We start from the raw sequence: 144,179 nt of genomic DNA, 5'->3' as shown, positions 1-144,179 counted from the left end.
AAAGCATAAGCTAGCTAAGGAAATCATTTAAGTAAAGCAAATAGAAGGGGCCTCGGAGCGAGAAGCGCATGCAAGCTCAGTCGCCTCGTTCAGAAATCCATCGTGATACCCCAACTTGGCTCTGTTATCAATTGTTCTCAGAACACTACACAAAGCTCCAGATAGCCTCAACTCCACCTTGGGAACCTCCAGGAGGATGGCCGACCAGTTGTTGATGTTGCCAACCACCTGCCGATCACTTACCATTGCTGCAGACCAGAAAAAGTGGTCAGCCAGCCACTTTTACTGGTTTGCCGACCAGTTTTTGCTGCACTTCTCTAGTTTGCTGCAACACAAGACAAGAAGGGGCATGGCAATGTATTTGCAACATATGTGTGCACAACCACCCTCCCTATCATTTCATGAGCTCAAGGGAGTGTAGTTCTCGACTCTCGGACCACCAATCGCACATCTCAATACATAATGGCCAAAGAGGCAAGATTGCACATTTCAATATAAGTGAATGCACAAATAACACATAAATGCCTTAACCTCTATCATGCATGATCAAGAGGGTCGGCGACCAAGAAATGAGGCACGTTTCATCACTTCAAGTATGAAATGTCCCTCGTTTCTCGTGTTTGGACTAACACCCTATCTAAACACCATGCAAAGCAACAACAAGCATGCAAACATGCAATGCAACATGATCATCCTAAAAATGTTAATGGCATGCATACACAATGCAATGCAACGTACGCATGCTAAACACAATGTAATGCATGCGTACACAATGCAATGCAATGGAAAAAGCATGCAAACAACATGCAAAGGACAAGCATGCACAATGGACTTAAACCGAATATGGACGGACCTCAGTCATGCCAAAACAGTGGCCATAATGCCAAAACTAAGGCACCAAAAGGCAAGACATGCATGCACATGCATTGGCCTATCAACTAGGCATAAGAGCACAACTCTCAAGAGTGCTCAAGGAGTGATGAATGTGGAAGTGTAACAACACTATATGAACTTAAATTAGGTATGAAATAATGCCAAATCATCCAATCAACACAAGCATGGCATGCTAGGGTACTTAAAGCATAAAGCTACCAAAGAGGACTATACAAGAGGCATGCAATACATGGCATAAATGAATGAACCAAACATGGACAGACCTCAAGTAGGTCAAGACAATGACCAAAGCATGCTAAGATGGGGGGGTCAAATGTCTAAGCATGCATGTGTACACACTAGGCCATAAGTAAGGCAACAATGCACAACCCTTAGAGGCACTCAAAGGGTGAAAGAAGTGGGAACATGGCAATGCTATATGCTCTGAAATAACATGTTAAATGATGCCAAATCATGTACATGTCATAAATGAAGTATGCTATGGTGCTCAAATCTCAAAGCTTGCAATGCCAATTGCACTACAGCTATGCAATACATGAAGCATATGGAAAATACAATCCAAAACAGTCCTAGAGCATGTCAAGAAGATGCCAAAACATGTATGGAAGGAAACCAAAATAACCTAGCATGGTGAGCATGAAGCATGAAATATGCAAGGCCAAATGGGAGGATTACACTACACTTACTAAGACCAAGCATGAGATGGTTTCACCAACAAAAATTAGAGTTATATCATGGAAAAATAACTCCAAAAACACACTGAAATGATAGCTCGCAAGCTTAGGCATGAAGGCATACACAATGGATCATGTTTAAGGCATAAAGCACAAACTCTCCAACGCATTGAAAGAGTGAAAGATGTGAATGCATGGAAATGAAACATGCTCTGAAATCACATATGAAATTATGTCAAATCATGAAAATAGTCCAAGCAATGCATTCTGGTGGACTCAATACACAAAGCTAATGAGCTAGATTGAACCATGGCTATACAAAGCAATGCATGCATGACCAAAAATACATAAATTAGACCTAGATCATGCTAAAACATGACCAAAAGCTTGCTGAAGTTAAGCCAAAATCATGCTAGAATGATAGTCAAAAGCATGATGTACATTAGGCTAGTGAATGGAATTGCACTACAAGTGCATGGAGCATGCAAGGGGCTATCAAACCAAGCCAAAAAAGATCTAAGGAATGTTAAAACAACACTAAAAACCTACTGAGATGGACTCAAAACATGCTAGAAAGACATGCTACTTCATGAGGCACACAAAGCTAGTTTGCAAAAATTTACACTACAAGTGTATAAAGCATGCAAGGGGTGACCAAACCAAGTAAAACAGTGGTATGCCATGTCAAAATAACCCCAAATACATGCTAATATGGAGTCAACATAAGCTTAACAAACATGCTCAAACATGAGGCAAATGATGCGAGCATCCAAGATACAAGGAGAGGGGATGACCCTCTCCTATTTAAGACCTCAAAACACAAGTTTTACCACTGAAAATCCACTGGATTTCAGTGGTTAAAAGGCCAAGAGAAAGTGATCTCAAGGGCCTAAAGTGATGGTGTAAAACAAAGCCAAACAAGGCACAAGAGGGGGTAGACCACCCCCAACACAAAAGAGACCTTAAACAAACATTACAAGCATGCAAAATCAGAACTTTCTGTAGTAGAAAGTTAGGCCTAAAACAACATGCAAGTAGGGCCAAAAGCTTAATAAAAAACAAGGGTTTAAGAGGTTAGAAGCTCACCCTTGTAGAACCACTTTAGAGCAACAACTCCAGCTGCTTTTTTTGATCAAACCAGTCCAAAAACTCCAAAACCAACCTCAAGAAGCCTCAACAACAAGAGTAAGGTGTTTGAGTGTGCGTTTGTGTGCAATAGTATGAAGAATATGCACTTTCAAGCACAAAAATGAGACAAAGAGAGAGATATAGAGATAGATGTATATCTATAGCTCAAGCAAACTTTTTTGAATCTAAGGCAAGAGGGGGGAGCTTCTCTTTTATAGAGAACCAAAGTTCAAGCTTGTTGAACAAGCTTAAGGTCCAAAGCCATCCCTCCATACACGTGTCTGGAGGATGGTTTCTGTGCCCTCCAGCTATTACAGCTAGCACCAAAAGATCTTCAGAAAGGTACTGGAAAGCTGCCGACCACTTGAAGTAGTCGGCCATCTACTTATAGTGGTCGGCCGACCACCACAAGTGGTTTGCCAGGAAATAAAGTGGTCGGCAGGGTGGTAGGGGTGGTCTGCACACTGAAAGCAAGGCAATGGTGTGGTGGCCAACCACTTTTGATGGTCCAAAGACCAAAAAGACTAGTTGGTCGACAAGAAAACTGGCTGGCAGAAAGAAAAGTGGTTTTCAGGGAGAGAAGCTGGTCTCCAACCCTCATTCCACCCTCTAAGCAAGGACAACAAGGTTTATGCCAAAAACAAACCAAAAAGAATAAAAGACGAAAGTCCGGGGGTCAAAGCGCGCAACCGGAAGCCTCGAAAACTAGTCCACAGGCACCAAAAGCGGTCTACGAGGGAAAAGTGGTCTGTGACCACAAAAAGTGGTCTCCCAGACCTCAGTGTCCCTCTAGGAAAAGGCAACAAGGCATGGTTCGAAAAACAAACCAAGAGGAGAATGTTAAGCGGTCCCGAGACAAGGCGCGTGGCCAAAGGCTCCGAAAATCGAAACTAGTCTCCAAGAGTGAAAAGTGGTCTACGACCACGAAAAGGTGGTCTACAGACCTCCTTCTCCTCCAAGCAAGGTCAACAAGGCTTGGTCCACAAACCGAGCCAAAATACAAAGAGTTCAGAGGCCCGGAGGCAAGGCACTCGGCCAAAAACTCTAGAAACTCAAAAATGAGCACAAACATGCACTATCACCGAGCGCTCAATCGATGACATCTGAGTCTTAAGGTCAGTCAAAAATGGGGTGTCTACAGTTGCCCCTCTTTGACAGAACTCGAAAGTCAAGAAGTGACGGAAGTGAATGTCAAAGCCCAGAGACGACCCATTTTTGACGAGGCCGAAGACTTAGACAAACATACAAGATAACAAAGAGATGCGCCCGCAGGCAAGAGCAAGATGCAAATGACATGCACAATGCCAAACATAACTTATGATCATGCAAAGAGAGCTGTGATGAAGCAATTATACACAATAAATGCAACAGTTTAAGTAGGCAAATACGAACCAAACTACATCTCATGCAGAAAGGATGCAAGAAAATTATGCAATTCTCACTGCGTCTCACGCGGAGAAGACTAAAACACACAATATTGTCTAGTTTCACCAGCTTCAAATGAACCATACATACAATATCGTGCCTACACAAAAAAAAAAAAAAAAAAAAAAAAAAAAAAAAAAATTAACAGGTACAATATAACAGGAACATATGATCAACGCTATATCAAGATACAATATCAACACAAGATAAACGCGTGTACATATGATGCCGATGGAAAGGTGCATAGCAATGCAAGTGAAAAGTGCATAGCAATGCAAGTAAAGAGGTGCATGACAATGCAATGCACTAACAAGTGCAGGTAAGATGCGCAAAAAAACGCGAACAATGCAATGCACTAACAAGTGCAGGTAAACTGCGCAAGATAGCGCGAATGATGCAATGCACTAACAAGTGTAGGAAAAGTGCGCAAGATAGTGCGAATGATGCAACGCACTAACAGATGCAAGGAAGGTGCGCAAGATAGCGTGAATGATGCAATGCACTAACAGGTGCAAAGAGGGTGCGCAAGATAGCGCGAATGATAAACTGCACAAAATAGTGCGATACGCTAAACAACACGAGCAATAACTGCATAAAACAGTGCGATGCGCTAAACAGCGTGAGTAATAAACTGTACAAAATAGTGCGATGCACTAAACAGAGTGTAAACTGCACAAAACAGTGTGATGCGCTAAACAGCGCGAGTGATAAACTGCACCAAATAGTGCGATGCGCTAAACAACGCGAGTGATAAGCTACACAAAACAGTGCGATGCAATAGATAAAAGATGAGATGGGGACGTACTCCAACCATGCTGGAATCACGAGAGAAGGAAAAACAAATTCCAAACAGGCAAAAAATGTGTGAGGAAATGAACACTCAAACCATGCTAAAATCATGAGAGGAGGTCCAAAACAACCAATCAGGAACGTGCTCGATGTAACCTGAGATAAATTCCAAACACGCTGAAATTGTGTGAGGAAAGGGGACATTCAAACCACGCTGAAATCGTGAGAGGAGGTCCAAAAACAAACAGTCAGGAGCGTGTTCGACATGACCTGAGATAAATTCCCAACACACTGAAATCGTGTGAGGAAAGGGGACACTCAAACCATGCTGAAATCGTGAGAGGAGGTTCAAAACCTGCCCAAGCGCATACACGACGCAACTTGAGAAAAATTCCAAACACGCTGAAATTGTGTGAGGAAAAGGGGACACTCAAACCACGCTGAAATCGTGAGAGGAGGTCCGAAACCCGCCCAGGTGCGTACACGACGCAACCTGAGAAAAATTCAAAACACGCTGCAATCGTGTGAGGAAAATGGGACACTCAAACCACGCTAAAATCGTGAGAGGAGGTTTGAAACCCGCCCAGGCGCGTACACAACGCAACCTGAGAAAAACTCCAAACACGCTGAAATCGTGTGAGGAAAGGGGACACTCAAACCACGCTGAAATCGTGAGAGGAGGTCCGAAACCAAACAATCAAGAGCGTGCTCGACGCGACCTGAGATAAATTCCAAACACGTTGAGATCATGTGAGGAAAAGGGACACTCAAACCATGTTCAAAATTGTGAGAGGAGGTCCAAAACAACTAATCAGGATCATGCTCGACGCAACCTGAGATAAATTCCAAACACGCTGAAATAGTGTGAGGAAAGGGACACTCAAACCACGTTGAAATCGTGAAAAGAGGTAAACAAATTCCAAACACATTGAAATCGTGTGAGGAAGGAAAAACTCTAACCACGCTAAAATCGTGAGAAGTGGTAAACAAATTCTAAACATGCTAAAATCGTGAGAAGAGGTAAACAAATTCCAAACACGCTGAAATCATGTGAGGAATGGCAAACTCTAACCACGCTGAAATCATGAGAAGAGGTAAACAACTCGGGAACGCATTCCACGCATCCTAAGTTAAGTCCCAGGGGACAACGATCCTACACGCTGCTCAGCGTAAAAGGATAAATGATACAAGATAACGCAAAATGCAAATAAATGCAATAAGTGCGATGATACGATACATGTTATAACATGTTACAAGCAATGTAGTGCATGATGCCTAGGAAATGGCGACAAACAAACAAAGCGGCACTTTAGAAAGGACCTCATGGGGTGAATGGCGATGAACCGCTCTACTCTGATGGGAATCTCCATTTGTGCTCTTCGAACACTTACCTTGCGTTCTTCGAACTCTTTCCTTCAACTCACAGTATAAAGGTTCTGAAACGCTAACAAGGGGTAACATCTGCATGTAGAAACCACGAATGTTGTTTTCCTTCCTGATCATATTCACAACTTTCCCTATTCTCCAACGGGGTGACAGACTGGGTTGGTTCAGTACCCAAAATTGAGGTGCATACACGCTATCTCACCCTATGGGGCTTCCATACAGATTTCAAGCCGAGGATACACCCCTGGGTATTTAAAATAGACTTTAGTCTTGGAAATTCCAAACCTTTGCGTTCTAGGCATTAGCCATTCGAACTCTAGTTTCCACCGTCGCAGTTGATCTCCTAGGAACTCATTGCAAACACAGGCAAGATGCCTTTGGCAGGGGATGGTACTCAGCGAGAGCACTTTGGTTGCCATTCTGGCTTTGAAGTAGGCTTGATCTTATGCTTGAGGTAGAGGCACACTCATACTTTGGAGCATTGACGAGGCCTGAAAAGGTACATTCAGAACGCAATCTCGGAATTTTCTGAAGTTGAAACAAACTCAGATGCCTCAATTTTCCCTTTTTTTCGTTTTCTTTGCAGTCCGGAACCTAAATAGCTTCAGATAGGTCCTTGTTCTACTGTTCTGACATGACCTGGGTTGAACCCTGCGGTTTTACGAAAGAAAAAATCATGTTTTGCACAAATGTGGAGAACAGCACGGCACTCTGAGCACAAAATGATTTTTTTTTGTTTTTGAAATTGAGAGTGAGAATAAGTTTTCAACTGGGTATTGAGCCTACGACCGAACACAGTGCACCACGACCCAACAAAGGAAAACAAAGGCAAAACAACCTAAACATAAACACAGACACTTGAAACGACTCAAAACAAGAATCGAGACAACTAAAAACACACACACAACACTCGAACGTGTTCTAATGACGAGAGACCTCTTGGTTCACAAGGAGCCCACAGCTTCTCCGGGTATTGTTTCCCACCCTTTCTTATTTGTGTTTCTCACATCACTCGGCCCTCAGGCTCTATTTTTCTGAAAAAGCCCTTTTCTCACTTTTTCTCTCAACGCACATCTCTCTATTCTTTAATCTATCTTCTTTTTTTTATCCCTCCCAAGGGTGGTTGATGGATAAACAGGAAGTTGTGGGCTCGTGCCCCTAGCATTCTGCTAGATTCTTCTTTTTCTGCTCACAACAGTGAACTTTCCCACAGAGGGGCTACGCTACAACTAGGTGTGTAGCAAATCTACAGCTGATATCGGTTGATGACACCCTTGGTCAGTTCGGATGTGACCAGACCTTTTCGAATAAGGAAGTGGAATAACCTGCTCTTTTTCTAGTTCGTGCTTCGCACTTAGCTTGATACCTCGCTGCTCAAAGGATGTGAGAGCTTTCTGCCCTTTGTTGTTAGCTTCAGTTGTCCCCTTTTCTGACAAATATGATGCCCTTTCTGGCGAGTATGCTGACAATGGGGAAAAGATAGAAAGCCTGACTCAACTGTGCCCCTAGTTCATCATTTTGACCATTTTTTGTTTTGGCTTTCTACTAAAACAATTTTGACCAATATGAGAGTTTGATTAACATGTTTGTATGCAAGTCAAGCTATGAGGACTGAAAATTTTCCTTTTTTGGGTCCAAGAAATGGTCCAGTTTTGGAAAAATGGAGCAATTTTCAAGAAAATTAGTCAACTCATTAAAAATTCTCAAAACTGTTTTTGTAAATGGCCACTGCTCGACCAACAAAAAATTTACTCTTTAGATGCACAACCTCAGATCCAAAACAATGAAAAATTGCCCCTTGTCTAAATGGCACTGCACGGCAACAGAAAGTTGCTCCTTGTCTAAATGGCACCACAGCGCACTGTAATCAGTCCTCATAGTGACGATCATAACCAAACTCTTGGATAAAGAAGCAACAAAGATGACCCATTCAATCTCATGGACAAGACAGTTGAATTTGAAGTGTTTTACGACTGGACTTCAGAATGAAGTTGCCTACGTATCCCAAAGATGGGAATCAAGCCTGACATATTTCCGGGTTAAGGTATACTCGGGTATTAACCTCTCCTTTTACGCTCTAACTTTTGCCAAGGCCGCCCTTTCTGGGTTTTCAACCTTGCGAGCTCTGTTCTTATTTTCTTTTCAATTCTTTTCATTTCTTCTTTTCTTTGTTCATTTCTTTTCAGAATTTTTTCATTTCTTTGTATTTTTTTCTTTTTCTTTTTTTGTTTTTTTTCTTCTTTTGTTCTTTTTCTTCTTTTTCTTGCTCTAACTTTTGCCCGAGTCGCCCTTCCAGGGTTTCGGCCCAGCGAGCCTCTCAAGGGTAAAAAGTGTAACAAGTCCATGTTGAATGGTCGCAGGATCTTGAATCTATCTGAATCCTGGAGAGTGGCTGCTATTTGCTGATGATGTAAAAGTTCATCCAATGGGGGCTAAATTTGCCCCTAGTGTTGTGGATAGGAACTTGATTGTCCTTCAGCAAAACTTTCTTCTTTCCTTCCTTCTGGGATTTAGCATTCTTGCCAATCTTCATTAGCTTAAGCAATAACTCATATTTGACTCTTCGAGCACATTTGACATTTTTCCCCTAGTTCAAGGGATCCTTCTTATCTAGCTTTACAAGCTTTCTTTTAATCACATTCGACCTTCTTGGTTTGACGTTTTTGCCCCTAGTTCAAGGGCTGCTTCAAATCTGGCCACGCAAGCCTCACATTGTGGTTGACCGTTGAACATTCTGAATCCAAGTTCAAGGTTTGAAAACAAAAAGGGGCTGTGTCTCGAGGCTGAGAGCGACCCTATGCTGCACAATCTCAAGAGCGATTCCACACAGGTCTTCATAAAACCACGCAAAATATTTTTTGAAATCTTTTAAGAAGGGGACTAGTTGCTCGCATCGAAGACAATACAGAACCAATCTGGATCAAGCCAGGATCCTTCTCAGTACTCACATTAACAAGCATGATCTCATTGATTAAGGGCTTAGCACGCCTCTCTTTCTCTCAATTGATCAAATTTTTGCAAATCCCGAGGAATTCCTTCCTCTTTGTTTTCAACACATTGTTCAAAAAGTTTTGAAAAACTTAGGTCAATGCAATAATTTTAAGGCACAGAGAAGTAAGTGAAAAGCACTGTCGTTTCATTCAAACTTGCTGGCACAACAGGTTCAAGACAGAAACAAACACAAAAGCGTGAAAACCACCGCTCTTTCATTCAAATCTTCTGGCACAGCCGGCTCAATGGCAGAAACAGACTCAAAAGAAAGAGTGTAAAAGATAAACACAAAATAAGCAAGTGATGCCCGAGGTAACACCCCCGAAATCACCCGACTCTAACAAAACAGGACTGACTCGATACAACAAGACAGACCCTAAACAAAAAGACTGACTCAAAACAAAACAACAATACTGGCCCAATACCCGAGTCAAAAAGTACAAAACTAGCATTTGCACAATGCTCAAAACAGTGTAGGCCATCCGCCACATCCGGAGCAAGCTAGGTGCCATCCGCAGATGGTTCATCCCCCCGATCACATCACATTATCCCCCAGGTTCACTGACTCAATGACGATAGACTTTGCTGAGCTTGGTGCAACGATGACCTCATTGTCAATCAAATCTTATACTTCGTGGTGAAGACGAAAGCAATTATCAGTGCCATGATTAGTTTGCTGATGATAGGCACAATACTGGGCAGCATCATGACTGGCTGGAAGACGACCAGGGAGAGGCCGAGGCTTAAGGGGTTTGAGATGGCCTTTTTCAACAAGGATTTGAAAAGCTTTAGATAAAGGCATATAGAAGGGATGGAAGACCCTACGACCTCGGGGTAGATACTTCGAGGTTTGTGGATTTTTGCTAGATGCACTAGCAAAGGGGTCAACAGGTGCTAGCTTGGTTTGTTGGTCTCCTTCGAGTGCAAACTTAGAGCTAAAAGGATCATTTCTGGTACCACGGCCCTTCTCCCGATTTTCTCCTTGTTTCGAAGTGCTCTCATTCTGAGTGGCGAAAGTATCATCCACAATTTTTGCAACAACTACGTGCACTTGTTGTTTGTTCAGTCCTTCAGCTTTCAAAGCCTCAACAGCCCACAGAAGGTGTTCGTAGAGATCAATGCATGCCCTTACCTTGTTCTTTCCACTCGCCTCAGCTTGGTCAAAGGATTGGGTCACTATATCAGAACGGAGCCCTATTGTTGTCGACATGTCATTGCCCAAAGTTGGGATGGCTTCAGGTTGGCCAATTTCAATTACAATTCGCCCTAAAAGTGGGAAGTCTTCTAGCGTGAAGTTTCCAGCATGTGATGTGGTTGATGGCGAAGCCGATATTCCAAAGGCTAGATCAGCCATAGTTCTCTGAAGATCACCGATCATTCTCATCAGCTCAGAAGTAGTGGGCTCACTGGTTTGAGATGATTGAGGTTCTGAGGTTGGATGTGTGGTAGGTGCCCCAGATGGGCGTTGCATTTCGGCATCGATCTCACCCTGCATTGCGATTTCCTGGTTTAATGCTGCTACCGTTGCCACAACCTCTTTCAAACTCTGCCTATCCAGTCTGATAAGTTTGAACAAAGGTGATGTGACTAGTGACTGTCGGATCAGATGAACCGTTGAGCCCTGACAGGCTTTTCTTTGCCTTGCCTCAGCGAAGGAGCACTAGTTGCCCTTGAACTGAATCTCTGACCTGACAAAGTCTATCAACACAAGTCTGATGCACCCGGGGGATATTGGAGCCTTCTGAAGCTATAGTTCCAAGACTACCCCTAGCAAAAGAGAAAACAGACAGCATCTCAACCCAATTTCACCATGACAGATTTAAGCATAGCTGAATGACTGTACTCTTTACTGAATTCTGTCTAAAATTCTGCCTGTAAACTGATGCCCTCAGGTAAAACTGATTCCCCCAAAAAATACTAATGCCTCCAAGCTGGATACCCAGACTTGAAACTGATACATGCATTCATGTAAAGGCACACTCTGATAGCACATACCAAGCAAGTAAGAGCCAAAACACCCCTACAGAGGGGTAGGGTTTCCCTGTCCTATCTTGTCAGGAGCTAGGGTTTCACTATGCACACAGCAGTTTCAAACAACCTACAATCGGGTAAGTAACCTGTCCTAGTTTGGAATAGTCATTATGGATTCCGATATGCACTAGGTCGAATTGTCAAAAAGGGTGCCTCGGTAACAACCGAGGTTTGTGTTCCCATCGTGGCAGAGCCCGCAATCGGTCGGCCTTATGGCACGTTTCTCAAAGCAAGCCTCCAGCAAATCGTTCAAGAATAGCAGACGGCAAACACTGTGTCCTAAGCGCACCAATGCAAATGTAATGCAAAGAAACACATAAGTGTAAACAAAACAACATATCATGAGTTCGAGTCAAGTTCTCTAAATCCCCAGCGGAGTCGCCAGAAACTATAGACCGCCCAGAACTCCGCTCCGCGCGCGAGGGCGCGAATCGTTGTTCTTAGCTACTACAGTTCGAACTCGTGTCACGGTTCTGAATCTAATCTCACAAAGTGCAATGCATGACTGATAAATTACCAAAGAGTCCAAATCCAGCAAATCGTTTTGGAAAATCGATTTTTAATAAAGGAGTGCCAAACATGGACTGCTTTGCCAGATACAGAGTCGCCACCTAAATGTTTTATTTTGGGAAAAATTTAGGAAACCCTAACTCGTGCCTAAGGCCACGTGTCCGTCATCACCAAAGTTGCCTCGGCTCAGGAACTTGGGTATGAGAGGGGAAGGTCATGCAATGAGCACCCCGGCTCGCCCGATCAAAGATTGGCCTTTACTAACATGATATATTGTTTTTGAAAACACATGTGTTCTTATTCTGGTTATTAACCTAGAATTACTATGTGATGCACACAGCAAACAAGTATACACTAGATCGCCTAAGTTGGAACAAAACATTTCATGTTCGTTTGTTTGAAAACGGTTTAAAGGTGATACTCGCAAGTAGGCTCAGTCGTGGATTTTGCCACCCTCAAGTGGGCTTTAAAAACATGATTTGGATGAACTGTTCCAATTCAAGCAATCCAACCTTTACCCACAGGCATTCACGCAGTTAAACACTTAAGCAGTTAGCCTCAGGGCAGACATGCTAAACATGGTAACATACACATCTTATGCAGGGATGCTAAAGCATAAACACTCACAGTGTACTCCGAGTCAAAACAGAGAACTAGTTAGAAATCATGCATGATCCTAGTTCATGTTAAGATGGCTAATGCAACACATGCAAAATGCAGTTAAATAGGCTCGGCTCTTCTAAGATGTCATGTGAATGCAACTTGATAACACGTATTCAATTTGGAATTGAAATATAATGCAGTTTGTATGATGCGCCGAGCCCGGTGCATACAAAACATATGAATGGATGCACGCATGCGAAACATAAGTATGCTAATCAAAATATGTCCTAAAACTAACCATCGTGAGCGGTTAAGTAAAAAGGAGAAAGAAATGGGGGTTGGAAGACATGCATCACACACACGCATGCTTATTACAACAGTTGTGCCCTCCCGAAGGAGGGTCCGAATAATAAGCTAACTAGCTAATATAAGCTAATTAAACTAATTATTACATCACAAAACTAATTAACTAACAAGTTAACTAATTATTACAAAACAAGCTAATTAGCTAACTACACTAGCTAATTAAATACAAATAAGCAGCTAAATGCATTAACTAATTAAATACAGAACCAAAGCATAAAGCTAGTTAAGGAAAGCATTTAAGTAAAGCAAATAGAAGGGGCCTCGGAGCGAGAAGCGCATGCATGCTCAGTCGCCTCGTTCGGAAATCCATCGTGATGCCACAACTTGGCGTTGTTTTCAATTGTTCTCAGAACACTGCACAAAGCTCCAGATAGCCTCAACTCTACCTTGGGAACCTCCAAGAGCATGGCCGACCAGTTGTTAATGTTGCCAACCACCTGCCGACCACTTACCATTATTGCAGACCAGAAAAAGTGGTCGGCCAGCCACTTTTACTGGTCTGCCAACCAGTTTTGGCTGCACTTCTCCAGTTTGCTGCAACAGAGAATAGGAAGGGACATGGCAATGTATTTGCAACATATGTGTGCACAACCACCCTCCCTATCATTTCATGAGCTCAAGGGAGTGTAGTTCTCGAACATCGGGCCACCAATCGCGCATCTCGATGCATGATAACCAAAGAGGCAAGATTGCACATTTCAATGTAAATGAATGCACAAATAACACAAAAATGCCTTAACCTCTATCATGCACAATCAAGAGGGTCAGCGACCGAGAAATGAGGCACGTTTCATCACTTCAAGTATGAAATGTCCCTCGTTTCTCGTGTTTAGACTAACACCCTATCTAAACACCATGCAAAGCAACAACAAGCATGCAAACATGCAATGCAACATGATCATCCAAACAATGCTAATGGCATGCATACACAATGCAATGCAACATAAGCATGCTAAACACAATGTAATGCATGCATACACAATGCAATGCAATGGAACAAGCATGCAAACAACATGCAAAGGACAAGCATGCACAATGGACTTAAACCGAATATGGACGGACCTCAGTCATCCCAAAACAGTGGCCATAATGCCAAAACTAAGGCACCAAAAGGCAAGACATGCATGCACATGTATTGGCCTATCAACTGGGCATAAGAGCACAACTCTGAAGAGTGCTCAAGGAGTGATGAATGTGGAAGTGTAACAACACTATATGCACTTAAATCGGGTATGAAATGATGCCAAATCATCCAATCAACACAAGCATGGCATGCTAGGGTACTTAAAGCATAAAGCTACCAAAGAGGACTATACAAGAGGCATGCAATACATGGCATAAATGAATGAACCAAACATGGACAGACCTCAAATAGGTTAAGACAATGACCAAAACATGCTAAGATGGGGGGGTCAAATGTCTAAGCATGCATGCATACACACTAGGCCATAAGCAAGGCAACAATGCACAACCCTTAGAGGCACTCAAAGGGTGAAAGAAGTGGGAACATGGCAATAATATATGCTCTGAAATAACATGTTAAATGATGCCAAATCATGTACATGTCACAAATGAAGCATGCTATGGTGCTCAAATCTCAAAGCTAGCAAGGTCAATTGTACTATAGCTATGCAATACATGAAGCATATGGAAAATACAACCCAAAAAAGTCCTAGAGCATGTCAAGATGATGCCAAAACATGTATGGAAGGAAGCCAAAATAAGCTATCATGGTGAGCATGAACCATGAAATATGCAAGGCCAAAAGGGAGGATTACACTACACCTACTAAGACCAAGCATGAGATGGCTTCGCCAACAAAAATCAGAGTTATATGATGGCAAAATAACCCCAAAAACACACTAAAATGATAGCTCGCAAGCTTAGGCATGAAGGCATACACAATGGCTCATGTTTAAGGCATAAAGCACAAACTCTCCAACGCATTAAAAGAGTGAAAGATGCGAATGCATAGAAATGAAACATGCTCTAAAATCACATATGAAATGATGCCAAATCATGAAAATGGTCCAAGCAATGCATGCTAGTGGACTCAATATACAAAGCTAATGAGCTAGATTGAACCATGGCTATACAAAGCAATGCATGCATGACCCAAAAAACATAAATCAAACCTAGAGCATGCTAAAACATGACCAAAAGCTTGCTGAAGTTAAGCCAAAATCATACTAGAATGATAGTCAAAAGCATGACGTACATTAGGCTAGTGACTGGAATTGCACTACAAGTGCATGGAGCATGCAAGGGGCTATCAAACCAAGCCAAAACAGATCTAAGGCATGTTAAAACAACACCAAAAACCTACTGAGATAGACTCAAAACATGCTAGAAAGACATGTTACTTCATGAGGCACACAAAGCTAGTTTGTAAAAATTTACACTACAAGTGTATAAAGCATGCAAGGGGTGACCAAACCATGTCAAAAAAGTGGTATGCCATGTCAAAATAACCCCAAATATATGCTAAGATGGAGTCAACATAAGCTTAACAAACATGCTCAAACATGTGGCAAATGAAGCAAGCATCCAAGATACAAGGAGAGGGGATGACCCTCTCCTATTTAAGACCTCAAAACACAATTTTTACCACTAAAAATCCACTGGATTTCAGTGGTTAAAAAGCCAAGAGAAAGTGATCTCAAGGGCCTAAAGTGATGGTGTAAAACAAAGCCAAACAAGGCACAAGAGGGGGTAGACCACCCCCAACACAAAAGAGACCTTAAACAAACATTACAAGCATGCAAAATCAGAACTTTTTATAGTAGAAAGTTAGGCCTAAAACAACATGCAAGTAGAGCCAAAAACTTAATCAAAAACAAGGGTTTAAGAGGTTAGAAGCTCATCCTTGTAGAACCACTTTAGAGTAACAACTCCAGCAGCTTTTTTTGATCAAAACCAATCCAAAAACTCCAAAACCAACCTCAAGAAGCCTCAACAACAAGAGTAAGGTGTTTGAGTGTGCGTTTGTGTGCAATAGTATGAAGAATATGCACTTTCAAGCACAAAAATTAGACAAAGAGAGAGATATAGAGATAGATGTATATCTATAGCTCAAGCAAACTTTTTTGAACCTAAGGCAAGAGAGGGGAGCTTCTCTTTTATAGAGAACCAAAGTTCAAGCTTGTTGAACAAGCTTAAGGTCCAAAGCCATCCCTCCATACGTGTATGGAGGATGGTTTTTGTGCCCTCCAGCTGTTACAGCTAGCACCAAAAGATCTTCAGAAAGGTGCTGGAAAGCTGCCGACCACTTGAAGTGGTCAGCTATCTACTTGTAGTGGTCGGCCGACCACTACAAGTGGTCTACCAGGAAATAAAGTGGTCAATAGGGTGGTAGGGGTGGTCTGCACACTAAAAGCAAGGCAATGGTGTGGTGGCCGACCACTTTTGATGGTCCAAAGACCAAAAAGACCAGTTGGCCGACCAGAAAATTGGCTGGCGGGAAGAAAAGTGGTTTTCAGGGAGAGAAACTGGTCTCCAACCCTCATTCCACCCTCCAAGCAAGGAAAACAAGGTTTGTGCCAAAAACAAACCAAAAAGGATGAAAGACGAAAGTCCGGGGGTTAAGGCGCGCAGCCAGAAGCCTCGAAAACTAGTCCACAGGCACCAAAAGCGGTCTACGAGGGAAAAGTGGTCTACAACCACAAAAAGTGGTCTCCCAGACCTCAGTGTCCCTCTAGGCAAAGGCAACAAGGCATGGTTCGAAAACCAAGCCAAAGGGAGAACGTTAAGCGGTCCTGAGACAAGGCGCGCGGCCGAAGGCTCCGAAAATCGAAAACTAGTCTCCAAGAGTGAAAAGTGGTCTACGACCACGAAAAGGTGGTCTACAGACCTCCTTCTCCTCCAGGCGAGGTCAACAAGGCTTAGTCCACAAACCAAGGCAAAACACAAAGAGTTCAGAGGCCTGGAGGCAAGGCACTCGGCCAAAAACTTTGAAAACTTAAAAATGAGCACAAACATGCACTATCACCGAGCGCTCAATCGATGACGTCTAAGTCTTAAGGTCGGTCAAAAATCGGGTGTCTACAAGTGCACAAGCTCATAGTGATTCCCGGTCTGCTTTGCTCTGGCTCTTCCGGCCATTTCTTTCCCTTTCCTCACCCAGTCCTCTTTGGTGGGCGTATGGCCAAGACCAAAGGCATATGGGTTATGTGGCACATCAGCCAATGCAGTGACGCCTTTCTGGCCACTTCTCCCTAATCCCATTCCTAGCATGTGTTGGAGTTTGTTCATGAAGTAGATCGATTGAGCACTGACATGTAAGCCCTCATCCAATGCCAATATGGTTTGTATTGCCCGGGCCTCGGCCAAGGTAAATCCAGAGAGGAAAGCATCCTCTTCACCATACACAATTTCCAGCACAGGTGCAGTGACCTCTAGCGGAGGATGTATAGATGAATTCTCGAAAACTATGGCCACCCCTTTTCCATAGGGATACTTCAACATTTGATAAAGGGTGGAGGAGATAGCTTTTACTTGGTGTAGCCATAGCCTTCCAAGCAAGAGATTGAAAGTGTCCGACACATCGAGGAAGTGAAACTCAATATCTTGTTGAGCCGGGCCCACTTGAACTCTAATCTGTACTGTCTCCATCACCTCTCTGCTTGTATTGTCATACACCCGGTTTTAGACCAATAGCATAAGCCGTACGACAAGGACAGATGTTGATTACTGACCCGGTGTTGACCACTACCACTGGTATCCACTTTTCTTGGCACTCTACAGATATGTATAGAGGCTTATTGTGTGCAGAGCCTTCTGGCTTTATCCATCGCCGTCAGTACAGCCTGTCTGTGCACTCGTGAAGCCATAAGCAGACCCCAGATAGATAAGTCAGCTTGAATCTTCTTCAACTATTTGAGCACAGCTTCTTCTTTTAACTGTTTTTCCTTCTGTTTCTCCACTTCTTTATCCTTCCCGGATGCCTCAGGTTGGTCCAAAGGCGGTGGTTTGAAGTATCAGCCACTTCTCGTCATATGGTCGATTTCTTCTACATTCTAAGTATTGTCAAGAAGGTCTTCGCCCCAATCCTCATTGGTATGGGCCAAGTGTAGGTTGTCGTCATCCCACCAGACCCCTTCAGAAGCCGACAAGCACTCGTCCAGCTCCGTTCGAATCATTCTATTATCATAAACATTTCCCGTAGGGTGTTGAGCTTTTCCAACTTTCTAATCATTTTCACTCATTTCTTGCCCAAACTGCACCAGCGTGGCTTCTTGTTCTGTATGTACAATACTAACAATGCCCAATTCTTGAGCCAATTATACTTCATCGGTGTTTTTCGGTAGTTTACCCTTTCCATCGGCCATTCCGGTCATTGTAGCAGTCCCTGTTTTCTGTTCTTCCAGCTCCCTCATCTATATCGGGTTCATCACTTAGCCACCTAGAATTTTCTATTGACCCGTTTAGATCAAACCAATCAATATGCACGTCCCCTTGATCTTGCTCATCAAAGAATTGCAAATTGTCTATATCCTTCTCCAGGTCGGCTAGATCATCTAATCCCTGACTTGGTCCATCCTCTCGAACTATACTGACCTTCATCCCAGCTAGCAACACCACTTTTGGCTTAGCTTGATTGATTGACAAAATATAGCAGCTCGAATTGTACATTCCCTCAGATAAATCCTCAGAATCCTCAGGCAACGGAATGGCATTCTCCACTAATGCTGACCTCCCTTCATCTTCTACTGTCACCACCACTGGTTCGAGTTGGAGTGAAGACGTGCTCATCATGCACAAGTCTGCGCTATTAGGGATGAACAACGCTGGCTTAGGTAGGTAGGAAGGGGTAATGTATATACTAGGGTCATAAGCGATGGCCATTGTGTGGATGAGGTTTACATATTGAGGTGGAGGGACTTGGTTATGTGGTGGGAGAGGATTTGTAATGACGTTTGGTTTTTGGGGAGGCGCTATCACCTTGTTGCTAATGAGATCTTGAATCTCATGACGCAGTCTATAGCATTGATCAATGTCATGACCATGCTGCGGGTGAAAAGCACAGTATTTGGCTGGGTTGTGTCTCGGGGAAAGAGAATCGGGTAGAGGACGAGGCTCTAACGGTTTAAGATGCCCCTTTTTGATCAGGACCCCTAGGGCTTTAGATAAAGGCATGTGGAGCGAGGTACAGACCCTTTGAGCTCAGGCCTGGCTGGTTGAGGTTTGTGGAGTTGTGTTAGAGGTGTTGGCGAATGGGTTGACAGTTTTGGGTGTGGTGGTGACCATGCTCACATCCGAAGGCCGTGCAGAAGTGCTACCGCTCGTGTTTGCAATAGAGTTGCGTGTAAAGGGCCTTTTAGGCAATTCGTTCTCATGGTCTATCAGCCCCTGCTTCATTGCATCCTTACCACTCGTGTTTGTAATAGAGCTGCGTGTAAAGGGCCTCTTGGGCTGTTCCTTCTCATGGTCTATCAGCCCCTACTTCATTGTATCCTTAACTTGAACCCCTATTTCATGGAGTTTAGCAAATGTAAACAAAGTCAAGACTATCATATTCTGTAACAGTCTCCCTTGCAAGTTACGGACCACCATTATGATTTGGTCCTTTTCAGACGGCCGGATAGTCATCATAGAGACCTTAGCCCTCCACCGAGTCACAAAGTCCGAGAAGCCCTCCTTCGGCTCATGACGGGTTGCTTCAAGATCACAGGTAGTGACCTCCATCTGGGTATTATAGGAGTACTGCGCAATGAAGGCCTCGGCCATTTCCTTCCAGTTTCGTTTCACGGAGTCTTCTAGCTTTGCGTACCAGATGGTCGCTATAGCTGACAGGGTCTGACCAAAAAGTGAAAACTTTTGAAGTTTGGTAAGGCCCATCGAGCGTAGAATATCTGAGAATAGCCAGAGATGGACCATAGGATCCCCAGAACCATCAAACCGGTCTATGTGCAGCATCTTGAATCTATCTAGCAAAGTTACTGTGGAGTCTGTGTATCCATCCTCAATGTCAAGGATCGAATTCATGCCTTGTGCCCGCTTGAAAAGCTTTTCCAGCTTGTTGACCTTCAATGCAGTGGGGTCAACCTCGAATTCAAATGGCACCTCCATTTGGTAAACTAGTGCCTTAGAGGTCTGAGGTGGGATCAGATCTGCCGAGATGTCCATATTCTTTTGGACATTAATTGTGACCCCAGGTGCTAGAATTCCCGCTGGGGATGTATGGGATGCAGAAGCTACTGCCGGTTGTGGTTGCTATAACTGAAACCTATCTATCACTTCTGCTTGGCAGGCTGCGACTGTAATAACCCTCACCACTGCTTACCGATAAAACATTGATTACCGTCAAACTGAACTAATTCTGACTGATAATTGAACTGATTAAAGTACTGAACTGACTGACTGAAAACTAGAATTGAATTGACTGAGTGTGTGTGTGTTAATTTGTATTCTATCTGTTTGATTGATTATTTGATCTGTTCACGTTTTATGTTTAAACTGCTAATCGAAGGCCTTATCGGCGGCCGAACCGGGAATTGATTGATGTTTTATGATCATCATAATTAATGTGATTTTACGGTGTAATTATCTAAAAACTGATTAGGAATGATTAAATTAGATTAAATATTGACCAATTGCAGAGTTTGACCCATTTACAACTCTGCCCTTGAGTGGGCCACTACCTATACACCTTTGAGCTACACCACACTTGAATCAAAACATTTCCTCAGCCTTGTTTGAGCTCTTGCCGACCTTAGAGAGTGAGGAAGGGAGAGTAGTGAATTCAACATAGAGATTTGGCTTGAATCTTGAGGAATTGATAGCTTAAGTGCTTAATTGAGCCTCTAGACTTGCATTCAAGGAACCTAGGTATGAATTTCATCTTTTTGATTTTGTCTTTAAGTTGATTCATGCATGGTTCATGTCTAATTGTAGAGCTAAGTCATGAATTGGTTCATTAATGGCGAATTGAAGCTCATTGCATGCATGCATGTTTGAATTGTTGAGTTGTGAGTTGATTTCATGGTAAAATGGTACATGCATGTCCATAACCTTGTAATGGTCCATGTTTTCAACTTGTTTTTGGATCAATCGGCTCCTTTAGAGCATCAAATTGAACTTTGAAGTTGTTTAAAATTCATGCATGTTTGCATGTTCTTATTGTTCTGGATATTGATTTGAAATTGAGTTTGAATTAAACACCCTTGGGCTTTGATTTCTCAAATTGAGCTTTGAACCATGTTATTCTATGTGTTTATAAAGGTTTTCCAGAAAAATGGGCCCAAGAGGATTGGTTTTGATGCATTTGAACCTGGTTTTGGCTTGGAGGTGCAATCTGAAATTCCCAGATTTTGCACTTCCGCTCGAGCGGGGAAATTGGCGCTCGAGCGTGGAATCCGAGCATCCAATATTTCTCTGCACTGTTTTACAGTCCGCTCGAGCGGAGGATTGGGCGCTCGAGCGGAGGCATGTGTCTCACGATCGAGCGGGCGTCGAGCGTCCGTCGAGCGGAGATTTCACTCATCCAGTACTTTTACAATACGCTCGGGCGAGAAAGTTGACGCTCGAGCGTGTACCTTTGTTGCATGTCCGCTCGAGCGGGTAAACCTGCGCTCGAGCGGGACTCTGTTTTCTGAAACTTCTGAAACTGTTTTCTGATCACATCTTTGCATCCTCATCTCATCCTAGGAATTCTTAGGCCTAGTTTAAGGCATCTTACTGAGGATATAGATGTAGAACACACCGAGGCATTAGGGATTAAGTTATTATATTTCCCAGCTGTGTAGCTTAGTGTGTTCAATCTGTTAGCTGTGTAGAGTTGGCGACTGGGGAGACACGCTCTAGCATACTGTAGCCCAGAACTCTGTGAGTAACGATTGTGTAAAGATATGTTCACAAATGATTGTTTTCTGAACAACTGAACTGTACTGCTTTCTGAACTGACTACTGTTAATCGAATGAATGTATGTCCTATATTTTGAACTGTATTGTGGCATCCTTAGCACCTACTGTTTACTGTTACTGTGACAGAATTCTCTATCGGTTCCCTTGTTGGAACCACTACTGTTTACTGACTGATGGCCATCATTACTGTTCGGTCTTTTAAGACCTGCTGTTTACTGTACTGATATGCTGATGGATGTACCACATATGACTGTACTGACTGAATGACTGAAATACTGTTAAATGAACTGTTTTCATACTGTAAGGACATTCATTCTTAACCCCTTTATGCATTATGTTATTCACTGGGCTTTAGCTCATTGCTCATATATATATGTAGGTGTTCAGGCACCAGACCGCGGCTAGGAGCGTCAGGGTTACTCCAGTTTTGTCAAGCCAGCCTATGTGCCTCACTGCGAGGTTCCGAGCCTATCCTGTTAAGGCTTAGGGGTGTTTTACAATTCCCCCTTCTGTACTGTCTTACTGTTTTGTATAGACCGAATGTTTACTGTACTGTTATGCAGGGATTGAGTCCCTAGTCTGAATGATTGTAAATAGTGTGTATACTGTTCTGTACTGTTTATGTATAAATGTATGAAAGTCTTTTTGCATACAGACTGTCACAGCTCATTGGGCATTGTTTATTTACTGTTTTGGCTTCCGCCAGGCCCTGTACTCTGTTTTACTGTTCTTCTGTTCTGCAGGCCTTCGGTAATCTCGGATTACTGGCCGGTTACGGTGCTAAACCCATAGTGCCGGGTTTGGGTCGTGACAGAGTGGTATCAGAGCGATACTTAACCACGAGTTATACCGCACACACGTGTCCAAATGAGCTATAGGGTGTCCTAGAAAAGTGATTAGGGCATCTCATGAGCATGATAAGTGTGTGATATGACTGACTGAATATATGCTAATGTGTTAAACTGTTAAACAAATGACTACTTATGTTTAAAACGGTTATAACTGCTTATAGTGAAATGGATAATGCAAACACTACAAACGAAACTGAAACCTCATCCTTTGAGGCCAGAATGGCCAGACTGGAACAAATGATGGAACTGATAACTGCAAGACTGGACCAACAACTGAATCAACAACCCCCACCTCCTCCTCCGGTTGTACCGGAACAAAATGTGAATGTGAATGCTAATGATGGGGACATAATTGCTCTCACCCAGAAGTTCAGTAAAATGAAACCGCCATCCTTTCAGGGAGGCCTTGAACCGTTAAAAGCTGAAGCTTGGGTTCTGGAGACTGAAAAATTGTTTGAAGTTTTCTCGTGCTCTGAAGCACACAAAGTACTGTTAGCCACCTTTACATTGCAAGAAGAAGCTAGAAGGTGGTGGATGCTCATCCGTGATGAAAATACCGTTCTGACTTGGGCTCAATTCAAGGGAGCCTTCTTTGAAAAGTACTTCCCTCAGTGTGTTAGGGACAGAAAAGTAACTGAGTTTGAACAGCAGAGACAAGGAGCAATGTCTGTGGCTGAATATGAGACGAAATTCACCGAGCTTGCTAGATATGCACCGCATATGGTGGATACTGAGTATAAGAAGGCCAGGAAATTTGAAGGCGGCCTTAATGTTGCAATTCTTGACCGAATAAATGTTCTGAAACTCCCGAACTATGTGAATGTCCTTGACCGAGCCTAGATGGCTGAATCGAACATTGAAGCACTGAAAACTGAAACACCATTGTCTGAATGGCGGGGTAAAAGGCAGAGTTTCAAGTTTAAGAAAGGCAGGCATAGCCCATTGAACAAGAAACAGAATACGGGGTCAACGACTACGTCTAGTCAAGGAAACCGTACAATACCGCCCTGTTTTGAATGTGGTAAAAATCACAAGGGAGTCTGTTACAAGATATCAAGAGGCTGTTACAGGTGTGGCAAGGTGGGCCACATGGTTAAAGACTGCCCCTCTGCTCCACAAGCTAGTAGTAAAGCTACGCCAAGCGTAGCGGCATCAACTGTTACACCAAAACCGAACCCCAAAGCTACCGGGAAAGAGCCTATGAGGCAGGGCCGAGTGTTCGCCCTAGTACCGGGAGACGTCCAGAATACCGAGACCGTTGTGTCAGGTATTCTCTCTATTTGTACTCAGAATGCTTATGTACTGATTGATTCGGGGTCTACGCATTCTTATGTGTCGCATGCTTTTTCGCGTAAATTGAATAGACCCTTAGAACCCATGAATTATCTGTTAGCTGTATCATCACCCGTTGGGGGATCTATGACCTGTGCATACATGTACCCTGCTTGTGAAATCATTATTGGAGATGCACATCTGTTTATTGATTTACTGCCATTGAACATTGATCATTTTGATGTAATATTGGGGATGGACTGGTTAACGAAATATCATGCCACCATAGACTGTGTAACGAAACAAGTAGTTTTCCATCCACCTGGTCTACCTGAATTTGTGTTTAATGGGGTTGGAGTAGTACCTCCCCCGTTTCTGATTTCATCTGTGAAAGTTGTAAAATTGATTAGAAAAGGCTGTAAGGGATATCTGTGTTCTGTACTGACTGTATCTACTGATGATAATGCTAATGTGAACTGTATTCCTATAGTCAGAGAAGTCCCAGATGTTTTTCCAGACAATTTGCCAGGGGATTTGATTGATAGGGAGATTGAATTTACCGTTGATGTAGTTCCCGGAACGCAGCCAGTTTCTAAAGCTCCTTACCGAATGGCTCCAACTGAATTGAAAGAACTGAAAGTGCAACTGTAAGAACTGTTAGACAAAAAGTTCATCAGACCCAGTACCTCACCATGGGGTGCACCTGTTTTGTTTGTAAAGAAGAAAGACGGCTCACTGAGACTATGCATTGACTATCGTGAACTGAATAAGGTAACTGTAAAGAATAAATACCCATTACCGCGTATTGATGACCTGTTTGATCAGTTACAGGGTGCTAAAGTATTTTCGAAGATCGATCTCAGATCCAGATACCATCAGTTGAAAGTTAAATCAGTTGACATTGATAAAACTGCTTTTAGAATGAGGTATGGACATTACGAATTTTTAGTTATGCCTTTCGGAGTCACGAACGCACTAGCTGCATTTATGGACCTCATGAACAGAATTTTTAAACCATACCTTGACAATTTTATTGTTGTATTTATTGATGACATACTAATTTACTCCAAAAGTATAGAAGAACATGAACATCATCTGAGACTTGCCCTACAAACCTTAAGAGAACAGAAACTGTATGCTAAACTGTCTAAATGTGAATTTTGGCTTGACTATGTTATGTTTTTGGGGCATGTCGTTAGCAAAGATGGAATTTCCGTTGATCCGCAGAAAATCGAAGCTGTAGTGAACTAGCCTAGACCAACAAATGTGACAGAAGTCCGAAGCTTTTTGGGTTTGGCTGGATATTACAGAAGATTTGTCAAAGATTTCTCCAAAATTGCTTTATCGTTGACTCAACTGACTCAGAAGGGGATATCATTTGACTGGACTGACCAAAGAGAATCTGTTTTTCAGGAGTTGAAAACTCGACTAGTGACTGCACCTATTCTGACCTTACCTTCAAGTACGGATGGTTATACTGTGTTTAGTGATGCTTCTCATAAGGGTTTGGGATGTGTTTTAATGCAGAATGGGAGAGTAATTGCCTATGCTTCCCGACAACTGAGACCGCATGAAAAGAACTACCCGACCCATGATCTGGAACTTGCTGCAGTAGTATTTGCACTGAAAATCTGGTGTCACTATCTGTACGGGGTGACATGTGAAGTATATACCGACCACAAGAGTTTAAAATATTTCTTCACACAGAAAGAACTGAATATGAGACAGCGGAGATGGCTAGAACTGATTAAAGATTATGACCTACAGATATTGTACCATCCGGGAAAAGCCAATACCGTTGCCGACGCATTGAGCCGGAAATCGATTGGAAACTTAGCCTGTTTACTCACTAGACAGAAAGAGCTGCTTCGTGACCTTGAAAAATCTGAAATTGAAATTGTTTTGCGAGAACAAGGTGGAACCTTAGCTGCTATTTCTGCTCAACCGACACTGATTGAAGAAATTAAAGAGAAACAGCAACTAGATGACTTCTTGAAGAAGATCATCGAAGAAAGAGAATCTAAACCGAGACCGGGATTCAAATTTGAGAATAATGTACTGAAATTTCAAGGAAGACTGTGTGTACCGAATGATACTGAACTGAAAAGAAGAGTTCTGCAAGAGGGCCACAATTCAAAACTGTCTATCCATCCAGGGAACACGAAGATGTACCAAGACCTGAAATTGAATTTCTGGTGGCCGGGAATGAAGAAAGAAATCGCAGAATTTGTATCGAAATGTCTTCATTGCCAACAAGTTAAAGCCGAACATCAACGACCCGCAGGCTTATTGCAGCCCTTACCGATACCGGAGTGGAAATGGGAACATATTACTATGGATTTTATCGTTGGGTTGCCTCGCTCCAGTAAAGGTATGGACTCGATTTGGGTTATTGTTGATAGACTGACTAAATCTGCTTACTTCTTACCTGTTAAGACAATTTATAATGCGGACAAATTGGCTATACTCTATATTGATGAAATTGTTAGACTGCATGGAGTGCCTGTGTCCATTGTTTCTGACAGGGATTCGAAGTTTACATCGAGATTTTGGCAAAGCCTACAGACTGCACTGGGTACTGAACTGAGACTGAGTAGTGCCTATCATCCTCAGACAGATGGCCAATCAGAAAGAACCATCCAGACTCTAGAGGATCTACTGAGAATGTGTGTCCTTGATTTTCAGGGAAACTGGGAAAGCCACTTACCATTGGCTGAATTCGCCTGCAACAACAGCTACCATTCGAGTATTGGTATGGCGCCTTTCGAGGCATTGTATGGCAGAAAATGTAGATCTCCGATTTGCTTGGCAGAAGTTGGAGACGGGCCTTTGCTTGGGCCCGAGATTGTGTATGAAACAACTGAGAAAGTGAAACTGATACAACAGAGATTGAAAACTGCACAGAGCAGACAGAAGAGTTATGCTGATGTCAGAAGACGAGACAGAGAGTATAAAGTGGGTGATCACGTATTTGTGAAAGTGACACCGATGAAAGGCCAGACTCGTTTTGGAGTCAAAAGCAAATTAGCACCGAGATACGTTGGACCATATGAGATTATTGAGAAAATCAATCCGGTGGCGTATCAAGTTGCGCTTCCTCCTGAAATGGAGCATATGCATAACGTCTTCCACATTTCTATGTTGAGAGACTACCTCCGGGATCCTTTCCATGTAATAGAGCCTACTCGTATAGTGTTGAGTGAGGACTACACTTACGAGGAACGGCCTATACAGATTGTAAACAGACGGATCAAGAAACTGAGAAACAAAGAAATCCCGCTGGTAAAAGTTGAATGGCAGAACCATGGTGGTGTGTATGCCACTTGGGAAAGGGAAGAGGACATGGCTAAAAGATATCCTGAACTGTTTCCACTGAATCCTGTTTTCTTCCAGAATGAAGGTAACTCGAGTTTAGAGGACTAAACTCTTTATAAGGAAGGGAGACTGTAATAACCCTCACCACTGCTTACCGATAAAACATTGATTACCGTCAAACTGAACTGATTCTGACTGATAATTGAACTGATTAAAGTACTGAACTGACTGACTGAAAACTAGAATTGAATTGACTGAGTGTGTGTGTGTTAATTTGTATTCTATCTGTTTGATTGATTATTTGATCTGTTCACGTTTTATGTTTAAACTGCTAATCGAAGGCCTTATCGGCGGCCGAACCGGGAATTGATTGATGTTTTATGATCATCATAATTAATGTGATTTTACGGTGTAATTATCTGAAAACTGATTAGGAATGATTAAATTAGATTAAATATTGACCAATTGCAGAGTTTGACCCATTTACAACTCTGCCCTTGAGTGGGCCACTACCTATACACCTTTGAGCTACACCACACTTGAATCAAAACATTTCCTCAGCCTTGTTTGAGCTCTTGCCGACCTTAGAGAGTGAGGAAGGGAGAGTAGTGAATTCAACATAGAGATTTGGCTTGAATCTTGAGGAATTGATAGCTTAAGTGCTTAATTGAGCCTCTAGACTTGCATTCAAGGAACCTAGGTATGAATTTCATCTTTTTGATTTTGTCTTTAAGTTGATTCATGCATGGTTCATGTCTAATTGTAGAGCTAAGTCATGAATTGGTTCATTAATGGCGAATTGAAGCTCATTTCATGCATTCATGTTTGAATTGTTGAGTTGTGAGTTGATTTCATGGTAAAATGGTACATGCATGTCCATAACCTTGTAATGGTCCATGTTTTCAACTTGTTTTTGGATCAATCGGCTCCTTTAGAGCATCAAATTGAACTTTGAAGTTGTTTAAAATTCATGCATGTTTGCATGTTCTTATTGTTCTGGATATTGATATGAAATTGAGTTTGAATTAAACACCCTTGGGCTTTGATTTCTCAAATTGAGCTTTGAACCATGTTATTCTATGTGTTTATAAAGGTTTTCCAGAAAAATGGGCCCAAGAGGATTGGTTTTGATGCATTTGAACCTGGTTTTGGCTTGGAGGTGCAATCTGAAATTCCCAGATTTTGCACTTCCGCTCGAGCGGGGAAATTGGCGCTCGAGCGTGGAATCCGAGCATCCAATATTTCTCTGCACTGTTTTACAGTCCGCTCGAGCGGAGGATTGGGCGCTCGAGCGGAGGCATGTGTCTCACGATCGAGCGGGCGTCGAGCGTCTGTCGAGCGGAGATTTCACCCATCCAATACTTTTACAATACGCTCGGGCGAGAAAGTTGACGCTCGAGCGTGTACTTTTGTTGCATGTCCGCTCGAGCGGGTAAACCTGCGCTCGAGCGGGACTCTGTTTTCTGAAACTTCTGAAACTATTTTCTGATCACATCTTTGCATCCTCATCTCATCCTAGGAATTCTTAGGCCTAGTTTAAGGCATCTTACTGAGGATATAGATGTAGAACACACCGAGGCATTAGGGATTAAGTTATTATCTTTCCCAGCTGTGTAGCTTAGTGTGTTCAATCTGTTAACTGTGTAGAGTTGGCAACTGGGGAGACACGCTCTAGCATACTGTAGCCCAGAACTCTGTGAGTAACGATTGTGTAAAGATATGTTCACAAATGATTGTTTTCTGAACAACTGAACTGTACTGCTTTCTGAACTGACTACTGTTAATCGAATGAATGTATGTCCTATATTTTGAACTGTATTGTGGCATCCTTAGCACCTACTGTTTACTGTTACTGTGACAGAATTCTCTGTCGGTTCCCTTGTTGGAACCACTACTGTTTACTGACTGATGGCCATCATTACTGTTCGGTCTTTTAAGACCTGCTGTTTACTGTACTGATATGCTGATGGATGTACCACATATGACTGTACTGACTGAAATACTGTTAAATGAACTGCTTTCATACTGTAAGGACATTCATTCTTAACCCCTTTACGCATTATGTTATTCACTGGGCTTTAGCTCATTGCTCATATATATATGTAGGTGTTCAGGCACCAGACCGCGGCTAGGAGCGTCAGGGTTACTCCAGTTTTGTCAAGCCAGCCTATGTGCCTCACTGCGAGGTTCCGAGCCTATCCTGTTAAGGCTTAGGGGTGTTTTACAATTCCCCCTTCTGTACTGTCTTACTGTTTTGTATAGACCGAATGTTTACTGTACTGTTATGCAAGGATTGAGTCCCTAGTCTGAATAATTGTAAATAGTGTGTATACTGTTCTGTACTGTTTATGTATAAATGTATGAAAGTCTTTTTGCATACAGACTGTCACAGCTCATTGGGCATTGTTTATTTACTGTTTTGGCTTCCGCCAGGCCCTGTACTCTGTTTTACTGTTCTTCTGTTCTGCAGGCCTTCGGTAATCTCGGATTACTGGCCGGTTACGGTGCTAAACCCATAGGGCCGGGTTTGGGTCGTGACAGCGACCTCAGCTCGGCGAACTGTGACCTCAGCTTGGCGAGCAGCATCTAGCTACATAGTCTCAATGTTCTGCTGGAGCTGATGAAGCATATCTTCCATGCTGACTGGAGGATTTTGAGCTACCAGAACTAGTGAATACTGTCACGGCCCAACCTGCCTCTGTAGGTTTAGTGCAGCAACCGGCCAGTAATCCACGATTACTGAAGGCCTAACTGAATAAAGCAAATAAATGGAGCTAACGGAAGCTATTATGTAAGAAATCAAACGTCCAATGAGCTGTGCATTTACAAGAGGCAAAAGACATTGCTATATATATACACATATATACAAGTAGAAGTACAACCTGCTATTACAAGTTTGTCCAAAAAGACAATCAAAAGGGAAAAAGTTACTCCCATTAACAACAATTATGACGCTAATGACAACCTGACCAAAACACATGAGTGCATAACAAAAGGGTGAACTCTGGCCACACCAAAACTTAGGTAGATGGGAACCTCGCGATGAGGCATGGTGGTTAGCTTGACAAAACCAGAGTAAGATCGACGTCACTATGTCCTTTCCTGAGCTGGATCACCTACATAGTATACCAAAATGTGAGCTAGGGCCCAGTGAGTAACACTGAATAAAGAGACTATGAATGATAATTATAACATAAAATGAAACACAAGCTAAGCAGGTTCATACGATATCTGAGAAGCATAACATTTCGCGTAGTATTTTCAAAAACAGTAAATACAGGTGGTCTAGAAGACCGAACAGACGGTCATGACGACCGGACAAGCAGTCAGAAAGACCGAACAAACAGTTATAAAGACCGAAGATTAGATATAATAGCTATTTCCATATTAAACAGGAGTTCCATGAAATGGAACTAACTGAACTGTACTCATACGAAGGGGTGCCAAGGCTGTCATAGCAAATAATGGAAACTGGAATAGAGTTATCATTCACCCACATGAGAAATATATCGGAATAACACATAAGTTGAAGTAAGGAAAAGATAATTTAAGTAAAATGCATATTCACAGCAGTATTACTCACAGTCAGTTCCGTGTTGCAGGTGATTGGAATGAGGCGTTTGACCTACATAGACAAATACAAGCATTGTTCACTTAATTCACCTAACTCCCTATTAGTTAATTTCATAACTTAGGAATTGATTGGTTTAAATGCAGTTTACTTTTGTTAGATGTTCATGCAATGCAAATGGATATCATTTACGGGTGTGAGACACCTCATCGATGGTCCGGACGTAGAGTAAATAACACAGGAAAGTAAAATGGAAGGCACCTACCAGCCGCACGTGAGGAGGTCCCTGGCAACACGTGTAGGACTCTCTCCGCACGTGCGCCACTACGTGCTTTTTAGGCAGAATGCCTCCCAATCTTCCCTTGTAATCCACATGAGCGGGCCCTCTTGCCGCACGTGCGCCAGTGCACTCCCGCATGTGCGAGCTCCCTTGCCGCACATGCGGTAACCAAATTTTTGCTCTGTTTTTGGGGTTCCAAATTCCTCAAAATCAAATCCAAAATCAACAAACTAAGGGCCAAGAATTAACAAACATGGTGTACAAACAATTTCCATGTTTAACTCAAGAATAAAACTTTAAATTCAAACCCAAGTTCCACAAACTCATATACAATTTCATGGTTAAAGAAAACAAAATCCTATGCCTATAATAATCCTATTCTTCAACGAAATTATGGGATTCTAAGGTAAAAACATGCATGACCAAGTAATCAAGCTTAAATTATGTTCCTCATGCTAAGATGTAGAGGGTTCCTCCCATTAGGGTTTATAACACAACCTACTATACCCAATTCCTTATTCCTTTCTCAAGTTCCGTGAATTAGGGAGTCATATGCACATAACTAGAAAGAATTCTTACCTTGATAACTTGATTTAGTGTAGTTGTTTCAAGTTCTCTTTTCCTCCTCTTCCTCTCTAGCCTTCTCTCAAGTTTTAGCACTCACACTCTCTTTCTCAAGTGATATCTCTCTCTCCTTCCCATTTGAGTTCAATATATATATATATATATACCAATTCTCTAACTTAGATTAACTAAATGAGAGTTACTTTAGCTAAATTGCTTAATTAATGTCACTATCGCCTATTTTAATTTAAGGTGCAACACCCCCACTCACTTAGTTCATTAACTAATTTTATAACTCTAGCGATTTAACGAATCAGACAGTTCTTTTCACAAAGGAACATATATGTTAATAGACACAATGCATAAAATAGACATATAAGGCTCTAATAAATGCATAATTCAGATTAATCATAAAACATCAACTAAGGGGAATGGCGGGTGTTACAGTCTCTCTCCCTTAAAGTGTTTGGTCCTCCAAACTTAGGTACCTTCTTCAGCAAAGAGTGCAGGGTCTAATGGAAACATTTTAGGGTACTTCGCTTGCATATCCCTTTCTCTTTCCCAAGTTGCATATAAACCACTGTGGTTCTGCCAATCCACCTTTACTAACAGAATTTCTTTATTTCTCAACTTTTTGATTCGACGACTAATAATCCGGAGGGGTCATTCTGCATACGTATAGTCATCATTCATAGGTATTTGAGTAGGTTCAACAATTTGTTGAGGGTCTAAAAGAGATTTTCTTAACATAGAAATCTGGAAAATGCTATGCATGTGTTCCATATCCGAATGTAGAGCTATTCAGTACGCCACTGGTCTCAGTTTCTCAATAATCTCATAGGGTCCAATGTATCGAGGTGCCAACTTACCCTTGACTCAGAAGCGAGTATGTCCCTTCATTGGTGTAACTTTGACAAATACATGGTTACCAACTTCATATCCTCTTTCCCGTCTACGCATGTCAGCATAGCTTTTCTGCCGGCTTTGTGCAGTTTTTAATTGTTGTTGAATCAACTTCACTTTCTCTGTAGTCTCTTCACAAGTTCGGGTCCCAGTAATGGTCTATCTCCAACTTCAGCCCAACAAATTGGTGACCTACATTTCCTGCCATATAGAGCCTCATAAGGTGCCATGTCAATGCTAGTGTGATAGTTATTTTTGTATGCAAATTCCACCAAAGGCAAATGTGTTTCCCAATTTCCTTGAAAATCCAACACACGCATTCGCAACATATCCTCCAGCGTCTGAAATGTTCTTTCTGATTGGCCATCGGTTTATGAATGGTATGCACTGCTCAACCTTACTTCAGTTCCCATTGCCTTTTGCAAGCTTTGCCAAAACCTTAAAGTAAACTTCAGATCTCTATCTGATATAATTGACACGGGGACTTCATACAGTTTCACAATTTCGTTCACATACAGGGTAGCCAATTTATCCACAACATATGTCGCCTTAACGGGTAGGAAATGAGCAGATTTTGTCAATCGATCTACAATTACCCAAATAGAATCCATACCCCTATTGGAGCGAGGCAAACCAACAACGAAATCCATTGTGATATGTTCCCATTTCCACTCCAGTATTGGCAATGGCTGAAGTAATCCTGCGCATTGTTGGTGTTCCGCCTTAACTTGTTAACATTGCAAACACTTAGATACAAACTCCGCAATTTCCCTTTTCATTCACGGCCACCAAAAATTTTCCTTTAGGTCTCGATACATTTTCGTATTTCCTGGATGAATAGAGAATTTGGAATTGTGAGCTTCTTGAAGAGTTCGTTTCTTCACGTCACTGTTGTTAGGGACACATAACCGTCCTTGAAATTTAAGTATGCCATCCTCAAAACTGAATCCCGGTCTAGGTTTGAATTCCCATCCGTCCACTATTTTCTTAAGGAACTCATCTTGTAACTATTTCTTTTTGATCCCTTCAACTAGTATTGGCTCATATACTACCGTTTCCTGTCTGGTGAGTAAACCGGCAAAGTTTCCCATAGATTTTCGACTAAGGGCATCAGCCACTGTGTTTGCTTTTCTAGGATGATACATAATTTGCAAATCGTAGTCCTTAATTAGCTCTAGCCACCTTCGTTGTCACATGTTGAGCTCCTTCTGAGTAAAGAAATATTTTAGACTTTAATGATCCGTATACACCTCACACATAGCCCTATACAAATAGTGGCACCAAATTTTCAATGCAAAAATCACTACAGCCAATTCTAGATCATGAGTCGGGTAACTCTTTTCATGCGATCTTAGCTGACAGGACGCATAAGCAATTACTTTTCCGTTTTGCATCAACACGCATCCCAAACCTTTATAGGAAGCATCACTGTAAATGGTAAAACCATCTGTGCCAGAGGGTAAAGTGAGAATCGGTGCTGTCACAGGTCTTGTCTTTAATTCTTGAAAAGCTGTTTCCCTTCGCTCAGTCCACTCGAATGATACTCCCTTTTGTGTCAATTGAGTGAGTTGAAAAGCAATCTTGGAAAAGTCCCTCACAAATCTGCGATAGTATCCAGCTAGACCCAAGAAACTACGAACTTCTGTTACATTCGTTGGTCTTGGCCAGTTTACAATAGCCTCTACTTTTTGTGGATCAACAGAAATACCCTCTTTCATTATTACATGCCCTAGAAATGTTACACTATCTAACCAAAATTCATATTTCGACAGCTTAGCATACAATTTCTTCTCCCTCAACATTTGAAGAGTAAGTCTCAAGTGGTGTTCGTGCTCTTCCTGGCTTTTAGAGTATATCAGAATATCATCGATAAAAACTACAATGAACTCATCAAGAAATGGCTTAAAAACTCTGTTCATAAGATCCATAAAAGCAGCTGGTGCATTCGTAACCCCAAAAGGCATAATGAGGAATTCATAATGATCGTATCTTGTTTGAAAGGCAATCTTCTCCACATCCTCCGCTTTCACTTTTAGTTGATGGTATCCAGACCGCAAGTCGATTTTTGAAAATACCTGTGCCCTTTGTAGTTGGTCAAACAGATCATCAATACGTGGTAACGGGTACTTATTTTTGATTGTCACTTTATTCAATTCCTAGTAGTCAATACAGAGCCTTAAGGATCCATCCTTCTTCTTGACAAATAGTACTGGAGCACCCCACGAAAAGACACTAGGCCTGATAAATTTCTTAATTAGCGATTCTTGTAATTGAGTTTTCAACTCTTTTAATTCGGTAGTTGACATCCGATATGGGGTCTTAGAAATTGGTTGGGTACCTGGGACTATCTCAATGGTGAACTTGATTTCTCTATCAATTAAATCCCCGGACAAGTCATCTGGAAACACATCTGGAAATTCTTTCACCACGGGAATACTACTCACATCCAGTTTAGCAATAGTAGACACTGTTAGTACCGAACATAGAAACCCCTTGCACCCTTTATTAATCAGTTTATTCGCTTTCATAGAGGAAATCAAATATGGGAGAGATATAACACTATTCCCATTAAATGTAAGTTCAGGCCCTTCAGGTAAATGAAACATAACTTGTTTGGTTGAGCAATCAATTGTAGCGCAATACTTCGCTAGCCAATCCATTCCCAATATACCATCAAAACATGCAATGTCTAAAGGTAACAAATCCACATACAAATTCATGTCTCCAATGATAATCTCACATGCAGGATACACAGATGTACAGCTCATAGTTTCCCCTGCCAGAGAGGTGACAACTAAGATGTAATTCCTTGGTTTCAAAGGCCTAGATAATTTTGGAGCAAAAGCATAAGACATGAAAGAATGTGTAGATCCCGAATCAATTAACACATGAGCATTCTGAGAACAGATAGGAAGAATACCTGACACAACCGTCTCTGTGGTCTACACATCACCCGGAACCAATGCAAAAACCTGTCCTTGCTTTAAAGTTTCTTTGCATGTAGCTGCTTTCGAATTTACCCTTGGTGTTGACACTGATACAGTTGAGTTAGCCCTAGATTGGCTTGGGCTTTGAGACACTAAAGGACAATCCTTAATCATATGGCCTGTTTTTCCACACCAGAAGCATGCACCGGAAATCCTGCGACAAACTCCTTTATGCCTTTTCCCACACTCCAGGCAAATGGGTGTGTCATTCCCCTGGTGGAGTATTGAAGTTGCTTCGACCCTTCTTAAAATTAGATCCCGGCGTTTTCCCTTTCCATTCACCCACTGGTGCCCTTGCTTGTCTTAGTGCGGCTACATTCGCCTCAGCTATGATGGATCTATCCAAAACATCAACATATTTTTCTAATTTGAGTACATTAACTCGATCCAGAACTTCAACATCCAAACCGCCTTCAAACTTTCTAGCTTTCTTATACTCAGTGTCTACCATATGTGGCGCATAGCACACAAGCTCAGTAAACTTAGCTTCATATTCCGCTACTGTCATAGTACATTGCTTCAACTGTTCAAATTCTGTCACCTTGCAGTCTCTCACACACTGTGGAAAATATTTTTCATAAAAAACTTCTTTAAACTATGCCCAAGCCATCGTAGTCTGCTGATTCCGAACAAGCATCCACCATCTTCTCACTTCTTCTTGCAAAGTGAAGGTTGCTAGCGAAACTTTTTGTTCTTCAATACATGGGAATACCTCAAATAACTTTTCAATCTCCAAAATCCAAGCTTCAGCTTTTAGCGGTTCATGGCCTCCCCAAAAGGTAGGCAGTTTCAACTTATTAAACTTCTGTGTCAAGGTAATGATGTCACCGTTATTAGGTGGCTCCACCAAAGTTGGTGGCGGAGGTGGAGGTGGGAAGGGTTGTCTTTGTTGTTGTCTCAGTGCTTCTGTCAACAACTCCACCATTCGCTCTAATCGATCCATTCTTGCATTGAAAGACTCAAATGTCTCTACAGGTCTTGTGTTTTCCATCGGCTAGCCACATAAAGAGAATAATAATAAACATAGGACATATGAAGTTTATACATGCATGATCACCACAAAGGCATAGCAGATACACCACACACACAAACATGTAGAAAATATGCCCTAATCCCTTCTCTAGGACATTCTATAGCTCATTTGGACCCGTGTGTACGGTACAACTCGTGCTCTAGTACCACTCTGTCACGGCCCAACCTGCCTCTATAGGTTTAGTGCCGCAACCAGCCAATAATCTGCGATTACCGAAGGCCTAACTGAATAAAGCAAATAAATGGAGCTAGCAAAAGCTATTATGTAAGAAACCAAACGTCCAATGAGCGGTGCATTTAAATGAGGCAAAAGACATTGCTATATATATATATACATATATACACGCAGAAGTACAACCTGCTATTACAAGTTTGTCCAAAAAGACAATCAAAAGGGAAAAAGTTACTCCCATTAACAACAATTATGACGCTAGTGACAACCTGACCAAAACACATGAGTGCATAACAAAATGGTGAACTCCGGCCACACCAAAACTTAGGTAGATAGGAACCTCGCGGTGAGGCACGGTGGTTAGCTTGAAAAAACCAGAGTAAGATCGGCGTCACTACGTACTTTCCTGAGCTGGATCACCTACATAGTATACCAAAATGTGAGCTAGGGCCCAGTGAGTAACATTGAATAAAGAGACTATGAATGATAATTATAACATAAAATGAAACACATGCTAAGCAGGTTCATACGATATTTGAGAAGCATAACATTTCGCGTAGTATATTCAAAAATAGTAAATACAGACGGTCTAGAAGACCGAACAGACGGTCATGACAACTGGACAGGTAGTCAGGAAGACCGAACAGATGGTCATAAAGACCGAAGATCAGATATGATAGTTGTTGCCATATTAAGCAGAAGTTCCATGAAATGGAACTAACTGAACTGTACTTATACGAAGGGGTGCTAGGGTTGTCATAGAAAATAATGGAAACTGGAATAGAGTTATTATTCACCCACATGAGAAATATATCGGAATAACGCATAAGTTGAAGTAAGGAAAAGATAATTTAAGTAAAATGCATATTCACAGTAGTATTACTCACAGTCAGTTCCGTGTTGCAGGTGATTGGAATAAAGCGTTTGACCTACATAGACAAATACAACCGTTGTTCACTTAATTCACCCAACTCCCTATTAGTTAATTTCATAACTTAGGAATTGATTGGTTTAAATGCAGTTTACTTTTGTTAGATGTTCATGCAATGCAAATGGATATCATTTATGAGTGTGAGACACCTTATCGATGGTCCGGACATGGAGTAAATAACACAGGAAAGTGAAATGGAAGGCACCTACCAGCCGCACATGAGGAGGTCCCTGGCCGCACTTGCGGGACTCTCTCCGCATGTACGCCACACGTGTGCCACTACGTGCTTTTTAGGCAGAAGGCCTTCCAATCTTCCCCTGTAATCCGCACATGTGGGCCCTCTTGCCACACGTGCGCCAGTGCACTCCCGCACGTGTGGGCTCCCTTGCCGCACGTGCGATAACCGAATTTTTGCTCTGTTTTTGGGGTTCCAAATTCCTCAAAATCAAATCCAAAATCAACAAACTAAAGGCCAAGAATTAACAAACATGGTGTACAAACAATTTCCATGTTTAACTTAAGAATAAAACTTTAAATTCAAACCCAAGTTCCAATGACTCAGATACAATTTCATGGTTAAAGAAAACAAAATCCTATGCCTATAATAATCCTATTCTTCAACAAAATTATGGGATTCTAAGGTAAAAACGTGCATGGCCAAGTAACTAAGCTTAAATTATGTTCCTCATGCTGAGATGTAGAGGTTCCTCCTATTAGGGTTTATAACACAACCTACTCTACCCAATTTCTCATTCCTTCCTCAAGTTCCATGAATTAGGGAGTCACATGCACATAACTAGAAAGAATTCTTACCTTGATGACTTGATTTAGTGTAATTGTTTCAAGTTATCTTCTCCTCCTCTTCCTCTCTAGCCTTCTCTCAAGTTTTAGCACTCACACTCTCTTTCTCAAGTGATATCTCTCTCTCATTTCCATTTGAGTTCAATATATATATATATATATACCAATTCTCTAACTTAGATTAACTAAATGAGAGTTACTTTAGCTAAATTGATTAATTAATTTCACTATCACCTATTTTAATTTAAGGTGCAACACCCCCACTCACTTAGTTCATTAACTAATTTTATAACTCTAGCTATTTAACGATTCAGACAGGTCTTTTCACAAAGGAACATATCTGTTAATAGACACAATGTATAAAATAGACATATAAGGCTCGAATAAATGCATAATTCAGATTAATCATAAAAGTAATCATAAAACAACAACTAAGGGGAAAGGCGGGTGTTACAGATACTCTCTTTCTGGAGTAGGAGTAGAAGACTGGGCCTGACTGGGCACAGGTGAAGTCAAAGGTGACTATTGAATCGGTGAATTATGCCTGATCCTCCTCCGTCTGGTAACCGGTGGAAGTGAAACAAACACCGGCTGTCCCCTGGCAAGATCCCTGGATCTACAAATCCTTCTCACACGGGTCCAGAGTGCTTAGGGGGTAACAGAATTGTCCGAAGCAATGATGAAAAACTACCTTGCAAAAAGAAATAAAGCAAAAGAAAAACAAAAATTAGAAACCGCACAACACCTCTGCTTAGATTCTAATTAGTACACTGATGTAATCAAAGCCGTAGAACCATGCTCAATACTGAAGTATGCCTCCCAAAAACTGATACCCAAACTTGCAACTGATACATACATTCTTGTAGAGTCTCACTCTAAAAGCATATAACAGTCAAGTGAGAGCCAAAAACCCCTCTAATGGGATAGGGTTACCCTGTCCTAGTTTCGTCAGAAACTAGGATTTACTATGCAAAACAAGCGGTTTCACACAATCCTGCATTCGGGTAAGCATCTTGTCCTAATTTGGAACAATCTCTATGGTTTTCGATATGCAACTAGATCGATTGGTCAAAAAGAGTACCTCAACAAGACTACCTAATATACCTCTCACACCTAACACCGAGAAGTGAAAGGAGGATCAAACGGTACAACGGTAGTCTAGATTCAAGGGTTGTGTTCCCATCGTGGTAGAGCCTGTAACCGGTGAGCCTTTTGGAAAGCTTTTCCAAGCGAGCCTCCAGCAAACCGTTCAGGAATAGCAGATGGCAAACACTGTGACTTAGGTGCACCGATGCAAATGTAAATGCAAAGAAACACATAAGTGTAAATAAAAAGTCATATCATGAGTTCAAGTCAAGTTCTCTAAATCCCCAGCAGAGTCACCAGAAACTATAGCTCGGCTTTTTTGCACCCCCTTTCGGAAGTTTGAAAGAAAGCCCTACAGTTGAGACTCCCATGGTTTTGAATCTAATCTCACAAGTGCAATGTGAAACTGATAAACACCAAAGAATCCAAATCCGGCAAATCGTTTTGAAAAATTGATTTTGAATCAAAATGCCAAAATTAGACTGCTTTTCCAGATACAGAGTCGCTACCTAGATATTTTATTTTTGGGAAAATTTAGGAAACCCATGACTCATGCCAAAGGCCACGTGCCCGTCATCACCAAAGTTGTCTCACCTCATGAACTTAGGTACGAGAGGGGAAGGTCATGAATTGAGCACCCCCGCTCGCCCAATCAAAGATCGGCCTCTACTAATCATGATATGATATTTTATAAACATTATGTGCTCTTATTTTGATTATTAAGCTAGCTTTACTATGTGATGCGCACAAGAAAATATAGACTAGTTTGCTCAATTTGGAACAATTCAACTTATGTTTGTTTGTAAAAATGGTTTGTATTTGCCATCTCAAGTGGGCTTAAAGATTGTGAATTTGTCACCAAACATAGTGGGCTTAAAACATGATTTTCCACTCAACAAAGTAGGCTTAAAATGCACATTCGTTGAATTGTTCCAATTCAAACAACAAGCCTTTATCCGCAGTCATTCATGCAGTGTAGCATTTAAGCACAGAGCCTCATTGCAAGCATGCTAATCATGGAAACATTCACACTTATACAAGTATACTAAGGCGTAAAAACTCACCTAGTACTCCAAGCTAGGAAAACATAAGTTAGAAAAATATGAATGATCCCTAACTATGTTAAGTGTCTAATGGAATACATGCAAAGAATGCGATTAATAGGCTCGGCTACTAATATGGTATATGAAGTGATTTTGATAACATGCAGTTAAACACATATTCAAAGAAGTATTGAAATGACGATGCAATTTGAATGATGTGCCGAGCCTCGATACATGCAATACGAATGAATCATAAGGCATGCTAATCGAAACATGTCCCTAATCTACCATCGAAAGCAATTAAATAAAAGAGAGAAAGGCGTGGGGTTAGAAGACATACACACACAAGCACACTTATTACAATATTACGCCTTCGCGAAGGAGGGTCCGAATGAATAAACTAACCAACTAGCTAACTAGGCTAATTAAGTTAACTAATTATTACACTTAAAAGGAGTAACTAACTATTCTAAGCTAATTAAGTAAAACAAATAAATAATTAACTATCTAAGTTAATTAAATATTACAAAACAATTATGCCATGATTACATCACTTGCAAGCATTAGCTACAACTAAATCAACTAAAAAGGCCTCAGGAAATGAGGGATGCATGCATGCTCGATTTTTCACCCGAAAGGCTACTGTTTTGCTGCTGCAAGCCTCTGTTGCACAGAAGCACTTACACTTTCTCCTTCTCTAGATCAACTCTGTTTTGCTTCAAGAGCACACTATTGAATTTGCATTGGTGGCCAACAAGGGGGCTGATCGGCCACTGCTGATGGTCGGTCGGTCAACAATGGTGGCCGGTCGGCTACTGGTAGTGGCCGTCAACCACCACTGGCTTGGACTTCCTTACTGCAACAGAGAGCAAACAGAGCAAAACAGTGTACTTTTTAAAGGTTTGTTTGTACTGTTACCCTCCTTATCATCAAAGAAGTTCAAAGGAGTGATACTACTGGCTCTTAAACCATCAACCAAGCAATTTCATTGCATGATGGTCAAAGAATCAAGTTTGTACAAGTTTAATGAATGCAAAACAAGACTCAAATGACCATCACCCTATCATGCATGATCAAGGGCAATGGAGACCTAGGAGAATGGCACATTTCATCACTTTTGAGTATGAAATGTCCCATTTTCCTTGTGTTCAAATTAACATCCGATTTGAACACATGCAATGCAACACAAAGAATGCTTATCTTGCCTCTTTTACTTGTCAATTTTGTTTACACATTTTAATTACCCAATCATTCTTTAATCAATTAGTCCATTGGTGAGTGTCTTCTAAGGTGAAAGAAGTGTCAACCAAGGGATAGTTTAAAGCATGAGAGAAGCTTCACGCCGTTGGTAATGAACCCTCAAAGGAGGATTAAACCATTAAGCATGAGCCTCAATCTCAAGCTTAAACAACCCTAAGGTTGAAACAACCCTTAAAGCAAATCAAAAAGTGAAGAAATGAGGGAGATTGCAGAGATTATAAGTGCTAAAATTAGATGAGAAAAAGCACTAAAACATGCAATCAACTCAAACTAATAGTGATTAAAGTCTTAAAACACCAAGCTAGTGAAAGGACTTACACTACAACTATGCAAAACAAGACTCAAAAGGCCCCAAACAGCCAAAACAGTGGCAAAACAGCTCAAAAGAGAGCGTAAAACATGCTAGACTTGAGCCACAAAAAGCTAAAACATTAAGCTAATACATGGGGCTAACTAGGCATGCAAACAAGACATAAGGAGGGGAGGCTAACCCCTCCAATTTTGAACTTCAAAATGAGTTTTTTGCCACTGAAAAACCTTGGAAATGCAGTGGTTAAAAGGCCCAAAAAAGTTGGTTTGAAAGTGATGAACAAAGGTATAAAAGCTTTACAAGCAAAGAAGCAAGAAGGGTGAAACACCCCTTAATTGAAAATGGCCTCAAACCAATACTTTTAAGTCATAAAAACAGAGCTTTTTACAGTTCAAAATCAGCCTCAAAACAATTGAAAAAGATGGCAAAGCAAGGATTCAAAACAAGTGCAGAGAGAAAGTGTTATACCTCTTGAAGAGAAGACACAATTTGGCCAACATCCAAGCCAAAAACCTCCTCCTAGAGCTCAAAACAAGTCCCAAGCTATCTCAGCTCAAAAACTAGTAACTTCTATCAAGGGTGTATAGGCAAAAATGTAGGATTTGTGAACAAATATGTATAAAATTACAAGAGAGAGAGAGAGGAGTCTAGAGAGAGAGAGAGAATTTTGTTCCAAATTTTCTAACCCTCCAAAATGGGGGAGGAACCCCCCTATATATAGAAAAACAAGCCTTGAGCTTAGAAACATCCCACCATACACGTTTAGGGAGATACAGCTCAATGTACCAACAGCTGGCACAGTTGTCAACAAATATTTGGAAAAAGACACTGGTGGCTGTCGGCCACCACCACACCAATGGCCGACAACCATGAACCATGGCCAACAGCCTATGGTGGTGGCCGACATGTCACCACAAATTCTAGGCTTGAAACAACACGGTTTTGGTCCAAAACAAAGCACAAAAAGGACAAGCTAAAAAGGCTCAAAGGCAGGTTGTTCCACCGAGGACTTCGGGCACTCAAAGCAAACAAATGAAATCGTAATCATTGAGTGCACAAGCGATGACATCTAAGTCTTGAGGTCGGTCAAAAATGGGGTGTCTACAGGTAGGTTATAAGTCTCAAAAGAAAGAAAAATGTGATTTATTTTGCTTATTGCATGACTATTTTATTAATGAGATTTTCAAAATTTGTATAATCATTTCTTTGGTCTTATAACATACTAATTTAGTGTATATGTCAATTTTGTTGGTTTTCCTTGCCGTTGTCATGTCTTCTGTTATTTGAGCTATAGGATGGTAAGAATGTGGTGGTGGAGAAACCCTCAGATGATGATATTGAGTCCTTTTTGTCAAGTTGCATTGATGATGCGGACATTAAGAATAAATCTTTCACCAAGTTACAACGACGCTCTACAGGCATAACAGCTGAAGCCAAGAATGGTATGTGAATACTACTGAACTTGTAGATTGCACTGCAGATGATTCATTCTGCATATACACGTCCATCACTTTTGCACACATTAAGCACATTAGATAAAAAAAATAAAAATAAAAATAAGAAAACATTGTAGATTTATACATAGTAATCCCTCCCTTTTAAACTTTTAGAAATCAATGTTATATGTTGCATTTTAGATCATTTCTTTCACTTTTTATTTTCCTTTTCCTCTCTTCTCTCCTCAACTCTGAAAACACTAAATTTTTCTCTCTAAATGTCTTACTTTTCACCAAGATCCAAGCCTAAACCTCATGTAAAAGATGAAGACTACATGGAGATCTTGATTTATATCAATTGGACTTAGATTTCATGAAGAGTTCTTCTTGAACCTTGCTTCTTTGCTCTCATTCTTGAGGTAGGGGATTCTCTCAACTCTATATATTTATGATTTGTATGATTTTGTAACATTTTGGGGTTATGGGTTGTTATGAGTCAGAAAATTTTGATGAAAAGTGGTTAATGCACAAAAAAATAGGGGTTTCACTCAATCTTAAAATGTTTTGACATGTTGAGGAATAATAATTGATGATTTGAGGATTTAATGAAGAAATAAGGAAAACCCCCCAATTTTCTTAAAAACCTAGATTTGGGGTTTTGCTTTTAAAAGAAGGTTTGAACTAATTGGTACTTTACGTTGAAATTTCAATTGATTTTCTTTGAATATATGTGAGTGGGATGAATTTTGATTTATGATGATATTATTGAGGATTCAAGGAAGTTGAATCGTGTGGAAACTTGAGAATGTTAGAAGTATGTAAGTTAATATTTCGTATGAAATTAGTGTTGGTAATGAGGAAGACTTGGAGTCATGGAAATGAGAATATTTCATTAATTTTTACTTGCGGAATTCTTATGCAATTAAATTGAACCTTTAGGCAAATTAGAATATTTGCAAACTCATGCATTGCATTGCATTCTCATGGCGTTGGTCTAAGTGTCAAGTGATTTAAAGGTGAGTGTGTGTGTGTGTGTGTGTTTTGGAAACACGTTGCGTGTGTTGAGGTGCCCAATTTTCCATTCGTGCTCAAAGGATAGAAAATGTGGGAATGTTATTGGTATATTGTTAAGGTGCCCAATTGCTCTTCCGTGCTCAGAGGCAAGAAAATGTGGGAATGTTATCGGTATATTATTAAGGTGCCTAATTGCCCTTCCGTACTAAACGCTGATAAATGTGGAAGATACGGTTGAATAGATTGTTGGGTGTCCAATTGCCCCTCCGTGCTTAGTGGCCGATAAATATGGAGATGTTTTCAAAATGAAATAGGTTTCCAATTCGTGCTCGGTGGTCGGTAAATGTAAAGATATTTTAAAAATGTAATTGGGTGTCCAATTGCCCATCCATGCATAATGCTAGTGGAAATGGTTTCTTGGAAATGTGTTAGGTACCTACTTGCCATTCCGTACTTGGTGACCAGTAAATGTAGGGGTGATTGAAATATGTGTTGTGGATTTTCATTACCAAATGAGAACTTCTCGAGTATGATAAAGGTTAAAGAGTTTGGGTCAAACATGGGTTTTAAATTATACATTGAGCATTAGAGTTTCAAAACAAAGTCAAAGTATTAGGCATGGCATAGCATCACATGAACATAATCATATCGAACATTTATACATTGTGTTTAGTTTATTTCTTACTGGGTGTAAAAGCTCACTCGCTTTTATGGGCTGGATATCCAAAGTTCTAGGTGATGTGCCTCCAACCTATTGCGAAGCAAGTGGAGTTCTAGATGGAGCACTAAAACTCCTTTTGATGTTACTTTGTTTACAGCTATCTAGCTTACTTGCCAAGATAGGACTTTGTTTTGTTGTGATCAAGGCCTTTTGCCTTGAAAAGTGTAAACCCCTATGGCAATTTGATGTATATTTTATAGTTCCGTGTATTGTAAACTAATGTAAGTACCTTAATGAAGAATTTGTTTGATGAGTTTTAGCTCATAAGATTGTTGTCTTTTATTTCTTCTTCACATTAATGTTATGGAATTGGGTAATAGTAATGGTTTGGTAATCTATAAAATGGTATAGAAATATCGAGGCGTGACACTCCAGCTCATCTACCATCTCACCACTGTAGCCCGCATCCCACATTCTTCATCTTCTTCTTCCTCTTACCAAACCCATAGCCAATGCCACCATCGTGAGCCCCATTTTCTCTCGTAATCTCAATCTTGATTTCGCCACCAACACCCAACCACTATCGTCAGTCGTTGTGCCATAGCAGTCCATCTGCTACCATCGCGAGACTCTTCTCTCTCGATTCACATTGCACAAGCAAACCCTAGATATGCAACCATTGTCGCTCTTTGATTGAAAGAAGAGGAAGAGAAACTGCGGGGGTGGAAAATGAAGAGGAGAGAGTGGTGGAGGAAAGTCAGAGAGGGGCGGTGAGGGAGGTCATGGTGACTGCCGGCATTGGGAAGTGACAGGGAGGGGTGGGTTGCGATGGAGGTATGAAAATAAGGACTGAGAGTGGTGTAAGGAAATCGGATAGAGGCGGCTGGAGGTGGGAAAAGGGGGATGGTGGCAATCGAATGTGGTGGTGACTGCCTGAGGTGATAAGGATGGGATTGAGATTAGGGTAAGAGTTAGGGTTAGGGTTTGGGAAATTAGGGTTTGAAGATTAGTGATATGGTTAAAAATGGAATTTTATGTTGGGACAAAATTGGAATGAAAAAAATATAGGAGTTGGGGGGTTCTAAGAAAAACGGTATGGATAAATAGCAACCGTCTTACTAAATTAGTCATAAGTGCCAAAATAACCCGTTTACCCTTTATGCTCAAAATTACTATTTAAATCCTAATAAAAAAAAAGAACTTATTTTAATATATTAAACATAATTTTAAGCATTCATGGCATGAAATCTGATCAAAATACATCAAATTAGCCATAGTAAGTAAAACTAGTTTCAAATATCTATAGAAAATCAACAATACATCAAAATCATGTCATCTTTTAAATATTATCATAAATGACCATAATCTATCCAAAGATCCTTTTTTTCCATTTTTCCTACACTATTTCAATTACTAATTTTTGAAGTTGACCAAAAATTACGACAATGATATCAAAATGATAAATATGTTTTAAGAATTACACTTTTTAGGGTTTTAAGTCTATACATACATTTTCTAACATGAGCCATAAGTAACCAAATTAAACTAAGCCTTTGGTCCCAATCAATGCATTTGGATCCTCTAGAGTGATTGTGCGAACTGATCCTATAGAGTGATTGTTAATGGCGCGACACATGTCTTACTTATGGAACCAAGGCCTGAGATGACTCGCTTATCAAAACGGCGTCGTTTTGATAAGAGAAAACAAAAAATAAATAAATATTTTGAGTTTCAGTCGATTGAGAGAGAGAAGAGAGAAAGATAAAGGAAAAAGAGATAAGGGACTGAAGAATGAGAAGCTCATTGCATCGCAGCCAATGGATCATTGTCTTTATGAAATTCGTAAATGGAGACTCAGAGAATCGTAGAATTTCCTCACAAAACATGGATAAACGTGCCAGCTTCCAAAGTCATACATATATATATACATTTATGTCTATATCTTTACCTTTTTGCTTGAATTTGTTATACATGATTGAAATATGCTTAATTGTTTCTCTTAATTTACATCCCTATCTCTATCTCTGTGTGTTTCTCTCTTGAATTTTGTGGAAATTTGACTCAGATTTGGCAACAATTTTGTATATTTTTTGAAATGTGGATCTCTTGGTTTTGCAATTTGGCATTTTTGTTTTTTCAAGCATGGATTTTTAACCAATATTTTTCATTATTTTACCCCAGGTTGATCTCGTGAATCTTTGTAGATGAAGGGCTAAAGAAGGAGAAGCTCCCTGAGTCACCGCTACCCCGTCAACGCCGTCACTCTCCTCTTGCTCTTTCTTTCCCTTTATGTCAATCGACTGAAACTCTTCTTTTTTCTTTTTTCTTTTTTGGTTTCATAAGTGAGACAGGTGTTGTGCCCACAACAATTACTCTAGAGGATCGCTTCACACAATCACTTTAGAGGATCCAAATGCCCAAACAAGTGGAAAAATATTTTGAGAAAAGAAATTCTAATATGTTCTTTGTAGGAATTTCAAGCCAAAAAAACAATAGATTATGGATAAAATGAAAAATAATAACTCACTAATGAAATAGGCATGGATTCATCAACCATAAGCATAAAATCCTAGTATAGACATCCTAGCATGCTCTTATATACAAGTGAGTAGAAAGAATCCTTGCCAAGGAGAAGAAAAACCAAAGGATGAAGACCTAAGGAAGAGGATTCGCTCCAAGCTCCAGCATTCCCAAGTAGCTCCACCAAGCACACTCAATCTCTTTTAATTACTCTAGGCAACTCCTTATCACTCTCACACACAAAGAAATGACCAAGGATCTATGGGAAAGATCCAAGTCAAACCTTGAAGCTCCAAAAATAAAGGAATGAAGAGTAAAAGAATTGAAAGATAAAGGGAGAAATGCCACAGGTTGGGAAAGAGAGGGGACAGATATATATTTTTTATTGGTCTTCCAAATGTAGACTTCAAAATTTAAAAGTCTTGATTCTTAAGATTTAAACAAGTTTCAATCCAATGGCCCAAAATGATCAAGACAAGCTCCAAGTGATCACAATCATCCACATATGTCATCTTTTACATAAACACCCTTTATACATATATAAACATCATTACTACACTCATTAGTGCATATCTTACACAATTAGTGTCATGGTTCAAATGCCTAGTAAATGTGTAAGAAAGATTAATAGTGTGTAGCCACAAAAATGGCAAAGAGAGACATGTGATGAGAAGAGAGATGAGAACTTAAGGGAGGGTAGGTGGGCCTTTGTCTTATTGTATAATGGCCTCAAAATTCAAATATTCAAAATATCTCAAACCTTTCATGCAATTATGCAACCTTATAGTCCCTGATGTGCAATTAATTATTCTAAACCCTGGTTAACAACAAAATGATGTTATTATCATTGAGAAAGTTGTCTATTGGGTTTAGAATGTCTTTCCCTCTAATCCTAAGCTATAACAAAAAGCCATTCATGTGTATCAATTACGTAACTTGTATAATTAAATTAATCAAGAATAGGAATAAATAAGAGGTTTGGGTCTTAATTATAATTAAGTAAAGTTCAACTTTTCCCTTGACATTACATTTGTCTTGTGATCCATGACGGTGTTGCTTATACTATAGTATCACTCCATTGCTAGGAAGGTTTTGTTAATGGTTTAGAAATAAGTGATTCACTTAGGTGGTGTTTGATAAAGTGGAAAATTAAAGACTAAAAATTAAGCATTGAAAACTTAATGTTGAATTTTTAAGTTGAAAAACAGTTTGATAAATATTTAAGTGTTGAACTAAAAATAAGTTGTTTGATATTATAAGATCAAATTTGAAATTTACTATTTTCAAATTGTATATTTTAGTTTTTATATTATGATGGTAATGGTGGCGGTGGTAGCGACAGTAGTGGTAGTAAAATGATGGCGGTGTTTATGATAACAATGACAATGATGATGAAGGCGGCGGTGGTGGTAATGGTAGCGGTAGAGATAGTAGTGATAGTAAAATGATAGTGGTAATTATGACAACAATGACAATGGCTATGAAAGTGGTGGTAGTAATGTAGTAGTGATGGTGGTGGTGACAACGGAGGTAGTGGTAGCTGTAGCGATGGTGGTGGTGATGGTAGTAGTTGTGGTAGTGGCGGTGGCGATGGCGGTGGCATTAATACGTGGAGTGCAACTGTAGTAATGGTAACAATGGAAACAGAGGAGAAGTGAAGATTGAGAACCAAGAACTACTTAAGAGTGAACATTTTCATTAATTAACATCGATTATCACAACGGTTGGAGAGATTAGAGCAATGTGGTCCATAGAATTAAAATGAGGTAGCTTAAGTGGAGAGATTAGAGCAGATGTGGTCCTAGATTAAAAGGAAAGTTCTATAGAACGGCTATTAGAGCAGATGTGGTCCTAAATTAAAAAAAAAGTTCTATAGAATGACTATTAGACCAACAATGTTGTATTTGACAGAATGTTGGACAACTAAGAAATAACATATAAATAAGATGAGTGTTACTCAGATGAGGATCTTAAAGTGGATGTGTGACAAAGACTAAAAAAGACAGAGTTAGGAATGAGTATATTCGTGAATGGGTAAGAGTAGCACCGATAGAAGATAAGTTGAGAGAGAATAGATTGAGATGGTTTAGTCATATACAACGGAAACCAATAGAGACAGTAGTGAAGAGTTGCGATATAGTGACGATATAGGGAAATGTTAGGGGAAGGGGCAAACTTATATTTACGTGGGCTAGTGTAGTAAATAGAGATATGAATCTCCTTAGCCTTCGTTTGGTTCTCTCATTGGAGCTAAAAAAGCACAAAAAGATAAAATACGCTATATAAGCCAATAAGACAAAATATTACTTTTTACCCATAATCATTACACTTTTTCTCTCACAAAAGTCAAAAAAATCCCAAAACAAAAACCAAACGAGGCTAAAAAAGCCAAGTTAAAAAAGTCCCAACACAAAAAAGTTGGCTATATTAGCCAATGCCAAACAACCCCTTAATTTAACTAACCAAATGGTTTTTGATAGAGTTGAGTGGAGAAGAAAGATTCATATAGCCGACTTCATTTGACGGGACTTAAGGCTTGGTTTGGTTTGGTTTGATTTATCCTCTGGTATGATTCTCTCTAGGGTGATGGTAGAGTAGACGAAATAATGTAGTTTGGTCAAGCCCTGACCCCCTAAAAAAAAGAGGAAAAATCACCTAAACTAACGCTAGCGGTTTAGGTAGAGAGAGAGAGAGAGCACAGATGATGAAGAAGAGACAAAGGAGACCAGTGAATGAAGAAAGCTAGATATCGGCAACCATTGTCAGAGTCCTTCGCTTCTCTATCGGTAGCCATTACCAACAAACGAAGTTCTTCAAAGTCCTTAGCTTCTCTCTCCGGCTGTGACCAGCAAACTACGCAAACGGAGCTCTCACCTCTCTCTCTGACTGGAGCTCTCGCACTTTTCCTTCCCACCGCCTAATTTCAGGTACATGTCTAGATATTAGGGTTTTGAGTTTTGATTTAGTGCTTTTCAATTTCAATATTAGAGTTTATGGTTTTTCAATTTCAAAAATTAGGGATTTTCAAATTTTGGGTGTTGACATTAACAAAATCTAGCTGGCTCAAACTGATTTGATTAGAAACTTTTTTCCTTTTATTTTATGATATTTGTTATGTTAATGTAGTGGGTATTATAATGTAGTTCAGTTTATTACATATATTTTTTTCTTCTAATATTTGAATTGCATATGTATAATCTTTTTTTCTTTTCATTTTTGGTTAAATTTTTTCTGGGTGGGGGGATTTGCTTTACAGTTGCAGGGTAGCTATTAATTAAAATGTCACTATGACAGTTTGATTTGATTAAGCAATTCTATGACTTAACTATGTTTGCAGTTAATCCATTTGAGTTATATATCATGGTTATTCATATGTTCGGTACCATTAGAACCCGACACTTTTAGGCCAATCAAGTATGTTCATAGTTCATATGCTTCCATGGATGCAGTGTCATTAAGAGGATAGGCGCACTAAGGTTTCCTGAGGCCTAGGCGCAAGGCAAAGCACTAACTTCACTGAAGTAAGGCGCACATTGTACGTACAAAATATATAATTTAATATAAATAAATAATTTAGGGTTCAACATATGCAAAATGAAATGTTAAACATTTAAAAATATAAAATATCAACAAACACTACTATTTTAATATAGATAAATAAACAATATTTCAAAATTTAACATAAAACATATGGGAGAAGAAGAATAAGAAGATAGGGAAAAAAAACACATCAGCCCAAAGAAGGATGAGAAAGAGAAGTAGGCCAAAGAATAAGCATAAAAAGGTAGCAACGTGAAGAGAATAGCAGAAGGCAGCAACATCACAACCATGTGAAGAAGAAGATAGCAACGTAGAGAAAAGAAGTAAAGAAGAATAAGAGAATGCGAGAGAAACGTGAGAAGAAAAAAAGAAGACAACAATGTGAAGAAGATTTTCGAAGCTGATGAACTAGATAACAAAGGCAGGCAGTAACAAAGTGTTCTTCGAAAAATTAGAAATTATGACTAAATTTTCTTTTATCATTGATTTGAGACTGAATACCCAATTTATTGGCATGTGTAATTAAGAGTAGTTTATGTTTTGTAACTGCACCATATTAAATCAATGATCAGATTTCAAACAAAATCAATCAGAGCAACAATAAAAAAAAAAAAGCCCTCAAAGTCCAAACTTTGGGCTTTACTGTGCTTTGGCCCAGTCACATGCCTTAAGTGTGACTTATCGAAGTTGCTTGGCCAGTAATATTGCAAGGCGCATTTATAATACTTTTGAATTTATATTTTATTTTTGTAATCTTTTTAGGAACTAAATATATTTGAATTAAATAATTTAGGAATTTATAAATTCAATCATAGTTTAGGGACTAAATATTAGTAAATTCAGTCAATAGTTTAGGGATTAAATAAACAATTTAATTTTAGTTTAAGGATAGAAAGCGTAATAAACCTAAAATAAAAAAAATTAGGGTACATTACCAATATGTCCTAATAGATGGACTTAATTCCCATCAAGTACTATTGAAAATAAGTCCTTGTACAATCGTCGCTAAAAATAATTTTTTGTGACGATTTTTATAGATGTCGCTAAAAATTGATAATTAATGACTTTTTTTTGTCACGATTTTTATAAATTGTCGCTAAAACTTATAATTAGCGACGTTTTTTGTGACAATTTTTATACTGTCGCTAAAAATTAAAAATTAATGATTTTTTTTTTTTGTAAGATTTTATTAAACTATTACTAAAACTGATATTTTTTATAACAAAAATTTTAAATTATCATTAAAATTAATATTAATGACTTTTTTAATAATATATAATAAAAAATATTATTAATTATCGTAATATACAATAAAGCTTTGTTTGTCATCCCGTAAATAAGTCTAATTTTTTATCTTTTTTACACCTAGTTTGGGAGGACTAAATAAGTGCACTTTTTAACTTTTTATGAAATATGGGTTGGGTTTGGGTTGGGTTTGAAGTGATATGTTAGAGAGGTGATGTGACTTAAATAAGATGATGTGACTTAAATAGGATAGTGACTTTTTGACTTTTTATCTTTTTTCAATCTTCCCAAACTAGGCATATTACATCAATCAACATGCCCTCCCTATTTTTCTAAACAATTTATTTTTTTTATTTTTTTTTATTATTATTATTTTTTTCAAAATAAAAAAATACACCTAGAACATCCCAATATTAACGTCCCCCATAAAATTATGGCCAAGTTTGGCATCCTCAAAAAAATCTAAAAAGTCAAAAAGTCACTATTCTATTTAAGTCACATCATCTTATTTAAATCACATCACCTCTCTATCACATCACGTCAAACCCAACCTATACCCAACCCATATTTCATAAAAAGACAAAAAAATCCCAAACAATGCCAAAACTACATCGATATAGTTCTCGCTCTCTCCAGTTGTCTGATTTTCCAACCAAGTTCTCAGTTCTCCACTCATCCAAGGAAGCAAACGGCGACGACGAGGTGCAACAGCAACAGCAGCAGCAGCGGCACCGGCAGCGGTGCCGACGCGTCTCTTGGTTGCTCCGTCGACGGCTGTGTGCAGAGGTAATCCGGCTGCTGTGTGAGTTCTTTGTCCCTCTCCCTTCCCCCTTTCTCTCTATCAGATTTTAATGGAAGAGCCTTTGCACTGATTTTTATCCCTAAATTTTGTTTTCCAATGTGTTCCATAATTTCTGTGCCCTAATGGAAATCCATAATTTCTATCATCTAATTTATTGAAACATATTATTATATGCAGATATCAGTGGATTTTTAGTAGGTGTGGATTTTTGATATATAGTTAGTCATGCTTCCTAGGAGACATATAGTTCTGGATGTGAAAAAAGAAAAAAAGAAGCAAAAAGTAGAAAATTTCATTCAATCTCAATTGGGAGCACTTGATAAGTTTTTGAGCAGCAAGAAACTAGTAGAGAGTTCAGGTTCAGTTGATGAAGATTTGGTAATTAAAGAACCTAGTCAATGTATAAATTGCAATGATAATAAAGATTCAGTGATTAAAGAACCTACTCAATGTTTAAATAAGAATGATAATGAAAATTTGGGGAATGAAGAACCCAATGAAAGTGAACATGTCAATGTTGAATGTGCATCTTTAAACATTTATGACCCAAGTAATTGGGACAAGATTTGATGCAGTGGGAAACACAAAATAGTAACAATATTAGAATCTGTTGATTCAAGCAAGAATATCGAAAGCAAGATTCTTCTCAAAACTCGTTGATTTACGAAGAATATCGAGAATAAAGGCTCAACAATGATTGATTCTCAAAAGAATACCCAAGGTTGGAACGAAGAGTATATCAATTCACAATTTCATTAATCATCAACAACTTCTTTTGTCCTAAGGCTTACCACCATTATTTATAATAAACCTAATTCTTGTAAAATAAGAAACTAATTAAGCAAGAAATAAAATCGAAACTAATAAAATAGGAAAATTAAACAATCGCAAAGCAAGAAACTAAATAATTCTAATCAGCTTGTTTGTTTTTATTTTTCAGAAAACACTTTTCAGAAAATTCTATATTATTATTTTTCGTGTTTTTTTATTTTTACTGATTTTTTTTAATATTTTAAGCATTTTTTTTACTTTTTAAACACACCTAACATAAATACACCTAAAAAGTAAAAAAATTGTAAAAAAAATCTTTTAAAAATTCACTAAATACCAAAAATAAAAAAAATACAAGAATTCAGTATATTTTTTGTATTTTTATGTATTTATTAATTTTTTAAAATATTTTTTCACAAATTTTTTACTTTTTAGATACATCTAACTAAGATGCATCTAAAAAAGTAAAAAAATGTTTAAAATTTAAAAAATATTCACTTAAAATAAAAGAATACGAAAATCAAAAAACTCAGTTTTCAAAAAACTTAATTCAGAAAACTCAAACCAAACACACTGAATATAATTCTACACTAAATTAGAATATTCCGAATCAAATGTTAAATATTAAATAATATAACAAAAATATAGATATCTTAAAATCTCTTTAGCATCAAGATTGGTCAGAAATTCTAAGATTTATTAGTTGAAAGAAGTCCTATAAGAGGTAATGGTTTCAATTTTCCTAAAGATGACAAAGATAGACATTTCTCCTCTAGATATTACGTTCCAGATTTATCAAATGAAGAGAAGTAGGATAGGAAATGGCTAGTACATTTAGATGCTTTAGACAAATTATTTTGCTTTTGTTGCAAGTAGAAATATCAAATATGTAAACGAGATGTAAACAAAAGACGAGAGAATTTTAAGGAATGTACACACTTCATTTCTTAGGCTTCAATGCCATTTTATAGAGTTCAAAACTCATAAAAAACAAAATTAAAAAAGCGTAATCTAAAAGGGCTAGGCTTAGGTCATAAGCCATTATTTACAAAAACTATTCTAAATCAATGCCTATAAAAGACTAGTCTATCTATTACATCTTTTTGTACATATTACATATTTTTACTTTCTGCAATTAGTTAGTTAAATATGTCTACTACGGATATGGTGTCAGAGCCTAAGTAACGAACTTGGTGAAGAGCTTCATAGTAAGATCAAGTTCTATGTAAGTATACCCTTTTTGATTTTATTTTTTGTTTGGATAGTTATATAACTAATAAATTATTGTGGTATTTTTGTTTCACAGTTTGCTATAAAAAACTCATTCTTGATAATCTTCAAAGCCCATATGCCCACAAGCTATTAACCCATAATCTCTAGTCAAAGGCTCCTACGGGATTAGTCATTTTGGGACACGGTTTTAGGCATATGAAGAAAAACAAGAAGGTTTAAGTACCATTGATGGACTAATATGGCAAAAAATACACAAGAAAATATTAGATGTATAGCTACAAATAAGAACGTTATAGAATCTGAATTTGAACAAAGTATGCACATAGATAACTGTAATAGTAATAGTTTACTTGCTATAGCTTCTACTATTAATGGTACGTGTGATTTATTTTCTTGTTGGTTTGAAACCACAGAAAAACAAAAAAACAGAATTGTATATATAGATAAGAAATTAGATGTTTTGCATCAAGCTCTAGTAAATGTAGAACAAGATGTTAGAAATCTTGGTAATATAATTAATATAGATTTAAATGAAAAAATAAATGGAAAATCTAATGACAAAATTAGATTTATTGAATGAACAGAACGAAGGTTGAGATCTTTTGAGGATACCTCAACACCTCGTTTATTTTATGGAATTGACGAAATAAACGTCATTGAAGTTCAATTTCTTCTTACAAAAAAGAAGAATGAAATCTTGTTTAAGTCATTGAGTATTGGAAAAAAAACTTTATGCAGATCCAACATTAACTGTTGAAGAACGCAACAAGTAGATTACTGAAATTCAAAAATTATATTTGGAGAATGGAAATTTGTTTACTCATTTTGGGTATCAAGTTTTTACTCTTGATGATGACTCCTCGTCTCACTTCATTAATGCAACCAGTGTGGTGATCAAGGACGAACAGACCTCAGAATCTAAAATCTCCTCAAACTCTGAAACCTCTGATGAGGAAACCAAACCTGCAACCACAGGTAAAGGTAAAAGAAAAATAGATGAACCATTAATTTGAAGCAAAACCAGAATTTAATGTGTTCATAAAAACTACCGAACAAATGGCACTAGCCACAGTGTCACAGTGTTAATTTTCATTCTCAAGTTTTTCCTGCAATGACCCTAAGTCCCAACACTTCAGCCAATGTGCACACACTCAATAATGTTTGTCAAGCACTTAAGATAAAGCAACACAACAATTATGGAAAGCCCAACCTTTATTATTGCTGCAACAATTACAAAGGAAAGCCAAATGCCAAACTCTCAAACATTTGTTGATTTTCGAGTTTCCATGGCCATGCCCATACATAGGCTACAATCAGAATATTTGAAATTCAAACATGCAACTAAACATAAGGGACATATGTCACATGGCATGGCAGTTGACACCCCAACTGCCAAAGGGTTTAGGACAGATTTGAAAACAGACAAGTGTAACTGTCACCAACTTCTCCTACGTTTCAGCCTTCCCTTGTCCCTTGCCAACATGCCTTGTTCTGCCCATAACCACCCCTATATTTAAGGACGCCTTTGTCTTACCTTAGACAATTCGAATTGCTCATGCCACCAGCCAAACAAGCCCCAAGTGCCATTTGTTGGTCTTGGCCAAGCCCATGTACCTTGCTAACCAACCAAGTGCCAACCATGCCTTGTTATATAGCCAAGTCAAATCATTTGATTATGTTAAACCCCCAAGCGTGCTGCAACCCAGCATTCAGGTCATGTTAATGCCTTGCATCTACCATGTTGCCCACACTTGTCCAAGGGTTGAGTGTCCCAAATTGTTACATTGGCATGCCTCCCTTATGCCTTTTTCCAGGTTTGATATAGGTGCATGGTGCCACCAAATGTCAGACCCTATGTTACCAAAAATGCTGATACCTTAGTGAAATTCGTATAGGTATGCACATTCTAAAACATGGTATACTTCTGTTCCAAAATAGTAAATTTAGTAATCCAAGGCGTTCCCAAAAGTATTTTTTTTCCAATATTTCCTTAAATGTTACTTTACGAGAAGAAAAAAAAAAATTAAATATACTGAACTAAAATCTAAGAGGAGTTAACCAAAGGGCTCTAGCCTAGTTGGCTAGCCCTTTAGCTGCCAAGTCTCTCCTAAGGAAGGGAGGTCTTGGGTTCCACTCTTAGGAGTGGAATGGGAAGGCAAGATTTTCTTGCAAGGTGTATGGGGGTGAGTTTCAAGTCTTCGAGGTGCTAATCCAATGACTAGCCACTGACTTTCGCCGACCAAAAAAAATCTAAGATGAGTTAAGTTTTGACAAGACAAAAACATGAACAACGAAAAGAAATTTTTTTGTTTTTTTTTTTTAATTGGATGCCTAATAGTTAAAAGAAAATTAATCCACATTCCAAGTAACATAGGTCAGACCACCAGCTCCCAAATGTCAAGGTGCTAACACACATCCACTAGTGAAACTAAACCTAGTGATCCAAAACCATCTTACCGAAGAAAAGATGATTTAAACAAAAATCCAGTAACCCAACATGGTACTTACTTGGATTTAACAAGTTGCTTTCAAAGATTAGTTAAAAACAATTGATGATTGGACACAATCCATGGCTATTTTAATAACAAATTATAAGTCAACATGGACTAAAGAAAGGTTCTTAAATTATATTGTAGCAACCCTACAAGAAAATTATTTGCAATGGCTAAGACAATGGGATAAATCTGATTATGGGAAATACCAGAAGACAACTCTTTTATCAAACTTTTTAAGTTTTGATAAAATGTTGAGTGATTTTGTCACCATAATTAAAGAAATCTGTGGCTATTCAGGTGAAATTAATTTGCAAGAAGATGCCAATTATGCTCTAGCCAAATTAGAACTATGTAATATTTGTCAATATGAAGAATATGTGACATTATTTGAAAAATATTACTATGTTCTAGATCCTCCACAAAATACCTATTGGTTAGATCATTTTTTCATAAACTCCCGAACCCATGGGATGATTTAAGTTTAAAAAATTATCCTAAATTTTAGAAAAATTGAAAAAAAGTGATAATCTTGGATTTAGGATATACTTTGTTTTGAGATTGATAGCAAATTAGTGCTTAACTTTACAAGCAAAGAAACATGTAAAAAATCAAATCACCAGTTCTGCGAGAGGGAAAAATTGTTGTGACCAAATTTTACTAGAAAATTGGAAAATTGGCTGCACACCTTCTTATAACAGAAAAGATAAAATTAAGAAAAAGAAATTTAAATGGAAACCTTGGTAAACGATTTTTTTTTTTTTTTCTAATTATAAACAATATGTTAAGAAAAGAAAAACAACTTCAAAAATATCCAGGGCCGGCCTTGAGTTTCTAGGGACTGAAGGCGCAATAATTTTCCGGGGGCCTTTTAGATATTCATAAATAAAAAAAAATCATCCTGTTTGATTAGGAGTTTTCAAAAATAATTTTACAAGCTTGCAATTCGTATTTTTTTTAAAATATTTTTTCTATTTGGTAATATTTTTTTTAAAAAAAAAATCACAAATATTACATTTTTTAAGTGTATCTAGATTAGGTGTATCTACAAAATATTTATTTATTTTTTGCATGAAGTATTAAAAAATTCACTAAAAAAACACACAATTGGGCCATAAAGAGAGTTAAAAAAAAAGGCCAAAAATAATTAGGCTAACGACTAATACTTCTACATATATTTTATATTTTATTTTTTCAATTGGGCTAACAACTAACTGGGCCTTTTATCAATTGGGTCAAATAGAATTTTTGAAGCCCTTTAAACTGGCTCAAATTAATAAAACATAATTGAGCTATTTTGAGTTTTTAATATAGAACAAGACTAATGAATTTGGGGGCCTTTTTTTGGGCATAATTTGTGGGGCACTAGGCATAGGCCTTACTAGCCTTGGCCTAGGGGCTGGCCCTGAAAACATCTATAACAAGAAAAAAATCTTGTAAATGTTATATTTGTTATGAAGGACATTATGCACCTTAGGACATGTTTGTTTGGACGGACTGGATTAGCATTCCCATGACTAATAGTCCTAGGACTACGAATCCGTTGGATTATGTATCCTATCTTAACTAATAGTCAAGTTTAAAATAATTAGTCCGTACTTCAATTGTTTAACCAAACATTGGATTAATAATTTTATTGGACTATTAGTCCAATCCCAAGCTCATGTCCACCCAAACAAACATGACCTTAGTGTCCTTAGAAAGGAACAAGTGCTAAAAAGATGACAAAAGTTGTTGAAGAACAAGAATTTGAAAATTGTTTTTGTGAAGAAATTTCAGATATTGAAGAAATATTGTATGAAATTTCAAGCGAAGAATATTCGTTGGATGAGGATGAAGAACACATTTTTATGATGAATACAATTCTAGAATATCCTGAGGAATCAGAAAATTCCGACTAGGAGATTATATCACTGGAGAAATTATCTTTACTGAAGAACAATTGGCCAAGTATGAAATATTTCAAGAAATCCGAAAAGAAGAAATTAAAAAAAATTCAAAATAGCCTTCGTTAGTAAGAATATTTGAGCAACATGGAAATACAAGAGCTCAATTTACAGATGAAGGGTATGTTGATGTAACCTTATTTGACAAAAAGAAAATTGCTAGATGGAAAAAAATAATTATGAATTAAGATATATTCATATAGGATTAATTCAGATAAAAATCACTGCTTTGGTTAGACAAGGTACTGATACTCCCATCTTAGCAGTCTTACTAGATAAAAGATTTTAGGATCCAATAAGAGCAATTATTGGAGTACATTCTAATCTAGTAAATGGAATAGTATGGTTTAACATAAAACCAAGTTTCTTTGTGGTTGTAAATGATCCTAATATAGAAGATGTTGTTAGGATTTGTTTAAAAGCACAAAATATAGGAATGAAACATCAATTAAATCAATTGATACAAAAATAGTTGACATGTGGGAACCAAAGCCATATGAAACAACAATTCAACCAAAACTTATGAATTGGTCAGCTTTAGAAATTCCAAGAAATTGGTCAATTTCTGAACTAACAGCAGATGAGGCAAGAAAATTTGTTAATAATGTAGAAATGTAGGTGTTTGGCAGTAATTTGTGTATAAGAAATCACAATTAAAACAACCAACACAAAATTTATCAACAGACTAGAAAAAGTTCAATAAATTAAAAATTGCACAAGATATTAATAATAGTAGTTCTCAAACAGAACCTATTGGTATTAAGATAGTGCAAATCCCTTTTATGCCAAGAACACATTATAGATTTGAAGAACAAAAAATGTTTCAAATCTATCATTATCAAACAAAACATGATGAAGTAATTTTTGCCTCTAGCCAAGGAAAGTGAAAATATACTTATGTTTTGGGAACCTTTAATTTTAAAGGCTACAAACAATATAGTCTCAGTGTTCTACTTGGTACTGGGGCCACCGCACATGTAAAATGAATGCTATACCCGAGGATAAATGGATTTTAATGAAACATCTTTTCTCAGTTAAAGGAGTTAGTGGAGAAGACACCTCCATTAATTCTTACAGCAAAAAACATAACTGTTTGGTTTAACAACAAAATTGTTATTTCAAAAGTTTTGTGCTTCCCAAATATGCATGGAGATTTCATTCTAGGAAATAAATTTTTATTTGCATATTTACCAATAATGCTTGCTGATAAAACAATCAGTTTAACTCTCAATTAGCAATTGGTAACAATTCTTTTGTTGGAACAACATCATTACATGTGTGATCGAGAGTTCTTGCCAACTAAGAGTGGTGACTTAGCACCGTACATAAAATTTTATGGTGACTTAACACCATACACTCTTGATGAATCTCATTGGATTTATAAATTTTTTTGATGAAAAATTTAGTGACAATTCTTTGAAACTATGGTATCGTAGTCCAAGATATTGTAGTTTCTAGTTAAAAGATCCTAATATAATAATTAGGCTAAAACCGATGATCTATACCTGCCAGGGCCGGCCTTGGGCTAAGGTTAGTGAGACCTGTGCCTAGGGCCCTGAAAATTAGGCCCAAAAAAGGCCTCTAAATTCATTAGTCTTGTACTATATTAAAAATTCAAAATGACCCAATTCTGTTTAATTAATTTAGGCTATTTTAAAGGGCCTAAAAAATTCTATTTGGCTCAATTGATAAAAGACCCAGTTAAAAAATATTTACAAGTGTTAGTTGTTAGCGCAATTTAAAAAATAAAATATAAAATATATGTATATGTATTAGTCGTTAGCCTAATTCTATGTGGCCTATTTTTTCTCTTTATGGCCCAGTTATGTGTTTTTTAGTATTTTTTAAATATTTTGCGCAATTTTTCTTTATTTATTTTGTAGATACATCTAATTTAGATACGCTTAAAAACTGTAATAATTGTGTTTTTTTTTTATAAAAAAAAAGTTGCCAAATACAAAACATATAAAAAAAAATATGAATTGCAAACTCAGATAATTATTTTTGAAAACTCTAAACCAAATAGGGTAATTTTTATTTTTTATGAAAAATTATTGGTGAAAAATTATTTCGCCTTAGGCCCCCGGAAACTCAGGGCCTGCCATGATACTCACTAGGATATAGATGAGTTCAAAACTCAAATTGGTGAACTTCTTGAGAAAAAACTTATTGAAGTGACCCTAGCCCTGATTCATGTCCTGCATTTATGGTTAGAAATCATGCAGAAATTAAAAGGGGAAAAGGCAGGATGGTAATCAACTATAAGAGGCTTAATAAACATGTAGAATTCAATGGGTACTATAAAAAGATATTTTGATAAACTTAGCCCTAGGATCAAAAGTCATTAGTAAATTTGATTGTAAGTTAGGGTACTGGCAATTACAATTAACAAAAGAGTCAAAAACCATTGACTGCTTTCAGTACTCCAAGAGGACATTACCGCTGGAATGTAATGCCAATTGGATTAAATACCGCACTACAAATCTTTCAAAGATGGATAGATTCTATTTTTAATGACCTTAAAGATTTTTGTGTGGCATATATAGATGACATTCTTGTTTTTTGCAAATCTGGGGAAGAATACAAGAATCATCTTTAGCCAATTATGTAATAAATTCCAAAAACATAGAATTATTCTCTCCCCTAAAAAGATTGAAGTAGAGAAAGAAGAAATTGAGTTCTTAGGTAATCTTAACTTCAACAAGATTAATGCTTCACGAACATATTATCTGAAAAGTAAAAGAATTTCCAGATGAATTAACTGAAGTAAAACAGTTTCAAAGTTTTTTTTAGGAATTCTTAATTATGGACGAAATTATGTTAAAGATCTAGCATAATTTCGTCCGAGTGAGAAGAAATAAAATCATCCTTGAAACTGATGCCTCAAATTTATGTTGTGGTGTGTATTGAAAACAACACCTTCTCAATTCTGGACCAAGTGAGAAGAAATAGATAGTTATGGAATTAAAAGTAAGAAAAAACATATCTCCATAAAAACTCTGAAACATGAATTAATTTGTGGATGCAACTCTGGTAAATTTCAACTTGTTGAAACAAGATATATTATTTTTTGAAAAAGAACTTTTAGCAATAAAACTTGCTTTAAAAAGATTCTGCATATATCTTGCTTTTGAATGCTTTATTGCTAGAACGAACAATCAAGCAGTAAAAGATTTTGTAGTTAACAAGAAAAATATTGAAGAAGGTAGACAACTTCGATGGTATAATGAAATTGCTACATATAATTTTGATGTTGAACATTTGAAAGGAACTAATAATTTTCTTGCAAAAATCACTATACTAGTGTTTTGTCTTTTTAGCCATGAACAAGGGTAAACAGCCCGCTGAGTCAGACAAAGAATGGGTGACAATTGCTAAAAAAGCAACCCTCAAACTAGAAAAGGTTTATGTTGTTTTTTTAGGTAGACAACCTAGTATTTACGCAAAATGGAAGGATTATCATAAGCAAGTTTGGAAATTCTCTGGAGCTAACTATCAAGCGTATGACAATCTGGCGAAAGCTAAAAAGGCTTTCTATAGTGCTCCAGCATTGCCTATATTTCAGCAACAGCAAACTAATGAAATTCCTTTTGAATTTCGGAAATCAAAACTAGATGAATATGAAATTAAAGACTTTTTTAATCCTGGTATTCCCAGAAAAATTTATGATGAATTAAATGGTGCGTGGAAAACTCACATTTCAGAAAATAAAAAAGGTTTTCGATCACAGATGTCTAATTTATCATTTCAATTAGTGGAACAAACCACTAAGATAAATGAGTAACAAAGTCTTTGTTTTTAGCTCATTAAACAAATGAATTGGGATCAAGATTTTAGATTTGAAAAGATAAATACTTTTCTTCAAAGCTCTAAAATCATAAACCATGAATATTCAGATCCTTCTTTTAATATAATCAGAAGAATTTGTCTTTTTGATAAAGCATGAACAATTCTTCCTCATGAAAATTTTAAAATCATTTAAAATAAAGTGGAACATCATTATGAAAGAATTAAACAAATTCTTTTTAAATCAGTTAATAAAATCAATTTACAAGATGATATTCCAAGGACCACATTATTTCTAGATACCCAAGAATGGTTCTATGAAGATAATGATTGGAAGATCTCTGAAGAAATTGATTGGGGAATAACTAATCAAGTTATTCTTCAAAGTTCTCATCATGTACAATGGAGAGATTTTCCTAAAAGAGAATTACAAATGGAGCAAATATTTCACTTTTTGGATTGCTAGCACCATTGGATGGCGTGAAAGAGAAATTTTATCAACTATATCAGATTTGGTATTTGAAAAAGATTGAAGAATCAGAGTTCGCTCATGAAGGACCTTTAATAAATTCTAAAGGTGATATTGTTAATCCTCATGGACTAATTGAATCTTTAAGTCTTGCATAATATTGGATAGAAAGTCTAATATTGTTGTCCCAAGTTGCACGAAGCATAAAAAGTTGCAGTGTATTGCCTTTCACGGTAACTAATTGCGGAAGACTATTTGTTACTATGGAACCAATTTCATATACAAGAACTGCTGAACAATAACGTGAAGCAGAAGAATTCCTCAACAATTTAGCAATAAGAAATTTGCTAGATCGTCCTTTATGTTTGGCTATGGAAGCCGATGAAGTGGAAGCTTACAAAACATAGGAATGGAGTTAAGCACAAGATTCTCCATTATCTGAAGATAGAGTCTTCATGCACAATCTAGACAACATGATGGAGGCATAGTGGGCCTATGATGACTTGTTGCAGATATACTTGATCGACTGCAAATTTATGTAGCACACGTGGTAGCATATGCGATAACAAGAAAAAGATAAGATGAACCAAATCTTATATGATACAATTTCTCTTTTTCAAAAAGGAGGAAGGGAGACTGAACTTGTATAATATAATATGTAATATGTACAAAAAAGATGTACTAGACAGACTAGCCTTTTGTAGGCATTGCCTTAGAATAGTTTTTGTAAATAATGGCTTATGACTTAAGACTAGACTTTTCAGATTAGGCTTTTTTAGTTTAGTTTTTTTTATAATTATTTTTTTTATTATTATAAGTTTTGTATTCTATAAAATGGCATTGAAGCCTAAGAAATGAAGTGTGTATATTCCTCAGAATTCTCTCATCTTTCGTTTACATCTCGTTACATATTTGCTACTGATGGATTTAAAGCTTGGAAGAATCTAGGGCGCGTGCTTAGAAGTGATGAACCTAGCAATGAGCACATTACTTGCCTGGACAAATGGATTGAATTGGAAATTAGATTGCCAAAGAATGAAACAATTCATAGAAGTGTTCAAGAACAAATCAATAAAGAGAGAACATTGGAAACAACTGTTATTAAGGATAATTGCTGTTGTGAAAACTCTTGCTAAAAATAATTTAGCATTTTATGGAGACAATGATGAGATTTATGAAGAAAGTAATGGAATCTTTTTAAGCTTAATTGAAATGGTTGCTGAATTTGATCCAGTAATGCAAGAGCACATTTAATGTATCAAAAGGACTGAAATTCATTACCATTATTTTCATCACTAAATCCAAAATGAACTGATATTACAGATATTAGCGGGTGAGATCAAAAGTACAATTGTGAAAAGAATCAAATATGCGAAATATTTTTTAGTTATACTTGATTGTACTCCCGATATTATTCATGAAGAACAAATGTCTCTTGTGATCAGATCTGTGGATGTTTCAACTAGTCCAGTAAAGATAGAAGAGTTATTTTGAGAATTTTTAACGGGGGATGATACATTGGGGTTGGTATTTTTTAGTGTACTTCAAGAGGTATTGCACGCACTCCAACTTGATATTGGTGATATAAGAGGGCAAGGATATGATAACCTCTATTTTGAAAGGGAAACACAAGGTGTATAAAAAAGACTACTTGAAATAAATCCTAAAGCATTTTACACACCATGTGGTTGTCATAGTCTCAACCTTACACCTTGTGATATGGCTAATTTTTGTTCCAAAGTTGTCTCCATATTTTTTGAGTGGTACAACGTATATTTTTATTGTTTTCATCCTCTCCAAACCAGCGGAAAGTTTTAGAAGTTAATGTGGAAGGTCTTACACTTAAGTTGTTGTCACAAATATGGTGGGAAAGTCGTGTCAAAAGTGTTAAAGCAATAAGATACCAAGCTCCACAAATGAGAGATGCTTTACTTTATTTTGCAAATATTAGTGATGAACCCGAAACAATAGTGAAGCTGAGTCCTTTGCATCATATGAACTTGAAAATTTTGAATTTTTGCTTGGTATGGTTATTCGGCACAATCTTTTGTTTGTAGTCAACTCAGTTAGCAAAACCTTTCAAAGTAAAGACATGCATAGTGATATTGCTATAGATCAATTAAAAGGATTCAATACCTTCCTTAAAAAGTATAGAGAAACAAAATTTTTGGTGGTTATGATTGAAGCTAAAGAAGCTGCAACTCTAATGGAAATTGATCTAGTATTCGTGAAAAATGTGTCATTCATAGAAAGAAGCAATTTGATGAGAATGATAGTGAAGAGGAGACACACATAGCTAAAGAATCCTTTAGAAGAATCCTTTAGAGTTAATTACTTCATATTTATAATAGATCAAGCTCTTTCTTCACTTAAGAGTAGGTTTCAACAATTTCAAATATATGAAGAAACTTTTGGGGATTTGTTTGATTTGAAGAAGTTAAGTTTTGTCAGTGATGAATGTTTGATGACTTATCGTGCTAATCTTGAAGATTTTCTTTAACATGATGAACTTTCTGATATTGATGGAAGAGATCTATTTTCAAAGTTGAAAGTCTTGAAAGAAGTTTTGCCGAAAGAAACCAAGAGGCCAATTAGAGTGGTAAATTATTTTAAAGTAATGGACGGTTGTTTCCCAAATGCATGGATTATTTATAGAATTTTGTTGACCATACTGGTTACAGTTTCCTCGAGAGAAAGAAGCTTTTCAAAGTTGAAGTTAATCAAATATTACCTTTGGTCAACCGTGTCGCAAGAAAGATTGAATGGATTAGCTTTGTTATCCATTGCAAAGAATATGGTAGCTGAATTAGATTATACAAGATTAATTAGTAAGTTTGTAGCTAAAAATGCAAGAAGAGTAATGTTAAGTGATATTTTATTGTAAACTGGATTTTGCTGAACTATATAGCAACATGACTAGATTTTTGTCATTTTGATTTCTTGTAATGATTTCTTCCTGTCTTAATATATGTAAGTAAATTTTAGTTTTATATATACAAGCAAGATGTTTGTGGATACTAGCAATATATATTTTTAGTTTTTGTATTTGCCATATTACATGAACCTTTTTTTTTGTTTTGTGTGGTAAACATGTAGAAGGGGGCCCCCTCGTAAGAGTTTGCCTCGAGCCCTGTAAAACTCAGGGTCGACCCTACACCCAGTGGGAGAGATGAAGGTTGTGGGATTGGTCAGCGGGGGCAAGGACAGCTGCTATGCCATGATGAAATGCATTGAATATGGCCACGAGGTCTCTCACTCTCTCACTTCATTTATATATATATATATTTTTTTTTTATTTTTATTTTCTACACTTCACAATCTCTGTCCCTCTCTCTCTCTCTATATATATATATATATATATATATCTAGCAATCTAACTTTCGTGTTATTTGCAATTCAGATTGTCGCATTGGCGAATTTGTTACCCATCGATGATTCCGTGGATGAGCTTGATAGCTACATGTACCAAACGGTGAGCAGCAAGTGTAAACTCTGTTGATTTAATTGTGCAGATTCACGTTTATATAAGGCTTGTCTATAGATATAATCGAACAAATACATCATCAACTAACTACCAGGAATTAGGGATTTCTTCTTGTCTTTTGTTGATTATATATCATGATTCTGGTTAATTTCAACATTAACTAACAGCTGATGCCAGGTATTGGGTGACTTGAATTTGCAAATTCAACATTAGATAATACTTTTTTTTTTTTTTTTTTTTTTTGAGACACAGTTATGTATTTGTCTATATAAACATCTAGATATTGTTTTAGTGTTTGTAGACCAGACTTGTCCATGGCCGTTCGAGTTAGAATTCATATTATGAGTGTTGATTTGAACATTGGCAACTATTGGCTGTAAAAAAGTTCAAAGAAATTGGGTTAATAAACAAAAAAATAATTTGGCTTTAATTATGTTGGCATCATAAATATGAATGTCAAAGTCAAGAAGGATCCAATTTTCTTTTCTTTTTTTACATACTATTAGTAAACTTGATTGATAGCTAAACATAAATGGTTGGGTTCAGCCAGGGGGGTCATGGAGGTGCTTTGAAGTTGGAGGGGGGCTTGGGTTGGGAAATGACGGCAGAAAGTTTGGGCTTTGGCACCGCTGTTATGTTTAATGTGGTTGGTTTGGTTGGAGTAGAATCGCTGAACGTTTCAAGGGGTGCATCATCTTGCCTTTTGGTTAGAGAATCGGTTGTTAACAGTTTTGTATAGTTGGGTTGAATGGAAGGTGGATCCGGATGTATTTGTGTCACGACCCAAACCCGCCCCTAAAAGTTTGGTTCATTACCGGCCAATAACCTCTTGATTACTTACGGCATTAAACAGATTACAAAGAATTTATCATAATGGGGCCTGAGCGGAAGCAAATAAAATGACAGAACGTCCATTGAGCATTGCTTAAATGCCAGAATTTTAAAACATCATATCATATATAGAGAGTTCACATACATAGTCCATACATACAAGTATGAGTCATGTAGGTATATACAAAAAGTTAGCAGCCCAAAAATTACATATTGACAATGTATCCAATAAAAGTCACCAAAAGACTTAACAGAATGTAACATCAAAGGGACTCCTCAAAAGACAAAAGGCTCCAACTTTGGAGGCTTAACAAAACAGGTCCATCAAAGGTTTCCTGAAGCTGACCTAGGGCTGGCCTCTGAGCTGATCACCTACAAATATATATAAAAATACGAAATGAGCAAGGCTCAGTGAGTAATAATAATGTAAGGAGGTTCATATGAATGAGCATATGTCTTGAAGAATAAATATACAATATATACATGTCTTATCCATAATCATATTCCAGAACGGCCTTGGGCCTACATAAGACGGAACGGTCTTGGGCCTAACATAATATGGAACGGCCTTAGGCCCAACATCATACTAAACGACCTTAGGCTCAACATCATACAGAACGGCCTTAGGTACAACATATCAATAGTTGTTCTGAACATTATAGGGTAGATGGAACATCAGCGTGTCTCCATCTCCCTCGGCCTTAGGGTCATTAGTCATAAACAATCCATATTAGACATAACGGCCTCGGGCCCATCATACATAATAGAAACAGAACGACCTCGAGTCCATTTCGTATGCCATTGCAATCCAATGCTCAATCATTCCAATCAAAACACAAGTTACATAACGTATGCCATTCACGATCAAAAATACATAAATCATAACATATCGTTACACTACTATTACTCATAGTGATTTGGTCGTGCAACGGTCCTTTCCAGCGAGTGACATACACATGGCACACACACAACTTGATCAGCAATTCATCTTTTCTTAGCTACTTCTCTTTAATCATTCTTCCGTTTCGTTCAATTTCTATTTATCTTGAAGCATTTTAGAGGGCTTAAACATACACATTAACAAATTCAGAGGGTCGAAAAGATTTACAAAAAGATGCAGTTTTTCTCCCTGTTCCCCACACGCGTGGAAGAACCCCACCGCACGTGCGGAAAGATGTGCCGCACGTGCTTTTATTTTAGAATGTTCGAGTGCTTCCCTTGTTTTTCGCACGTGCGGCTGTGAGCCCCGCATGTGTGGTTCTGGGGTCTGTTTGTACAGTTCGAAAATCCAACAAATTCAAGCTTTCCAAATGCATTTCTAAGGCTCTAAGCTCCTATGTTGAATTTCCCTTTCTCTCTTTTCTCTTCTTTCTCCCTCTAGATACTCTCCAGGAGATATTTTTATGTTTTTGTTGAGTCAAGTTTCATATAAGGCTCATCTCTATCTATACTAAGGGGTTGTTTGAGGTGTCCTAAATAAGTGTACTTTATGTCTTTTTACACTAAAAAGTTGAGGTTGAAAATATGAATGTTTGGGTTAACTTTTCGACTTTTTATGAAAAAATGTGTATTAAAAAATTGTATAAATTAATGTGTAGGGGAAAATTAGTATTGGGAGTTGTGCAGCCATAATTGTTGATTTTTGGTGAATAGTGATAACTTTTTAACTGTTTGAGTAACTTTTTGGCTTTTTAGCTTTTTTGAGACTTCCCAAACTTGGCCTAAACAAAGAGTTAAACTTATTTGAGCCTAAGCCGAGCCTAAGCCAAGCCTAACCAAGGTTTTAGACTAATTAAATCGAATTAATTCGTTGCAAATCAAATTTTTACAAAATTTCATATTATGTTCTAAAAATCATGCAAATCATAACGGTAAAGTCAATTTTAGTTTATCGCACCTTTAAGGCTTTCAATTTTCAGTCCAAAGATCGTAATTTCAATAGATTTTCTCATAATCGACAGATACAAGTATATAAACACGTAATTCACATATTTAAACATGGAATCTCACATCAAGCATATAGTCACACATCTAATCACACATATATTGAGGGAATTAAAGCATATGAGAGGGTCGGGTTGTTACAGTTTGGCTTTTTAGATTTTTTGGATGATTTAATTGGTTAGATGGTTAGGGGGTTTCCCCAAATGGGGTTTTCCTTTTGTGTTCTTTTGCATCGGCTTGATGATGCTCTTATGAAGTTGCTTTTATTGATCAAAAAAAGAAGCTGTTCAATGATCTTCAAAAACTTTAATCTACTTCCGATTTTCACTACGTAGTACTTGCTATAAGAAGCAAAAATAAGTTCTTATTGACAGTTTGCTTGTTGGAATTGCTGCTGCTGAGGGGAACTAAACTGCAGATGAAATAGCTTTGACGACGATTACTTCCAAATGATTTTTGTTTCTTTAGATGTTAAATTTGATTGCGCCGAGTAGATGTCTGAATGTGTTATGTGCGTGGGTATGCTTGTGTATGTGCATGTTTGTGCAAATATAATTGTTGTCTGGTTGCTGCAAGTGAGTGTTTGGCATTCAGAGAAAGCACTTTTTATTTCAAGGGAGAACCTGTAATTATCTATTTTTCACTTATTTTTCCTGCTTATTATTTACTTCGCACTTTTGAACTTTTTGTTCAGGTTGGGCACCAGATAGTCGTCAGCTATGCAAGATGCATGGGAGTGCCATTATTCCGAAGGCGAATACAAGGATCCACAAGGCAAGTCCTTTAGTGGGAAGCTTTGATTAAACCAGTTTTCTTATTTAGGGGAAACTACAATCTTTGCTCTTTACATGACCGATAAAGTTATCATACTTCCAGTATCATGGATGGTAACTTTCTGTTGTATATTGGCCCATATAAGTTCTTTGCTTTTGCTACTTTGTCAACCAGAATATGTTGGATAAGTATTGTATTAACTTTGAAACTTCTTAAAGCTTGGTAATTTAAACTCTGAAACTTGGTTGTTGCTTTGTTTGGACAACTATACCATTTGGAAAAAAAGAAAATGTTATTGAACATAATTTCTTCCTTGTAATTCCTTTGTATAAAAATGTGGTAGAGTACTGTCACGCCTGGGTTTTTTAAAACATTATGCAAAAGATGTATTTATTTGATAATGCCATGTGAGCGGTTTGAAGGAAGTTGAACAATCAAAGTAATTTGCCTTGTGTGCAATTTAAGAGTATATAAAAGTCAAATGATCCTCTTATGTTAAGGAATTGTGTAGAACATGGGTCATTCTTCTAAAAAAAGTAACTTTTGTTTGAAGGTTTACTCTTTGGTCAAAACTAGATCCAATGTTTAAAGAAAATTTTCAATGGCATGCCCACAGTAAGTTGGGCCAACAGACATATAGGCCTTAGCAAAACCACCCTGTTGACATACAAGCAATTTTAAATCCATGCATTTCATAATACAAAAAGAAATAATCATCCACGGTAATTAATACATGCCCAAATGTATCTTCCAAATTTAAGTTATACAATTCCCAATGTGAGTAGTGAGTGGATTTCAAAAGAAAGGGCTACAGATGCCCATCAAAATAAGATTTACCGTTTCAAGACAAAAAAGATGCTTCGAATGTGTAGATCTTTCATTCAATCATAGTACAAAAACATCATGGGCTTTCTTTCCAATCACTGACCACGGGGTGCATCTGACAATTGTTACAACAATGCCTTTTTAGCTACCGAAGAATCCCCCTGCATACTATTTTGAATTGGACATTTCAGATTTGTGCCATATTACCTTTCTTTAATTAAGTCCGTGCAAGTGAATCCCAAACCTCCTTTTCTGTATCCATAAACAAATATCCATTATTGAGTTCTGGTTACATGAATTCAAAAGCCAAGACATAACTAAAGATTGGGGCTGTGATTTCACCTGTAATGTAACCCATTTTCCGTTTACTCTTGATAAACAACTTCTCAGATGGAGACCAAGGTAGATAATTATGCCCATTCAACTTCACTGTTGTAATTTGCAATGTAGGATTATCCTTTGAATTTTGATGACCCGTGACTGATTGTTGAGAGGTCACTGTTGTAATCTGCAATGTAGGATTGTCAGTTGAATTTTGATGGCCCGTGGCTTATTGTTGAGTGATTACACTTTCCTTGGGCTAACACAAAATCTCCAAGCAAAAATCAGATCACCAAAAGTCTAAAGGAGATTTTCTGCAGTAGTAAGCTGCTAATGTGGGAGCAAATCACAGAAATAGAGGCTTAGAAACTGCCGTCCTGCAAACTAGAGACCTGACTTCCCCAAAAAAGTAGGCAACAACACTTCCGAACAAAAATGTAGCAAACCAACTCCCCAAAAAAATTCAAAAAGCAAACAGTCAACAACCAATACCTGAATGAAAAACAATAAATAGGGGAAGAATTAGCATCTCAAGTTGACCCTGGAGAGCTGTTTATATGTATATATTATTTTTACATCCTCACTTTTTTCTACTGCAGGGAGCAATTGACCAGTCTCGGAGGACTCCTGATGAGACTAACCTGTAATGTAAGATTAAGAGAAGAGATGAGGGAAGAGAGGAAGGGAGAAGAAGGAAAAGAGAGGCGTTACGTGGAGAAGGGAGAAAAAAGTATTAGGGCTCTCTCTCTCTCTCTCTTTTTATTATTATTTTTTTTTTATAATAATATTCTCTGTAAAATATTACAATAATGACCTTTTAGGAATAATAAAATAATAAAAAAATTTCGACATGTGGAAACAATGAACTTAGTGAGGTGGAGATTAACAGAGGAGTACATGGAGGATACGAGAGATATTCAAATGGTTTTCGTAGATTTGAAAAAAGCTTATAACAAGTGTCTGGACAAATATATGAAAGGTGTCGGGGAGAAAATGAGTGACAAAAGCGTTTATTTTTGTGATAAAGAACACATATGACGGAGTTGTGACTAGTACTACAATTAGATCATCAATGGAAGAAACTGAGTGAAATTCAAATCACTGTAGGATTATGCCAGGGTCAGCCTTTTTTTCCCTTTCGATTATAAACAATTTTTTGGTTAATATATATATATATATATATAAGAAAAAAAGTATGAAGGGTACTAAAACAGGATGAAGAGTCCACCAAGTGGTGTATCAATGGTATATTCACCAAGTCTACCAGCCATAATCGCAATCTCTGTCCTCAATGGTGTATCATGTGCACGAGGAATGAGGAATCTTTGGATAATTTATTCTTGGTTTGTCCAGCATTTTCAATTGGTAGATATTTGTTGGCTGACTCTGACAACTTGTACAAGAAAGCGAAAGCGATGTGGAGAGTTGTTTTTTATCTCACTTTTACTGGTGATATGGTTGGAACGGAATGCTAGGATTTTTTACGATAAGTTTGAGACTTTAGAGTCATTATGGGATAGAATTTGTCATTTGGCATCTTTTTGGGTTTCCATTTCGTCTCCTTTTAAAGCAATCCGTTTCTTTTTCAGCAATCCGTTTCTTTTTCATTTTTTCAGATTGCAGAGTAGTGTGTGAGGTGTAGTTTGTTCTGTTGCTTTTGTTTCTTTTGGAGGACTCCTTGTCATCTTTGTTGTAAATTTTCTTCTTTAATGAAGTTTCATTTGTTGCTGATCCAAAAAACGAAAAAAAAACACTGGCAATTCCATTACTTTATCATGTTCTTAAAAATTCATAAATTCACAGTCGCCACTATGTAAACATGTTTGTGTTAATCAATCAATATGTAGTTTTCTCTCGCATTCTTTAAACAGAACAAATAAATAGCATTCTCTTTCTTAATTTCTGAATTGGTGTTTGAATGTTGAAGTTGTTGAATTGCCATTCTAAATTATTGTTTGATTATTGAAGTGGTTTTTTTTTTTTGGTTACTTAATAGTGATTATAGGAAAACTTGTCTTCTTGTATTAGTATCACATACACAAATTCTGATGTTGATGAAGGTAAATACAACTTTGATTTCATGGTTTATGATTGATAAACTATTATTTTTGTATTGAATAAAGCTTAAATTATAGATTGAGTGGTTATTTCATGTTGAATTGATGTTAGTTTTTTATTTTTTTATTTTGATTATTTGGTTCTAATATTCATATACATAGTAAATAAAGATATATGAAAAGTTTTTTATTTTATTTTATTTTATTTTTTTAAATGTTCTGTCATCACTGTGTTTGAAGCTTGATTTTTTTTTTTTGAAATTATTACATCCTATATTCTGTGAATGTCCTTATCCGTGCTTTTTGGTTTTTGGCATTTTTTGGGTATCAGTGTCTTCTCCCTCAAAGGAATTCCTCTGTATGTGATTAGTTGAGATTGAAGTATCTAATTGGTAGGGATTGGTGACTTATGCATGATGTATAATTTTGCTTTAATCATCAATTTTTAGTTGACTTGCACCCTTGATTTTCTCTTCGGACTCTTGTTTTTTTGTTGCTCATCGAAAAAAAAAAACTTGGTGGCTGTCTCTAAATCATGTAATTGATATCGAGCTTCCGATGAGCTAAAAACCAAACAAATGCTTAACTTGGAGTGGTACATATGCATTCCAATTTATCTTATGGGGAACAAAAAGTGATTTGTCTGGATTATCAACAATCTTTTCAAAAGTAGGACTCACAAGAAAATAAAAGTGAAGAATGAATAGTGCCCGCACTTTAAAAAATACGTCTCAAAGAAACACTGCCAATAATAGATAGTGCTGTGAAATCAATTCACTAGCCTCAGAACACAATTATTAACATTTCTTAGGAAATCGAAACTTGTAGAGATTGGGGCCAAGTAAGAAGATGCCATCAAAAGAATAGTCCACAAACTTTTATAAATACGCCTCAAAGAAACACCGGCAAGGATAGATAATGGTGAAACCAATTCATTAGGCTGACAATCGTTAAGATTTCTGAAGAAATTGAAATTTCAAGAGATAGGCCAAATACGATTATGCCATCAAAACAATAGAGACATGTCAAGAACATATAATTGAGGGAACAAATGATCTAAAGAAGCCTCCCCCTATCCAAACATCTTTGCAAAAGCACATGTTATCTCCATTTCCCATGACAATGAAAAATTTGAGAAAAGTAAGAAAGAAATGTACTTTCATAAGAATTATCCCAAGTAACCACATGAGAATCCATCCCTTAGGGTCCTATACCTATTCTTACTAACATAATAGAATTAGTAGCACAAGGGTTCACACTCATATTGAAATCTTTATAACCACTTTCCAAGCAAAGCCTTATTCTTTTTTTTCTTTTTTTCTTTTTTTTTTTTTTTTGAACTAGAGGCAAAGCCTTATCCTTAGCAACAATATTTCTCACATGAAGATCCTCTTGTTCTTCGAAAAAAAAACCAAATCCCTACCAATCAAATGTTCTTTCTTCCCCTCTTCACTACCTTCCCACAAAAACTCTTTGATTTTTTTCAATCTTATTGGCTACCCTCACCGAAACTCTAAATAGAGGTAAATAGTAAATAGGTATACTAGATCAAATCATATAATGACTGAAGCGAGGTAATCATCCTCCCCTAGATATCAATGCCCTTTCCAATTTCTTTTCTATTTTCTCAGTAACAAAAATTTCTAAAATTTTCTCACCTAGGATTTCCCAAAGGTAACCCCAAGTATTTCAGGGACAAGGACTCAATGAAGCATTCCTAATAGTTAGGCCAACCTTTGCAATCTGCCCTGTTGGAAGTTGTTTCCCACTAAAGTGCTTTTGTTCATGTTTACTTTATTGTCACGACCTTGGTTTTTCCAAGCCAATCATGTGGCCTTAGATGCTTGTTAACTTGCTTGGTTTGCACCTAAGTCAGCCTACTTGGAAGAGAGATAGGAAAGCTTTGCATACACAAGGAATTTTACACTCCCTTTGGATGGTTTGTCTGAATGATGCCTCCCCTTTATATAGGCATCATAGCCTTCTACGATTATTCTAGAATATACAATTAGTATGGTGTGTGGAATCCTTATGGAGCCTTCCGCTCACCTTCCTAGAACTATCTAGAATCTAGTTTAGAGTGTTCTATACAAGTTTTAGAATTATATATAATATTCTTGGATTCTCTCAAGCCTTTCGGGATGTTTCGGATTCTTTCGTTAGCCTCCAATGTTCTAGCCCTTCTCTAGTGGGAATTTTGTGTAGGCAACTCAATGGGTCGTGACACTCAAGCTCATAAGTCAGTTTGATCCTACACAAAACATCGATAGTTCTTAGGTGAACCGAAAGGTGATAGTGGGTCACCTTGCCTGAGACCTTAAGGACACTGTTCGCCTTACCATTAATAAATATTTGATAAATTACAAGTGGACAGACAACTATGAACCCTCTTTCTCCTTCTATCTTCAAATCATTTCTTTTGCATTACGAAATTAAAAAGTCCTCACTCCATATGATTGTATACCTTTTCAAAATCCACCTTAAAGAGAATGCCTTCCTTATTGTTCTTCTATATCCTTCCAACACCTCATTTGTTGTCAAAGCCACGTCCAAAATGTGTCTATATCCTTCCATCATCTCATTTGCTATCAAGGCCACATTAGAAATTTGTTGTCACTCTACAAAAACCCCTTGAGAAGCAGAAATGGTATCTCCCAAAACTACAGTCAGCCTCCTTGATAAAACTTTTTCCAAAATCTTGTACAAAAAGGTGACTAAGCAAATTGGCCTAAAATCACCAATCTTCAAGGAATGTCCTTGGGATACAGCTACAAACATATAAATGAGGTATTTATTTGTACAAGCATTAACACATCCATTTGTTGTTTTTAGTATGTAAATTCAAATGTTTTCTGACCCGAATCTTACGAAATTGAACTTGAGCCGAATTGAAGTTCTGATAGTCATCAAACATGGATTTCTTTGAAGTAAACTTTCCTAATAGTATGATTCAACATATTCAAAGCATAATTTGGCTTTCTAATTGTTATTTATCAAGGAAAAAAAATTGGCTTTCTAATTGTTAATGTGAATTTCATAGGCATCATAACCTGAGCTACACTATGACTGCTGGTGATGAAGTTGAAGATTTGTTCATCTTGTTAAACGAAGTAAAACGACAAATACCCTCGATCACAGCAGTATCTTCTGGCGCGATTGCATCTGATTATCAAAGATTACGGGTGGAAAGTGTATGTTCGAGGTTAGGGCTCATTTCTCTGGCATATTTATGGAAGCAAGATCAGTCATTTCTCCTTCAAGAAATGGTAAGTTCTGTATATGAAGAATGACAATGTGTTCACCACTTAGGTTTGCTATATTGGCTGACATGCCTGTTCTGTTCCAAGCAGATAAGAAAAGGAATTGTGGCCATCATTGTAAAGGTATAACATATGGTTGCATCTTTTATTTTATTTGATTTCATGTATTTATGTAATTTCTTTCTATGCAATTCTTTTTTTTATTGATCAGCGTCAAAGAAATTATATTAAGATAGTATGTAGTTAGGGAAAAAGTACAAAAAAAGTGCAAAGGAGGGCAATAAATCCTCCCAATCGTCCAAAAAAAAAAAACAAAAGCTACAAGTCACAAATTGCTCTCCAATCACTAATAATAACTTAAAAAAAATTGGAGAATCTCTTTGAAATAAAGGAGATAATGACACTAAAAAATTGGTCAAGAAACAAACTTCTCCCACAAATTTTCTAAATCTTTAGATTCTAAAAAAATTATTGAATTCACAAGAATTCTTTTCCAATCAAATTACCCATAGCACAGTAGAAACCACACAAAATCCTCTAAAATTGATCACTAGCCGAACACGAATGGTAGGTAATAACTTCTTTTTTTTATATATGTATATATTTTTATAAATATAAAGAGTAAGGGGGATACCCAATCCCTCTAAAAATCACTATTATGGCTGTGTTTTGCTAGTTATATCTTACTTTTAGACCCAGTTATAGTTTTATTTTTGACATAGATTGCACAAGTTGAATGAATTACATGACCTCATAATTGCGATTTCTTCGTTCAAATTCATTTACTTTTCTTTTCTCATGTAATTATGCCATAACCATTAATTATTCTTATCCTATTACATATGATAGTCATTGTTTTCTTCATTGTCTATTAATTGTTCACTATGCTTCATATGCTCCAAAATTAACTACTGAGGTGCATTTTCTTTTTATTTAAACTTATCCAGTTGGTGCTTTATTAAATGCTATCGATCATTTGAAGTTTTGTTGGTGGAAGACAAAGGCTATTGATGTTTTAATTGATCAAATACCTCAGAAGAATAGCATTTTTTTGTTCTCGTCCCTAAAAATTATACCAATTTAGCTTCATTTGAAATATGAATCAAACTCATGAAAGCATAGACCAATATGTACATATACATGCACCAAAAGAATGTAAGTATACAACATAGGAGGATATGGACATAAGGAGAGATTCTTGTAGTTGACAAATCCCACGAGATTAGCTAGGAATGCTAGACCTTTTTTTTTTTTTTTTCTGTAATATTACAGAATATTATATAATCGCGCGGGGGGGGGGGGGGGGGGAATTTCATGCACCCAAGCACATATAGTTATTAAAAGGCCATCTAAAACTTAAACTGTGTCGAGTGATGCAAACACAGGCTGTTTTTTGAAGGTAAACTTTGTGTGCTATGCTGTTTTGGGTTTGAAGGTAATGTTGGGGAAGATGTAGAAATTTAATGTATAAAGAGAAATAGAGAATTGTATTATTGATTGATATATTGTTTGTTGTTTTTATTACAATGATTCATGATTCCTATATATAGAAGAGGGTGAGTGTGTAGTAGGTAAGAAGTAGGTGAAGTGGAGGTGGTAGTGGTGTAGTGGGTTAGGTTTAGTGGAGTAGGTGAGGTGGTAGTGGTGTAGTGGGTTAGGTTTAGTGGAGTAGGTTTAAGTGGGTGTAGTGGGTTAGGTTTAGTGGAGTAGGTTTAAGTGGGTGAAGTAGGTGATAAATTTTAACAGAAGACTAGCTTGATTTCAGATAGTGATGTGCCGAATGTGGAGTGGATATTCTGGGATGTAAGGTGGAGTTGATGCCATCTACTTATCTGGGGTTACCTCTGAGACCTACTTTTAAGGAAAAATCAATGTGGGTTTTGTTTGTTGATAGATTTTATAGGAGATTGGCTGGATGGAAGAGACAATACTTATCCAAAGGTGCTAGATTGGCGCTGATTGATAGTACCTTATTCCACTTGCCTACCCGCTTTATGTTGTTGTTCACCATTCCGTCTCTGTTGGCAAGAGGTTGGAGACGCTACAAAGAGATTTCCTTTGGGGTGGTATAGGTGATGAGTTCAAGTATTGATCAGTCAACTGGGAATCAGTGCGCTCTCCTCTTCAGGAGGGGATTCAGTGGCTTGTAATTTCAACCAAGCTTTGTTAGGGAACTGGTTGTGGAGGTTTACTTGTGAAAAGGAAAGGTGTGGGTGTATGGGGAACACATGCAAAGGCACGTTAGGTTGGCAAATCTGGGAAAATGGTGGGCACTACATCCTACCTCAACTGAAATAAAGTAGTGACTGGTTAGTAGTCATAGACTACCAAAGGTCTAATTGAACAACCATGTGATACCCTGTAGAATTTGGGGTAAATTTTTTTGTTTGGGTATTCATTATTTATTCTACAACATTCATTCTGAGTAGTGCATAAGTAATTGAAATGAAAAACACTTCACTATTTTCTGTTACAATATCCTGGCTTAGTTACAAAAGGCATACAAATCAAACAAGAGAAAAGTACATCTTGTCTTTCAAAACCAACTACACACAAATATCTTGACAATTGGTGGGTCGTTTAGCACACAAAAAATAAAGACTAAACTATACATAAATTCCGTAGAGTAATGGCAAGTTCAGGTAACGATCCTCAGAGACAATTGTGAAATTGAAGTAACTTTAATTGCATGATTCCTAAATTAATTTTGATGAAAATAGTTGATGAGAATTATGTTGAAATGAGAATTAAAAAGGAAAACTAGAAATTCGTAAAAAATAAAGACTAAACTATACATAAATTCTATAGAATAATGGCAAGTTCATGTAACAATCCTCAAAGACAATTGTGAAATTAAACTAGGGGTTGTTTGGGATGATTTAAATAAGTGCACTTTTTGATTTTTTATGAAATATGGGTTGGGTTTGAAGTGATGTGGTAGAGAGGTGATGTGACTTAAATAAGATGATGTGATTTAACTAGGATATTGACTTTTTGGCTTTTTGACTTTTTTAGGGGATGCCAAACCTAGCCTAATTTTAATTGCAAGATTCCTAAATTAATTTTGATGAAAATAGTTGATAAGAATTATGTTGAAATGAGAATAAGAAGGAAAATTAGAAATTCAATTAACAATAAATATTAGGGTTGAGAAATTAATTGCGGAAAAATCCTAGGGCAATGAATCCACTACTAGTTACACAAATAGGGTTTGAAATTGGAAATTAATTCCCTATGGTTTGAACTACCCAATGCTTCACAACTACAAGCTTCAAACATTGATCAAGAGGATTGTCGCGTTCAGCGTACAGGCACGAATCATCCCAAGTAGTATGAGTCGTTCGCTCTAAACTAGGATGGCAACATGACTCATTTTTCGTAGCATGACTGTCTCATACTTTGAACATGAACAAAAAGAAAACGGTTGTATGGAAAGCATTCAACAATTACAGAGAGAAGAACACTATAAAGAAAATAATAGAAATGCATTAAAAATCTTCTAAAACATTCATGCAACTTGTTCAAATCATTACACAAATCAAAACCTAAGAAAAACCTATTTACTTGGTTAGGGTTTCATCAAAACCCTAGAAAAGGGGAAAAACTAACCGCTCATGGAGGATTGAGAAGACGAAGTTGAGGGTGAAACTGCCATGGGAGCACTCCAAACCTTTAAGTCCAAAAGCTTCAAAACCCTAGCCTCTTCTTGGTCTTTACAAAAATGTTCGAACCCTAAAACAACTTTTCTTTCCTCCTCTTATACTCCCTCAGCAAAACAGATCACTTGGAAGTCGTGCACGTATCTCGAGATGGGCCGCACGTGCGGGAAAAACCCTCCGTGTGTGCAGATTACTCCAGTGAAGAATGGCTTTTCAACAAAGGGCAGCCCACTCGTGCGGGAATGGTCCTCCGCATGTCCGGTGAGTGACTCCATGACCAAACTCCACATTTTTTACCAATTTCGCACCTTAGACACGTCCAACGTGTACCGAGTTATATTAAGAGAAGGGTTAAGAAATATCAATTAACGGCCTCAACGGAACACATTTTGGCCTCAATCAACAACACATTTCTCTATTGGTAAGATTAAAACATATAGATCTCTACATCATATATACATATATACAATGCTGGGGTACGAAGCCTTAATCACCTTTTTCACCAACATACATGTAGGAGAAAAGGATGAGCCGAGGCCCAATAAAAACAGGATAATGTATATCCATCTAAACGAAGCAAAGGAATAATTGGCTCTACTACCTATTAAACAAACCCACAACCATGTGGTAAAGATATCTGAACATATGCTACTAATATATTTACTGCCGCCTAGTAGTTGGGACTAACCGAAGATGTCATTCATACTTTCAAACGTGAATAGCATGGGATATCCATTCATATGAAATGTTTTGACATAGTTCACAACATAACATAGTTTGAGCTCTAAAATAGAAGTTCAAAACATAGCTTTGATAAAACACTACTAACCTTGAACTCTTTAAAGTAGGTTTGTCCATGAAATTTATCAGCCTACAAAAGCATAAGAGACATCACTCATTGATACGTAATTTAGACATGTGAGAAATTATGACAACAAACTTGATAGGTGAAGTCTTTTCTTTGCTCAAGTTATTCTAGGTATGCCAAGGCTTCAAGTCTTGATTGGAGCCCCTTTGTAGTCTTAAAACAAAGTTAGAAATGGTCCTACGAGGTTAAAACAGGTGAAATGAGGAAAATGCAGATTTTCTCTTGATTCCACTCGAGCGGTGGTTTTCATTCCTTGGTCGGGTGACACAGGACTTGGCCGCTCAAGTGGGGTCTCGGGGCCGCTCGAGTGGTGGTCTTCTGGTTCCAAGTCTTAACCCTTTTTTCTTCTTAATAAAATTTGATTTATTATTTATCAAAAAAAAAGTCTCAACCCTTTTTTTCTTGAGCTCTAAGCTATTGCAAGTTCAGAAATTATAATTGTGAGGACTAAAAACATGAGATTTGACATTCTATGGTCATAGAAAATAGAGGCAACTCCATGAATTCCATTTTCATGCAAAAAATTTTGACTTTTCAAATCAATAGCTTGAATCTGAATGAAAAAATTCTCCAAACTTGTTTTCTTTAATCTTTTCTTCCCAAATCCATTTTCAATTCAAATTTGACCAATTGAAGGATCATAATGAGATGTCAGAGCATGAATTTTTCATTGAACCAAGCTAAAAATAAACCTAAGTTAAGAAATCTAGCATTCCCCTTCTTTTTTCTTTCGCTCTTCTTTCCCCCAGCAGATTTTCTCTCTTTTCCTACTTTTCTCTTATTTTCTATAGAGAGACAATTATCTCTATTTTAGATGTCTGTCCTCCAAGTAGGAGGTGGCATGGTTATAATTGAGGTGGATGCCTACTTCAACCCAACTAATCATGTAATTAGCTTAATGAATGAATGAATGTTAAGTCTCTAATGTTACTCAAGCTAATTTAGTATGATTAAGCTTAACTAATCTTGATTAATCGCGTTTAATTATTACAAATCTTGGTTAAGTTTTAACATAATATATTTGAATGTCAATAAAATTAGACTATTAAGCACCTTGATTAAGAAAATACAAATGTGTAAGCTTTTAAGGCCCAAAAGAAAATTCTTCATCTTGTACCTCTAAATCTTAATTCATTTCATATCAAAGAAGCATATGAGAGATACAAATGGGAAACATAACATAACAAATTATACAATTCATGTAGGCAACACTTAATGTAGAAGACTATTTTTATCTAGAAATATATGGTGTATGACAGAGTTGTAAGTTGGGTAGCCCAAATGGCACATTGGACAAGTAGCTCTGTTGTATAGAGCACAGATGCTGGGAGTTGGGATGATGACCGCAAGAGCGGTTCATGGCTTCGCTCGAGCGGTGGTTTACAATGGCCACAGACTTGATATTATTAATCCAAAATCTGTCTAATACAATGCCAAAGCATCTTATTTATAAGCTAAAAACACTAATCAAAATAGGAAACTAAATTGTAATATTATTTGAAAACTTCATCCCCAACAAAATAAGATACCAAGTAACAAAATTCCTAATTAACTTATAATCAAAATAAATATTAAAACATAAAATTAAATATTTGTAACATGATGGTTAGAATCTTACGATTCACGATTTGATTCATATGAAAAAAAATTTGATAAGCGGGGGTCTGGGCCGACTTACGTGCACTTCGACTAATCCCGGAGGACCAATCCCACAGCCCACTTGTGGAAGCCCCATTTAAAGCCAGAGCAAACGCCCTATATGGACTGGCCCCAAGAATCTTATTGCAGCTAGTGAGTATTGAAGCTGAGACTTGGAGGGAGCACATCCCTAGGCCCAATTCAATATGAGTTTCAAGCAAAACGATCGATTCGTGCAGTCAAATCTTAAATTGAGTGAATCTTACAATTTGATTGCGATTCATTATGATCCATTGTGATTCGAATGGGGTCATTTTTGCAAAATAAAAGAAGAGATCAACTAAATATTGATATATAGAGTTTTACATGTATATATGTACATTTTAGTTATATTGATAGTTATTTCATTTTAAACACTATATGTGTATTTTTATACGTGTATATATATAAATTATATATTATGTTAAATAAAGTAAATATTATGATTCACGATTCGAATCACAATTTGACAACACTGATATGTAATGCAAAATTGGTGCGTGCTTGTTTTGCATTGTATTGTTATAAATGATCTTAGTTGTCCTTGCTTATATGATCGAGGTGTGCAACATGATGGGATAGAAAAGACATACTCTTGTGAGTTTAACGATGTTGTGATCACCTTGAAATCCTTTAGTACGAAAGCTATGAAGAAGCATCTAGAGGAAGGCCAAAGAAAGTTGCTCATCGAACCAAGTTTCAAAAGTCTGTTGAGAATCAAAGCAAGTCACTACACATCCTTGCAAGGAAGCAATTTGGAAATAAAGAAAAGAAAGTGGAATTATATATGTTGCAGTGGTAAAAAAAGGTGCAAAATCCAACAACTTTAACAGCCTAAAATGTGCCTATAGAAGTTCTTAAATTGTTGCCTGAGTTTTTTGATGTTGTATCAGAGGATCTACCAAAGGAGTTAGCACCTGTGCAATGTGCAACATGTTGTAGACCTAGTGGTGGGGATTAAAAAGGCATTGAATGACTATAAGTTGAAGAATATATGAATTTAATATAATTAGGAACTATGATATAATAAAATTTTATTTCTTCAACAGTAATTTTCAATTCTGTAGTTTCCTTATTTCTGGATATCCTTACCTAAATATATGGCTTTATGTAATAATTTTAGGTGCAACTTTGGCTGAGTATTGATTATTAACTATTGAATATTGGTATTGAGAGTTGTTTTGGAATTGTGATCCCAAGTTATTGTGTTCTTCTATTGTCAGTCCAATTAGAGTTCCTCATCCATGGGATGTACGCATCCCACAATTTTGATGGTACTTCAAGCCCTTGTGAATTCTTATCTTAGTTAAATAATTTAGAGGATTATTTTTTGATTGGCATGGTTTAGATTGCATAGAATTTGTCACAATGAAATTGAGAGGGTTTGCTAGGCAATTTTGGCAAGAAAATATAGTGGAATTGAGTCTATTTGGATAGGCCACATATCCCTCTATTGGATGAAATCACACAAATATTGAAAAGAAAATATGTCCCTTGTTCTTACAAATATCAATTTTATAGTCAATGGCATGATCTTAGGCAACAAACGTTAAGCGTCCCTGTTTGGTTTGAACATTTGAATTTTTTAGGGAAATATGGGACATTAATACTAAACCCTTAGGGCATGTTTGATTGCCTCACTAATGATGGGATTGAAAGTGGGGGAACATGTGGAGCCCATTGGATTGTTAGTCTGATGTTTGATTGCGGGATAAGAAGGAAGGGATTGGAGGTGGGGAACATTTGGGTCCCATCGGATAGTCCAATCTGGCATTTGTTTTGCATGGTATTAAACTCTGGATAATTTAGTATAGTATTGATATGGAGGATTAAATAGTGCTTTTTTTGTTGTTGTTGTTAAGGGGAGCGATTAAATAAAACTGTAGGTATTGTGGTATTAGAAGGATTAGGCCTCTCTGGATAATTTTTTTCCCTCATCCAATGGGAAAAATAATTATATCTTTTTATTTTATCATAAGTTTTCCCCCATAATCTTGTCATATATCCAATCCTTCTTCCCATATATTCCCGGGGGATAACTTATGCTTGATAATGCTATAAATAATCACATCGTATCTAATTCTATAAAAAATAATCTGGCAATCAAACGTCGCCTTAGTATTTGTTGTTCAATTTCTACTGGGGTTGAGACTTGAACTTTGTAATGCGATGGTGACCTCTTATTGTACTTTACGAGATGGATATGAAGATGCTTTAGAGGTTGAACATTATATCATTGGAAAGGCTCGCCTCTTAAAGTCAGTTTCTAGTAGGTCACTCGTACAACTGTTGTTGCACCTTCCCATAATCCAATTGGTGATTCATCCCCTAATGTAATGGTAACTGTGCATAATGATATAGTCATTGACTATATAGATGGTGAAGCTTCTTGTGAGTCTACACTCATCCCCAAGTTTGTTGTTTCTAATTCTTAGCTTGATGTAGTGTCACGGCCCCATCCCGCCTCAAACCAAATAGTAGTTATGATCGGCCAGTAGTGTCTAACTTCCAAAGGCCTAGCAAGACAAGACAAGGTTGGACTAAAAACATTGAAGCTTATGCGGAAAAAACATTGTCCATTTAATTACCAAGAGTCCATCCAGAGCATGTGCATAAGTCAAATGATACAAAAACAAGCAACTTTACTTATTTGTCTTTGACATTTACAAGCTCAACATTCAAAAGAAAGTACAACATTTACAAATATACGATCAACAAAAACCAAAACTCATATACAAGATCTTCATATGGAACCGCATCTCCCAAAAGTAGAAAAAAGAAAAGAAAAAGACTTCTAACTTGATCTCTCATTCTCAACTAGATCTTTACCATCACCTACATACATATAGGGGAGAGGGGTGAGCCAAGGCCCAGTGAACAGTAATAAAGTAAAGTGGTAAATGAATGAACACCGATAACTTTATTTAAAACCAAGCACAAGCTCATTTCAAACATAGTATAATTTGCACATGGTAATAAAACTCATCTTGCAAGCATATGCATGGCGATAAACATTCTCAAGGCACTTCGGATCAGAGTCGGGAGGCCACAGCAGGTGGCAAAGAGCTTAGTTAGCACGAGGTTATTGGCATGATTCCCAATAACAAACAAGTTCCAAGATGTCATCTTAATACATGATATAAAAATATATGATGTTCATTCATAGCAAAACATTATTTAGCTTTCACAAACTTACCATACGTTTGCATTTCGAATCATAATTTTAAGAAACATAACTTTACTACACCACTACTCACAATTGGCTCCTTGCACAAGGGTTTAACTTCCTTCAAGACTTGACCTACAAAAATAAGAGCAAAGCATTGAACTTTCTAAACATTAACATAACAAATTGGTTCCTAAACTTAACTTTAGTTTTTCTTTCTTATTTTGACTTGATTTAGATTGGTTTCTAAGTGTATTTGACTTTCAAATTGGTTCAAAACGCGTATAAGGAGGCCTGAGGGTTGAAGGAAAAATAAATAAATAAATAAAAAAACAAACAAAACGGACATTGCCCCTGAAATCCGCACGTGCAGTGGAACAGGGCTGCACATGTGGAACCCTGGCCGCACGTGCGGGGACGTGCGTGCAATTAAAGTAGTCTCAAAATATTTTCTGGGTTGGCTGGCCGCACGGCGAAGGCCATTTCCGCACGTGCGGAGGGTGTGCCGCACATGCGGTGCTTTTGGCTGCACATGCGGGAGAACTGGGTAAGTTGGGCTGAAGCTGTTCTTCACTGTTTTGGCCTCCAAGACCTATTTTTTTACATTTCCAGACCCAAAACATGTTCTATAACATCCTAATATGCATATATATATGATATAGAACCAATGAAAACATGTTTGTATGAATGAATTTGAGATGAAAACAATTAAAAGATAAGATTTTATCAAGAAATTATATCTTTTCAAACTTTTCTTTATTTCATCACTTTCAATTCCTTGAAACATAATTCTAAGGTTTTTCTAGGTATAACGAAATAGTGTAAATTCATAGCATAACCCATATATAACCCAAATCTATACTAAAAACAACTAAAAACATGTTTTCTTCCAACAAATCTTCAAACTTTTTCCTAACTTCTAACTTTTCTATTTTCTTTCAGTTTAATCTTCTCAAAACTTGTTTCTAATGAATTTTTAGTTAGGTTTTGATATCAAATTATGGAAGAGGATTGAGTTTCTTACCTTGCAGTGATTTTCTTATGATTTCTAGGCTTGAATTTTGTTGAAGTTCTTGATTCCCTTCCTTTTCTCCCTTTTTCCCTCTTTTCTTCTTCTTCTCTCCCGTTTGTTCTTGAAGCTCCAGCAAAATCTCTTATTTGTTTGATTCAGGACATGAGGTTCTATTGTGTGTGAGTGGGGCAAAATATGGAAAATCATTAATTAGCTAATTTCCTCGCTTAGACTTAATTAATCAAGTTTACAGGTAAATAATCGAATCTTATCCATATTTAAATAAATAAATAAATAATCGAATCTTATCCTAATCATACTTAACCTAATTAATCTTAATTAGGGTTCACTAATCATACTTAGTTACTACTAATCCTAATTAGCATAATAACAAATAGCATGAAATGGTCAAGTTTATTAGACCAAGGTCATGAATCTCCTCACTTAAGGCATAGGCATATCCTATAGTTCTCAAATCAAGTTCTAAGCCATCTCCTAACTCAAAACACATAACAAAATAATTCTAACATAACTCTTCAAACTTCTTCTTCTTCTTCTTCTTCTTCTTCTTCTTCTTCTTCTTCTTCTTCTTCTTCTTCTTCTTCTTCTCATCCTATTGCTAACAAGTCCTAAGTCACGCACGCTCGTAACATATAACATGAATGCATGAACAATTAGATATACATGATGCATGAGCGGTTTAGTTGTCACATGTAGTTAGTTCACTTGAGGTCATTCATCTCATGACTTTGTTAGTCATGTTTCTTGACCTGATAATACTAGTTCCCTTGAGGATGTTCTTTATTACTATAAACATGTTGGCATCATCGACACCCCTTTGATTCAAGTTTTGTGTGCATCCTCGATGTTTCTTGTGGAAATTTGGTGAACATATTTGTGCTATTCTTAAGTATGGACTAAATGCATGATTTACTAATTTACCATTAGATTTAAATATTGGTCCAAATATTCATGAGGGGTATTTGATGCTTACTCAAGACTCTTTGAAGCCGGCTTGCTCTGCTTGTGGATTTTCCTACAGGAGTTTCTACATGCATAGTTGTCAAATCGCGAATCAAATCGTGAATCGTTTTGTTAAAATTTTGAATTGTGAATCGTATCGAATCGTGAATCTTACGAATCACGTTTTCATTAAAAAATATTTAAAATTTATATATGTTTACATATAATGAAGTTTTTATTAGACAAATAATTTGCTTATTAATCTAATTTGTAATTGTTATTGAGTATTTATTAGTTTCTAAATTAATTAATGAGCAAATTCCAGCAGGGTTGCACTACTATTAACCAATGGTGTGTTACCCAAAAAGTAGCACCTTTAAACCAAAGGTATCACTGCTTGATGTATTTATCTATGCACAACTTTATGGCCTTGGTCAAAGCACATTTATTCTGAACAGCCCTCAAAGCCAGAGTTAAAAAAAACGAAGAGCCACAATTATAGACGCAAGTTCACTTGTTCTCTTTCTCTTTTACTAGATACATGCTTGTCTATCTACAAAAAGAATTTGAAGAAATTATTATTCATAATAAATAAATAAATAAAAGAGGGAGAAGGAGAGGTAAAAAAAAGGAGAAGAGTGAAGGCAAGACACATGCCCGATCGAACAAGATGGTGCAAACAGTGAAGAATAAATTACAGCCTACAGGTATGTTGATTTGTTCTCTCTTCTTCTGCATCACTCTGATCCGAGGTGGTTTTGCTTTGATTTGGTTTGTTCTTAGGCTCGTTTGAGTTGCGGGTTTGATCTAAAGAAAACCCTTGAGGCAATCGATCGGAAAGGGAAAAAAAAAAGAAAAAAACAACAGAAAGATGATGCCTTTTATTGTTAAAAATAAAAATGGAATCACAAGAATCATCTAAATTGTGCGATAATGTGCGATACATGTATTGAATCTTGTGATTCAAAGGTATTTCTAATTCGAATGTGCGATTCATATTGTGTAGCATGAAGCTTGTATCAAATCGCGACTAGTGCAATTCTAACAACCATGCCTACATGTCGACTACTGTTGGTACATAAATTTCAACCAAATTTATGTTAAAATTTCAAATACGGTCAATTAGTCAATGACACATATAGAGCCTATGATAGAAATGTTGTAGGTAATCACTTCCTAAAATGATCAATATGATCCGTTTGATCCATTGAAGTGCATAAATAACACGTCGTCGTCGTATCTCAGCGACGTTATTCAAGATACTTAAAAGACATGTGGAGCCTACAATGACACCTGTAGAGCCTACAACAATTACACCATATGGGATGAAATCGAAAGGATTAGGACGGTTAATCAGATATGATGACGCCAAATTCAAGCGGCATTATCATTTGATTTGAAATTCAAATTGAAAATAGTGCACTCTTATCACAAAGATGGCCCTCTATAAATATGAGAACCATCACACGAGAGAATTTAGAGAAATTTCTCAATCAATCAAAGTTCAATATCTCAAAGTTGGTTCCAAAGTGGTTATGCCTCTACTAGATATAGGCTACAATTTCCCAACACAAATTATCACATGATATCTTACATCATACTCTCCCACTCAAAAGAATTTGTCCTCAAGTGAAGACAAACACAACACAACTAATGTACTAGAAGTGAAACCAAAAATAGAAAGTACAATACAAACAAAGTCCACAAAGGAAACTAATCTACAATGATAGAAGCAGCGTTGATACAATAATCGTCTGACAAATAAGGCACAAGGTATTGCACATTAAAGGTGTTGGAGATTCCCAAATGAGGCGGCAATTTGACTTGATAATCATTGTCATTGACTTTTGGAATCAACTTTGAGATATTGGACTTTGATTGATTGAAAAATTTCTCTCTCTTGTTCTTGATTGGGCTCATCATCAAAATTAGAAGTCAAAGAAGTCTGCACAAGGAAGAATAAGAGAAAGCGGGAGAACTCAAGTGTAACGCCCCAAATTTCTAGCCCAAATGATAATACAACAATCTTGGCTCTTTCAAGGAAAACCAAATATAAGGGCAAGTTTGGGATCTTTCAAAAAAGATAAAAAGACAAAAAGTTACTTAAAAAGTTAAAAAGTTAACACTATTCACCAAAAGTCAACAATTACGGTTGCACAACTCCCAATTCGAATTTTTCCCTACAAATCAATTTTTACAATTTTTTATTACACATTTTTCCATAAAAAGTCAAGAAGTTAACCCAAACATCTATATTTTCAACCTCAATTTTTTAGTCCAAAAAGACAAAAAGTGCACTTATTTAGGACACTCCAAACAACCCCTAAATCTCCAAACTTACATTACATGATACAATAGTTCTTCATGCAACAATACATTAATCCAACAACAAGTAAATAAACAAATAAATACCCCCAAGGGGTTTACAAGTTTCCAAGGCTTGAGTCTGATTACACAAAACGGTTATTCAAACCCACACAAACACAACCCTTGGCTTACACACAGAGTCACAGCAAAATGAGAGCATTGTACTCTTAACACACATACTTCCACGCCCCTAGTTGGGTGGGATCACCACATCTTTCTCTGCACAAAAATCTCGTAGAGTGAGCATAAAGCCCAGTAGGAAATTCTTAACAAAGTATATACATTTTATACAAGTCTCAAGAGATGAAATGCACATGCCATGCTATGCCCTTTTTGAAGTAAATCACATTTTCATCTTTTGAAAACCATCATGCTCAATGATATCATGCAATTTCAATTGTTCAAATCTTAACAATTTATTTCAAGGGCGGTAAATACGACTTTGGTAATCCCTAGGTTGGTGTCTGCAAGTAGACTATACAAGTACTACCAATTTGTCATTTCTACCAGCATTGACTAGAAGGCTCGACACGTATAATCTGTCATTTTTACCAGTATTAACTGGAAGGCTTGGCACCTATTCAATTTCATCTACACCACCTATCAAGACTTATCACCGTATTTACCCCAAAACCAATTCATGAAAACTTGTTTCTCAACATTCTTTTCTCAATGCAAGTTTTCAAATCAACTTTCAAAGTTTAATGTAATCAAATGAATTGATATGCTAACAACACAAGATGAATATAAATACTTTTATTCCAATTCATCATTCAAGGAATAACACAATTCCTTCTTCTCAAGTATCCTCAACAATTAGTCATTTTAAGACTATTTCAACGTTTTGAACAATAATTCTCATATTCCCTGAAATTCATCATTTATATAAGTATAAATAAGAAATTTTTCAAACATCCATTTATTTTGACACACAAAATAAATATAACAATATCATTCATGGATTTTCAGTCTCTTTAAAAAAAACCTCCAAATTCTAGGTTTTCTCACCAAAACTATATAACTCAAATCTTTTAAAAAAAAAACTTTCTAAAATCATATTTTCTTCAATCGACGAAGATCAAAACCCATAAGACCATTTTAAAAGAATAAGAGACAGACACCACTTTCAAAATCGCTCAACTTCTTGAATTAACAATCAATTTTCAAAACTATCGAATGATGATTTCGAAAATCATCTAAATCTTGCAAAAATATATATATAACTCTAAGAAAATCCCTACCTCAAGTTTTGAAGAAGAAATGAGATGAAACCCCCAAAATCAATGGTGTCCAAACTCTATCTTCACCGCACACAACGAAGCCCTCGAGGAGCTAACCAACTTTGATGAAGAACTTAGGTCCAAATCCCAAAGGATTTGAAGAAATCAAAGATCTTGTGAGGTTTTTGGTAGGAAATGTAGAGAGAAGGGAGAGGAAATGTTTTTAGAGAGAGAGAGATATACAAAAGTGATTCAACTTCAGCCCAAAGAGAGAATAAAAGGGAAAAAATTTCGGATCTTACCAACCCATCGCACCTCACTCCCGCACCTGCCTTTTTAGTAGTGTGCAAGCTGTGCTCTGCCCTGAAATCTGCACGTGCGTCTTGCTCTCTAGCTCGAGCGGACAAGCAACTTCGAATGCATTTTGCATTTTTGTTTTGGGGGCGCTGCCCCTCAACCCCGCTAGGGCGCTGCCCTAAGACCTGCTAAGGGGCGCTACCCTTGGACCGCCAAGGGGCGCTGCCCCCTGGACCCTCGCGAGCTGACCGGGCAACTCGACCCCGACATACTCAGCGAAGTGGCAAAACTGGGATCGCTACATTGGAAATAGGAACCTACTATTCAAATAATGAACACTGTTTAGTCCAAAAACTAAACAATGGATATTGTAACATAAACTTCGAAATGTGTTGAAGCACTTCATTTTTTGAAATTTTTGTCTACAACCACCAACTTGCATGTTTGCATCATATTAATTGTGTTGTGGATGCTATTTTTTTGGTGCTATTGAGAGCCAAGCAACCGTTTTCCTATATGGAGCTTTTTAGTATCATCTTGTTGAGAAAGTGTTTCGCCTTTCTTATATCATCATAGATGAAGAACTATTTCACTAGCACAAGCTTCATCTCATAGAGTACAATAGGGATCGAAAAGGCATTGGATGACCATAAATTAAGAAAATATGAATGTTAATATGATTACGAATTATGATTTAATGGGATTTTATTTCTTAGTAGTAGTTTCCAATTCCTTCGTTTCCTAGATTTTCTAACTAGATAGTGCTCATGCCTTTATATATATTGCTTCATGTAATGGTTGTAAATAGCTTTGATTAAATAATTATTGATTGGGAGAATTTTTAGAAATCATAGAGTGGTATTAAGGTTCTACACCACCTAGTTCCTGGTTCTCAATTGCCGACATGTTGTATCAATCTGGCAGAATATGCTGAACTTAAGAGGCAAGATGAAGATTTGTTGTTGAAAGGGTTTATTCTTGAAAATAAAAGTCCCATGCAGTCCTGGCTTTCTAACACCAAAGAAGCTTCATAGTTGGTAAATATGTGTTCATAATGTGTAAGGAAATGTGTGGACAATAATTAAGATGATTTATATTATTAGTGTTAAAATCCACCTACTCTCCACCTACTTCACCCACTTAAACCTACTCCACTAAACCTAACCCACTACACCACTACCACCTCACCTACTCCACTAAACCTAACCCACTACACCACTACCACCTCACCTACTCCACTAAACCTAACCCACTACACCACTACCACCTCCACTTCACCTACTCCTTACCTACTACACACTCACCCTCTTCTATATATAGGAATCATGAATCATTGTAATATCAATCAATAGATCAATCAATAATAATACATACAATTTATTCTCTCTCTTTCTCTATACATTATTTCTTACATGGTATCAGAGCTGGTTTAAAACCTAGTATTTTCGCTTCCCCGGCGGGCGGCAACCTCACCTTAGCCGCCCGCCGGGCCTCAACCTATTCCGCTGATAAAATCAACAAAGATTTGTGCAACTGTAGTCATGTGTGAGGCTGATGGAGAAGAATTCTTCACCTCATATGACGAGACAGTCTGGAACTGGAAACACTGCAACATTCTGCTCTGGAATTCTGCAGCAGCTAGATTATAGCTTGGTTGAGTGCCAAGCTTTGGTTCTTCCACCCACTCTTGAACTTGCCCAGCAAAGTGTGAAGGTTCATGCTTGTGTTGGAGGGACTAGTGTGCGCGAAGATCAGCGCATTCTCTCCAGTGGGGTTCATGTTGTTCTTGGTACTCCTGGTCGTGTGTTTGACATGTTGCGGAGACAATCACTTCGCCCTGTTTACATCAAAATGTTTGTCTTGGATGAAGCTGATGAAATGCTGTCACGAGGTTTTTAAAAATCAGATCTATGATAGGTTCTCAGTTGCTGCCACCCAAAATCCAGGTTGGGGTGTTCTCTGCCACAATGCCACCAGAGGCTCTTGAAATCACCAGGAAATTCATGAATAAGCCTGGAAAGAGAAAAAGCTCATGCTAGGATTTGCGAAGTGATTCGCTGCAGAAATTTTGGCTTTGGATGAAACCCTTACCATACTCCACTCATTCTCTCCAACTGTTCTAACTTTTTATTTTTATTATTATTATTATTATATCAAATAATCAATGCACTCATGTTCCCCACTAACAGTGTCCACTTTTGACACAAACCATTTTCAATCCATCATTTCTCCTTCACCTTTTGCACCCCACTCACCGACTCTCTCTCCACTTTATCACATGGGTTTGTCCCTCTCTCTCCTCCATTTGATTTCAAAAATCACTTATTTTTATTTATTTTTTCCAAGTCACTTTTCCTCTTTTTTAAATACCCCACTTTATTTTGAAACAATCGCACTGATGTTTTTCATATAATCCATCTATAAATATTTTTTATCTATTTTCTTTCTCCCTTATTTTCTTTCATTTTATTTTTATTTTTTCAACAAAACACTCTCAAAAAAAAAAAAAAAAAAAAAAAAAAAAAAAAAAAAAACAACATTTTACAAACTTGTCATTTCTTCATGCCGGGGATCAACCCCGATCAGCATTTTACACCATAAAAAAAAAAAAATAAATAAATAAAAATAAAAATAAAAAAACACAAAACACAACCAACACAAATCGGAACAGTGGGATTTTTCTTCTCGCCTATTCCGCCGGTCTTTTCTTCTTGCCTCCGTCCTGGGCGGCCCTTGCCGGTGTTGCCTCCGTGTTTCCCACTCCACTGGGCATGATCACTACTCCCTGCTCCTCCACTGCAGCATATGGCAGCCCTCCAAATCGGAACATCACGGTGGCCTTCCGCTTCAGCTCCTTATTTTCTGCTTTCAGCACACTTATCTCTGCTCGCGCATCCTTATACATGCGTTGGAGCAGAGCCAGCTGGGAGTTTAACTGTTGCACCTCATTTGTCCTGCTCTGCAGCCGGTGCGACAAGTTTGTGACTGCCGTCATCGTCTCCACACAGGACTTCAAAGTATACTGATTGGCTTCAATGTCCGTTTGCACTGCCATTTTTTGCTCCACCGACCGCATCGGAAAGTTCAACGGAGCAAACACAGAGGTGTTTGGTTGAGGTTCACTGGCCACCGCACCAGTTACTTCTCTTGTGGGCTCGTTCAGTTCTGGAAAGAGCGTGAGCAGACCACGGGACGAGGAGGCCATGTTTTGGGTAGCTGGACGGGAAGAAGAGGCCATGTTGCTGAGTGTTTCAGAGAAGGATTGGTTACAGAATGTTACAGAGAACGAAGAGGTTTCAACTGGTTTGTTATGCTTCCAAGCCTCAGACTTCGCATTGGTTTATATTGACACTGACGACGCGGCCGACACGCCGCTCTGTCGCTCACGTGCCTCGTCGCGTCTCCGGCTCACCTTTTGATGGCTCGACGCTTTCTGTCGGGCACGACTTTTGATGAAGTGGGCGCGCCTTTTGAGGGCGCAACTTTTGATGGCACGCCTTTTTATGGATTGGGCACGCCTTTTGATGGCACGCCTTTTTATGGATTGGGCACGCCTTTTGATGGCACACCTTTTGATAGATTGGGCACACCTTTTGAGGGTGCGACTTTTTAGGGGTCCGACAAGACTCTGTAAACTGTCCCGACATTGATTCCGGTTAGTTTCTATAAGGGTCCGACAAGACTCTGTAAACTGTCCCGACATTGATTCCGGTTAGTTTCTACAAGGGTCCGACAAGACTCTGTAAACTGTCCCGACATTGATTCCGGTTAGTTTCTACATGGGTCCGACAAGACTCTGTAAACTGTCCCGACATTGATTCCGGTTAGCTTCTACAAGGGTCCGACAAGACTCTGTAAACTGTCCCGACATTGATTCCGGTTAGTTTCTACAAGGGTCCAGCAAGACTCCGTAAACTGTCACCACAACTGTCACAACATTGTCTGCTACAACGGTCCGACATGACCCCATAAACTGTCTTCTACATCGGTCTGACACCGCCATCCAGTGTCCTCTACACCGTTATGACACCACCATACAGTGTCCTCTACATGGTTATGACACCCCCATACAGTGTCCTCTACAACGTTATGACACCACCATCCAGTGTCTTCACCAATGGTCTGACACGACCATACAGTGTCTCTTATCCTCTTTTATTTTTATGTATTTTCTTGTTCTGTTACTCTCTCCAAACTCAAGTTGGTTAGTTCCTATCCCCCTTGAGTTTGCGGGGGGCTGTTAAAATCCACCTACTCTCCACCTACTTCACCCACTTAAACCTACTCCACTAAACCTAACCCACTACACCACTACCACCTCACCTACTCCACTAAACCTAACCCACTACACCACTACCACCTCACCTACTCCACTAAACCTAACCCACTACACCACTACCACCTCCACTTCACCTACTCCTTACCTACTACACACTCACCCTCTTCTATATATAGGAATCATGAATCATTGTAATATCAATCAATAGATCAATCAATAATAATACATACAATTTATTCTCTCTCTTTCTCTATACATTATTTCTCTACCACCTCACCTACTCCACTAAACCTAACCCACTACACCACTACCACCTCCACTTCACCTACTCCTTACCTACTACACACTCACCCTCTTCTATATATAGGAATCATGAATCATTGTAATATCAATCAATAGATCAATCAATAATAATACATACAATTTATTCTCTCTCTTTCTCTATACATTATTTCTTACAATTAGATATATGCATCTAAGTGGTGCGTTCGAGGGCATGATGTATTTCAACAAAAAACGTACTATATTTCCATGTTTGCTGTGAGGCCAGTCTAATTTTGGTTCTTTCTTTCTTTCAACTCCATTTAATCTAGAAGTTGCCATTGATATATAATGTAGGATGTGTGTGTGTGCCATGTTTTCATGCTGTCGTGCACAATCACACAGTTTCCACTGCTGCACTGTTTTTTATTTCTGTATTTAATAGCTAATGGATTATGATGTGTGAAGATGCCTTTTCAATTGCCATAGGTTGCGGCCATTGGGTTGGACCCTAGAAAACACTTGGGCAAAGAAATAGCGCACTTGGAGTCCTTCTTGCACAAGTTACAAGAGTATGTATGGCTGGTAAAAGGAATGTCTTTTAGTATTTGGAAGTCTATTCTTCATCTTTTTGCTCTTTTGGCAGATTGTACGGAATAAATGTATGTGGCGAAGGTGGAGAATATGAAACATTAACGCTTAATTGTCCCCTCTTTAAAGTACGTGTACCTTTCTTCATTTAAATGGACAAGTTTCCTCCTGTCATATGTGGCTTTTCTTTTCTTTTTCTTCTTTTCTTTTTGTTTTCAACAATTGCTGCATTCCATGAGTTAACTGCATGCTTCAATTTGTTTGATTCTAGGTAATAATATATTATATTTTGTGAAGTCTTCACTTTGTTGAGATACTAGCTATGACCCATGCCTAAAGGCACTTGCCACATTGACATGCTTCAAAACATGGCACATTACATTGAAATTTTAGTGGGTACAACTTTTGGCTAAAAATGCGTTGGGTGAACTTTAAAAGGATTTCCTGATTTCCAAAGAATAAACACAAATACCATACATTGGACCTTAAGCAAAAAAAAAAAAAAAATTAAAAAAAAGAAAAAAAAAGTAAAAAAAGAGTAAAATATATATGAAACCAATTTGTGTGAGAGACAAAGGGCTTAACTGTCCTATAAAGACAAACATGATGGTTAAAGGCAACATTAATCATTTGTTTAACAAAAGAAAAAAAGAAAAAAAACTTGTAAGATGTAGAAGATGCATTTCATAGTCAATTTGATTACACCACAGAAAGATGCACCACTTGTGGGATGCAGAATAATGCGTAATAAAGTTTCAATTCTTCACCCAGGAATTACCACTAAGAGTTCTAGCATCACCACATCAGTATATACATATCTACTATAATCATATTAATTTACAAAAACAAGTAGCAAATATAAACAATTTAGGGAAGAACTCACAATTTCAAGAAATCCAATAGAAAATAAGGCATTAACCGTAAACAATAAAGCTTGTCTTATTAGTTTTCGTATAGTGACACAAATGTTGCTACCCCTACTATAATAACTATTTAAAAAGATGTTGCCAATCTGTTAGCTGGATGTACAACCATTGAAGCCACTAATAATTCAATTTGACTCCAAACAATTTTAATTAAAAATTTTAAAAATCTGTATCTAAGCGCAAAGAAAATTTGGTGTGCCACTATTCAATACTATTAGTAAAAATTTATTGGTAACAAAATTTATATAACTCTATTCAATTAAAAATTGAACAGCCAACAATGAAATACTGAGTTTACTATTCAAAATTGAAATGCTCGGTCCATCAGGCACTAGTCAAGAGTCCAAGAATGCTACAGATCAAGAATTCAAACACAAAATTACCAGAAAAAGAAATTTGTTGTCCAGATTCAGTAGTTGTATTGTAAAATTCACCTAAAATGAATGTGAACCACAAATTTCTTTTCTTGGTATTTTTCTGTAATTAAATTCTTGGTCTATAGCATTATTGAGGAGCCATATGCAGCACCACACCAAATAGCATTCTCAATGCATTACAACATCAAGGAAAATACACCATGTTTATACAACAATATGCATGACATGGGCCCCATCATTTTAAAAATACACAACCTCAAATAAGCCCAATTGAAAAGCAGTATAAGTCTTAAAAAAGAAAGGAGGAAAAGCAGTATAAACCAAAGTGACACCACTAGGTACCCAGACATAACATGATAAATAATTTACGTATAATATATATATATATATATTTTTATGTGAAACTTGTACGAAATATTTGGTAGTATGAGTGTTTAATTTGACACATTATTGCATATACAATTTTTGTACAGAAATTATATACTTGGAAAAGAGGTAACCGAGGCCGACAATGATGTGAGGGTTAAGGTTTGGTTGTAGATATTGTCAAGATTGTTATATTGACGGTTTCACCAAAGTGGGTGGCCGATGAAGCTTTGAAGAAGAAGAAGAAGAAAAAGAGTTTTTGTGCCGGAGATGACGAAGGGGGAGGAGGGAGAGTAATGGATCTAGGATGGAGAGAGACAAGTAAAGAGAGAATGAGAGAGTATGTGATTGAAAGAGAAGAGAAACAAAGATTGAAAAAGAAAGCGTATGTACAAAAAAGTTTCAAATTTGAAATCAGCCATGTCAGAGAAAGGATTTTGGCAGGATAATCTAAGCAAAATTTCAAAATCTCACTTTTCTTTTCAAGTTCAAACTAATCGTCAAATAATTGCAGCTGGAGGATTTTGAGTTGGGCTGATCTCAACCCATGAATCCAATTATATCTCTATGCCAGCTAGGACATTTTCAACCATTATATTGAGTTAATCATAACCACTCACAGTGACAAGTTGGACATTTTTTTTTTTCAAAAACTGTCTTATTTTGTTATATAGATACATATCTATTGCTCTATCTCTGTGATTTTTTGTGTCAGAAAAAAAGTTGTCTTTCCTATGAAGCCCATGCATGCTGTATTATGATCTTTTAGAACTTTGGGCCACCCTCTAGTTTTTCACAAGCTTATGATCTTCATTTCATCCCACTCTTTCTACCATATTACCTTACGTTTTTTCTTCTCCCAGAATGCTCAAATTGTGCTAGATGAATTCAACATTGTATTGCACTCCTCAGATTCTATCGCTCCTGTTGGGATCCTTCATACCATGGCATTCCATTTGGAAAGTAAGCTGGGGACTGAATCTTTATGTGATAGTGGTGGAAGCAATGGCATATTTCTTGAGAAGATGGATGCAGTATGCGAAGTGCTGGGGGACTGCCTACAAAGATGTGAGGTGGAGTGCCAATCTGTTGATGACTTGGCTAAAGTTACTGAGCACAAACTTCACATTTCAAAAACAAAAAAGGATAATATATTTTCCATATCTTGCTGGTTGCAAGATGCATGCAAAACTTCATCAGGTAGAAGCTCAATGATTTAATGGATTTACTCCATTCAAGATTGAAATTTATTTTATTTTATTTATTTGTCTTGTCTATGTATTCATTCCCCTTTTACCTTTTCTGCCTCTGCTAGTTCTTTTATCTATTGGCCTTTGGATTGTTATTTTTTTTTCTTTTTTAAATTTCTAGTATTTTACTTTTGTTTGATTTGGAAATTTGCGGGAGGATTTGAGGATTATTCTAATGTAGATTGAATTACAAATTTGTCTCTGTATTTCGCTTTTGTGCCAGCTCTGGTTCTCCTCTCTATTGGTCTTTGGTTTGTATTTTTTTTATTAAAAAAAATCAGGTAATTTAGTTTTTTGTTTTATTGCCAGATTTGCAAGAGGATTTGAGGGTTGTTCTAATGAAGATTGAATTACAACTTTCAGAATATAGATTCTCTTGGGAGAACGTTATCTATATTCATTTATATATAGCTGATATGAGTGAGTTTGCAGTGGCAAATGAAACATATGTGAGATTTATTACACAGGAGAAGTGCCAGTTTGGGGTTCCATCCCGCAGTACAATTGAACTTCCCCTATTGCAAGTTGGTTTAGGGAGGGCATATATTGAAGTCCTGGTGGCAAATGATCAAAGCAAAAGAGTTTTGCATGTACAAAGTATCTCCTGCTGGGCTCCTAGTTGCATCGGACCGTATAGCCAGGTATTTATTTTTCTAGCTTTTACTTCTAATTAATTCGATTTTGTCTCCCCACAATGGAACAATGCATCAACATTGTATTTCTGCAACTTGTGGGCTATCACGTTATTCCTCGTCCAGCTCCATCTTGTTCCATTGCTTTCATTTTTGTTTGTGTGAATTCTAGCATATCTGAAGTGCTTTTTTTATTTTTATTTTTTAATAAAGATTCCTTCATTAATGTTTTCAATTATGGGTCCATTTTTTTTTTTTTTGATAATTCAGTATCCGGCCCAATGGACCAACTAATCCGGGAGACCAATCCCACCGTCTACTAGCAGGGTGCCCATTTAAAGCCAGGGGCAAAGCCCCATATGGATTGGTCTCAAGAAGTTGTTTGCACCTAGGAGGTTTCGAACTTGAGATATTGGAGGGAGCACTCACATGCCCAAAGCCTTCACCATCCGGCTAACCCCACTTAAGGCTCCATTTGATTTGACGTAAAATATTTTACACCAAAAAATATTTTTCATGTAAACTAATTTTGCACAAAGAAAAAATATATATGTATATATATATTTATATTATTTTTTTGGCGTTTGGTTGACAAAACAAAATTCTTCTAGTCTCCATTATACCATTTTAAAAAGTTTGTTAGCTTGAGGTTGAAAAGGTAAAATCTACTAAAAGGGTCAAAGAGTTGAGCTTGCTGAGAGCTTCCTCAAAATTAACTTTCGGGATTTTCATTGGTAAATCATTTTTAGGACTACGATGGAAAATATATTTCTTAAAAAATGTTTTACTTCCTTTTTGTTTGACCAAACAATGGAAAATGCATAGAATATTTTTGAGGAAAACATTTTACGTGGAAACATACGGAGCGTAACTCTCTTAGAGACATATTACAAATTTTGAATATTTTCAGAGGTTTCTGCTCAGCATTTGTTTTTGGGCATCACTCAAATGATCTGTACAGTACATCTATGGTCAGAGATACCTGGCAGGAGGAATTTTGCCTCAGCCATGGGGAGTCTCATTAACAAGAGCTCTGTCAATTTTCCAAAACACCTTGCCATTTGTCCAAGTGAATTGCATACCACAGTAATTGAGATCATCAGGATCAGCCCTCAAAAAGCAATCATTGCAGTCATCCATGAACCTAGGCCATTTAACAGACCTGCCATTCCTTTCATGCATATATGTTATAGGATTAAAATCCCCACACAGAAGTCATGGAGTTTGGTGGAAGAGTGCAGCCGGAAATTCAATATCCCTCCACAGCCTCAATCTATTTTTAGGGGCATTATCTCCATAGATAACAGAAACACTACACTGTAATATCCCTTTGTCAAAAACATGACAATAGATAACTTGGTTATTCATACTAATGCAGCTCACATTTTGGTCCCAGACCGCCCATATCCTACTCACAGTAGACCAACTGTAATGAAATCATGCCCCAGTTTCTATTTATTGAATTGAAAACCATATCTTTATTTACACTGCAGACTCTGGTGTCCATGAGGCCAAAGAAAGAAACATTAAATTTGTGAATGTGCTCCATTCCTTCTGGGGTATAGGGCAATTTAAGCCCTTGCATTCTAGCACTTAAAAAATCATTAACAAAAAGAATGGCAAGATATATACCATATCTGGGTTCACCCTGAGATTTCCCGTTAGAGCCAGATGCCTTCATCTTCTTCCTACTCCTTGCCTTGGTTGCTAGAGAAAGACCCTCCCCTACCAACCCCCTTAAACGCAGTTTGTCGAGGAGTCTGGGAGTTTCAATGTTTGAGTCCTCTGCCTTTAGGCCCTCAAAACCATTAATTGATTCCAAAGCCACCTGAGATTCCCAAACAGTAGATGACATTACCTATATTGTATAGACAGGTTGATCCTGCCCTAGGTCTGCAGCATCATGCTCTCCATTTGGTAGCTGTCTGCCACCTGGTCTGATGATTTCCCTTGTGCCATTTGTTGCTCTTCGTGTTCCTTTTTTTCCCCCCAGAGGCTTCACTTTCTCAAGGCTTCTGAGCAAGGCCTCCATTTCTGTTTGGGTGTCTTAACACAATCATGCCCAATCACACCACATGTCAAACACCTGGTGAGCACCCACTGGTACTCTGCTCTAATCTCTGCATATGCCCATCTCCCATATCCAGGTCAAACTTGTCCACGAGCTCATTGGCCACATCAGTTTTGATTCAAATTCTCGCAAAGCTAATCCTGTTCTTCGTCTCAGTCAGGGCGTTATAAAGGCTTGCCAATAATACTTGCGGTATAACTCAGAGTTGTTTTTGGAACTAGCTATTTTAGTTAGCTTTTTGACTTTTCATGAAAAACCGTGCAGAAAAGTAGAGGGAAGAGTTGATTTTTTGGTAGTGACTTTTTAGCTTTTAAGCTATTTTAGCTAGTTCCCAAACTTGCCTTCAGTCCTTGTGCATTCCTGTAGTCAAAAGGGAAGTTAAAGAACTTAACTCATATCAGGATTTTTTTCAGACTCTCTCAACAAAAAACCAGTTTACAATGCCATGACATCCGTCGGACCACCCTTCCTCAGCAGCTTTTGTGCTATAGAATTGACAGCAAAGGACATCTTCTTATCAAAAGTAGCCTACCAGGCAATAGTTCTAGTCATCTTCCTGAATACAAGAACTGAGTTACCTTGATTTGGTCATCCTCCTTGGGTTCAAAATAATCTAGATTCATTTTTGTGTTTGCTCAAGGATTCTGAAGCATCTAAGCTCAATGTACCTGTCTTTTTTAGCAGGACTAGGGTTGTTTTCCTTCACAACATGGTATTCTCCTTGCTGGTCTGGAGCACAACAGCCATCTCTCACGGCCGTTAATAAACACTCTTCTATTCTAAAAGTGTGTATCATAAACATACTTATAATTAATGCTTAAACTATCTAAAAGCACAGTTAGAAAACATGCTTAAATGCCTTTTTTTAGTGTTATTTCATTCAGTCATTTATTATATCATTAAGGCATAAGAGCTTAAAAGTGTGTTTTTCATGAAAACGTGATTTGAAAATGCGCTTTACCGTAGTTTGGAAAATAAGTTGATTTGTACATTAGTTGTTTAATTGGAATAAAAATAAACATATATAGGTCAAAGAGCTCAAGGATTTGTCTAGTAACTCCTTCCAAAATTAGGTGAGATAAATAAGCATGAATGTATTCTTCTTTCAAAAGGAGGGTTTTTCTTGCTGAAACTTGTCAGATTTGAGGATTACGAGGGCTGGTCATGTTTATAACAATTTTAAAAAGAGTGCTGCAGCTGCTCCATGTTGTCAGATGAAATTTTGATATGAACCTATGTGTTAGTGTTGAACACTTTAAAGTTACTTATACCTTATATTTGTGTATGCACGTGGTTTTCATATTATTTAAATTGTTAATCATTCATATTCAGTGATCCCACTATTTCTCATTTTGTTTCCTTCCAGGCAACTTTGCACCGGGAGGTACTTCACATGGCTGGGCAGTTGGGGCTTGACCCTCCAACAATGTTGCTCTGTAGTGGAGGTCCTACTGCTGAGCTTGAACTAGCACTACAAAACAGTGAAGCTGTGGCAAAATGCTTTCACTGTTCAATATCTACCTCTGCCATTCTCTTCACCATTTACTGTTCGGCATATATTCCTTCTTCAGACAGAATCACTATTCAGGACAAGCTGGACACATTCCTGAAACAAATGAAGTTACTAAATTTATGTGGTGAAAACAAGACTGAAGTGATTGATTCTATTGTTTTATATGTCCTTGTGCCTGATTTGCCAAAGAGGTAACCAGTCCAACTTGTTTAGGGTGTACTGCTACTATATGTCAGCCATCAGAATGAAACCTTTCTCCGCTTTATTTCTATTTTGTGCACCTTTATTTATGCCTTTGTGTTTTCATCTTTATGGTGAACGTAAGATACATGTCATCTGCTCAATACCAGTATACATGACAAAAAAATTTAAAAAAAAAAAAAAAAAAAAAATCCAGAAAAAATGTACTCCTTCGTTACTTTTATTTTGTGCACCTTCTTTTTTTTTTTTTTTTTTTCTTTTTATTTTTAATTTGTGGCTTAATATATATTCTCTCTGTTGTGGTATTGTAGAGCTTCTGTAGAAGTAAAGCCTGTGCTTTATGCAGCGGATGATACTGAAACCGAGACTGATTTTGTTACCCAAGATCTATCTATTGAAACAGCACAAAGTTATTGGGGTTTTGGTCATGAAGACTGGCATGATTCTTGCTTCCAGAAATGTATTATTCATGGAAAAATATGTGCAGCCGTCCTATCTATTACGGATGAACTTGCTGCGAAAATCTGTTCTGAGTGTGCAGGTGAAAATCAGGAAGTTTGTCCAATTTACCGCACAGAGAGACAAATGGACAGATTAGCAAGGTTTTGCATTTTTCTTATTGATGGATTCCTTTCAGAGAACCACTTCTCTTGGAATGATGTAACGGTTAGTTTCTTTCTATCTAGGAGCGACCTTCATTTTAAGTTAACTCATGATAAACTGGACTTCTGTTCGGTATTTGTTTCAAGATTACATTTATGTTTTACATAGTTTATAGGTAAGACGCCAATGCTACTCCACTAGGGTTTCTTTTTCATGCTAGGGCTAATCACATTATCACTCTTTCCTGTTTTCAAAAGTTTCGTAGTTTGCCTATAGTTTGAGTAGAACCAAGTTCTAATATTTTTTTTTTTGATAATGTAAGAAGGCTTCATCAATCCAAGTCTTTGCATCTGCTAATAAATTCTAGCGTTTGTGTTTTGAGTCTACAAATGCATTTGGATTTTCATTTAGATGCAAATACCAGGCAAACGGTCTGCGAACCTTTTGGTTCATCTGTCAACCTGAAATTACATCTAATTGCTTGAATGGATTATATGATTGTGAACTGTAATGCTCTGGGTTTTCAAACCCTATTTTAAATGAATGTTACCCGATTTGAGGTTATTTGGTTCCAAATCTTTGTTGTCATGACTTGTGGAGTCAGTTGTGCCTGAGGTTGGAAGGATTTCATTGAACCTCATTTATCTTATTGTTGTTGTTTTGCATCTCATTATTGTAGTCGGGAGTGTGGAATTGGGACTCAGAACAAAAATCTGGAAGTTTTGAGTTTTCTCAGGAGCTCTTCATGTGCAATGGGGAGGTCCTGCACGAGCAGAATTGGTCAGAAGGCTGGGTATCTTGCTGCAGCAGGTCTGCACGTGCGGCCATGAATTCTGCATATGACGTGTGGGTTCTGCATATGCGGCAAGAGAGGTCCACACGAGTGAATATAGGGCAGTCTTTTCTGGAGTTGTTCCGCACATGTGGCTAGTATTTCAGCACGAATGGCCAGGCTGAGACAACTTTTGTTGGGGTGACATGGCAGGCTCTCCACATGTTTTTCTTCATTTTTTGGTGTTGAAGCACGAAATATCATCAGAAATTCACAATTTCTTTCATTCTCTGTCTCTATAACTCTCTTCTCTCTTCTATCTCCTTTCTCTCTCTCTCCACCATCATTGAATAGTTTGAGCTTGAGTTTGACCTAGCTAGAATGAAACTTGATCTTTGGTCCAAGGCTTACAGTTGTAGAACACACCGAGGGCTACAATTCTACTATTCCAAATTTTCGTTTCAGGTTTCGCGTCTAGGGTTTCCTCCCATCTCCTCTCTTTGGTTGAGGTTGGGATTCTCTTCGCATTTCTACATGTTGTGTATTTTCTTTGTTTTTCTTTCATATTATTGTGGTCCATCATGTTGGAGTTAGATTTGTAGATTTAATATGCATGTATTCATGTTGTATAGCTTAAAGTTGTGATTGGTGGCATGTTTGAGCATTAGATGTGAAGAAGTTGAGATGAATTATGGGGTTGGAGGTAGCGGTAGGCGCCGTGTCGTGTTGGGTTGTGTTTGTGTCGTGTCATCTCGGGTTCGTGTTATGTCGTGTCATTTTTTGTCCAGTTTGTGTCTTGTTAACGTGTGATGTCAAAAAATTTCACTATTAAGCAAAAATATCAAATGTATGAAAAAAACTTGAAAATTTTTTCACAAGTTAAATTTAATAAAATTGACCTCTATTAAATGAAATGATTTATAAAAATATTTGATTTCAACTTAATTTAATTTTCTTGATTTATAAATATTATATTTTATTATTATATTTTTTTACTAAATTAACTCAAATAATAGACAAAAAAAAAAAACATTAAGTTCATTAAAAGCAAAAACAAAACCTATATTAAACTTAAAATCATATTTTACATACTTTTTAATAAATTAAATGTAATTATGTAAGAGATTAAAAAATGTCATGATACTCTTTAGTGGAAATAATTTAAAATGTGTAACTAAGTCTTTATTATATGTGTTATCCGTGTCATTTTCGTGTTATACAGATTTGACACTAATCCGACCTGTTTAATATTCGTTTGATCGGACCGTGTCATTTACGTGTTCATGTCAGGAAATGGTTAATGCTAACCCGCTAACTTCGTTTACGGTTCAAGTTGTGTTATCTTGTCATGTCGCAAATTCCTGCCCTTGGTTGGACAGAACAATGGGAATCCAGAAAAAAAGAAAAAAAAGATGAGATTGATGAGTTGAGGAGGAAAATTGCTGCACTGACGGAGATGGTGCAACGTTTGCAAGCTCCAACCAATGGTAGTGATGATTCCAAGGATATTCAACCTTCTTTTGAGATCATTTTGGTACACCGCAAGGCCGTCGAGCAAATCCGGAATGTTTTAGTCCAAGTGGGAGAACAACATCGGCTTCCCAACTTCATGGAAGTCTCAATCCAGATAATTCATTGATTAGTTAAACACCATTGAGCAGATGTTTGAATTGTGATGTTTTTGAAGAGAAAAAGGTGAAATTAATGGCGATTCGTCTCAAGCGAGAGCTTCCACTTGGTGGTTGCAATTGCAAGTGTGTAGGCAACATTGAGGCAAGGTCAAGATCTGTGGTTGGGAGAAGATGAAGAAGATACTTAAGGAGCTAATCTTACCTTTCAACTACTTGCAAACCTTGTACAGGAACTTACATAACCTCAAGCAATGTGGGAGTTTTGACGAGTATACGGAAGCATTCTATCAGCTTATTGCTCAAGTTGATGTCAAGACATACTTGTCTTACACACTTTATTGTTTGTCTCTGAGGTTACAATAGGGCTTTGGCAGTTGAGAAGCAACATAGCCGAGGTGTTTATATAGGACAAGATTGCACTCTCAAGGAGTTTTCGTAGGTGGTTTTAGGCTGGGCCAATCCACTCCTAGCTTTGCCAAGGCTAGTCTTTCAACAAAGATATGGATAGGGTTGTGCCCCGGTGCAAACTTAACGTACTAGTGGTGCTTGCAGAAGCCAAAGTCAGCCCGAAAGTCGTGGTTTTATTGTAAGTGCTTTAAGCGTGAAGAACAGGGTCATAGGTCTTTAGATTGTCGTAAGGCTTTGGGCTACAATCAGAGCAAAGCTCTTGTTATTGAAGTTACAGAAGAGTTAAGGAAGAGGAAGACGAATGAGGAATGACTTGAGGGGATGTTGAGGAAGAGGATTGACCTACTCTCATGGTCAAGGAGGCTCTTTTTACACCCAAACAAGAAAGTAGAGATGATTGGTTACCTACCAACATCTTCTTTACCATTTGCAACATTGGTTACCTACCAACATCTTCTTTACCTACCAGTTGCAAGGATGTAGTTCTGAAGAAGTGGTTAGCAAAGTTAGCAAGTTGAAGATCATCCTCATACTGATTCCCTCTTGGTTCAGGAAAGGTAATGAGATCAAAATTACTAAGCAATATTTGATATCTTTTTTCATTTGAAAGTACTTTGATGAGGTGCTTATGGATGCTTGTTATGTCGTAATTAGCATCTACGACAATATGATTGACAACCTTGCATGATGGCAAGTGTAACACCTATACCGTTCTCAAAGGATGAAAGGCATTTTACATTGATTTCCATGAAGGAAAAGGATACACCGAAGTTGTCTTCCAACATTAAGGGTTTTTGGAAAAGAGTAGAGATCTGTGGTTATTTTGGTGTTGGTCCTGGTATTACATACAGTTGCCATTGAGGAAGATACCGTAGTTAGCTCTCTTCTAGGTCAATACTCTGATGTGATTCCAAAATTGCTTCCTCCCGAATTGCCTCCTATATAGGATACCTAACATTTTATTGATTTGGTGCTTGGTTTGGCGCTGCCAAGCAAACTGGTCTATCGGATGTCTCCAAAAGAGAGGGAAGAGCTTCAAAAGCAAAGGTAAAGGGGGTACATAAGGGCAAGTCACTATGGTGTGAGGCTCTTTTGATACCAAATTGAGTAATCCAATGCTAAGTACAAAGTTGCAACTATCCCCAAGGGGTTGGCCTGGTGGCAAGGCCTTGGGTCTTGGGGGTCTACTCCCTCCAATGTTCAAGGATTGAAAGCTCTCAAGTGTTAACGATTCCTTGGGGCCATTGGACTGTGGGAATAACCTTTGAATTAACCGTGGTGCACTTCCGGGAAACTCTTTGCCGAGGGCCTATGCATCCCTGGGGATTAGTTGGGCTTTGATTTGGACGCTCCGGTGCCAATCAAAAAGCACAAAGCTGCAACTGACTTATACAAATGGAAGGTTGTCTTCAAAGAGCGAGATTTTGTTTGAGTAGTTTTGACCAGGGAAAGGCAGCCCCATGGTTCTTTTATGAAGTTGAACGATTAGGGAGATCTTAGTTTTGACCAAGGAAAGGCAGCCCCATGGTTCTTATATGAAGTTGAACGATTAGCTATGTTACATGGACTCGGGTATGATTGGATACGGGCGGGTGTCTAAGCATCATACCTTCATAAACTTAGATCTTAAGATATTGGAATATGTCTCCAAAGTAGGATATGGGTATGGAGACTCTTTATGGACACATATATATTACCTATTATATAATATACTTACATAAAATGTTGTAAAGTATATAGAAATGTATTTGAAATTGAAGAAAATTTAGGAAAAAAAATATGGAAATTTTCTCTCATCTATGTTAGAAGTTATAAATGTTTCTTTTCTAGCAAATGTGAAATTCTTATTCTTCAAATATTGTAAAAAGTTGGAGGATCCAAGGGTCTAAATTGGGTATGGGTGTCAGACACATATTCCACACCCTTATATCCTTGTCATGTCCAATGGACATGATACTTTTGGGGACATAGAGGAGTTCATGTAACATAGATGATTGGAAAGTGGGTCCTTGTGAAGTTTTAAGCAAGATTAATGATAATGCCTGTCGAGTTTGTTAGCCTCGTCATTTGAACATTTCTATACCTTTAATGTCAAACACTTGGTTCTTTATGTGGTTTCTCTCTTCAATTCTTGTATTCATCACCTACGCAAAAGTGGCAAAATAACCCGACATTTTTCTCCAAATTATCTTAGAAGAATATGCGATTTTTTGAGTATCAAACCTGTAATTTGCAATTGGCCCAGTTGAGTTATAAGATTGTTGAGAATGTCTGCCAAAAAAGATAATCTGATTTGGCTGGCTCCCAGGTTGTGTTCTGTAGTCATGTGGGGCAGCCTCAACTTGTCCAGTACTTAGCATGATTGATACTAGGCCCTTACATGATTAGATTTTTTTTTTGGATGCCTTCTGAAGCCTTCTCTTTTTGATGAGATGTCATTTGTACTTCATTTTTCCCCTCTTTTTTGTTTTCATAACTTTCGGTTTTAATAATGAATTAAGCATTTTGTGTAATAGAAAAAGAAATGGAAAAGAGACAGCTAGGGAACAAAAGCTTAATGTGGATGAAGTGTGGCATTTACCAAGAGAAAAAGGCATCTTGAAATAAATACATGGAATTAGATTTTATTTATTTATTATTTGTTTAATGTCTTTTGGACGACTTGGGACGATTGGTATTTCTCAGTTGTCAGCTCATTGCTTTGGTCTCTGGTAGGGCTGTGCATAGAACCGATCACCCGGTGAACTCGACCGAACCTGGCGCACTAAACATCATAATGGATGGTTTCGCACAATGCAGCGGTTGGTTGCAGTTCCAAATAAATAGTTTACTAATTTGGATTATCAGTTGGAGTTCAGATTGACAACACACACAACCAAACAACCTGAACCGACCAAGTATTATACTAAATTATATGTATCTTTACATGTGTCATGCTTCCATTCGACCCCCAGATTACACTGTCTCACATATTGGTTAGATCACTACTCCCTCTCCACTAAGCGATTCTCAATCCCTAGCCCATTACCAGTAGGCTCCAGTTCTGGTTTTAGGTTTACTAGTTCATCTTCACACTTTACAAACCCTATGCCCCCATCTGTTTCTTTGCAAATTGAAAAGGCAAATAAAAAGCGGAGAAATGGTGAAGCTTTGCTGCCAGAGATTGCTCAAATCTTTGGTGACTAGATCTAATACTTGAGGCTTTGAGCAGCCCCTCACAGACATCCTATTAAAGTTCAACCAAAACCCTAAGTAAAATATTATATTACTGGATTTTTAAAATTTTCTAAGATTTTGTTTACCAAATTGATAGACCTATGATGAAAGACCGTGAAAGTTAAACAGTCGATCTGAGATTCGCAGCCACTTTTGAGTTAAGTTTCAATCCGATGTCAAACTGATACCCCGACCGGGAAACCGAATAATATGAGTGGATGGTTTCAAAGGGGGGTTTGAGTCGAAATCGGTTAATATTTTTCCAGCCTGAATGTTGATGACCCAAACCGATCCGCCCATGTGCAGCTCTAGACTCTGGTATTCTGTTCAACAATGGATATCTCCTCAACAAGTAGTCAATGATAGTGTGATGCTCAAGATGTTATTATTAAATCTCTCAACCCTGGTCCAGCTTTATATTTCATGCTTACTTTTTTATTGAACTTTTTTCTCAACTATTTGTCTTGCCATTTACTTGCTTATATAATATGTTAATCTCTAATTTTTTTTCCCTCTCTCTCGCTCTCTTCTTGTAGAATTTGAGGCTCTATTACCCAACAAGTCTACAAGTGTCTCATGAATCATTGTCGCTGATTTTCACGGCTGCATTCAATGAATTTGTTGAAATGTTTCAGAGAATTCAGATAAGTGAGGAGGAGGAACCAATTTTCAACCTTGTTCCTGTCTTAGGGGCTGGGAGGTCTGCAACATCTACTGATGACATAATTACATGCGAATTATTTGCCCGGAAGACATCTGCACCCCTGCTCTCTCCCCATTAGCTTTTTATGCAAAAATCAGAAACCACCAGCAATGGAAAATATTTATAGAGAAAACCACCCCTTCATGCTAGTTTGCCTTTTGTTACAAGTTTATTCTTACACTCTGTTCACCTTATCATCATATCTTTCCCTACCAATGATATTCATCTTGCTCTTTCTCTTTCTCTGAAAGTGCACAGATACAATTATCTTCTCTTTATTTTTTAATTTGAAAGTAGACAAATATATATACGTATGTTCTCATTTTTTAATTTGAAAGTGTCTAATTTTATGAATATTCCTTGCGGAGCTGTTGTTGAGCGGTATTGGCATTGTACTTGTAACTAAGGTTTTATTTGATTGTTGAGTGAGAATGAGTGTATTCGATGGGGGGGTTTGAACAGATGAAGGTAATGAATCCTCTCAATTGTTGGGTTAGGTTGGGTTGATAAAGAGGAGAGTGTCTGTCACTTTGTTGGGGGATCACAACTTTTGTACACCTCAAAGCCTTGGGGTTCAGATTGCAGCTGCTGGTGGTGGCGGTCATGGTGGTGGTGGTGTTGAGATCACTCTTCTTACTGGAGAGGAGTGACACCAAACTTTGGGACTGTTTGTTATAGCTTTTGAGGGTGATTATAATTTATTTTGATTTGGGAGTCTGTCCTAAACTGTTGTGTGTAATTTTTGTTTATAACTTATTAGGCTGAAATAGCTTAAATAAGTTAAAAAAAAGCTAATTATCTGAAAGCTGGGGTGGGGATGTTTTTGGTTTCTGTTTTCTGATTATCAATTTTTAACTTAAAAAACTCCACCAAACAGGCCTTTCTTTCCCCCAAAGTAATGTTCCAGCAGTTATTAATCTCATTTATATCTATTTATTAAAGATGTTGGATACCATTTCATAGGTCAACGGGTTACAAAATTATATTTAAAAAATAAAAATAAGAAGAGTTTTACCATCTACACAAATTTAAGTTGGTATGTGAATACAGTTACAGCTATCTTATTTTTTTCCTTCTATTATCATATATTAACATAGATATTGTTTGAAATATCTAAAAAGAGAATTGAAAATTATGAATATTATTATTAAAAAATAAATAAAATTGTACAACCGGAGATTTTAAAGTTTTCAGTACAAAATAAATATACGAGCAAAGCTATCCAACAAATAATGAGGATTGGTGCATGTCTTTTTGGTTCGAAAAAGAAAAATGAGATTGAGAGAAATAAGATTTACTAGTTTGTAATAAAAGATGCTCAAATAAGAGAGAGAAATTGCAAGAAACCAATGATTAATTCGATTAAGTTCAACCTCCATCTGAGATGTAACAAACATACAAATTGCTTAACTATTTTTTTCTCAAATGATTTCTCATGTGATTAAGTTGTAGTAACAAAGTTATAATTTGTTATTCGTGTTTAAATTTTTTGATTTCATCAAAGGCCAAGTATGAACTTTTTGATTTCATCAAAGGCCATGTCTCCCAAACACTGCTTCATACTCATTTTGTGAGACATGCTCGGCATGCCGCTTTGTGAGATGTGTCCCACAAATTTTAAATGCATTTATGATCTCGCATCTAGGTAAGAAAAGAAAGAAATGATTGTATTTTGTTTTATGATCGTGTTTGGATGGTAACCATCTAACTAAGTGATAGAGTTTTCTTTTTCATCATTTGTTTCCTTTTCTCACCGAAATTATGTATCCAAACAAACTAGAGTTTGAACTTTTGCATTTTTGTTTTGTAAAAAATAAAAAATAAAAAATAAAAAACTTAACATCTTTAAATCTCACCTGAATTTATCCTCCAATAACATGGACTCATACGCACCAATTGTTGATTGGTTAATAAATCAATCACCTAAAACTCAAACCCCCCACCACTGAGTAAATTTAGAGAATGTGTTAATGAAGATTTGAAGGTTGAACGCTCAAAGTTTAGTAGTAATGATTCAAAAACAAGACAAACTTATCGAGATGCATAAAAATCTATCATATCATATCATGTGTCTATTTGGCAGAGCTTAATTACAGTTTATTTCAGCTTTCAGCTTAATTTAAGCTATTTTGATGTGTTTAGTTTAGCTTATAGCTTATAGCTTATAGCTTTTTGGAAGTGAGAAATCAGCTTATTCTTTGAGTGGGGCAGGAGATGCTTTAAGAATAAGCTGGAAATCAGCTTAAGCTGAAAGTTATAAGCTATAAGTTGTTGAGACATAAGCTATAAGCACTTTCCCATAGCTCTACCAAACAGGACCCATATCATGCATTGTCGTTTGGGTAGGATACCTTTTAGATTTATGAGTTTAAAATTGTATTTGGTTCATGAATTTTAGTAGAAATTTAAAAATAAAAAGAGGACCTAATAGACTAGAAGGGAAAGTTCTATAAAATGGCTATTGGACCAGTGATGTTATATGTGACAGAATATTGAGCAATTAAGAAATAACATATAGATAAGATGAGTGTTACTGAGATAAGAATGTGTGGCAAAATTAGAAAATACAGAGTTAGAAATGAGTATATTCGTGAATGGTAAGAATAGTACAGATAGAAAATAAGTTGAGAGAGAATGGATTGAGATGGTTTAGTCATATATAACGAAACTAACAAAAACAGTAGTGATACAGTGACGGTAGATAGAAGTGTTAGGGGAAAGGGCAGACCTAGATTGACATGGGCTGGTGTAGTAAATAGAGACATAATCTCTTCAATTAAACTAACCAAATGCCCGTTGATAAAGTAGATTGAGATGGTTTAGTCATATGCAACGGAAACTAACAAAAACAGTAGTGATACAGTGACGGTGGATGGAAGTGTTAGGGGAAGGGACAAACCTAAATTGACGTGGGCTGGTGTAGTAAATAGAGATATGAATCTCTTCAATTAAACTAACCAAATGCCCATTGATAAAGACTAGTAAAAAAAAAAAAAAAAAAAAAAATCATATAATTGATCTTATTTGATTTAATAGGATTTAAGTTTTGATTTATTCGGTTCCAACAAAAAACTCAAAAGTTCCAACAAAAACCATGTCATTGAATTCCCTTCTTCCCATATATGCCATTTTAAAAGAGAAATAGGAATTCAAAATTTAAGAAACCAGTTTCTTATCTTGGAATGTTAAATATCATCCATTTATTGGTAAAAAAAACTTCTGAAACCTCACACAAAATTCACATTTAGAGGAAGAGGAGATCGATACCTGATCATTTCATGTAATTTTTTATTTTGAAAAAAAAAGAAAAAAAAAAGGCTATACTACAAGTTGAACCGCAGTGCCACTGTAGCGATTTCTCCACTCTTAGCCATAGTCTCAAAACAATATTTTGTAAATAATATTAAATATTAAAACAATACTTCTTCTATATTTTTGTTATATTAAAATGTTCAAAAACTTATTTACTATATAATTATTTATTATCAATTGATTCACTTATTTTTACGAACTAAGTAAGTTGGGTATTCAAATTGGGCAGGACAGTTGACCCAATAGTCTATGTAGTTGTTTCTTGGGACGATAAGAAAGTCAGAGATTTAGAATTTGAGTCGACAGAGCGATTGTAACCCTTTTGTTGTAATATAACTTACCTTAACATCCTATTGTAAATAATACTAACAATAAAATAAATAAATAAAGGAGTTGGGTGTTCAAATTTTGAGAGATGAGTATTCAAAATTTATGAATATTTTAAATTATAAGAAATAAACTGATTAATATATATCAAAAAAAAAATTGATTAACATATAAATTATCTATCTATAAACAAAGAAAAAAAAACTAGGGTATTCAATTGAATACTCATCCTAAGTTGTGCAACTGCCATCAATTGGATTGATTTAATTTGATCGATTCAATTTTGAGTGTAAAAATATTTGATCAATCATGATTAATTTTTTATTTTTTTTTCGTGTCTTTTTGTTTTTTTAAAAAAAATGTAAATTTTAGGATTTTACTTGATGAGATGAATGAAAATTACTTTGTTAGCTTATTTTTTTCTTTGATGAATTTTTTTAAAAAAATTTAAAAAGTTCAAAATTCTAGTCGACGAGGCGAACTAAAAAATTAAAAAAAATTATAAAAATCAATTCAGAAAAAAATATAAGTAAAAAATAATAGACTTTTTTTAATTTTATTTATATTGGTTTTTTTTATTTTTGAATTTTTTGAAAAAAAAAATTCTTTTGACAATTGTTTACACAAGATAGACTAGAAAAATAAAATAAAATAAATTTTCATAATTTTACAAAACAAAAAAAAAAAATTCACTAAAAAAAATGTTCCAAAAAAAAAATCACTTATTTAAGTTATTTCAAAACAGTCTAAGGCCTCGTTTGGAAATTAAGAATTTTAGCTAAAAACTCATTATAATTTATCATATCATTCTTTTTATTATTTTACACATTTTTTTATTAAAAAAAAAAATTAATTAAAAAAAAAACTACAATAATCAATTCTAAAACCGACTTAAAGCTTGAGTTTGGAGTTGGAGTTGCAATATTCTCAAGCTTTATGGTAACACTCGAGTCTCTGGATCGGGTTATAAGATATATTGGCCCAACTGTCATTTTTAAGTCCAATTTAAAAAGTTCATATCTTTGTTGATGATAATGAAGTCCTCTATTTTGGGGTGTTTGGTGGGATTTTTTTAAGTCAACTTATGGTTTCTAACTTTTAAAAAGTTATTTGGACTGCTTGGTTAAACTTATTTCAAACAGCTTCTGATTCTAACAACTTATTTTAAATCAAAAGAGCTGATTCTGAGAAGCTGCTCACCATTTACTTCTGATTATCAGCTTTTGATTCACGGTTATACTCCTAGATTTATTTATTTTTTATTTTTTTAAAAATAGAAAAAGACCCAAATGAACTATAGAATATTATTATTATTTTTTATGAGAAATATAGACAAATAGTGAATAATAAAAAATAAAAGTTAATTGAAAAAGCTACTTCACAGCTTATTTAACAAACACTACTTAGCAATTTAAATCTATAATCCAACAGCTATACTAAATAGATTAACAACTTCTGATTAAAGTCATAATTTATAATCTGTTAAGCTATAATTTATAATCTGTTCTAACAGTTACACTAAACAGGACCTTTAGGATAAAATACAATTACACCCCTAAAGTTTGCTTAAAGTACAGATTATCTCATATGATTTGAAAAATTATAAATATCTGATTGTCAGAATTTTTTATTTAATAGAATTAACTAAGAAAATAAAATTCATAATTGCTCTCCTACACCATAATAAAATTACCTAAATTATTTATTAAAATATATTTCTAACATCATTAAAAATTATTAATTGATTTGATAATTTATTAATAAAATGGTTAATTTGTTATAAAATTAGAAATCTCAATGGTGGAATATAATTTTCAAAATTATAAGAGTAATTTATATTTTAATCAAATCTCAGATGATGTAATTATAATTTACCCTCTATTTTAAAGGTCAATAAATAATTTCGTCAAATGGGAGGACTGTTGTTGGGGATATGTCACGCCTCAAAAATTTCCTCAATAAATATTCACCAACTCCCATTATTAGACATAAACAAGAGTAAGTGCTCAATGTTAACATCATCTACAAATCTCCATCATTTGTATTCATTAATCAATAAGAGATTTACAAAAGATACTCCATATGCAAATATACATTCAACATCCCTAGTATGTGAATCTGTAGCATGTGGCATAGCAGTTCAAAAACAATTAAATGCGTTCAAAGGCTACAGTTTCCAAGGCTTATGCTCGGTTACACAAAAATGATTTTTCGAAACTATACACATATAGCCCTCGGCTTGGCAAAATAATTACAACAAAACAAAGAGCTTTGTGCTCTAAATATATATCTCATGTCTTTAATTCGGCGGAATCACCACATCCTTTCATACACCAAATCCCATAGGGTACAAAGCTTAGTAAGAAAAATTTTAACAAAGTATATACATTTTATACAACCTCATGAGATGAATGCATATGTCATGCCATGTTTAAAAACACATATCTTTATCCTTGGAAAACCTTTATATACCATGAAATCTTGAAAATTCAACAATTCAATAGTTTCAATAAAGTTCAAAGGAGCGATAAGTACGACTCAAGTAATCCTTAAGTTGGTATCTACAAGTAGACATAACTACCACTATCAAATCCCCACTTTACTAGTAGCTAACCGGATGGTATCTCCTTCGCGCGTGTTTTCAGTCTTTCACCTTGGACACTCAAGCCAACTTAAACAATACCAATCTACACCCCATGTCCGGACTTACCAAACGTATTTACCCCAACAACAATTCAATATGGTCTTCATTCATAAACAATCTCTTTCTCAATGCAATAGCTTTCAAATCTCAATTCGAAATTCATAATAATCAAATGAAAATGAATGCCAATGCAACATGTATCAATGCATTAACAAATATTTTCATATTTAATTCCACCACACAACCTTCTATTGTGATCAAGTTTCCACCTCTTTTCTCAATGTAATTTCACAATATACATATATACACACACACACACATATATATATATATATATATATATATATATGTCTATCGAGGAATAAATCCAATCCCACATTACCTGCATTCACTACAAGAAAACTGGGTATATGAGACGGAACTATTTGCGATGGCACACTTGCCGTCTCAAAAAGTCACTTTTTGTGACGGCAAATAGTGCCGTCGCAAATGCTCCGTTTTTTTGAGACGGCATTTTCTGCCGTCACAAAAAGTGGTTTTCGTGTTTTTTTTTAGTGAATATTTTTAAAATTTTAAATATTTTTTTTAGATGTACCTTACTTAGATGTATCTAAAAAATAAAAAATTTATGAAAAAATATTTTTAAAAATTAATAAATACATAAAAATACAAAAAAAAAATGTATTGAATTATGGTATTTTTTTTTGTATTTTTGGTATTTAGTGAATTTTTAAAAGATTTTGGTGATTGTGGTTTTGAGATAGCTTCATATATATACAGTCACAAAATGATTTGAATAAATTCAACGGTATTTTTCTGTCGCAAAAAAAATTAAAAAAAACAATGTCGTCTTACTCTTTTGATATAATATTTCTCTTTTCATTCATTTTTTCATTTTCCTGTCTCTCTGTCTCTATCTCTCTCTCTTCTCTTTATCTCTTTTCATTCATTTCTCTCTATCTCTCTCTCTCTCTTTCTATGTCTGCCTGTTTCTCTCTCTCTCATTTTCTCTCTGTGTTTCTTGCCTATCTCTCTTCTCTCTATCTCTCTCATCTGTTTTCTCTCTCTGTCTCTCTCACTCATCTCTCTTATCTTTATCTCTCTCATTTCTTTTTTTTTTCTTTCTCTTTCTCTCTCTCTTATCTTTCTATCTCTCTCTATCTCTCTCGCTCATTTCTCTTCTCCTTCTGTCTCTCTCTTTTTCCGTGTCTCTCTCCCGCTCATCTCTTTTCGCTCTATTTCTCTTTTTTTTTGTCTATCTCTCGTTCATCTCTTGTTTCTCTCTCTTTTTCTATCTTTCTGTCTCTCTCTCTTTCTTTCTCTCTCTATCTCTTTTTCTGTCTATCTCTCTCTCCCTGTCTCTCTCTCACTCATCACTCTTTTCTCTCTCTGTGTCTACTTGTCTATTTGTCTATTTCTCCCTCACTATGTTCGACTTGCTCACTCTCTTACTCCTATCTTCTCTATTTATCGAGCTCCTTCTCGATTTATCGATCCACTATAAGAAAATACACTTTTGGCAACCACTTTGTCTATCTCTCTCTCGCTCATCACTCTATCTCTGTGTCTCTCTCTCTCTATCTGTCTTCTTTATCTGTCTCTCACAAAATTAAAATATTTTTAAAATATTTAAAATATTTAAAAAATTGATTTGAATTAAGTTTTGAACAGAGTTTTGAATTATCTGTCTTCTTTATTTATTGAGCTCCCTATCGATTTATCGATCCACTACAAGAAAATGCACTTTTAGCGACCACTTTGTCTCTTTCTCGCTCATCACTCTGTCTCTCTATCTCTTTTCTCTATTCGTCTCTCACTCATCTTTCTCTCTCACTACCCATCTTCTCTACCACATTTACCACTTTGTCTCTTTCTCTCTTTCACTCATCACTCTTATTTCTCTGTCTGTTTGTCTATCTATCTGTTTGTCTGTGTGTCTTTCGTTCATCTTTCTTCTCTCTATCTCTCTCATTTGTCTTTTCTCTATGTCTCCCTCGCTCATCTCTCTAATCTCTTTTCTCTCTCTGTCTCTCTCGCTCATCTCTTTTCTCTCTATCTCTCTATTTTTCTATTCTCTCTATCGTTCATCTCTTTTCGCTCTCTTTCTATATGTCTCTCTCATCTCTTGTTTATCTCTATTTTTCTATATGTCTCTCTCTATCGATTTCTCTCTCTGCCTCTCTATCTCTCTCTATATCTCTTTCTCTCTTTATCTCTCTCTCGCTCATCACTCTGTCTTTCTCTCTCTTCTCTATCTATCTCTCACTCATTTCTCTCTCTCACCACCCATCTCCTCTATCACCTTCACCACTACTGCAAACACCATTCCACCACCACCATTACTTCTACTGTAGCCACTTCACCTCTACGACTACCATTACTACTACTATCGCCACCACTCCACTACCACCACTACCACTACTACTACCATTACCTCTCTTTCACCCCTGTCACTCCATTTACACTACCACTACCACAACTTCACCACTAATCTGTTTCGCCATCACCATCACCGCCACCACCACCACCATCTCTTATCCACCACCTTCACTACTGCTGCCGCTCCTTTTCCTCTACTACAAAAAATTAGTTCATGATTTTTAGTAATAAAAAAAAATAGACCGTAGAAAAATATTTTTCATTGACTACAGAAAATTAACTTTTATTTTAGTGAAAATATTTTTCATTAAAATATATATGAAACAAATCAACCTTAATAACGGAAAGAAAATAAAAATTATTATTTATTTATTTTTATTATTTAAATATTTATTTATGATGATTTTTTTTTTCCATCCCGCCCGCTCGGTTCCCCCCATTTTTTCCATTCCCGCGCCCCAAAATCCCCAATCTCTTTAGAACAAAAAAAACCCTAAATCTAATCGTCTCCCTCACATCACTCTCTCAGTCGCCTCTCTCTCTCTCTCTCTCTCTCACCCTCTCGTTTATCTCTGCACCGATCTCGTTCATCTCTCCCTCACTATGTTCGCCTTACTCACTTTATTACTCTCATTTTCTCTATTTATCGAGCTCCTTCTCGATTTATTGATCCACTACAAACGATGTCGTCTTACTCTTTTGAACATTTCTCTTTTCACCCATTTTTTCATCTTTCTATCTCTCTGTCTCTCTTCTCTTTCTCTCTCTGATTCATCACTCTTCTCTGTTTGTCTCTCTCTCCCTTTCTCTATGTGTCTCTGTCTCTTTTCTCTCTCTCTCTCATCACTCTTCTCTTTTTGTCCATCTCTCTCTTTCTCTTTGTCTCTGTCTCTCTTCTTTTTCTCACTCTGACTCATCACTCTTCTCTATCTGTCTGTCTATCTCTCTCGTCCATCTCTCTTCTCTCTATCTCTTTCATATATCTTCTCTCTCTGTCTCTCTTCTCTCTCTCTTATTTTTTTCTCTCTCGCTCTCTCGCTCATCTCTTTCTGTCTCTCTCTCTCTTATTTATCTATTTTCGCTCTTTTTTTTTTCTCTCTCTCTGTCTCTCTCTTTGTCTATATCTTTTCACCCATTTTTTCATCTTCTTCTCTCCCTTTTCTTTCTCTCTCTTATTCATCACTCTTCTCTCTCTCTCTCTGTCTATTTGACTCTCTCTATCTCTCTGTGTGTCTCTCATTCATTTATCTCTTCTCTCATTTATCTTCTCTCTTTTTCATTGACCACAAAAAAATAACTTTATTTTAATGGAAAATATTATTCCTACTTTTACCAAATAAAAAAATAATAATAATTTTTTATTCATTAAAATAAATATAAAATAAATATAAAACAAATAAATTTTTAACTTTACCAAATGAAAAAAAAAATTCATTAACTATAACATTTGTGGGTGTGTGGGTGTGTGTAGGGTTTTGTTTGAGAACACACACACAACACAAACACAACCCAAACACAACAGAGCCGTCCCTCTCCTCCTGCTCGCTCTCTCTCTCTCTCTCTCTCTCTCCATCTAGGGTTTCGCCTTCCTCTCTCTCTCTCTTTCACACAACGACGGCGCCGATCATCCGTCACCGCCGATTCTCCCTCACTCCCGATCCTCCCTCACCGTCGCTCGTACCTCACTGTCGATCCTCTTCCCTTACCGCCGCTGCTGCCTCCCTCTCTCTCTCTCTCACAAACGACGTTGACGGTTGCTCGCCCCTCACCGCCACTCCTCCCTCACCGGCGATCTTCCCTCACCGCCGATTTCAAAGGGTATCTCTCTTTCTCTCTCTGTGTCGGGATTTCGGATGTAGGGGGTTTTCATACACACACACACACATATATCTATATATATACATCTGTGAGTGTATATAGGGGGTTTTTTGATCTGTTACATATATATATATGATCTAGTTTTTTTTCTTGATCTGTTTTTCCCATACAGATCTGCCTAGTACTGCTACTCATACCAGCCTCTCTGCTGTGGACGAACACGACAGCCTTCTTTTAGAAGCAATTGGAGAGTAATTGATCTTGGGAAATATAAATAAATATATATATTATTGAGTTTTTGATCTGTTACATATATATATATATATATATATATATATGATCTGGTTTTTTTCTTGATCTGTTAAATAAATATATATATATATATAATTGATTTTGGGAAATATAAATAAATATATATATATATATATCTGTTAAATATATCATTCCCTTTTTGATTTATGGGGATGCAATGTCATCTTGGTTAAGCTATCTTGTGATTCAGAGTGTGTTTTTTTGGTATTGAAGATCGATTTTTTTGTTGTTAGGCTTTCGGTGAAGAGAGGTGCTCCGAGGTAAGCAACCAATGCTTCGAAAATGACTCTTACGTTTTCAGTTGGGAATTATCCCGTGATGGATAGAATTATTTGGTATATTCACTGATACAGCTTTCTTGCAATTGTCATTTTTTATAATATACTTAATTAAGATGAAGTGAATTTATTTTTTATAATATACTTAATTAAGATGAAGTGAACTCTATGCATGATAAAGAGAGTTTGAGTTTTTGTTAGTATAATGCTTATAGACTTGGAAAGGAAATTTAATTTTGTTGATGAGAAACAATTGGAGATGGAAAGAATTTTGAATTTGATTAAGCCTAATGTAATGCTTAGGCTTGGAAATGAAATTTCATTTTGTTGATGAGAAGAGCAATTAGGGAAGGAAAGAAATGAGAATTTTGAATCTGATTAAGCCTAATACTAGCTCTGCATGTGTGGATTATTTTTACAATTTTCATTATTGGTTTTATTTTACATTCGTTGTAACTGAATGTTAGTTAAAGTAAAACATATAGCTAAATTATGCTTGTTAGAACTGGTATCTTGAATATCCTTGATTACTGAATTGGATTATGCAAAGAGGAACTCTAAAATGGGTAAATAGGTGGAAATTCTTATAATGACTATCCACTTTTGTGTGTGTGTGTGTGTGTGTGTGTGTGTGTGTGTAAGGTTCTTTTCGGTTTACTATTCTTGATCACGCTTGTTGCTTTACTTCCCTATGTTTGGTCAGGACATCAATTTCTTGTCTAACATCTGGGTGATTCCCCATTACCAACTTTTTTCCCCTTGAAAGCATAAAATGTGGTCTTATCCTAGCTTTGCACTCCATCAATTTGTCTAAGAAAGGAGATTCTTATAATGACTATACACTTTGTGATATATATTTAGAGGGAGAAAGGTTCTTTTCGGATTACCATTCTTGATCACGCTTGTTGCTTTACCCCACTATGTATTCCTCATGATTCATGATGTCAATTTCTTGTCTAAAATCTGGGTGATTCCCCACTACCAACTCTTTTCCCTTTGAAAGCATAAACTATGGTTTGAGAAAGGAATTTTTTTCTTAAATTCTAGAAACATAAATTTTCCTACAGTTATCCCTCAACAGGCAAAGAAAATGGGCTTGAGGAAAATGAGTCAAAGAAGTTGGGCCATACCGTGCTTCATTTAAAAATGTTGGAGTGGACTAACATACATTTGTCACTTACAGATTCTTTCTTCTAATATGTATAGGTTGGTAAGGTACTATGCATACAAAAAGCTTCAAGGAATTGATCTTCTATATACTTATCTGATAGTGAGCATGGTTATTCAGCTCTAACCATGGATGAATGTCGTCTATCGAAAGAAACTAAAGATCTTGTATCAGCCCCAACAAGGGAAATAGCAAAGCAACTATACGTGAAGCATGTAATCTGCCCACTGTTAGGTCCTGAATATGTTGATGCTGGGGTACGTTGCCATAGCATTGTAGGTTTTACCAAAATTTACTTTATTTGTATTTCTAATTTTGTTGAGTTTTGATGAGAAGTTAAAAAGCACAGACACTTCTAAGAGGGGAGAGTGTTGTGTCCAACACCGTGTCCGATACGACACTCATCGGACACTTCCCAACAATTAGACAAATACGAAACACATTACAAGTTTGAATAAAATAACTTATAATCCAATGATGAAATAAAAACAATGTGAATTATGCATATTCTCCTCCTTTAGAGTTTAAAAATCATTAATTTTGACTTACATATTCATATATATGACATACAATAAATAAAATTATATATTTTACACCCTGTTTTTTTTATTTTTTCGTAAATTTTTTTCGTTACACCTGATTAACTACCATATATAGAGTTAATTGTAATCACATATTAGTATTCTTCTCACAATTCTTTATGATGGACCCTCTGCATGTGAGTTCCTACAAAATAAATTTGTGTATTCTACAATCCAAGACAGGTAGGAACCCTTTAAGTCCAACCCTTCCCACTCCCATCAGACATGAAAAAATTCCCCAGGTATATTACAATAAGAGTTTATTACACTATTTTGGACTACATTGAATTCCATTATTATTATTATTATTATTATTATTATTATTATTATTATTATTATTATTTATTTTTTTTTTTTTTGTGAGCAGGGAAAGCTTTGGTTTCTCCAATTGAGAGATATGCAGTTGTTCCTGATGACAATGTAAGTGTTCTTTCCACAGTCTTCATTGTCTTCATTACTGGTGTTTAAATAGTTGGTTTCTCCAAAAGATTATAATTTGCAACTGTTATCTATTTATTTGTAGGTCAAAAGGATAAATTTTGCCGAGGGGAAGATCTGATTCTAGAAGTAAGGAATTTGGAGCTTGATTTTTGAAATAGGCTCAAAATTGAGATCTTGTTGGAAATTTTTTAATTTTTGTAAGAGCATTTAAATATCCAATGTGCTGATTGATGAATTTTAGATTTTATTTTATTATTTTATTTTTTTTAGGATTTGGGTGAATTTTATAATTTAAATATGCTTTTATGAACATGTACAGTTTAATTGTTCTTTGTAAAATATTGAATTTGATGGTTTGATCAATTTAAATTTTTATTTTTATTTTCTGTTATGATGTTTTTGTAAATAGAATGTAAATAATCAGCTCTTAGAGAAAGAGACGGCACCACCGTCGGAAAAAATAGAAAATTTTAATATTTTTATTAATTTTGTTACAGGTTTTACTTTTTGCGACGACATTATACTGTCGCAAAAAATAGAAATTTTATTATTTAAAATAGAAATTTTATTATTTTTTAATATTTTTTGCGACGGCATTACACTGTCGCAAAAAATAGAAAATTTCATATTTTTTATATTTTCTGCGACGGCATCACACCGTCGCAAAAAGTAGTGTTTTGTTTTTTTAAAAAAAGACTATTGGCGACGGTATTTTTTACCGTCTCAAATAACATTTTTAGCAACGGTAAAATAGGGCCGTCGCAAAAAAGTCAAGACATTTCAAACGTTATTAGCGACCGCACGGTGCCATCGCAAAAAGGCAAAAAATGTCGTCGCAAAACATTAGCGACGGCACTTACCGTCGCAAAAACTCTTTTGCAACCCTTGCAGTTGCGACCCCCCTCTTGCTGTCGCAAAAAGTCATTTTGCCGTCGCAAAAAGTATTAGCGACGGCATTAGGAGTATTAGTGACGGTATTTTACCGTCGCAAAAAGTTAATTTTTTTGTAGTGATTCTCCACATGTTATTTTTAACTTGGTCATTTCAAGACCAATCAATAGTATGCCATACAACAAGCTTTAAAACCAACCATTCCTCATATCGCATGGGATTTCTCATTATATGCAAAAATAATGACAATCCTTAATCATTCATCACCATAATACCTTATCAAAACAAAATCTCAAGAGAACTCAACCTTTTTCCCAAAATCCTCAATTTCTAGGTTTTCATCAAATTTATGTATTTCCCCCATTTTTGAAAGGGTTTTCCAAAACAACAACCCTCCTTAACACTATAGTTCAATCCCTCAAGAGTTTTTAGAGAACAAAGGGTAAACCCTTTTTTTTTTTAAATCATCAAACGCTCATAGACCAAAATCAAGGTCAATACTACAAGGGAAAGTTCCAAAATCAACATATTCTTGCAAAAATGTATATATAAGTCCAAGAAAATCCCTACCTCAAGTTCTTGAAGGAAAGAGAAAAGAAACTCCCAAAATCAACGGTATTGAAACCCGATCTCCATCTCACACAACATCGCCCTTGAAGAGTTCTCCAACTTTGATGAAGGAACTAGTGTCAAAACTTTAATGGATTTGGAGAAATCAAGGATTTAATATAGTTTGGTAAGGGAAAAGTAGAGAAAAGAGGGAGAAATGTGTTTTAGAGAGAGAGAGATGAGAGAAAAGTGAGATACACTCAACCAAGGAGGAGAAAAGGAAAAGAAAATTCAGACTCAACATTTCCCGCATGTGCGCGCCTTCTTCTGCACGTGCGGCCTCCTCCCCCACACGTGCGGCCCACTTTCCGCACCTGTCTTTACTTGTGCAATTAAAGCAGTACTGCACTATCACAACCTCACCTTAGCGCACGTACGGCCTCACTTCCCGCACGTGCAACTCCACTCCCGCATATGTGGCTCAAGCCCCCGCACGTGCGGTCCTGCCTCCACGCCAGGAAAAACACTAGCTAAGCCCGAGACACCCCTGATCCAATTTCACACCTTTTGAAACAAGCAAAATTTAACTCCAGAGTAAAATAAAGGCAAGAATCAGAATAAGGTTTCAAGAACGGTGAACCCAAGCAATAGACAAGGCCTCAACTTAATCCCCAACACTCCTAACACGAGTGGGCTAATCATAAATAAAAAGGAAAACATGACGCGTTACGTACCCGGTCATCACATGATATGTATCATATTTCATTTTTAGTTATCTAAGTGTTTGTTTTATAAAATATTAGTAATTGGTACACATTATGTGTATAAACTTGAAAAATATTATAATATGATATTCATATTTTTCATATGTTCAATGTAACATTTGATTTTAATATATTAATGCAGTTTTTTTTTTAACAGAATTTATACCCAAAAAAATCACTAAAAAGGATAATTTATAATTTAGATTGAACTTTTATATGGTATGGAAAAATGAAAAAACTTTTCTTAAAAATATGAGCCTAAAATCCACATCATAATGTGTCACGACTCAAACCTGTCCCTAAAAGTTTAGGACATGACCGGCCTGTACTTAGGCCTCCAAACAAAATTTCTAACAATATTTTATTCACTAACAGAGCCCAAAACAGAAGCAATTAAATAATAGAATGCCCATTGAGTACTGCAGATATGCCAAGATCATTCAGATTCACATCTAAGTGTACAGGTCAAACAAAGACAAATCCAAATCATGTGTATATACAAAGAGTTAATAACCCACAAGTTGCATAATCAAAAAATATTTAACAAAAGCGACCAAGAACTTAACAAAAATGTGGCATGAAAAGGACTCCTTAAAAGGTAAAAGACTCCAACTTTGGGCTTAACAAAATAAGTCCTCAAAAGACGCTTGAAGCCGACCTAGGGTTGGCCTCCAAGCTGACCACCTACAAAGCATACATGAATACGGAATGAGCTAGGCTCAGTGAATAATAATAATGTATGGAGACATATAAATGAGCATGTGTCCTGCAGAATATGTACGTAATGCATGTATGTTCTTTTTATCAACACATTTCGAAACGGCCTCAAAACCAATAATAACAAAATGGCCTTGGGCCCAATAATAACAAAACGGCCTTAGTAGGGGTGAGCATGGTCCGGATTGGACTGGATTGGGATAAAACCAGGACCAATCTGTTATCTACGGTTCCTAAAAAATTGGAACCAATCCAATCCGTTTAAATCATGGAACCAATCCGAACCAATCCATTTAAATACGGATTGGATCGGTTTAGGACCACGGATTCACATAATTAAATAACAAAAATATATTTATAACACTTTAATTTTATAAAAATATAAACATAGCACTATATTAGTTCCACAATAGCAACATATTTTTCTATAATAGCGACATACTGTTCTAAAATTTAAACAACCATAAGAAAATTTGGTTTCATTATAAGTATTTAAACCATTATAAATTAAAACTAAAAACCAACAAACAAGAGTAATAAAAGAAAATATTATACGGTTTTAGGTTTAAGTTTAGATTTTATATAGAATTAAGAGAAGATACTATGGGGGAGGATGTATAATAAAAATATAGACTATTTGTATACGGTTCGGATCGGTTCCAATCCGGAACCGTGGGATTCAATCCGGAACCAATCCGTAGACTACGGATTTTTAATTCTTCAATCCGGAACCGAACCGCGGATTCAAAAAACCAATCCAAACCTATCGGATTGGACTGGACTGGATCGGATTACGGATTTCACGGATCACTTGCTCAGCCCTAGGCCTTAGGCCCAATAATAAAAGAACGGCCTCGAGGCCAATAATAACAGAACGGCCTCGGGCCTAATAATAACAGAATGGCCTCAGGCCCAATTCATATACCATTGTGATCCAGGGTGATATCATCTTCCATAAACAAGGCATTCTTAACATATAAGCATAACAAATCAAAGCATAACATATCGTTACACTACTAAAACTCACAATGATCCCGTTGTGCAATGATTTCTTCCGGCGAGTGACCTACACATCACACACAAAAATTGATAAGTAATGCATTCTTTCTTCGTTTCTTGTCTTCTTCATTCTTTCGTTTCTTTCACTTTCTATTCATTTTTAAGTATTTCGGAGGGATAAAAGATACGTATTAACAAGTTCAGAAGGTCAAAAAGGGGTATCAGAAAAACCTAAATGATTCGTGATTAGATCAAGATTTAATTATGTCAATTCCCAGACAATTAAAACTAAGAATCTAAATCATCAAGCACGAACAAAAGTGACTTAGATTGTTGTTTCAGAAACAATAAATAGACACAAACAATTTTTACATGAAAAAAATCACTATTGGAGCACCCCCAATTGTGATTAAAAAAACTACGGGCGAAACGCCACAAATTAATCCACTATGAAGGAAAGAAAGAATACAAAAAACCCAAACAAATTACCCAAACACTGTCAATTTGTCTTCAACGCTTTGTATATCTTTCGCCACAACCTTCGTTTCAGGATTGATTAAATTGATGTTGATTCCACAACATCCATGTTGACTCAACGACCGTGAACAACTTCAAACACCTTCGAACACTCCACGCTTGAATCTCCGGATTCCACCGAAGAAGAACACTCTTGAAGATGATCACTCATACAACCCTTTGATGTGTATTAACCAACCATGTGAGTTTAGTACTCAAGCAAACATCAAAGGAAAAACTAGCAAAATAGCCCCAAAAGAAAACACTAGAGCCCTCAAAACAGATCTAGCAAAGCTATCCCTAAAACAGATTGAAATACATATATATAGAAAATAGAGGCCGCGAAGGTCGCTCGAACGAGGATTCTCTCACTCGAGCGAGGTACCAATTACGCGTGTATTTCTTAAGTGGCGTCGCTTGAGCCAAGCTTCCTTCGCTCGAGCTAACAATACTCCTTCCCAGAATTTTTGCAGACAAAGACAACTTCTAGGAGTAGAACTTTTTCACTCAAGCCTGGACTCCGCTCGAGCGAGCAAGGCAAAACAACCAAGAAACTTATAACTCGATTAACAATGTTTGTTTGTGGGATTGACAAAACTAAGGGACCTAACAATTTCCCCCTTTGTCAATTCCCAGGCAAAACATTCTAACACAGTTTCCTAGCAAACACACACACTAACTAAATAAACAACCAACTAACTAAACAATCAACCCAACTAACTAAACAAACTTGACGAAATATCTGTAAAAATAGATAAACAACACCATGGGAATAGAGAGAGTAATTAATCAAAATCAAAAACCATATCAAGACATAATTGTAGACACCCAATTTTTGACCGTCCTCAAGACTTGGACGTCATCGTTTGAACACTCGATGATCATCCATGCTTGTGTTCGTTTTGAGTTCTCGGGGGTCTCAGCTACGCGCCTTGCCTCAAGATCTCTTAACTTATCTGTTTTGTGCTTGGTTGTGGACCAAACACCTGGGTTTTTGCCTCTGAGGGCAGGGAATGGCTTGTTGGCCATCCCCACACCTCACCCGCCATGGATTGATGCCACCGGCCCTGTTTTCTTACTACCGGCCAAAGGTGTTGGCCGGTCGGCAATGTTTTTGGTCGACCGGCCATTGTTTTGATCAATCAGCCACTTTTTCTGACCGAGACCTTTTCTTGAGGAGGCTTGAACCTTTTGAACCCTTGTTTTAGCTTCTTGAGGAAGATTGAACCTTTTGAACCCTTGGTTTTAGCTTCTTGAGGAAGCTTGAACCTTTTAAACTTTTGTTTTAGCTTCTCCAAGAAGCTTGAACCTTTTTAGCTTCTCCAAGAAGCATTGACCCTTTTGCTCTAGCTTCTCCAAGAAGCTTGACCCTTGTGTTTTGGCTTCTTAGAGAAGCTTGAACCCTTTGCTTAGCTTCTTGGAGAAGCTTGAACCCGTTGCTTAGCTTCTTGAGGAAGCTTGACCCCTTTGCTCTAGCTTCCTCAAGAAGCTTGGCCCTTTTGCTACAAGCTTCTAAGAGAAGCTTGGACCTTTGTTCCTCTGTAAAAGAAGAGGTCCTCTTCCATTGCAAGGGTTCCAAAAATTTTGCTAAGGCAAAAACCATACATATCTCACTACTTTGAGCTCCAAAGTCCATAATTCTTGGCCCCTTTGCACACCAACTCTTAGCCTAACACCTCCATCATCAACCTAAGGATCTTGGAAGTCATTTTCAAAGGCTAAGGGACTGGTTTTCTGGACTAAGAAGTTGCTGTCCCCTTTTGGCTATAAGGGTAACACACTTTACCCTCTTTTGGTCTTTATTTTGCTTCATATTTTTAGCCTTACTTGTAAGCATTTTCGAGCTTTGTCATAAACTAAAAAAAGTCTTATTTTGAGCTCCTTTTTAAGTTTGTTTAAGAACACTTTTGTGTTTGGGGTTGTTTAACCCCTTTTAGGCCTTGTTTGGCCTCATTTTTGTGCCTTTTTGTGAGCTTCGGGACCACCTTGTATTGGCCCTCCCACCACTGAAATCCAGAGGGGATGGTGTTTTGAGGTCTTAAGAAGGAGAGAGGTGATCCTCTCATTTGTTATCTTATTTACTAGCATTTTTGGCCCTTCAAAGGAGCCCTTATTTGCACACTTCTTGAGCTCGGTTCAGGCATTTTTTAGTGAGTTTTTGGGCCTGTTTGAACCTTTTCCAGAGCTGTTTTTGTCATTTAAGGCTTGCCTCTTACATGTGTAGAGCAACCCCTTGCATGGCCTTCCAAAGGAGCACCTCATTCTAACATGTGTTGACTATGTTTCAGTGGGTTTTGGGGCTTTATTTGGCATGTTATAGCTCTAACTTTTACTGGTTTAGTTGGCTCTTGCATGCTTCATGTACTTGCTTTGCAAATCCTCTCATTTTCCTTAACATTCACCTTGTGTTTAGACCACCATGCTTACATGTTTTGGCTTAACCTCATGAAGATTTTAGCTTTGTTTTGCCATGCTTGAGGTCTGGTTTTGGTTGTTCTGATCATGTTTGCCATGATTTGTATAGCCATCATGCATTTTAGCTTGCTAGCTTTGGGTGTATAGGTCACTAGCGTGCTTTACTTGGCTTACTCTTGTGATTTGGCATCATTGGAGATCATATTTCAGTCCATGTTTCATTCTTGTATGCTTGCATTTTCCATCCTTTCAATGCTTTGAAAAGTTGATGTCTTATGCTCCATGTTTAGGCCCTTGTGTATGCATGCTTGTGTGTGTGTTTTCATGCCTTTGTCGCATCATTTTGGCCACTGATTTTAGACATGGCTGAGGCTTGTCCATATTAGTTTAAGTCCACCTTTTGCATGTTGCTCAAATGTTGTTACATTGCTTCATGTTTGCATGCTTTGGTTGCATGATGTTTTGCATGCTCATTACTTGCATTATTGACACATGCTTAGCCATATTGCATTTTGTTGCATTGCTTGAGCTATATGACATGTTGTTGCATGCTTAGGTTGTAATGCATTTGGCATGTATTCTCTCTCTTAGCCACTTAACATGTTGTTACATGTTTGTGTGTTGTCCATGTTGCATGTTTGCATTGCTTACCCTCATGTTCATGGTGCACACTTAGCTTGCATGCCTAGGTTGCATTGCATTTTGCACGCATGCCTTGCCTCTTGAAATCACCATGATTGAGGTTGGGCCTTATGTATTTGTTTGGTGTGCATTACATTTGACATCAAAATGCATAACTCGACTCCTTTGGCCATCATGCATTGAAATACGTGATTGGTGGCCCGAGAGTCGAGAACCATACTCCCTTGAGTTCATGACATGATAAGGAGGGTGGTTGTGCATACATTGATTTGAAAATGCATTGTCATGCTCTGTTTGCCCTCTACTGCTGTCAAACAGGATTCTGCAGGAAGCGATGGCCGGTCGGCCATCTTCAGTGCCGGCCGACTATCCATTTTTGGCCGAGAGCACAATTTTTGGTCAATGACCTGTTTCACTTGGCCAGTGGTCCCATCTCATGGTCGATGGCCTCTCAGCATGTCTCTAAGGCGGTTCAGAAGTGTCATAAAGGTTGGCACTATTTTTAAAGATGCAAAACAGTGCAGACAGAGGCGATTGTGTCATGGAAATGGATTTCCGAGCGAAGCCAATCCGAGCATGCGTGCATCCCTCTTCCCGAGGCCTTTTACTGCTTTCTATAGCTTAGTTAATTTGTTTAATTAGTTAAGTGTTATGTAATATTTAATCAGCTAGGTTAATTAATTATTTATTCTGTTTGTATTATTTATTTGGACCCTCCGCGAGAGGGCAATGTTGTAATAAGCGTGCATGTGTGTGATGCATGTCTTCCAACCCCACGTCTTTCTCCCTTTTATTTACCAGTTTACGATGGTTAGATTAGGGCATGTTTCAATTAGCATACTTATGCTTGCATGTTTGCATCATTCACCTGTATTGCATGCACCAGGCTTGGCGCATCATACTAACTGCATTTGTATTTCAATTCTAAGTTGAATACGTGTTAGCTGTACCATCATCATATGCCATCTTAGAATAGCCGAGCCTATTGTAGTTGCATCTTGCATGTGTTACATTAGCCATCTTGACATGAACTAGGATCATGCATTCAATTACTAACTAATTTTTGTTTTGGCTTGGAGTACTCGGTAAGCATTTACGCTTTAGCATCCTTGCATGTGTGTGAGTGTTGCCATGATAGTATGCTTACCATGAGGCTATGTGCTTATGTGATGTATCTGCCTGAATGCCTGTGGGTGAAGGTTGGATTATCTAAATTGGAAAAATGCATTGACTGTGAGTTTTAAGCCCACTAAATAGTGGCAAAACCATGTTTTTCTAAGCCCACCCGAGGGTGGCAAAATCTGCATTTTAGCCTACTTACGAGTAGCAAACCACTGTCAAAACAAACATGAAATGTTTTGTTCCAATTCAGGCGACCCAGTCTATACTTTTATGCTGTGTGCATCACATAGTAAATCTAGGCTAATAACCGGAATAAGACCACATAACGTTTTCAAAACTCGATATCATGGTTAGTAGAGGCCGATCTTTGATTGGGCGAGCGGGGGTGCTCATAGCTGACCTTCCCCAATCATACCCAAGTTCCCGAGCCGAGGCAACTTTGGTGATGACGGACACATGGCCTTAGGCAACGAGTCAGGGTTTCCTAAATTCCCTCAAAATAAATATTTAGGTGGCGACTCTGTATCTGGCAAAGCAGTCTATGTTTGGCACTTCTTTACAAAAAAAATCTGTTTTCAAAAATGATTTGCCGAATTTGGACTCTTTGGTTCAGATTTAGAACCGTGACAATTTGAGTCTGAACTGTAGTGATCCCAAATGAACAGAATGGGATTTTCCTCCTGGGACGTTCGGGGACGTCTACAATAATGAATCGAAACTAATCAAAATCCCAAAAATATTATGTCCAGTATGCAAAATCTACAACTATATCCTAATAGAGCAACCATCATGCAAACAGAAATATATACCCCAACCATGCAAACAGATATATATACCCCAACCACAACAAAACATACTCCCCCCTTTTTGTCCAGGAGAGACAAAAGAAAAAGAATGTATAGTCCAAACGTAAAGGAAACTATCCATAAACAAATATCACTCTGAGTCTGGTGGAGGCGACGACTGCATTTGTAACAAAGAAAAGGATCTAAGTCAACATGGCGGTCTGCTGATCAAGGCAGCCATCAAGTGTATCGAGCCAGGCATCAAGCTGATCAAGGCGATGGGTGACAGACTGCTCAAACTACTGCAGCTGGCCACGAAATGAACAAGGACACATCTCAAGTGCACCGGCTATGGCTGCATCAATCTCGACCTCCTCAGCAAGTGGATCATTACTTGCATCAGATACCCCAACTCCCGACGAACCCCCCTTGACATGAGCTTGACTCTATGAGATAGTCAATTTGGTGATAGGTTTAATGGGAGAGCCAAACTCGTCATCATCAAAGGTGGGGACACCAAGAGATATAAGAAATCGAGTGAGAAAACATTCATAAGAGAGACCCAAAGACTTGCGACCCTCAAACACACTAATCATTTTGGATACTATCATTTCAGACAAGTTGATGGGAAAGCAGTGGTCAATACAATACAACACATAACCCTGATCTTGGGTAATGTCAGAAGAATGAGAAGTAACATGGATGTTGGCACAAACAATGATATTGAGGAGATGAAAATGGGAAAGAAGCTCATTTTGCTGAATAAGAGCCCCAGCAACCCAAGTCCGGGGAGTGCCACAAAGTTTAGTGGCGACTTGATCAAAATCAACAAAACAACGGGTAATAAAAGGATAGTGACAGTTCCGGGCTTCCGGAAGATTAAGAAACCTCATTGATGACTTCGTCATCAATGACCAAGGCTTTGTTACGAACCCAAGTGAGAAAAGAAGGGACTATTTCCTTGCAAATGGAGTGCATATTACAATAGAATTCCCAAACCTAGCTAAGATTTTGTGGTCCAGAGAAAAGTAGGACCTGGTCACCCCCTAAAGCATCAAACAAAGATCGAATCGGAATGACTCAAAAGCACTAGGGTGGACATTCCTTTCTAAGTGAACTTTCCTAGAAACATAGAAATTCCGATAGAGATTAGATTTTTCCTTGGATTGGAATTTGTCAGTATTGAAATTGGGGCATGACACGGTGGTTTTAAGGCATTTAGAGGACTTAGCCATGACTGACTAACAATAAGAAAAGATCACCACAAAACCCCAACCCACCAAGACAGAAAATAAACACCCAAAGCCCATTAGAACCCCCAAAAACAAACATAAGAGCACAACAAAAATCATTAGTCCAACAAGGTTAAAAACATCAAAATGCACAAAAACAAAGCATTATAACAATGACTGTAAGAGTAGGGAAAGTATAGATACATGGCTAGGTCAATTTCCAAAATCAAACAAATACATCAGTATGAGAGATATATAGACAGTAGATTAAGGAAAGCAACAGCAATACAATTCACTGAGACCACCATAATTTAGTAATTGAAACACATGGCAAAGCCAAGGTAAAAAAAATAATTAAAGCCCTAACAAAACCCTAGCAAAACCATAGCAATGATGCACCAAACTACTAAACCAAAATTCAATAGAGAGACAGCAAACCATAATGACTGAAACAAAACCAACAATGAAGAAGAACCCTAGACACCACAAACGGAGCAGAGCAACATACATAAAGAAAGAAAATGGTAGAAAAAAAAAAAGAAAAAGAGAAAGACATACTAACAATGATGATGCAAGAAGGATGGATGAGAGACGCCCCCCAAAATTGAGTGAAGATCAAGGGATGAATAGCAATAGGGGTATAATCGCCTTAGGAGAGAGAGAGAAAGAGAGAGAGAGAGAGAGAGAGAGAGAGAGAGAGAGAGCAATCAGTGCAAATGGGGGAAAATAGGACAAAAGAGGCGGAAGAAACTATTTAAACCAAAATAGGGAATGTTGTCGCTCGAGCTAAGACACTTACACACGCAGGGTCGCTCAAGCACAAAAAACACACTTCCAAAATTTGTGCCATCTGCAAAAAGTACTAGGTCAAACGCAAACTCCCTAGCTCGGGCGAAGACAAAAAAACAAAACACCAGAAAAACACCTTTTTGAGCAAAAACAAAAACACTCACACTATTAAGTGAGACCTGAAACAAAAGAAGTGAGCTCAATAGGAAGAATGTGACACTAAGATGAGATAACCCACAAACCATAAAGCTTGCAAACTTGCAATATTGACAATATGAGGCATAATATCATGAGCAAATTAGATAAATATTGATCAATGAGCATAAGCTACATGAGAATACATAACTCAAATATAATCATGAGAGCTCACAAAATGAATGTGTGTGTGTGTTTGTGTGTGTGCAATCCTTCAGAGGCCACAGAGCTAGAGTTCATCCTCGTAGTGACCAGATGGCTGGACCTCCGGCAAGAGTAACTAAACATCACTGAGAAAAGTCAAACCATTAGGAATCAAGGGGTATTTGTTGAGTAAAAGCAAAGGCTCCCCCTCAATCAATGAGTCCCTTTTTCTTTTCCTTTTTTATTCAACTTTTCTTGCTTGTGGGAACTCACTGGTGGCATGCATGCTCAAGTGTATGAAGACCAAACCAAAGAAGCATGAAATCAATAAGGATGGCCTGGTTGGTGCCTTTGAGGTAGCCTTTTCCTAATGCCCAGACTTCAATGAACTGAGGGAGGAACCGGGGGAAATGAAAAATGATAGTAGATGGTTAAGAGACTCAACATCACCCATGATATGCTAGTATAGGTTAATTCCTCTGAAAATGTATAAGTGACACTATTAGTGGTCCATAGAGAACTTTGATCACTTGTGCGGAAACCCCCGCAATAGCTTATCTCAAGAATGTCTACATAATGAGATCATGAAGTCAATGAGCATGGGCATTCAAAATGAGCTACGAACAAAGAAGAATGAAATCTTGCAAGCAGCATGAGAGGTGTTCATATAACTCTAAATGCAGAGATGATAGAATCAATGATAATGAGATTATAGCATCCAAGCACACATAAAGCCAATCATTCTCATCCACTCTAGTAACAAGCCACATCCTAATGACTAAGCACAACACCCAAGGTCTTTCTAAGGAACTCAAACCTAAGAAGATCAAGGGATTTTGTAAAAATATTAGCCTTTTGATGCTTAGTGGGTACATGTTCAAGAATAACAAGGCCCTCTTCCACTAACTCTCGAATAAAATGATGACGAATGTCAATGTGTTTGGTACGAGAGTGTTGGACTGGATTTTTAGAAATATTAATGGCACTAGTATTATCACAAAAGAGGGTGAGAGTGTTCTGGTCTATACTATAATCATGAAGTGTTTGCTTCATCCACAACCTGTGGGCACAATAACTCCCTGCAGCAATGTATTCAGCCTCAGCAGTCAAAAGAGAGATGGCATTTTGCTTTTTGCTTTTTGCTATGCCAGGCAACCAAATTAGGTAAAAACACCTCCGGATGTGCTCTTTCGATCATCAGCACATCTTGCCCAGTCGACATAAAAAAAATCAGTGATTTCAGCTGTAGTGTCGGTTGAAAACCAAATCCCATAACCCAATGTCCCATTAATATACTTAATGATGCGTTTGACTGCAAGAAGAAGAGACTCTTTAGGACAGGCTTGGTAACGGGCACAAACACCTACACTAAAAGCAATGTCAGGACGACTGGCTGTGAGGTACAGAAGACTCCCTATCATACTCCTATAAAGGGTAGGATCAACATCAGTACTAGATGAATCTTTGGAAAGGTGAAAACTGGTGCTCATGGAAGTATGAGCATGTTTGGCCGACTCTAAACCGAACTTAGACACAAGGTTTTTGGCATACTTAGTCTAAAAAACAAACATACCCAAAGGAGGCTATTTAATTTGAAGACCTAAGAAATAAGACAACTCTCCCATCATGCTCATCTCAACTCATGTGTTATGTAATCTGAAAAATATTTCACAAGATGATCAGCAGTGGATCCAAACACAATATCATGAACATAAATCTGAGCAACAAGTATATGAGACTTAGTATATTTCACAAATAAAGTCTTGTCCATACTACCCCTTTGAAAATCATTATCAAGAATAAAGGTAGTGAGTCTATCATAACATGCCCGAGGGGCTTGTTTCAACCCATACAAAGCCTTGCCTAACTTGTAGACATGGTTTGGACATTTTGGGTCCTCAAACCCTTTTGGTTGCTCAACATAAGCCTCTTCTTTCAAGTACCCATTCAGAAAGGCACTTTTCACATCCATTTGAAACAATTTGAACCCAAGAAAGCATGCAACACCAAGTAAAATACAAATAGATTCGAGACGTGCAACTGGGGCAAACGTCTTGTCATAGTCAACACCCTCTACTTTAGTATAGCCTTGAGCAACCAACCTAGCTTTATTTTTAACCACAATACCATTCTCATCAGATTTATTTTTAAAGATCCACTTGGTACCTATCACATTCATGTCTCTAGGTCTGGGGACAAGAGTCCAAACATTGTTACATTCAAATTGACCTAATTCTTCATGCATGGCATTGACCTAAGTATCATCTAGTAAGGCCTCTTTTATATTCTTAGGTTCAATTAATGAAACATAACACATATGAGATACTTCCTCTCGAATTTGTCTTCGGGTTTTCATTTGATCTGAGACACTTCTAATCACCTGTTGAGTCAAATGATTCAGTTTCACCCTCGCTGATGGTTTGAATTCTGGATTTGTAGTGACAGGAGCATCAAAAGTGGTGTCTCTTTGTGCACTTTTTGCACTCGGACTTACTTTTGAAATTGATCCTGGCTCACCTACTTGAGCTTAGTCCTCTGCTTCTCCTTGACTCTGTGGTTCAGTATCCAGGATTGGAGACTCACCATTATTTTCCTCATTTAACACTGAAGTAGGAGAACATATGTCATCTATAACCACATTGATCGATTCCATTAAAGACAAAGTACGTAGGTTATAGACACGAAAAGCTCTACTAGAGGTTGAGTACCCTAGAAAAATACCTTCATCACTTTGAGAGTCAAATTTTCCCAAGGGCACTCTATCTTTGAAAATGTAATATTTACTCCCAAAAGTTTTGAAGTATTTTACATTAGGTTTCAATCCCTTCCATAATTCATATGAAGTTTGTAAAGTGTCGGGTCTTAAAGACACACGATTTATAACATAAACAACGGTATTTAAGGCTTTAGCCCAAAACTTTAAAGGAACTTTCTTACTAAGGAGCATGACCCTAGCCATCTCTTGAATAACCCTGTTCTTCCTCTCAACAACTCTATTTTGTTGTGGAGTAATCGGTGCAGAAAATTCATGCTTAATTCCACGCATATCACAAAAATCCGAAAATGAACTATTTTCAAACTCACGACCATAATCAGTTCGGATTCTTATGATACGCCTAATAGAAACACCCTGTTCATTTTGGATTTAAAGGACTAAGACCTGGAAAACGTATCAAATTTTTCTTTTAAAAAATTTATCCATGAAAAACGAGTATAATTATCAATGGTTAAAAAAATGTATCTTTTACCTCCAATGCTTTCAGTGCGAGTGGGTCCCATAAGATCTATATGAACTAATTCACGAGGACGTTTGGTTATGAAACTATTCACCTTTTTATAAGGACCACGAGTTTGCTTCCCAAGTTGACACGGACCACACACATGGTTCACATTCTTACCCATTTTGGGTACTCATCTCACAAGCTCTTTGTTAGCAATCTTAGTTAGGTCTTTGAAATTCATGTGACCTAATCTTTAATGCCACAGGTCAATGTTACTTATGATGGCCGAGTGACAAGTAAGATCATTAGTGGTAACAATCCCATAGCCATTATCAGATGTGCGAACCCTATGCATGACAGTATTTCCTTTCTTATCCAAAATTTCACATTTATTTTTTGAAAATAATACTTCATGATGAGAATCACACATTTGACTAATGCTCAACAGATTAGCTTTTAAGGCCGTCAACAAGTAAAACATTTTCAAGTTTAGGAAGACCAGCAGAATTTATAGAGCCCTTACCAATGACTCTAGAAGTGCACCATCTCTAAAGATAACAATTCCTCCGTCATATTTATCAAGAGATGTGAAGTAGGATTTGTCACCAAACATATGATGAGAGCACCCACTATCAAGATAGCACATATATGAGTCACGTGATTTTAGTGCAATGTGAACAATGAAACACGTTAAGTCACTTTTTTAACTCATATCTTTTTGGTCTTTGTAAAATGAGGACTAGCAGTCTTGGTAAATGTCTTAGGGTTGTGAACATCCTTATGAATTTTGGTGTTCCGCCTAGACATGTAAGGTTGTCTTCTAACCCAAACAGTATTAGAATTTCTACCCTTTTAAGACACCTTACCAAACAACTCAAAACAATAAGGACGAATGCGTCCATACCTACGACAATGATGACAAACAAAAATAGGTTTTACCTCCTTTTTGTTGATCTTACCCTCGTTAGGTTTTGTCACCCTGTTGCACCTTCATCTTTCCTTTTATTTGAGTCTTGATGTTATGTGATGTAGAAGCCTGTCCTTTTTGAAGCGTTATAGCAGTATAGCCTGTCCCACTTTTATCACCAATCATTTGTTGAGACCCGATAATGCCTTCAAGTGTCTTTGACCCTTTGTTCCACATATTAATTATGGCTCTAGCAACTTTGAGTTCTTCCTCTTTCTGACTAATCAGCTCTTCCAACGTGGCTTGTGACATCTCAAGGATTCCAATCTTCTCTTCAAATGTATCATCGATGCTCAGAAGTTCATTCCTTTCGGTTTCACAAGCTAGAAGCTTTCTGCAAATGTCTTGCCTGTCATTTGAGATTTTGATAACATCCCTTTTTGCAGCTTCAATCTCTCCCTTTAGCTTGACATTCTTGCTTTCACATGTTTTGAGCTTGAGAGTGAGTTTGTCATTGATCTTGGACAAATTCAAAGATTCATCATAAAGCTTTTCATAAGCTTATTGTAGGTCATCACCATCAATCTCATCATTGTCTTCCGAGGTTTCATCATTTTTTTTTTGCTCTTCTTTCTCCTGGACCTCATCCAGTCGAGTAACCAAGGCATGAAAATTAATAGATGGTGGTAAAGATGACTCTCCTCTTTCATGAAATTGACTCAGAATGTCTCATGCATCTTTGGCCTTTGTGCAGTAAGCAATCTGTTGCTGTTCTTCTTCAGAAATTGCTTCACGAATGGTAGTCAGAACTCTTTGATTACTCGGATTGTCAGCGCTTTCAATATCCTCTTCAATGGCTTGTCAGCCCTCAGGGTCGTAAGCTCTCAGAAACATCCTCATTCTGATCTTCTAGAACAAGTAATTACTCCCATCAGAGGTAGGAGAATGGTGCAAATTCTGACCACAAGCAAATTTCACTGGCTTTGGAGGAGATTGAGTGACAGTAGACCAGAATGCCATGTAAGTACTATCTCCATCTTCACCGGATTCGGTTTCTTTAGGTTTTTGCTCTAACCCACTTTCATCATCCCAAGTCACTGTATAGACTTTCTTCCGATTCTTTTTCGAAGGACATTCAAGAGCAATATGTCCAAACACTTGACATTCGTAACACTTGACACCTTCTCCTTCACAGTCTTCTTTTTAGTTTTTGGAGCAATTTTTAGTGGAAAAGTTTTGGGTTTTTCATTACTCTTATCTTTTGAAATAGGGTCCATGAAATTAGGCTTCTTTTTCTTTAATTTTTTTTTGAACTATTTAGTAAACATAGCCGTCATTTCATACTCTAGATCAAACTTAATCTCGGGGGTCTTTGCAGTCTCATGAGCACTAGTAAAAGCCACACTATCTTTTTATTTTTTCTTAGAAATCTGGTGGGCTTCATAAGTCTGCAAGTTTCCAACCAACTAATCAAGCTTGAGGGTATCAACATTCTAAGCCTTCTCAATAGCCGTAACTTTTGATTGGAACCTCTCGAATAAAGACAGCAAAATTTTTCCAACAACCTTAGCTTCAGGGATTTTTTTCACCGAGTGTGAAACACGAATTCACGATGTCACTAAGTTTAGCATAAAAATCATCAAACATCTCATCATCACGCATAAAAAAAGTTTCAAACAAAGATGTGAGACATTGAAGTTTTGACCTTTTAACAGAAGTAGTACCCTCATGAATTGTTTTAAGAATGTCCCAAGTCTCTTTTGCTACTTCACACATGCAAATACTACGAAACTCTTCACGTGTGACAGAGCAAAAGAGGGAATTGAAAGCCTTACTATTCCAACTCGAGTTTTGATAATCGAATGCGTCCCATTTATCAAAAGGTTGGGAATATCAACACCATCAATGGTGAAAACAGGTTCACTCCACCCATAGATCACATAGTGCCAAACTTTCTCATTGATAGATTTTTAAAATGCTTTCATACGAGCTTTCCAATAAGAATAGTTTGTACCATCAAGTAATGGAGGTCTATGGGTCGAGTTACCTTCGTGAATTGAATCCATATCATCAATCACACAAAATCACACTCCTATAGTTTGGATAAAAACAAAGAGTGACCGGCTCTGATACCAATTGAAAAACCTAAGTGATTTGTGATTAGATCAAGATTTAATTGTGCCAATTCCCAAACAATTAAAACTAACAATTTGAATCATCAAGCACGAACAAAAGTGATTTAGATTGTTGTTTCAGAAACAATAAATAGACACAAATGATTTTTACGTGAAAAAAATCACTATTGGAGTACCTCCAATTGTGATTAAAAGAACCACGGGCGAAACGCCACAAATCAATCCACTATGAAAAACCCAAACAAATTACCCAAACACTGTCAATTTGTCTTCAACGCTTTCTATATCTTTCACCGCAACCATCGTCCCAGGATTGATTAGATTGATGTTGATTCCACAACATCCACGTCAACTCAACGACCGTACAAAACTTCGAACACCTTCGAACACTCCACGCTTGAATCTCCGAATTCCATCGA

General features: G+C 37.1%; 2 protein-coding genes across 7 annotated transcripts; one reads left to right on the top strand and one right to left on the bottom strand.

Moving 5' to 3' along the window:
- Positions 1-34,571: 34,571 nt before the first annotated feature.
- Positions 34,572-35,270, bottom strand: LOC145800651 (uncharacterized). The gene has a single exon (XM_082890368.1). It carries the CDS (start codon positions 35,268-35,270, stop codon positions 34,572-34,574), a length of 699 nt encoding a protein of 232 aa, XP_082746494.1.
- Positions 35,271-53,040: 17,770 nt separating this feature from the next.
- LOC114268316 (endoribonuclease) lies at positions 53,041-112,833 on the top strand. 6 transcript variants are annotated; one of them, XM_082892114.1, is made up of 13 exons: positions 53,041-53,239; positions 67,049-67,199; positions 67,353-67,424; positions 70,906-70,985; positions 77,229-77,454; positions 77,539-77,571; positions 97,707-97,789; positions 97,864-97,936; positions 100,341-100,677; positions 101,037-101,368; positions 104,797-105,134; positions 105,456-105,810; positions 112,311-112,833. In XM_082892114.1, exons 2-13 carry the CDS (start codon positions 67,122-67,124, stop codon positions 112,554-112,556), a joined length of 2,253 nt encoding a protein of 750 aa, XP_082748240.1. In that variant the 5' UTR covers positions 53,041-53,239; positions 67,049-67,121; the 3' UTR covers positions 112,557-112,833. The 6 variants fall into 6 exon arrangements, with proteins under 6 accessions (XP_082748240.1, XP_082748239.1, XP_082748241.1 ...); XM_082892113.1 differs by having other exon boundaries at positions 53,055-53,255; XM_082892115.1 differs by lacking the exons at positions 97,707-97,789; positions 97,864-97,936 and having other exon boundaries at positions 53,055-53,255.
- The last annotated feature ends 31,346 nt before the right edge of the window (positions 112,834-144,179 follow it).

Source organism: Camellia sinensis, chromosome 10 (genome assembly GCF_055761805.1).
Source record: "Camellia sinensis isolate YWXY chromosome 10, ASM5576180v1, whole genome shotgun sequence".
Taxonomy (NCBI): Eukaryota; Viridiplantae; Streptophyta; class Magnoliopsida; order Ericales; family Theaceae; genus Camellia; species Camellia sinensis.
Note: the sequence above shows the minus strand (reverse complement) of the source record. Positions and strands in the feature narration are given on the sequence as shown.

What these genes read in the sequence shown, in the direction of transcription:
- LOC114268316 (XM_082892114.1), top strand. Translation starts at nt 67,122, where the DNA reads ATGAAGGTTGTGGGATTGGTCAGCGGGGGCAAGGACAGCTGCTATGCC. An exon ending in ATAGCTACATGTACCAAACG is followed by an intron (nt 67,425 to 70,905) that starts GTGAGCAGCAAG and finishes CTTTTTGTTCAG; the next exon opens with GTTGGGCACCAGATAGTCGT. An exon ending in GTGCCTGATTTGCCAAAGAG is followed by an intron (nt 105,135 to 105,455) that starts GTAACCAGTCCA and finishes GTGGTATTGTAG; the next exon opens with AGCTTCTGTAGAAGTAAAGC.
- LOC145800651 (XM_082890368.1), bottom strand. Translation starts at nt 35,270, where the DNA reads ATGTCTTATGCTTTTGCTCCAAAATTATCTAGGCCTTTGAAACCAAGG.